The sequence below is a fragment of the Lynx rufus genome, unplaced genomic scaffold, assembly GCF_022079265.1.
Source record: "Lynx rufus isolate CCGP_SWC_20201006 ecotype Redwood Valley unplaced genomic scaffold, mLynRuf1.p SCAF_7, whole genome shotgun sequence".
In the NCBI taxonomy this organism is placed as follows: Eukaryota; Metazoa; Chordata; class Mammalia; order Carnivora; family Felidae; genus Lynx; species Lynx rufus.
This window is the reverse complement of record NW_025814889.1, coordinates 80,654,000-80,795,926: the sequence shown is the minus strand read 5'-3', so window position 1 is coordinate 80,795,926 and position 141,927 is coordinate 80,654,000. Positions and strand designations below refer to the sequence as shown.

Sequence of the window (141,927 nt, the reverse complement as noted above, 5' to 3'; positions counted from 1 at the left end):
GGACACGATTACCCCTTCTAGAAAGTTTCCCCGCACTGACCTCCCAATATGCTGCACTCTACTGGTTCTCCAAGCCCCCCATTTCCTTGCTGGCACATTTTCTGACCATGCACTCTATGCTCCCAGGGTCCCATCCTGTGCCCTCTCATCTTCTCTCCACCTTCCTTCCTCTACATCCCCATTTGCCAAGACTTCAGCTTCACCTCAGGGTGGATGGGGTCTACCCATTTACCCACCACCACACATCCACCCAGTGTCTACTATATGTCACACTCATCTACCTAATATGTGCCAAATTACCCCCCCACACACACACACACACACACAACCCTGGGCAGTTTTCACTATAAAGGCATATGGGACCAAATGGGGAAAGAAGAGACTGGGAAAATAAAAATCTCTCTCAGTCTTACAAATGGAAGGAAGATTGCCCATTCAAAGGGAGATAGGATGGCAGGAAGGAAACTATGAGATAATAGAAAATATATGTATTGGTCTATGTTCCCCCATACCTGGCACAAAGCTTCAAAATCCTTGTAATTTCCTAAGTGATAAGCACATTAGAATCATCCCTGTTCTAGTATCTGGACTTTGACGCATCCCAGCGATGGGGATCCTAAGACTCTTGTAAGTTCCTAAGTGATAAGAGTGACAGGAGCATCTTTTGTTCTAATGAGGTGACTCCGGTGCACTCTTGGAGGCTCCTGGATGGAGGCTGGCCGCCAGAAGGACCAAGCCATCATTAGAAGCTTGGAACTTTCAGCCCCACCCCTACTTCACTGGAGAGGGGAAAGGGGCTGGAAACAGAGTCAATGATTGATCATGCCCCATGTGATAAAGTCCCCATAAAATCCCACTACAGTGAGGTTCTAAGAGCATCCAGGTTGGTGAACACATCCACACACCAGGAGGGTGACATCACCCAGTTCCACTGGGATAGAAACACCTGCCCTCAGGACCCTCCTGGACCTTGCCCTGGGTATTTCGTTGTCTGCCTGTTCAACTGTATCCTCTATCATATCTTCTAATAAACTGATAAACTGGTAAACAAAGCATTTCCCTGAGCCGAAGCAAGTTAATTGAACTCAGGGGAAGGGTCATGGGAAGCTCTGATTTATATGATTTATAGCCGATCAGTCAGAAGAACAGGTGGCAACCTAGACTTGCAATTGGCATCTGAAGGAGGACAGTCTTGTGGGACTGAGCCTTTTCCCTGTGGGAGCTAACGCAACCTCCAGGTACTGTCAGAGCTGAGTTGGATTGTAGGACACCCAGTTGACCAGAATTGCTTGATGGGAGAAAACTCACACGCACTGGGAACCAGAAGTGTCAGAAGTGAAGTGTTCTGTGTGTGAATAAGGAAAGACAGATGGATGATTGAGTTTTTCCAACGCAGGAGCCACCTCTGATGTCTATTATCCTACCCCCAGGACATAAAAAAAAAAAAAAATGCACTTGGAAGTTCAACAGGGTGATCCACCCACAGCAACGCAGGCCAGGTGCTGCCCTGGCCCAGAAAAAACTGGAAGTGTGTTCACAGCTGGGGGCAGATAAAATAATCTCCATCCTTCCTTCTTTCGCTTTTTCCTGGTACAGAAAGTTTCCACCTGCCCACTGCCCTTAGTTACCCACCCTCCCCTCCAATACAAAGACACACTCACAACTCCACCAAAAACATCACCCAACCTAGATGGAAAGTTCTATTATGGGTCTTTCTCGTAAATTCTTGCCAGGCATAAATTCTTGAGATGAGGCATAAATTCTTGCCAAAATGACAGAGGAAGGTGGAGAGAGATTCTGGAGTTTAGGGAAGAATTGGAGGGGAAGTTCCTTGAGAAGATTAGGTTAGGAAAATTGAAGTGCCTTGGAGATTAAAAGCCCCAGACTCATTGTTCTGACCCTCCAGTTGAGACCAATAAAAAAATGACATGAGGGTCATTACATAATGGTGAAAGCATCCAGCTTCCTAGCAGCTGGACAGATGTTCTATAAACCCAAAACTCAGGGCTCTCGGTTAAAACTGGATAGGAGACCCCAGGCCAAAGGAGCCTTCGGCTTTGACCCCATCTCCCCATTCCCACCCCACCCTACCCCACCTCACCCCCGATTCACAGACTAAACGAGAGATAGGGCAGGATGAGCTACTCTGGGGAGCTCACCCATAGGATCATCTACTTTTCCCCCAAAGGAGAGTAAGCAACACACAGGAATCTAGTGCACAACAGTCTTGTGGGTTTTTTTTGGGGGGGGGGGCGGTGGGGAGAACCCTTAATGAGGATTCAAGATACAGGAGGCCAGCTCTTAGCCACAGCGGCCTCCCGCGTCCCATGGAGAGGTGAATTTGGACAGTTTACCACTAGAGGGTGGGGAGCATGCTACTATCTCTTCTCTTAAAGTCGGGCGTTTAAGACATTTCTGTCATCTTGTGATATTTAAAAATTTGGAATAATGCTCCCAGTAGTCCTAATTTAACTTAGATGTGGCTAGATCTATATTTCTTTCCTGCATGAATTCCCCTTGGTGTGTATTTCATCTTCTCACTGCTCGGGGAGCAGGGAGGTCCTGACCACAAATTCCTGGGCCTGCCCCTCAGGTCATGGGCAATACCTCCACCACCACTCATTCTTAAATAACTGTGTCCCTTTGAAACTAACCTAACAATAGTCGCTGTGCTCGCCGCTAAGCAGGTCCTTTCCTCGCTGACACTATGCAAACCCTTCTACGTTGGTTTCTCGCCCCATCCAGGCTCCCTCTAGCGGCCTCGGTCGGCTTTGCATCCTTATTAAATCGGCCCCATTCATCCTCTCGGATCCAGAAATGAATATTTCTGTCTTTCTTTTTGAAATTTTTATTTAAATCCCAGTGACTTTACACACAATGTAATATTAGTTTCACGTGTACAATATAGTGACTCAACACTTCCATACACACCCGGTGTTCATCACAAGTGCCCTCCTTAATCCCCAGCATCTAATTAATCCATCCTCCCACCCCTCTCCCGTCTGGTAACCATCGGTTTGTTCTCTATAGTTAAGAGTCTGTTTCTTGGTTTGCCTCTCTTTTTTTTACTTTATTTTTATTTTTTAATTTACATCCAAGTTAGTTAGCATATAGCGCAATAACGATTTTAGGAGTAGAATCCAGTGATTCATCCCCTATATATAACACCCAGTGCTCATCCCAACAAGTGTCTTTCTTAATGCCCCTTACCCATTTAGCCAGCCCCCCACCTACAACCCCTCCAGCAACCCTCAGTTTGTTCTCTATATTTAAGAGTCTTTTATGTTTTGTCCCCCTCCCTGTTTTTATATTATTTTTGCTTCCCTTCCCTTCTGTTCATCTGTTTTGTATCTTAAATTCCACATATGAGTGAAGTCATATTTTTGTCTTTCTCTGACTAATTTCGCTTAGCATCATACCCTCTAGTTTCATCCACATAGTTTCAAGTGGCAAGATTTCATTCTTTTTGATTGTCAAGTAATACTCCATTGTATATACATATCACATCTTCTTTATCCATTCATCTGTCTTTCCATACTTTGGCCATTGTCAATAGTGCTTCTATAAACATTGGGGTGCATATGCCCCTTCAAAAATATGACACCTATATCCCTTGGATAAATACCTAGTAGTGCAATTGCTGGGTCATAGGGTAGTTCTATTTTTAGTTTTTTGAGGAACCTCCATACTGTTTTCCAGAGTGGCTGCACCAGTTTACATTCCCACAAACAATGCAAAAGGGTTCCTCTTTCTCCACATCCTCATCAACCTCTGTTGTTGCCCGAGTTGTTTATTTTAGCCATTCTGACTGGTGTAAGGTGGTATCTCATTGTGGTTTTGATCTGTATTTCCCTGATGATGAGTGATGTGGAGCATTTTTTCATGTGTCTGTTAGCCGTCTGGATGTCTTCTTTTGAAAAGTGTCTGTTCATATCTTTTGCCCAGAAGAAATGAATAAATACTCTGCTCTTTTCTAGTTCAGTCCTTAAAAACACTCGATAGGGAGACCTTTCCTTTTTCTTTTGCTATATCTCAAATAAGGCCCCTAAGAACTCAACCTTTCTCCTGAGAAAATCTTATCTTTCTCTCCAGCTCAGTCAACAGAACTTCCTTCTTTTTTCTTTCCTCTTCCTGCTGATTTTTCTCCCTATTAAGACCAAGACTTGCATCTCAAATGCTCCCCATATCTCCTTGATTCTCTAAGTCTGATTTCTAAAGACACAATATTCAAGACACCTTGATAAATAGATACAAACCCAACCTTTAGGTTTGTAATAATTCCATTGATTCTTTTCATCCACATTGGTGTTTCCTCCACATAAGGGGTCGTGGTCCTTTTTATCTGTGCAAAGTGCACCACACCTATGTGGTTAATCCCACAGCAGGCCTCTGAGATCAGAGGTCAGGGCTGACTTAATAAATGTACAACCCAGAGCCAACTTGAGGCTGTGTGGCAGGAATAATTCTAGGACCCTGTGGGCAGTCCATAAATAAAATCCTTCCATGCTTCCATCTGTGGCCTTAAATGTAGTTTAAAACAAAGTAGACAATCAGGATCGGGGACAGCCAACCTCGCACCACTTACCAAAGATTAGCACAAATAATCGGAAGCCAAAATGTAACCATCTTGTGCTCTGTACCCACACGAAATTGGGGTAATTTCATTCCCACTTCAGCTGCACCCATAAAGCTGCAGGTCAAAGTTAACTTCAAAGCCTTTGCCTGTTAAAATCCACTGTGCTGGGGCGCCTGGGTGGCGCAGTCGGTTAAGCGTCCGACTTCAGCTCATGTCACGATCTTGCGGTCCGTGAGTTCGAGCCCCGCGTCAGGCTCTGGGCTGATGGCTCAGAGCCTGGAGCCTGCTTCCGATTCTGTGTCTCCCTCTCTCTCTGCCCCTCCCCCGTTCATGCTGTGTCTCTCTCTGTCTCAAAAATAAATAAACGTTAAAAAAAAATTAAAAAAAAAATCCACCGTGCTGGCGTCCCCCTAGGCCAGTCCCTGATTTTACTGTCAAGGCTCCAGGGTGGCCCAACAGCCTGTCAACCCTCCATCCCTCTGAATCAGGCCCATGGAGAAGGTGCTCCCAGAACAGGGGGCAGAAAGGAGAACAAAGCATCACTTTTATTAATGGCCAGACAAGTGCCAGACAATCCACGGTACTCTGACCTCTCTGACAAGCTGAACTAAAGAACGCGGTCAAGACACAAGTCCAAGCGGGGCCTCCTCTACTTCCTCCCTACCTGAGCCAGTAAGCAGACGGGGAAACAGCAGACATACCCCAAGGGAGAGAAGGAGAAGGGAAGCCTTGTCCAAACGTGTGTGTTTGCATCATGAGAGGGCAGCAGAGAAAGAAGCAACGCTATTCAGGAACATTCCTGTTAACGCATGGACCGCTCTCCCTGGTGAAACCTGTCCCATGAATGTTCTGTCTCCCCGGCTGCCACAGCACCCCCACGCTGCAGGAGGGAGCACTTGCCTGCACGAGGAGATCCTTTCATCTTGTATTAGTTTCCTAAGTACAGTGTCTAAATACAAATTACCACAAGTGTACTGACTCAAAACAACAGAGTTGTATGATCTTGTAGTTCTGGAGGACAGAAGTCTAAGATGGGTCTCACGAGGCTGAAATCAAGGTGTCAGCAGGGCCACATTCTTTTCTGGAGGCTCAGGCGAGAAACCCTGTCAGTGCTCATTCCAACTTCCAGAGGCCGCCCACATTCCCTGGCTTTCAGTCCCATCCTCCCATCTTCGGAGCCAGCCACAGCCAGCCAAGCTCTTCTCGCTTTGCCACCCATCTGGTTCTCTCTCCTGAATCCCTCCCCACATTTAAGGTTCCTTGTGCTTACACTGGACCCATCCAGATAATCTGGAATAACCTCACTATTTTCAAGCCAGCTGACTAGCAACCTTAATTCCATCCCAAACCTTATTTCCCCTTTGCCATGAAAGCTAACATAGTACAGATTCTACGGATTGGGATATGGGTATCTTGGGGGCCATGATTTTGCTAACACTCCCATGGGATCGGCCACCACTCACACCCACTTAGGCCTTGGTACCACAGGAATCAGTTGCCAGGGGTCCCAAACCATCCAGGGAGGTACTAAAATCTATACCCTGTTCCAATTGCTCTCAGAGGAAGGTGGGTAACCGAATCCCTCCTGGGGATTCCCTCTTGTTCTGTTTTCCTCAGTCATGGCCAAAGTCAAGCCAAAGCCTCCAAGATCCAGTTATCCAGACTCCCATCTCCCTAACCCAACCCAATTCTCTGCCCGGCCTCTCTCCCAGACCCTTCTACTGTGACTTCAGGAACTCCTGGCATGTGATCAGCAAACTCCTTGGTAGTGCCAATGTTGATAGAACAATTGAGTGTTCTCTCAATTGACTAGTCTTAAATTTTTAAGATTTCCTGAGAGTCCCACAGCCCCTATAAGGCTCTCAAGAGGAGGCTTCTCTCCCTCTCACTGCCAATTACCTCAGAGCTAGAATGTGGGAAGGGAAGGCCTCCCGGTTTCCCACTGCTGCTTCTATAGCTCTGCTCCTCCTTCCAATTTCAAAACCTCCTCTCCTTGGAAGCTCTGAACACAGGCTGTCACCCTCCTCCCAACCCTCCCCCCTCGTTCGCTGATGACCTCAACTCCTGCTCTTCTTCCCCTCACTTGCTCCTGTCAACATTCCTGATGATGTTCCTCATTCACACAGATGATCTCACCGACACTCTGGCTTCTCAGTCCTTGACCTCTGTACCTCAGCCTACACTTTACCACAGTAACCTCCAAAATCTCCAAGAATCACATCTTATCTACAACCTCCTGACCGTCCATCTCCTTTCCTCTAGAAGTTCAGTTGTACCAACGCTTTGGCCTTACCCAGACCCCTGATCTACGTCACCACTTTTTCCACGTAGTTAATGACTCCATTTCCCAGGCTTCTTTGCAGTTAGATGTGGCCATGTGACTTGGTTGCCGCTGGTAGGATATGAGCCAATATGATGATGGCAAATTACAGAGGGCAGTGACAGAAAAGGAGTTACATCCTCCCCCTTCTCTTTTCCCCCCTTCCCACCAACTGGAATGAGATGAAGAGGTGAGAGCTGGCACTGCCATCACAGGCCACTAAATGGAAGCCACATTTTGAAAAGGACAAGTTACAAGATAGAAAGAACCTGAGTCTTGAATATTGTGAAGCCACCATATTACCCATGTTTAACTTCCACTTAAGCCAGGGTATCGAGATCTTGTTGTTGCACCTGAACTAGTATCTTCATATACTTGTCCACCTCACCTTCCCATCTCATTACATATAACCTCATATACTCAATTCTTCAAATCAAAAACCTAAGACTCAATCTTGACTTTTGCCTTTGCGTCAATCCCCGCATCGACAGAGCCTTAGACTCTATCTCCAAAATACATCTTGACTTCATCCCACTCTCTCCATCCCCATGCCACCATCCCAGTTTCACCAGAATGATCTGTCACTTAGACTTCTGCAAACGCCTCCTGACTAACCTCTCTGCCTCCACCCTTACCCCTTCCAAACCAACCTCCAAAAGACAAATGATCTTCTTTCATCATTATCTTCATTTTTATTTGAGAGAGAAGGAAAGAAAGGGAGAGAGTGTGCACATGATCAGGGGAGGAGCAGAGAGAGAGATAGAGAGAGCCAGAATCCCAAGCAGACTGCAGGCTCTGAGTGAGGCTGCGCGTCTTGCGATTTGATCTCACGATCATGACCTGAGCCAAAACCAAGAGTCAGACATTAACCATCTGAGCCACCCAGGCGCCCCAGACAAGCGATATTCTTAAAGTATATCAAATCATGTCAGTTAGTCATGAAAATTAATTGTTTCCACCGTGAAAACCTCACAGGTGGTCTTTTTTTTCATCTTTTTTTTTATGTTCGTTTATTTTGAGAGAGAATGCGTGCACGCAAACGGAAGGGGCAGAGAGAGGGAGAGACAGAGAATCCCAAGCAGGCTCCACGCTGTCAGCACAGGGCCCCATGCAGAGCTCAAACTCGCAAACAGTGAAATCATGAACTGAGCCAAAATCATGAGTTGGATGCTTTTAACCAACTGAACCACCCAGGGGCCCCATCGTCGATGTTTTCCAATTGCACTTCGAATAAAATCCAAACTCCTTACCAGGGCCTACAGGCCCTTACTGGTCTAGTTCCCATTCATTTCACTCCACTCTCCTGCTCACCACTTCATGGCCATGGTGGCATCCTTCATGGTCCTGGGACACATGAGCATTTTCCCAACTCAGGGCTTCCATCCTTGCTGTTCCTTTGGCTAAGAACCTTGTTCCTCTTGCTCTTTGCTTAGCTGGCTCCTTTTCATCCTTCAGGACTACGCTGAAAGGTCACCTCCTCGGAGAGAGCTTCCCTGGCCACCCCATTCAGTGCCCACCCCCATCTACCCTCCCATCAGTCCCCTCACCCTATTTATTGCCTCACTGCAGTCACCACATTCTGAAATTATCTTATGTACACATTTGTCTACCTGTTTATATACTCTCTCCCTCACAAAAATGTAAGCTCTATGAAACCTGGGAACTTGCGAATTATTAGTATTTATCATTTCTCTCTAGTATCGTGAACAGCAATTACTGGGCAAGGGGAGTTCAATAAACAAATCCAAATTGGGGCGCCTGGGTGGCGCAGTCGGTTAAGCGTCCGACTTCAGCCAGGTCATGATCTCGTGGTCCGTGAGTTCGAGCCCCGCGTCAGGCTCTGGGCTGATGGCTCGGAGCCTGGAGTCTGTTTCCGATTCTGTGTCTCCCTCTCTCTCTGCCCCTCCCCTGTTCATGCTCTGTCTCTCTCTGTCCCAAAAATAAATAAAAACGTTGAAAAAAAAATTAAAAAAAAAAATAAAAATAAAAAAAAGAAAAATCCAAATTGAATTTATGAGCAGAAGGAAGGAAGGAAGGAAAGAAAGAAGGAAGGAAGGGAGGGAGGAAGGAGGAAGGAAGGAGGGAAGAAGAGAAGGAGGAAAGGAGGAAAGGAGGGAAGGAGGGATGAAATTAGCTACTCTTTTCCTCGGAGGAACAAGTAAAGAACAGAGAGAGACTCGAAGGTTCACTACATCCCTTGTGAAGAAGGGAGCAACGTCCTCTCCTCTAATGGAAAGGGGCACAGGGGAGTAGTGGCAGGTAACGATCTCCCTCCCTCAGAGTGGTTGGGAAGAAAAGACCCTGGGAAGCTTTTGTTCAAAGGCCCGGGGCTCCCTTCCCCAGGATCTGCAGAATTAATGCAGAGGTGAAGAAAAGGCCACCTTCGCTGAGAACATGGCACAGCACCAGAGGTCCAGACACTGCCGTGAGGAAGCCTGAAATTCTGTCTCAGGAAGGGCTTTTCAAGGCATGCACAGGGGGTCCCCAGAATGGGGACTCTCTTATTGGAAGTGAAGGAAGGGGTCTTAAAAAAGAATATTCCCCACCACTCCCAACCTTCCCGCACAGAAAATGGAGTCCCATCACAGGGACTCAGGATGAGGGTTGGGACCGCCTCCACAGAGCCTCCCACATGCCCTCCCCTCACCTGAGGAGACAAGATAGCTAAGGCCTTGGGTAAACTGGCCCTAGCTCAGGAGAGGCACTGATTCTCTCCACCGCCAGCTCCGTCTCCCCTGTCCCCGGGGCCCTTCTCCTTCAAGGTGAATCACGGAATCTTCTATTCGTAGACTCCCCTGCACAGTTTCAGAGCAACCCAGGATCTCAAAGGATTGAAATAGAACCGAAACAGGTCCCAGACCTGTCCCAGACAGCCTCTTGCGTACGTCCAGTAACACATGTCTCCTCACACACAGTGCAGCCTCTTCTAGGCCTGGGTGCCTCCGACTGTAAGAGCATCCTTCCTCCCAGCCAGGCCAGGTCTCTCTCCCTCTCACTGGCATGGCTGCCTCAGCCCTGACAGAACAACACGAGTAAGTTGGGTGCTTCCATGTGACATCTAAAGGTAATTGTCACTCCAATAATAAATGCTGCCATTTAACCAAGCTTACCAGGCACCGTGCTAAGCATTTTATGTTTATTATCTCCATCAAGACTCGCAATGCCCTACCATAGAGGAATCACTATTCCCATTCCACGGATTAGGAAATAAGCTTGAGAAGTAAGGCAGTCAGTCCAGGCCCCCCCCCCCCCCCGGGTATTGGAAGAACCAGGATCCGTTCCAACATCCACTCCATCCAAAGCCCATGCCCTCAGCTCCCCTGTTATGCCAAAATCACCCCACCCCTGAGTCTTCTTTAAGCCTGGCTAAGCCACATGAATTCCTTCAAGTATTCAAGTAGCATTTCTCTGAGAAGCTCAAAGCACCCATCCTGCTTTTCTCTGCGCCTCCACCTCGGTTTTTAATAAAATCCTGCCGCCATCCAGCCTTAGACCCGCCTCCTGGGAATGGGAAAGGAAGCTCTTGTCCTCCACCTCCCTTGTCACCTGTCCGCTCCCTTGTCTCCCGGGATTTGTCAGTCTACCTCCCCCTATTCCTCACCTCTTCTTCCCCAAATTCCTATTCATCCTTAAAAAAAAACAAAACCTGACCCCAATTCCCCTCCTCAGAGAAGCCTTCTGCAGCCCGTGCTCCAATCTCAGTGCTCCCAAAGCCCTTATTTCTCTCCCACCCACCTCCCCAGCTTTATTGAGACGTAATTGACATACAAGGCGTACAATGTGATGGCTTGATAAAAGTAAGTACTGGGAAGTGATTCCCATAGCTCGGCCAGTTAGCACACCCATGACCTCACAGCTACAAGTGTGAGTGTGTGTGTATGTAAAAACTCTTAAGATCTACCCTCTTAGCTGCTTTCAAATATGCAATACAGTATTGTTAACTGTCGTCACCATGCCGTACATGACATCCCCAGAACTTTTTCATCCTTCATAACTGAAAGTTTGCACCTGTGACCACCTTTGACCCGTTTCCCCCACCCCTGTCCCTGGCAACCGCCAACCCGCTCCGTGGTTCTGTGTGTTCAGTTACAAGACCCTTATTTCTGTCTCTACAACAACAGTTGCCATTTTGCAGCTCGTCGTGTCTGGGCGCCGTTCTCCCTCCCTGGTCGGGCTTCTCCAAGGCAGAGGGTATGGCTTCATCTCCAGGCGCATTACGACGTAGGTGTTTAGTGGCTGTTACTGCTCAGTGTAGACTGACATTTTTGATGCTTCAAACAGAAGAACAGTGGTCAGACTGCAGAAATTCAGAAAGTAGGGTCACCATGGGGGAACCAGTGGAGACACCAGGAGAACTGAGCCCCTCCGTATGGCCCACCACCTGGGCTCTACCTGGTCTCTGGGAACAATGAGAAACTATTCCAAGGAGTACAATGAAAGACAAGAGTTTGAAACAGGATCTGCTGCCCTCTGGTGGCCCTTCGGCCTCTGGCCATTTGTTTGGTGTCCTCCCCTTCCCTGAGGCGGAGAAGTTGCCAGTATGGATTTAGAACATGATGCCCCCCTCTGCTGGCACAATCTTAACTGTCCCAGGTGCTTTTGTAACAAGATATTAAAATTAGAAGTTCAAGTAGGCGCCAAGATACAATAGATGAGGGTTTTTTAAAAAATGTTTAATGTTTATTTATTTTTAAGAGAGAGAGAGAGAGAGTGCTAGTGCAGGAGGGGCAGAGAAAGAAGGAGGCACAGAATCTGAAGCGGGTTCCAAGCTCTGAGCTGTCAGCACAGAGCCCGATGTGGGGCTCAAGCTCATGAACCGTGAGATCATGACCTGAGCCAAAGTCGGACACTTAACAGACTGAGCCACCCAGGTGCCCCCAACAGGTGAGATTTTAAAGTGAAGTACCAACTCATCATATGACAAATTTCAAAGGAAATTTTTAAGAACTAGTTTCTGACCACCTCGGCCAGACCAAGGATATTTTTTTTTAATCTCATAGTACAAGGGGCGCCTGGGTGGCTCAGTCAGTTGAGTGTCTGACTTCAGTTCAGGTCATGATCTCACATCTCGTGAGTTCAAGCCCCACATCAGGCTCTGCGCTGACAGCTCAGAACCTGGAGACTGCTTCGGATTCTGTGCCTCCCTCTCTCCCTGCCCCTCCCCTGCCTGTGCTCCGTCTCTCTCTCTCTCAAAAATAAATTTAAAAAAATTTTTTTAATCTCATAGTACAGAGGGAAGGGAGGATTTTATTAGGAGGCAATGTTTGGATAAAGCTGTGCTGTGAGCCCCATCTCCCCTCTCCCAGGGAAGGAGATAGGGCCTACCCACCTCACAGCAAACCCAGTGGATGCTTACAGAGGTTACCCCAAAAGCTGAGTATGTGGCCCCTTGAGGTAAGGGCAGAGTGTCCTGAGGCCTGGATGCCACCCAGAAGTTTAGAAGGAGAAGGAAGGACCAAGGAACCGCCATGTGGGCAGACTGACGGAGCTGGTCCTCTAGAAGGCCCTGAGCTAGTTTGCCTGGCAAAGAAGAATTCGCTCTGGGTCCTGGGAGAGAAACAAGCATATCCCCACGCATCCATCTTGGGCGCTGTCCAGTAGGGCTACCTCGAGGGACACAAGGACCCCAACGGCTGAAGAAGGAGCCTCAAATTCCTGGAGTCAGGGAACACAGGGGAATGGGGCTGACAGCAAAGCTCTGAGAAGCCAGGAAAGGGCCCACGAGAGAACAGTCACCAGAGATCAGAGAGAAAGGGGCAAGGATACCACCGGCTGATGGAAGAGGAGTCTGAGTATCACCGAGTGAAATCTCACCTGCCCCTTCCTGTCTGCTCCACACCACCCCACCTCTCCCCACCGCACCTCACTCTGAAAAGGCAACCGGTGAGAGTGGGCGAAGGGCAGGCCTGGGGGGCAGGGGAGGAGGGAGAACATGACAGACAGAAGCCAGTCACCCTCTCCTTTCCCCGGCAACTGAAGCAGGGCCCAACAGGCGGCACAAGAATGGCATTAAATAGCGCCAAGTTTTGATTCATGTACTCGCCTGGTTGTTCTAGTTTCTGATCAACGCTCCATGCCTGTCTCTTACGTGAGAATAAGCAAAATAGTTAAGAGTCTTTCTTTAGAGCAAGGGAAAAAAATGCCCCTGTCCAGCATCCCAATGAAGCATAAAGGATAATGTCATGAATCAAACTCACCGGGGAAATCAAACTGCAACTTTATTTTCTTATTACACGACAAGTGGTGGTTGCCACATAATATAAAATATAACATACAGTATACAATACATGCCATAGTATGTATATAGATAACATATATACAGTATAACATGGGTTACACACTCCCCTCCGATAGGACTAAATTACAGGGACCCAGGATTTTCCCTTCAAAGTCTTCTCAGCCTTCTTTTCTCCAATCTAGAACATCCCTACTCCCATCCCTTCACCACTTTCCACTAGTCGCCTCCCTTTCTAGGCCTTTTGAGACCCGAGTCAGCCCCTCCCAGAGTTCCTGAGAACTTCCTCTACTTGGGGAGGAGAGGCAGGTGACAGCCCCAGCACGGGCCACAGGGTCAGCATCACCTCTCTGCCCTGCCAGGCACCATCTGTAGTGGGGCACGTAGTGTCTCCAAAAAATTCAGGTACACCTAGAACCTCAGCTGTGACCTTATTTGGAACTAGAGTCTTTACAGATGTATGTAATTAATTAAGGATCTTGAGATGAAATTATCGTGGATTTAGGGGATGATCCCAAATCCAGTGACCGAAGTCTTTATTTTTTAATGTTTACTTATTTATTTTGAGAGAAAAACAGAGCACGAGCAGAGGAGAGACAGAGAGGGAGACACAGAATCTGAAGCAGGCTCCAGGCTCCGAGCCATCAGCACAGAGCCCGACACGGGGCTCAAACCCATGAACTGCAAGATCATGACCTGAGCCAAAGTCAGAAGCTTAACAGACTGAGCCACCCAGGCTCCCCATGACTGAAGTCTTTATAAGAAGAGGAGAGGACACAGAGACACAAGCGGAAAGAAGGCCATGTAAACAATGGAGTAACGATGCCACAAACCAAGGAGAACCTGGGGCCATCAGAAGCTGAGAGATGCAGGGAAGGATTCTGCCCTAGAGCCTTCAGAGGGAGCACAGCCCTGCTGACACCTTGATTTCACACGCCTAGCCACCAGAACCGTGACAGAAGAAGTTCCTGCTGCTTTGAGTCACCGTCACCCGGTTGGTGGCACTTTGTTACAGGAGCCCTGAGAAACCAATACACCATCTCGAGCCTTGCCTGGCTGCAGGAGCAATCAACCACCAACCCGTGGCAAGAGGAATGCCAAGGCTTGGGCCGGGGCCTGTTGCACTCTGCCAAGCCTGGGAGGAGTGGGGAAGGACGGTTGGCCATAACTTTCAAATGACCCCCACCATCCACATTCCCCCGGCTGAGCAGCCCAGAGAGAAAACCCAGGCAATCTGCTCCCCTCCCCCAGCTGCCTACCATCAACAACATGGCCAGAGCCCAGGGGGCCATTCCCTCCTACCTTGGTAACGTACCCTCATCCAGTCCCGTGGCTGGGGAATTTTCCGTCTCATGCCCAAGTCAAAGTCATTAGATGTAATCATTAACAGGACGGGTGTTAATTAGCAGGCCATCCATGCTGATGAGAACACAGCTGGACATCAAGAACAGCTGATCAGACAGAGGTGGGGAGGAGCAGGCTCTGGCTGAAAAGGGGCAAGGGATGTCCTACAGATGCCCAAACCCTAGTTCTGAAAGCTTTGAAATCCCCATTTCTTCACCCCCTGCTTTTTCCAGAGTCAAAGGAGAAAACATTTGCTAAGATGGACTCCTAATCACTCATGCCCATTTCTCGAGTGCCTAACGGGTACTAGGCACTGAGCCAGGCATGTTATGGACCTCACCTCATCCCACCCCTCTCTGTAACAGTAGGGATACCTGTTATTTACAGGTGGGAAAACTGAGGCTCAGAGAGGTTATACAATTTGCCCAAGACCACAGAGCTACTAAGTGGCATAACTTGAACCCAGGCAGAGTGCTCCAGAGGCTGGGTGTTTAACCCCCATGCGGGAAGGAGCTCCTATGGGACGGAGTTGGGGGGGTGGGGTGGGGGGAGGGGTCTAAGCAGTCAGAGGTTACGTTGACCTTCCTCCTTTCTGGATGCATCTCATTCTTTGGACTTCCCCCTTTGTAGTAGTCATCGTTTATAATTGCTTGGTCAGCCCACCACCGCCCGGACCCCTCCTAGGCTGTAAGATGCTCAGAGACTATCTGTTTTGTGCTCCACTGTATCCCCGGCACTTAGCATAATGCCTGGCACCCAATAAATACTGGTTGGAAGAATGAATGCAACCTGTCAGAGTTGGAGTAGGAGGGGCCAGCTAAGGACAGGTTCTTCTGAGCTGGTGATGATCAGAGGGTTAAAGTGCCTCTCAAGAGGTCATCTGGTCCACACCACTGTTCCAGGTTCAGCCATTGCCCCGCAAAAGCCGCCAAACCTGGCTTATCGGGAAAAGCACTGGCATGGATTCTAGTTGGGGAGAGCTGCTTCCTCTCTCTTGGCCTCAGTTTCCCCTCTCTAGTTTGAAGGGGGGAGTGGATTGATCTTCATGTCTCTTCCACTTCTACCAGTTTGTGGTTCAAGAAGACGCAAAGCACTTTGGAAATGAGCAGCCCCTGTGTTTGAATCACCAGCTTTGGCCCCATTCCCGAGAGCGCCAGCTGCAGGGGGGTGTACCCACGCCTGGCAGAGTTGCAACGATGGGCTTTTTCACAGGCAAACCAGGACGTACACAGTGGAGGGAGGCTGGGCCTTCCAAGTCATCCCCCTAGACGCCACACATCCCCGCCATTGGTGCTGCTGGGGCTCACAAGAAGCTCTGGAAACTTCTCTTGCAGAGAGGCCTTCTAGATGGGTGTCAGAGCTGCAAGGGACATGCAGCCTCACTCCGGGGTACCCGCACCTCAGTTCCAGATCAAGTTCTTCTCCCCACCTGGCTTCCCTCCTTCTTCACAATGCATGACCCCTGAAGACTCTCAGGCGTTTCCAGAAGAGCAAAGCCACTCCAAAGGACAAAGATTCACTCTACCATGAGGATTTTCAGAGCATATGTCACAAGATCTCAGATGATTCCAAAAGTTTCCAGAAATGTTTGAGAAACTGCAGCAAATCGGTATGAACATATGGCTTCCCAGGGGGACCACTTGGATGGGGTCGTTGCTCCTTTGGTGTATAAATCAGTCTCTAGCCTCACCTCCTCAGAGCTATATGTGTGAAAAAGCATGCAGGCGGGGTGCCTGGGTGGCTCCATCGGTTAAGCGTCCAACTTCAGCTCAGGTCATGATCTCGCAGTTTATGAGTTCAAGCCCCGCATCGGGCTCTGTGCTGACAGCTCAGAGCCTGGAGCCTGCTTTGGATTCTGTGTCTCCTCCTCTCTCTGCCCCTCCCCTGCTCATGCTCTGTCTCTGTCTGTCAGTAATAAATGTTTAAAAAAAAAAAAAAAGTATGCATGCATTATGTATCCAACAGGCAGGGGTTTAACCCCTGCCACATTGGCCAGGCAGGGAGACATGCAAAGATAGAGGTGAGGTCCCTACCTCTGGGTCCCAACCCTGGGTCTGAGACTTCCCAATATGTGGCTAGAGCACCCCTAACCCCAAATGACAAAATATTAGAATGGGGAGAAACCCACGTAGTCACCTGCTCCCCTCATTTACAGGTGAGGAAACAAAGGCCACTGTGTGTTCGGGGGTAGGGAGGTAGCGATTGCCCCACAGTGGCCCAGAGAGTTGGCAGCAGAGGGAAGAATTGACCTCTAACCACCCAAACGCCAACCCAAGCGGCCCATCCCAGCATCAGTTTGCTCCACGGCCCCGCCCATGAAAAGTAAAATAAAGATCCTAACATATGCCTCCCTCCTGGTCAGTTGTGAGGAGTCGTGAATCAATGCCTGAGAAGCTGAGTGGGGGTAAGGAGGACAGATAAATAAGAGAAGACCGTGCTGAGAGCGAAAAGAGCAGCCCCATCAACCCAGAGTCCAGCTCCCAGAGCAGGGCGGGTGGGAGCTAAGGCTAAGTGACTGCATCACCAAGTCACATCCCTGTAGCCTTAAATATTTCATGGACCCAGAAGGGCACTGCGCAGAACAGCGGCCGCTCCTCCGGCCGGGCTGTGACTGCAGCGGGGATGGGAACGCTCGTACAAACGAGCACGCTCGCACAGACACAAGCGAGCTGGGGAAGGTCTGGGGCAGCGCAGGCTCCACCTCTTATTCTAGAGGGTTCCAAGAGCGGATGGCAGGCCCTCCGCAACTCCCCAGCCCCGTGTGTGAGCAACCCGTGCCTTCTTCCACCCACAAGCCCATCAGACACAGCCACTCACCCAGCTCTGGCATGAATAAAGGTCCAAACAGGACACACGGACAGACCCGTTGTAGCCCACGCGGAGACCCCAGCACCAGGAGCTGAGGCCAGTCACACTCCACCTCCCCACTACCCAGAAACGCTTCGCCCACCCGCACCCAGCCTCCTCCTGGAAAAGCCAAGCCCGGAGCTGTCTCCTCCCTCTCCCGGCTCTCTCCTCCTCTGCCTCCACCCCAGCACCGGCTGCTCCCGGGACCCTTCTTCCCACACAGCCCCTCATGGGGCATCTCCCCAAGGCCTGAGCAATCGGGGCCCCTCTCCCTACCTGTAGCTTTCGGACCATGGGTTCGGAGACTCTGGAGCTTGAGGAAGCAACATGAAGGGTGGGTGTAGGACTTGGGGAGGAATTTCCATGGCCAGACCAAAGTCTGAGGGATACAAGGGAAAGAGGCCCAGGCAAATTGGATGACTGGGGTAGGGTAGAGGTTCTCCTGATGAAACCCTGGAGGGATGTCTCCCCAAACTCTGCTGTCTGCTAGGAGATAACAAGACAGTAACGACAGCAGCCATGGGTTCATCGAGGGTCTTCTACATGCCAGTATCTTACCTCAGATGATACCCTATCAGGTGGAGACTCTTCTCCCATTTTACAAATGAGGAAACTGAAGCTCAGTGAGGGGATTCTGGGGCTCCAGAGACCCAGGAATGTGAGAATCCTGGCTTCAAGTTCCAGAGTCCCAGTGGAATGGGGTAAGGGATGTGCCAGTCACCTATGTAGAGGATACTCTGGACTCTGCTCTGGGTATGCGTGGTTAGGAGGTGAGTGAGTGAGGAGGAAATCAAAGTGCCTGCCTGCTAATGGGTCCTGCGTTCCCCACCCCACCTTTATTCTCTTGGCTTCAGTGTCTTCTTATCCCCTCCCTCCCCAGTCACTCTGGTTGGGGGCATGGGGGTAGTTTCAGGGGAGGGGCTGGGAAATACAATCAGTTGTTTTCCTGGTTGGCCTTGCTACGTCAAAGAGAGGCTAAAGGCAAAAAGATATCTGCACCCCCACGTTCATGGCAGCATTATTTACAATAGGAAGACACACAACCACAGATGGATGAAGGGATAACCTTGTGAGATAGATATAGATAGATATAGACATAGATTAGATATAGATATAGATTTATAGATATAATGGAATATTTTTCAGCCATAAAAAAAAAATGAGGAAATTCTGCCATTTGTGACAACATGGATAGACCTTGAGAGCATTATGCTAAGTGAAATAAATCAAAGACAAATACTGTATGACCTCACTTATATGTGGAATCTTAAAAAATAATTGAACTCAGAGAAAAGGAGATAAGATTGGTGGTTATCAGAAGCAGAAGACAGGGGGAGGGGGAGTGGAGGAAGGTAGTCAAAAGGTCGAACCTCCAGATTTCAGATAAATAAGTGCTCAGTTGGTTAAATATCAGACTTCAGCTCAGGTCATGATCTCACGGTTTGTGGGTTCAAGCTCCGCATCGGGCTCTGTGCTGAGAGCTCAGAGCCTGGAGCCTGCTTCAGATTCTGTGTCTCCCTCTCTCTCTGCCCCTCCCCTGCTCATGCTCTCCCTCTCTCTTTCCCCAAAATAAATAAACATTAAACAAAATTTCAAATAAGTAAATAAATAAGGGATGGAACGTACAACATGATGACTATAGCTATATAGCTATATAGGGAAGTTGTTAACAGAGTAAATCCTGAGTTCTTATCACAAGGAGCAATGGTTTTCCCCTTTTTTTCTTTTTCTTTCTTTCTTTCTTTTTTTTTTTTTTTGTATCTATATGAGAAGATGGATGTTAGCTGACCCTATTGTGGTCATCATTTCACAATATATGTAAATCAAATCATCATACTGTATGCCTTAAATTTATACAGTGATGCATGTCAATTACTTTTCAATAAAACTGGAAAAATGTTTTTTAAAAGAATGAAAAGCCCCCCCCCACAAGTGCATGCTGAGTGTAGGGGGTCATTCCTAGAGTCTAGTGACAATAAAATGGGGTCAGTTAGCATGCAAATGGAGGTCTGCCTGGCCCACTGGGTCCCTATGCCCCAGTGTTGTCCTGAGAAAACTGAGCTGAGCCTGGCATGTGTAAAAAGATATGGCTGGGGGGGGCGGGGAGGGGGGTGAGAGGGGAGGTTATTTTGGGAGGTAAAAGGGGAAGGGGTGGTGTGAAATCCAGGTCAGGGAAGGGCTGCCCAGGAGAGGAGGCAACTAAGAGTTGAGGCTGACCCCTTAGAGGAAAGGGTGATCATAGGGACCCCAGAGAACCAGGCATTAATCTGTATGGAACTTGCAGTTGCTGGGCTTAAGGCTAAAGAAACAGATCTCTGGCCCTGGCCCTGGCCCAGCCCCTCCCCCAGAACTCCCTGTCCCTTCTCCTCCCTACTTCTTCTCCTCCCCACCCCCACCCCCGGTGGTTCATTAGCCCTGCCCCTCCCCAGGTCCATGGCACCTCTTTTCCCCTCTATGCGATGGCCCCCAGGCCCTGGCATGGTGCCCAACAGCTCCTATGAATATCCTATCTGCCTCACTCACTGGTCCTGATTGACATCTGGTCCTACACCAAGGTGGTAAATTCTTCACCTAGTCTAACCTCCATCCCTTCAGTTACAGCAGATCACTTTCATTATCCCACCAGTAGTGGAACTGGAAATCAACCCCAACTGTAAACGAGTCACCCCACCAGGAGTTTCCGTTCCATCCCCCAGCATTCTCCCCTTGCAGGCCTTTCACCTGCTTTCCCAGCCCCGTAGTTTAGCAAGCAGAAAGAGAAATCTATTTCACAAGCATCATCAGCTCCCCACCCCCAACACTCCTTCTGCTGAGTCCCAGATGGTCCTCTCTCCCTGAGCCCTCCACCCACTCCCATCGGTACTTCAACAGAGAGGCTCTGGCCTCTGGAGACCCTGTAAGGCCTCAGTTCCCCCCTGCTTGCCGGCCGAGTGAACAGAAGACCCGCGCCCAGCCCTCACACCTCCCCTCCGAGTTTTCCCCTTCGCTCTACTGTTTTCTTCTCAAGGGAAAGTCCCTCTCCTTGTCTAGCCTTCATCCCTCCTGCTGCATGCCTAAATCCCCTTCCCTTCTTTGCTCTATGAGACAACCCCTTGCAGGATCATAAACGAAATCTTCCTCTCGCGTTTGCCGCCTCCTCCTGCCAGCGCCCCTCCACCTTCCTGCTCCTAAAACCTGTCCCCCTAGCCTGGAGAAGTTCTCCGTACCGCTCCCCACCCCCACTCCCTGCCCCGAGCTCTGAGGACACCCGGAGGCCCGCCTGGGCCGCCGACCCAGACTGGGACCCGGCCACGCCCGGCTCGCTCGCCCGCCCGCGGGGCGGAGACCCCCGCAGCCCGCGGCGCAGCCACGACGGGGTTAAGGTTCCGGGCGGGGGGGAGGGGGAGGGGGCCGGGAGGGGCGGGTGCGGAGCCAATCGGCGGCCGCAGAGTCCCCGGGGCCGCGAGCGGGGAGCGCCGAGCAGGGCGCCGGGAGCCGAGCGCGCCGGGCTGGGGCCGGGGCCGGAGCGGAGCGGAGAGCGAGCGCGCCCGCCCCAGCCCCGAGTCCCGCCGCCTTCCCTCCCGCCGCAGCGCCGGCCCAGCGGCCGCCGCCCCAGCCATGGAGCAAGACAACAGCCCCCGGAAGATCCAGTTCACGGTCCCGCTGCTGGAGCCGCACCTTGACCCCGAGGCGGCGGAGCAGGTGCGGAGCCGGGCGGGGTGGCAGGGGACTCGCCCTGCAAAGAACGAGGGATCCCCTAGGCTGGGGGATCTGAGAAACCTGCTTCGTCCGCCCTCGGCAGTGCGCCCCTGTGAGGGCGACCGCGCTCAGTTTGGGGGGGAGGGGGGTCTTCTATCCCCTCCCCCACTGTTGGAGCCACCTCTCCCTGTCCGTGCTAGCACGAGCGCCTCCACTCGAAGCCTGTCCCCGCAGAGTCGCTCTCTGCACCCCAGCCCTGGGGGAGGGGGCCTGCCTGAGGACACGACCCCAACCCCCTTCGCCAGTATGGCATCCCCCACTCAGTCAACCCCCGCCAGAGTTTCTGAGCTCGGGGCGGGGGGGGGGGGGGGGGGGGGGGGAGGGGGCGCCGTAGGGGCCCGGCAGCCTTGCGGGAGGGGTTAGGGGAGGAGGCAGGGAACGGAGGGAGCCTGGTGCTGCAGAAAGGAGTTGAAAGAAGAGAAATAGCTCTCCCAGCCCTCCCCTCATTGAAGGCCACCTTGTGTGACTCCAGAGAGTGAGAACCAGAAGGAACCTAGGAAAACCATGAGCGCCCGGGCTTTGGGGAGAGGGGTGGTTGGGTCTGCAGGCTGAGGCTCCCCTCTAATGCAAGTCTGGACACGTGGGTCCTTATTCCCAACTCCTGCCCTTCGGAGCAGAGAGTGGGGGTGGCCTGCAGAGAATGGCTCTGGGAAGCCAGAGGCAAGGGCTCTCTGGGAGCTGGGTGCAAGGGACTCCCTAAACACGGGAGCAGCACTGCGCTGGCCTGGGCTCAAGGGGTGGGAGTCCAGGGCCCTGGCCCAGCCGTGGGCCTGGCCTATTTTTAGCTCAGAGCAGCCTGGCAGAGGCGGCAGTGGATGAGAGTGTGTGAGCAAGTGTGTGTCTCAGGGAGAGTGAGCATGTGTGTGGAGAGGGTGACCACCCGTGGTCACTACTACCGCCCATTTGCCAAATATTTGCTCATTTGCGCCATCTCGTTTTGTGTTCTCTGTCCATTTGCCTGGACATCCCCGGTCCTAAAGAATATCTGTCGGCCACAAGGTCAGTTCTCCATTTCCCCCACGCGGCTGCCAGGGCTCTGGCGGGGCCTCCCCACCTGACAACACCCTGTGACCTCTTGGGATGAGCTGGAGAGGGTTCTCTGTGTGGGCTCCAGCTGTTTGGGAGAAGAAGGTCGGGATCTGAAGGGAAGGGTAGGTGCACACACTCTCCCTGCAACTTCAGCTTCCCAAAGTGTGGGGAGGGGTGAGGAACCTGATCTGTCCTCTCCCTGGCCTGGGGGGAGCCCCGTCTCCAGACCCCCAAGGTGTGACAGCAGGACAGACTGTGGTGAGGCCTCAAGCCTGGTGAGGATGAGCAGGGTGGAGAGCCCGAGCCTGGGGAGTGTCCCCCCAGAGTCAGGGGCAAGACTGTTACGCCTGGAGGCAGGGGATTAGCTAAGATACCCTCAGCCCCAGGAAACAGGCCGGGCCGTGAGTGTGGGCTGGGGGTGGTTAAGGGTGAGGTTCCAAGAAGGACTGCCTTCCACTGGCACAGACAGGTCTCCCTGACACCTGCATCTGTTTGGTGTTAGAGACGGCAGGTGTCCATGTGTATTGGGAGGAGGAGGGGGTAGTCCAGCTGGTTCAGGGGTCGGGAGACACAAGAGGAGAAGATAGTTCTCTGGAGCCAGAGGGAAAAAGAGAGAGACGGGACTGCCGCCTGTTTTTCTCCAGTCTTCAGAAATCGGTGTCCTGTCCACTAGACCTGAAATTCTACCTGCAGCCTAACCTCAGCCCTTCTCGCTGTGTCGTCCAAGTGTGTTACCCAAGCAAAAATCTCCAGGCGTGGCAAGAGGGCCTAATCCAGACTGACATGGGAGAGCAAAGGGGGTTAGAAGCTAGGAGTTACAGAGCACAGAGTGGCAGGGGATGGAGGGGCGCCCACGGCAACCAGGTACTTGGTGTGACTGGTTTGGCAATAAATCAGAGGCAAAGGCACGAGGTATCCTTGAGCACTCGGAATTTGGGGAGGTGCAAGAAAAAGAAGAAAGACCATCTATTCACTTCCTAGTAGTTCAGGTGCCTGGGGTGGGGGGGGGGGTTACTTTAGGAAGTCTGACTTTACTCCCTTCTCTGATATCTCTAGGATATCAAAATTGTCCAAGACTCTGAGCGCCTAGAGATCTTGTCCAAGGTTAAGGAAGGGACCTGTCCAACATCACAGAGCCCTGGTGCCCTCTCAAAAGCCCTTTCCGGCATGCTTGTGGTCTCCTTCTCGGACTCCCAACTTCCACTAACACCCCCACCCTCTCCCTGCCTCTCTGACTCTTCCACAACCAGCACTCCCCCTCCGCCTATAGCAGGAGAGAAATAAAAAGGAGTCCTCTCCTAGGAAATGATGGCCCTCACCCCACATTCGGGAAGAACACGTACCCGCCTGCTGGTGCCCAGCACATCTGCACCAGGAATGGCCAGACGGACTCACAGCTCATGTGTGTGTAGTGCATATGTGTATGCATATGTGTATGACTGCACACACACACACACACGCACACACACACAACCAGCACTGCCGGGGACCTTGAAATGTCACCCAAAACAGATGCCACTGGATTTTCCAGAGAAAACAGTGACCCACCCCAAGAGCCCCCCATTCTGTGCATCTCACTTCTTTGGGGAGAATTCCCCTCTCAGACTAACACTGTGCCTCTTGGCTAAGGCTGACATCCATTTTCTGGGCATAGAGAGGGGCGGGCGTCTTACCACTCCCAGTGGTAGTGATACTAAATAATGGACACAGAGAAAGAGAGGAATTCCATCCTTCAGTATCCTCGCCCTACCGCGCTCAGCCCTGGATGATCTTAACCCCTCTCCCAGCCCTTTGGCTTCCCCCTTCCCCCCCCCTCCCCCCCCCCCCCCCCCCCCCCGCTCTGCTGCCCCGGAAGGTTGCTGTAGGGACTCCAGCCCCATGCTCTCCCCTCACTTCCAAGCCTCAAAACCCTCCCGAGAAAGGAAAGAAAACCTACATGTCCCAAGAGTCCTTGGACTGACTGCAACAACAATCAACTTTATTGGCAGCCTGGCAGAAGAGCAGCAGTGGGCAGAGGGGCTCAGAGGCCCAGGAGTCAACCAGCTTTTATATGTTAATTTCTTAGAATGGGACCCTGGGGCCCCCGATAAGATTTTTCAGGTAACTTTAGCACCCCCCCCCACTAGGTCCTGCCTGTATTTTATTTACCGTTACAATGATTTGCCCAGACCACACTTGCTGACAAATTAGAAAGGCAGTGTGTCCGATGACAGAGGGAGAAATTTAGAGAGGGACATGGAATTTAGAGAGGGGCATGGGCGAGGGAACGCACCTTCAGACCTACCTTCCTGGTGCCGTCGCCCAGGCTGGGCTGGGTGTGAGGGGTGCTGTCCACAGATGCTGGCGCACAAAACGTTCCTGTCTGTCTGGGGTGGTGGGCTAGAAGCCTGGGGGAAAGCCCTCGTGCCCTGTCAGGTTATTTCTGACCATCGATCAGGATGGACGGAAGGACAGCAGGCCAGAGATCGATGCATTTGAGCAGATACAGCTGCTGAGAGGGAGAGCTGGGGAGATGCGGAAACAGAAAGGGGGGATGGGGGATAGAGGGGGCCGGGGTGATCTTTTGGGTCCCTAAGGGAAAGGAATGGGCCCAAGAATGTCCACCCTGGGACCTGAGGCTCAGTGTAATGTGGTCATTTTTGAGGTATGTTAAGCGGGTGGCCTGGATTATGTTGCTGAAGGGTACTGGGTGGGGCTTTGAGACTGCCACGTGCACTTGACCTCTCCCCTCAGATTCGGAGGCGCCGCCCCACCCCCGCCACCCTCGTGCTGACCAGTGACCAGTCATCCCCAGGTAACCACCCCCGGGATGGGTCGCTGAAGGGAGTGGGGGCTGCTGAGGGGGTCCAGTGAGAGAAGGGGGGGCGCTGGCTGGAAGAAGGGCAGATCTGAGGAGTCCGAGAGCTTCTAGGTCCCAGGGTGGGGAAAGCGGGTGGCTGGATTAGCAGGAGGATTTCCTTTGCTTTGGAAAGACGGAGCAGTGCTAGGGAGGGGAGGGAACGCACCTGCGTCCTAAGCCCCCCCAGGAATTGGGGTGGTCAACTGAGTGCCGTTGCTGCGGCAACAGTCTTCCAGGTTTCTCGAGCAACTGAGACGCTGAGGCCCCCACCCCCAGAGGCAGTGACAGCTGTGAGGGGGAGACACCGCCTCCATCAGCTAGCCTCACAGCCCCCAGAGGGGAAGGGGAAGGTTAGACACAGCTCAGGGAGCAGCTGGCATGCCGGTCACCACTGTGCCCAGCAAGGTCTGGGGAGAGAACAGGGTCTCAGGGAATGTCGAGGAGAGGTGGTCATGCTAATAAGCCAGACTGGAGTTCAAGATGCCTGAATGTCCGGCTTGCCCCCAACTACCAAAATTGGTTGTACCTCCCTGCACAGGATAAACTTGCTCTTTTTTATCTGGTATTCCCTCCCGTGCACGGTTCCGTTCTGACCCTGGTCAATGATTGGGAGGAGAAAGAGCTATGGATACTTCAGAGAGAGAAAGGGGCAAACACACCACACCGATCCCACTTTGGGAACCTCCAGGTCTGAGGCGAGGATGTAGATACACGATGGACCACAGAGTCAAGGACAGGACTACGTACCGGGAAGAAAGCAAGGCAGGGGGGAGCTGAAGGGAACAGGCCTGGGGCAGCCAGCCATCAAGGCTGACTTCCTAGCGGCCGATGTGAGGGACAGATCAGGAAAGAGGTGATCACCGAGGCTCCTCCCCTTGGGAAGTCAGCTCTTTTTTGGGGGTCCCCCCCCAGGTTTTCAGTCCTCTTCACTTTCTCCTTTCCCTGTTCCCCCTCAGAGATAGATGAAGACCGGATCCCCAACCCGCTTCTCAAGGTGAGCTGGTCCCTCACGCTCAGCCCAGCCCAGAGAATTATTAGGGGATTATTCCTCAGCCCTTCCAATCTCTAGGGCCTTCCGACTCCCCCTTCTCTGCGTCCCTCCCAATGAGCGGACACACACTCACACCATATCCCCCCACACTCAGTCTCTTTGCTCACTGTGGGGACGGGGGAGGGGTGACTGGGAAGCAGGAATGTTCTCCCCCACTTTCTGAAGCCCACGCCGACCCCCCAATCTCCAATCCAAAGCATGGCAAGGCACAGAAGGTGGGTGAGACGGGCCGGCCCCCATCTGTGCCCTGTGTCCTTCACAGTCCACTTTGTCCATGTCTCCACGGCAACGGAAGAAGGTGACGAGGACCACACCCACAATGAAAGGTTAGGAACACCCTTCCCATCCCCTTCTGCCCCGCTGTGCCTGAGGCTGAGCTGTAGACCTGACGACCCCTTTGCAGGGAACTGTTGCGAAGTCTTGAAACCTGCCTCTGTTAGAGTTGAATCGTTTGCTAGACAGTCTGGGCTGGGCTCCAGTTCTGCCTCCCACTAGCTGGGTGGCCTGGCAGAACCTGCTTAACCTACTGAGCCCCGAGTACCACCTCACTACGGCAGTTAAATAAAATATGCAGTGCTCACCACACAGAAGGTACTCAAATATTTCTTGAACCTAAACTGAGTCTTTTCTTTTGCCCCAAGTATCCCAGCAAGTTAGGAGGGTCTTTTCTTCCTGAAGGCCCTGCCCCTCGCCTCTCTGACTTTTGGAGGAAGTATGTTTCATTGCCTAGCTTTAGGCCCTCCTTAGTGCCCAGCTCATATCTTTACCCACCCCACCCCTCCCCGCCACCGACCCCCGTTCAGATCTCAGGGGATGGAAATGTCACACCAGCAATGTCTGCCGGCCCTTCAGCGGGGCTGTTGAGACTCTGAGCAGTCACGTCCCTCCCTTTCTGTGCCCCCAGAGCTCCAGATGATGGTTGAACATCACCTGGGGCAACAGCAGCAGGGAGAGGAACCTGAGGGAGCCGCCGAGAGCACAGGGACCCAGGAGTCCTGCCCGCCTGGGATCACAGACACAGAAGCGGAGTTAAGGCTGGGCCCTTCTGGGAAAGCACAAAGTACGTTGAGGCTGGGGAGGGACTGGCCCGGGGGGGGGAGGCAGACCTTACCCGTGATAGGGAGGGGTCTACTAGGAGCCGGAAACTGTCCTGGGAATATGGATATGTCTGGATGTATTCCACGTATTTGCGTCTCCTCACCTTTGCTTACTGAATGACAGCAAACCCTCCCCACCTGGGCTGCAGGGCTCCCTGCTGTATGGAGGGAGGGAGAGAGCCCACCATGGTGGGTCCAGCACGCACAAGCTAGAATCCTCCTCACTTGACCAGCCCAGAGGCCTCCAGCGACTCACTTAACCTCAGTCTGTAAAATGATAACGACGATGCCTATTGCATTGGGTTGTTTGCGAAAATGAAAGGAGACCAGTTCCTAGCCCAGCAGCCGACACATGCAATGAACTGGAAGCTGCTGGTAGTGCTGTTAACACATCTCCACAGTCCCTCATCCCAGGTGGGATTCCAGAATCCAGAGCTTTTCCCATTCTATGAAGGTGACATGGTGTGTGTATATATCTACTGATATTACGTAATACCCTCCAACAGAGCACCCTGTAATCACACACATTAATATTTCTGCAGTGAAATGAATGGTCCTACCAAATGGGATAAAGACTAAAAGGAGTCCCGTATCACCTCAGGTCAGGTTTTGCCCAATTGTACCCAAACTTTTTTGAACTCCCCTTTGAAGCGTTTTTTTATCTTTCAATTTCTGATTGCAAATTTAAAAAGTGAGCCTGTAGTAATCATTGTGATGAGAGAAAACACCGCTGGGCTTGTCCGATTGCCCCCAGCCTGGTCTTGGGCCCCTCTCAGGGGTCACTGGATGTAGTGAGAAGAGCAGCTCCCTCTCCAAGCTTTCATGAATACTGCCTCTCCCTCCCACCACCCCTTTTCCCTCCTTAGAGCCTGCAGAATCCATCCCTAAAACTCAGGAGAGGGGCAGTGAGAAACCCAGCACAGGGGAACCCACAACCCATATACCACCATTGGATTCCCAGGGAGCCAACTCGGTAAGAGCCTAGGGCTGGGGCTGCCTGGTCTACAGGAGAGCAGGCTATGTCAATGAGGGCAAGGACTAAGATCTGGAATTCGGGGATGGGGGAACAGAGGACCGGCTTCAGTTACTGAAGAGCTATTGTCTGAGGCAAGAAGATTTGGGGGTATTACGTATCCGTGGACAGAGAGAAATGGGATTAAGCTGCAGGAGGAAGGGTTGAGGTTAGACTCTGTATTGGGGTTTCTGGCTCCTGGACTGGGTGATGAAGTAGACCGTGGACTTTCTGAGAAAGGGCATTTGGAACTTAAAGGGAGAGCCTCATGTCCAGGCTGGGTGAGCAGTGATCATGCCTGGAGCGGAGGCATTGATGAAACAGCCTCGTGGGCTCTGATTTTACGGTCCTCCCTCCCCTGCGTAGGCCGGGCAAGCGGGGCGACTGGCGTCAGACATCAGAGGTTAGATGCTTGAGGATGGGCAGACTAGTAGGGGTGGGGACAGTAGGACCTCTGGTCTCTCACATGCCCTCTTTCTGCCCCTCCCCCACAACAGGTCTGAGAGTGAAGGAGGTATCCTGGAATCAAGACTGCAGTTGGGATGCATGGACACTGGATTTGTTTCTTATTCTTCACTTTTGGGAAAAATCTCCTGTTTTTAAAAAGTGATAAATTTGGTGTTAGGTGCTTGGCATTTTCCTTCTTTCCCAACTTAGAGAATCCTTTCTCCCTCCCTTCTTGTCCTGCCCCCTCTTCTGCCCAGCTCTTTACCCCAGACCTATACTGCTCCCTGCTCTTCTGCCCAGCTCCCTCTGGAAAGAAATGGAGAAGCTGGGCAGGAGAAATGGGGAAGCTGGGCAGGAGCCTTGAGAAGGGGTTGGGTGTGGGGGGAGTTCTCCCCCAACCCTGCCCTTACTTGCTCTGGGAAGAGAGATGGGGGTCAGACAGGCGGAAGGACTAACTTCCAGGGCACCAAGAAGGAACAAAGGGCCTGGGTTCTCTTTTCTTAATTGCAGAAAAGATACCGCCACCTGGCAGGGTTGCCCTGCAGCTGTGAGACTTGGGAGTTGTAAGGCCCGTCCAGCTGCGACTGTGCTGTGGCCGCCGCCTGCTGGACAGGAGGCGGAACTGCACCCTGAAGGCCCATGGGAAAGAGGTGTTGCTTGTGTGGATGCCTTTGCCTGTCCTCCAAACCTTAATGATTCCCACACTTCAGGGTGAGGAGACCACACCCCCTGCTCCAACCCGTTAGCAAAGACACGTGGAGAACACAGTGGCTATTAACAAAGAGGCCTTTGCTGGGACCAGGAAAGATCATCTCTCCCTTGTCCTAGACACTGAGGGGCCAGGGGAAAACACAAAAGCCAGCACAGGCGAAGAAACTTCCATAGTCAGGCCTCTCCTGCTTTTGTCTTTCCAGGGGGGAGAGGGGAAGAGGGAAGGCAAGATTCACCCTTGCTTACTGAAGCAGCACTCTGATGGAGAGAAAAAGAACCTGGGTGTAAGGTCCCACTTCTGCCATTCCTACTATGTGCTCTCAGGCAAGACCCCAGCTTACCCACCTACACATCAGATAGGGAGAACACCACCAGGATTTTCTCGAGCTTAAGGAGTCCGTGTACATGAAGATGTCCAGTGGACTTCTACCCAGTGAACACCAAACACATCCAGGCCTGGTCTCCCTTCTTTATTGATCTCTGGCTATAGCAGGGTTCTGGGAGACCCAGGGCAGGGGTGAGTCACATGCGTCTCTGCCCCACTCGGGGTGGGGTAGGAGGGACAAGTGTCAGGGTGGCAGGTCTGAGAGACCATGGATATGGACTTCACACGAACAGGGCCCACTGTACAAATGCATGGTTGGTATTTACAAGAAAGGAGGAGGGCAGTCACCTGGACTTGGACCTTTCCTGGGACAAAGCGGCTCAAGGAGCCTGAGGAGAGGAAGGGGCACAGGGCCTGGCTGGGCTGTCTTCAGGGGACACCCGGCAGCAGCCCTGAGTCCCTCCCATCTGCCTTCCACCCACCACCCTCCACTTGTCCCGGGGGAGGGGCCTCTTGGTGTCTGCAGCTGGGCAGGTGCTGGAAGGGGGAGGGAGGGGAGGGACCCTCTCTGTTAGCAGTGCAAGATTACTGGATTCTACGTCACCCTCCCCGTGCACCCTTGACCCCAACCCAGCTGGTCTCTCCTGCCTGTGCTCCTAAGATGCATCCTGAAGGTGCTTTGCTGGGGAGACCTCAAAGCACTTTACAGACATTGGTCGGATGGGAGCCTCCTGGCCCCAGGGGAGGGGAAGGAGGCAAAGGGCTCAGGACAGCCAGGGTAGGTAAGTGATAAGCCCCAAGGGCCTAGACCAATCCCAAATTCTTGAGGACCCCAGGGAAGGCCTCGTCTTTTCCCCCAGTCGACATTTCAGAATGGGAGGGAAGGAAGATTGGGATGGGGGGTGGGGGGGGGGGGCTGAGGATGGCGCTGAAGCAGTATAGGTCTGGGGTAAAGAGGATATCCCCCCCCATTCCCAGGCCCTAGAAAGGTATCATGCCCTGAAGGAGCCCACTCCCCTCTTCACACATAGGGCTCTGAAAAACCCCAGCTTTCTATCCTATTCCAGCCCCTCCCAGGGGAGGAAAAGGGGGACCCAGACCCGCCAGCTAAGATCTGGGGGGGGCTGAGGGAACCCCCCAAAATGTATTGCTTAGAAACTTGGAGGCAAAAAGGATGGGGGAGGGCCTGGGGGCTGGCATCTCTGACCCTCCCCTCTGGGCCCTGGGAAGCCTCCGAAGCTCCCCTCCCCCAGCCTGCCATCTGGCCACGGAGGGGGTGGGGCAAGTCCAGAGGCAGGGGGATGGGCACAGTGACCATTGGGACCCTAAAGTTCCCCAGTCTTGCTGCTGGGAAATTGAAGTGTGCCCCAATGGGTGTCAGGTGGGGAGGGGCCCTTCCCCCAACCCCACAATCTCTGGCATTTGGCCTTCGGGTGGGTTGTCTGTTCCTCAACCTCCGTGCTCCCTTGGAGCAGATGGGGGAGCCGGTCCCGATGGATGGTGCTGATGACATCGAACACTTTGGACTCACTGAGGACCTGGGGAAGAGAGAGAGGTCTCAGTGCTCAGCTCTTTGCCTTATCTCCAGCCTGACTCACCTTCTCCAGGTCCCCCCACTCAGTCCCATATACAGTTGTGCCCAAACCACCTTGCACAGGGTGCCCAGCCAAGGGTGTGGTGTTGGGGATGGTTTACGCCCTCACAGAATCTTGTGCCCTGACTGGGCCCTGTTCCCGAACCCTCTCAAAGGTGCTACAGAGGCTGGCTGCTCAGGCCCTCCCTGTTCTGAGGCGCTTCCTCCTTCCTTCCTGCAGGGAGTGGACAGAGGGGGTGGGAAAAATTCCTTGCTTCCCACTCACACCCTGGCTCAGTTCTGTGTCCACTTCCTCCATTTTCCTCCCCGGGAAGAGTGAGGGAGAACTTCACATCCACTGAACCCCAGAGATGACCCTTCTAAGATGCCTTGTCGGACGCCCAGCTCTCCCTACTCCCTACAGAATCTCCAGACCCTCCCCACTCCACCACACAGGCTCACCAGGGCCAGTCCCAGACTAGTCCAGATTCCCGTTCTGGTTGTGTTCATCTTCAGCAGGGGAGGGCAGGGTGTCTTCCTCACAGGGGGACAGTTCGTCAATGGACATCTGGTTGGTGATACCTGCAGGGGACATTTAGGAAGTCAGGACCAGACCAAGAAATATTTTTCCCCAGAACCCAAGAAGTATGTAGAGAAAAGTAAAGGATTCTCATGCATCCTTCCGCCTTCAAGATGAACTATACTCAACCCATGCCAACTTAGGGAGAGCCCCTCCAGCCGTGCTAACATTCACAACCCTCAATTCACCCATAAAGGAAGAGATTTCCCAGCCAAGGCCACCAAGTTACCCAAATCTAACGGGGCGCCATTTGCAGACCACAATATGCATGGAGTCCCTCGAGTTGTGGAATATGGCTGTTCTATCTTCTCTCCTGTCCCCGTTCTAGAGTGATCCAGGCCAGTCAGCTCAACAGTCTTTCCTGGGATCTAACTTTAGTCTGATTAGCTCCATCCTGAATTCTGGGAGTCACACAAAGGGACGCTCCAGGGCTTAAGGAAAATGGTCCTGCTACTGCTCCATCAGCCACCCTCCCCACAAGGCCTCATCCCCGCTTCCAACGGTACCCACCACTTGCTGCCCGTTCCTTCCATTTCTGCTTGTTCTCCTGAATGTATTTGGTCCAGGTAGAGCGGAAGCTGACCACATCAGGGTTGGGGTCTCCCACTTCCACATCCAGAGAAGGCTGGCGCCACTGGAAGCTAAAGCAGGCCCCCCAGCTCGAGAGGTGAGACCCGGCCCACTCCAGAGCTGCCTTCACCAGCCCTCAGAGTGGAGGGGAAGGAAGACCAGGAGGAGGCTTAAGGAGACTTATCCTTCTCTCCCTTTCCCTCTGCTAGGTACCCCCAAGTCCCTGGCCCTCTTCACTCAATTTCACCCCTCCCTCTCCACACCTTCCCTCCTACTAGAAGGAAAATAAAAACAAGATTAGCAGAGAGGCAAGAGAGACAGAGCTAATGGAAGAAACAAAAATTGGTGGAGGGGACCACAGGTGCGGGTCACACCCTTCTGGTCTCATCCTTTCACCCGTGTGTGACACACATCAGAGACTCCCAAGTTTTGAGTAGCCTGCTTCTCCGCCGGCCCCACCATGGCTGTACCTCCTCCCTGGGCTCTCTGTGAGTCCCTCTTGCCTCCCCCAGAAGCAGGAGACCCGGCTACCCCAGCATCCCTCACCTGGGCTGGTTTTTAGACTTGGAGTCGTCATCCACCAGCGGTTGGACGCTCTTCTCAGCCACATCGGTCAGCACAGAGAAGGTGGGCTCCACGATGAAGTCAATGAAGCCTGCAGGGAAGGGGGAGCAGGATAGAGAGGCCTCACCTGGAGGGCTGGGCAGAGGACGGGGGCCTGTGTGGCTGGCACCCCCTACTGCGTGGAAAATGGGGTAACCCGGGGCTGAGGAGTTCCCAATGGGGGCAGCCTTTGGAATAATGCCTTTCTGACCCTGCCTTTGCACCCCCAGGCCTTTCACCCGGGACCCCGTGCTCTAGCACAGGCTTACTCGACAGGAAGACTGGTTTTGAGGGATGGCAACTTGGAGCAACCCTGGGCCAGGCCGAGAAGGCATCCTCTCCCCTTCCCGGTACTCTCCTCCCTATGGGAAAGGACACTCACCAATCTGGGACTGCGCCACCAGAGTGGACGTGCGATCGCACAGTGGGGAGAAGGGCAGGCCCAGCTCTGCCTCCTTGTCACCCTGGGGAGAAGACAGGGCAGGGAAAGCTGGAGGGGGTGCCTCAGACTACCAGATCCGGGGTGAGGCTGGGGGAGCTTGGGAGTTGTGGGAGAAGAGGAATTTCAGCGCCTCTGGCCTGGAAATGGATGAGACGCAAGGGGAATGCAACTACAGTTAAGCTTCTGGGAAAATGACATCTGATCCCAGGGGTTTGGGATCAAGTCAGAAGTTGCAGGTAGCTGCACGAAGATCTGGAGGTGGAGTGCGAACCTGGAGAACAAAGGGGAGAGAAGGGCAGGGGTGGGTGAAGACACCATGCTACCTGGCGGAAGAATTCCTCCATGAGGGCCTTGGTCCAGCGGCTGTGGACTGACCACTGCTTGGTTGGGTGGCTGATGTCAGCAGCGTGGAGCAGGAGAGACAGGGCCTTGGACTTGTCAATCCTGGTCAGGGCAGGTGGCAAGCGAAGGGAGACCAATCTTTTAGGATAAGGAAACCTGGACCATTCCTAACTTCCCATCACATGCATGTCCTTGGATCCTTGCGGGCAACTTCAACTGGTCTCTGAGATGACACGCATGCGCACGCACACACACAGGTACACACGCGCACGCGCACATGCTCCTATACGTATAGGAAGCAGCCCGAGTTCTTGGAACCAGAGGCCCTGGGTTCGAATCCCCACCCTACCTACCACTCCCTAGCTGTGAGACACAGAGCAAGTTACTTAAAATCTCCATATTTCACTTTCCTCAAGGCTACCTGGAAATAGTAACAGAGTCTGCCCCACGGGGTAGTTCTGAGAATTAAATGACACACAACATACAGGCATTTAGTAGATTGTCTGGCACGTGGTAAGTGCTGAGTAGTTATTATCTATAATGACATTAGTAACAATTATTATTATTATTACTGTTATATTATTATTCCCCGACAATGCCACACTGCACGCTGTCCCACGCAGAGACGCCGTACGGGACACACCTTCAGGACACACACACACACAGTCTGTTCTCTCTTAAATGCATTTATAGACTCCCACCCACTTTTAAGCAACATTCAGCAATCACGGCATTTGTTCTGTGCTGTTTTTCTTTAACCTCGAATGATTCTCTCAATAGCCCTATTAGCAGAGGAACTGGCTGTAAGCCGTTGCAGGGAAGCCTGTCACTCTCACACTGCACAGAGAAGAAAGCAAGTCCAGAAAGGTTGCCTGATTTTGCCAACGTTCCAGGGAAAGGCTGTCCTACAGGGGCTGTAACGTTCATTTCAGACTCCTGGCCCAAAGTGCTCTCCAGGACACCGACAGCCTGGGCTGTACATAAACCCAGGGCCGTTGACACACACGTGTCACACACGCACGCACACACACACACACACACACACACACACAGGGCCACAGAGACAGACTCAGATACCTAGGACCAGGAGAGTTCCTACATCCAGGTAAAGACCTGGCACCCCAATTGCCCACATACGTGTCCCCATTTCACACAGCCCCCACTCTGGCCGAGTCCCGGTCACACCCCCACCAGATGTCACCTCTCCAGCTGCTGCAAGGCCGTCTTCATGCACTTCACTTGCTGGAAATGGCAGGACATGTCTGTGGCCAACACCATCTCGATGACCAGGGCCCGTAGCTCTCTGGATGGACAGAAGCAGAAAAGCGATCAGCCCCTACAGCACCCAGAGGCAGGAGGGCCAGGAAGGAGGAAGACAGGGTTGGGTGAGGGGTCTCTCCGGGACGGCCACTCCCGCCTTCGGCTCACACAAACTCATCCTTGGTGAGGTTGATGAAAATGTTCATCTCATCATCCTGCATCATTCGGAAGACAGAGCTGATGTGGTGATTCTCCAGCACGGAGCGATCATTGTACAAGATGGCACATTCTGACCTGCAAAGCCAAGGGTCATCAGGCCCAGCTCCCTATAGGTGGCGACTCCGGTGACCGCCCCCACTCCCACTTGGCCCCTCCTGCCCCTGCCACATCTGCACCCCTCACTTGGTCTGGATGTGGAAGCTGTTGGTCGTGCCTGTGTGCTCATAGTCATGGATGGCTGCAGCAAAGACGATGGCTAAGACCTCGATCTCGGACAGGCAGTGCTGAGAGAAAGGGACAGGATGAGAGGGGTCTGACCCCTGCCCTTCACTGCCCAAAGACCTCCACACCAGGCTATACCACTCAGCCCATCCCTTCCATTCATTCTTCGAGGCCAGCTCTTGGGCTAAGACGGCAGGTTTCTCAGCTCCCAGAATGGCGGAATGCCCTCCCTTACCCCACCATGCAACACTCCCACTGCATCCCAGCACACATCCCCAGCATTGCCCATGAAGTTATGGTCCACCCAGGAATTCTCTAGAATTGAGTGAAGTCCAATGTGACTTTGTAAAGACTTTGAGATACCAAAGGCAAGGAACCAAAGAGACAGAAAGGGAAATGGGAGTACAGTCTGGACTTCCCAGTTCTGCATCCGGAAGACCCTAAACCACGGAAGAATGATCTCCTGGGCACCTACCACCATCCCTGTGCGGAGCAAGAAGCAATGGACTGTCTGCGTAACATCTGCTGCATGGATCTGGTTGTGGTAAGGGTTCTTGTACTTCCCATAGCCTGTCTCCAATGCATCCAAGAAAGTCATCAAAAACACAGTGGGAATCTGCAGTGGGAAGGAGAAAATCGAGGATCTGCAGGAATGGCCCGCAGCCGAGGACTGACATCAGCAATGCCGCCTGTCTACAGGAGGCAGTGGGGCCCAGGGAGAAAGCACGAGCTCGGCAGTCAGGTGAACCTGGGCTCACACCCCACCTCCACCGCCTGCTGGCCCTGTGACCTTGGGTAAGCCACATGCCTCCGATACTTCATTGCAGAATGAAGATAATACCACCTACCTTGAATTTAATGAGATAAGTACAAGGCACTTAGTAAGTGCTCTCTAAAGAGTAGCTGTAATTATTATTATTTCCCTGGGGATTTTTAAGAAAAGAAAACTTCCCTCCTATCTTCCAACCACCCCATCCCATCCCCAATCTGAGACCATGGAGAGAGGTTCAGGGGAAAGAATAAGATGACCCTTCCAGACACACCCACCCACCCACACACACGCACACACTCAAGCACCGGGAGCCAGAGCTCTGTCCAGCTATTGTGAGTTGTCTCTGTATATGCCCTTGGAGCATGCCTGCCTCCTTCAAAGGCTCAAGGCTCCCAGAGGGCAGGGCTGGTGTCTGCACCAGTCTCCCTGGATCTGCTGAGGCTGTGAGGAGAGCGAGGTTCAAGACTGGGGCAGGCTTCTGTAGAGGTGAGCAATAGTGAGGAGACGTAGAAGATGCACCACTAATCAGTCAGACCCTAACATCTCCCACCCCCACCCCGGAGGGCTGTGCCCCAAATTCAGGGAATTTTAAAGGACCGTTTCCATGACAACTGCCCTTGCTTCTGCGTTGCCATGGTGTCCCTGGAGGGAAGGGAAGGGACGCAGGGGAGGGGCTGGGTGCCCAGGAAGGGAACGTGGAGCCTGACAAGGGCGGCTCCGACTGGAATCTCTGCCCTGAGTGAACACTAAAGCAGGAAGTGCCCCCCTCTCTCTAATTGCCTTGGCGCACGGTGGACTGGGGCTGGGCCAAACCCAACCTGATGCAGTTATTCTCGGGGTCCCTCAAAACCAGTCCTTCCAGGCAAGGAAGCAAAGTTTAGGAGAACCTGGCGTCTGGAGTATGTCTGAGAACCAGTTTGGAGAAACAGGAGCTGGGAAAAAGCTTAGGAAAAGGAAGACCCTGCTGTTCTCTGGCCTGGAGAAGGCAGGATTGGAAGGAAGAAAATGAGGCTGCAGAAGGACTGGCCTCAGGAAGGCACCGAGGAAAATCTCAACTGAGCATCTCAGGAAAGTTCTGGAAACCTTCTTGAGAGTTGTTGTAAAACGAGGAGTCAAGGGTCAAGGAAAGGCTCACACGCACCAAAGGCGTATAACAGTGAAGCAGAGGCAGAGGACGGTTGGACAATCTTCCAAAGCCCTCCGAGAAAGGCCCCTCCAACTAGACCCCTTTGTCCCCAGCCTGGCCCCCTCAGAACATTCATGTTTTCCTCTGCTCTAACATCTAGGCCCACCCCCACCTAAGCGCTGGCCAAATATTCCCAATGTGACCCTTCAACCCCTTTACCCTCCAACTCCAAGTGTGGTTTTTCCATATGGAAGTGGTTTTTTCCAGCCCCTATTCCCCAAAGACACTCTCCCCTGGCACAGAATCTGGAGAGGACTTTAATCCCGTATTCTTTGTGGTCAGCCAAGTTGAAGAACAAACGGAGTTCACACACCCTCCCTCCCCTCAGACAGCCCCACCCAGCCTCGCCAAGAGTTGATCCTCTCCATAAAACTCCCTGGCCAGAGACTAGAGTTGAGGGGGAAGGGAAGGAGTGGCCAGGAAACAAATGGAGAGACTCTAGTCCCAAGGGCACAGGCTGACAGCATCTGGACTCTAGGCCTCGGGTGTCCACAGGCAGGAGGCAGGGTGGCTGACACAGGGAGCTGAACCTCGGGCCAGCCTGGAGAGGACAAGTTATGAGAAAGAAGCAAAGCGGGAGAGAGCAGAACCCTAGGCTGGAAGGTTGCAGACCTAGAATCTTCTCCTCGAAAACAATAAATGAAGTCAGAAGCTCAGGATGGAGCAAGTGAAAGAGAGGCTGCACGGGTGGGCACAGGGACACTTCCCTGATGGTGAGACTGAGTGAGGGAGCCTGTGGGACCTGCTTGTTGGGAATCTTCTAGAATAGGAGTGATGGGAGCCGAGAACCCTGCCCAGGAAGAGGGGTCCAATGCTGCCCAACCTTAAAGCGGCTGATGAGGTTATGCCGAGTCAGTAACTCAAAAACAATGGTCCTCAGGGCGTGGTCATCTGCTGCCCGGTTCAAGGAGAAGACGTCAAAGCACCAGAGGTCCAGGTTCTGTGGAAACAACAGACTAGGCAGGGAGACTCCCAGGGGAGCTTCCCAGCCTCCGCAAGGGTTACAATTAGACTTCAAGGAGGACTTCCCAATGTTTACAGAGGCTTGGGAAGCAGGAAGACAAAGACGTGGTGAAGCGGGGCCTCCTTCTTCTCAACACATCTCTCAGTACAGAGGGGACAAAAACGTAGGAGTTTGCCTCTGGAGTGGGCAACATGTCGTTTTGAGGAGCATGGGAATGGCAGTTAAAAGGGAAAGCAAAAATCACCCCATGAAGAGTCGGAAAGTCCCAATGAGCATTCCATCCCCCACCCTTCTTCCTCTTTCCCAAAAACTCGGGGGGTCACCTTGAGACAGTTGAGGACCACAGTGGAATAGGTGGGGCCCACAGAGGTATACGTTCTCCGGAACATCCTAAGGGCGAATGATGAAAAGAAGCACAGATAAGAAGGTTTGGGAAGTGGGGTCTGAGTGGGGCAGGCTGTGAGGCTGCGCGCTGGGCGCAGGGGGGCCACGCTGGCGGTCCGGTAGGGGCCCCGGAAACCCTGGGTGTCTGGGGGACAGGGTCACATCTAGAGGCAGAGGGAGGCTGGGCACGGGCGGGCCTCACCGTTCCACAAAGATGCCAGCCTGCACGGCGTGCACGATGCTGCGGAACTTGGGCTTCTCCTCCGCGCGGCGGCCTTTGGCCCGGGCCTGCTGCGTGAAGGTGGAGGCCAGCCAGTCCCGCACCTCCGAAGGCACAGCATCCGACCGCAGCTCCTGCAGCTCGTCCTCCGTGTCCAAGATTTGCCTGAGGCCCCGGAGGGGGAGTCACAGAACAAAGACAGCGGGTGCTTCCACAACCTAGAGACGCTGGGTCCAGCCACACCCCACCGCTCAGCAACTCTCCTCGCTCCCTTCTCTGACCCTCCCTTGCCTTTCTCTCACTACATTTTTTTTTTTTAACGTTTATTTATTTTTGAGACAGGGAGAGAGGCAGAGTGCAAGCGGCGGCGGAGGGGCAGGCAGAGGGAGACGCGGAATCCGAACAGGGCTCTAGGCTCCGAGCTGTCAGCACTGAGCCTGCCGCGGGGCGGGGCTCGAATTCACGAACCAAACCGAACCGTGAGATCGTGACCTGAGCCGAAGTCAGAGGCTTACCGCTTAACCGACTGAGCCACTCAGGAGTGCTCTCTCACTACATTTTTTAAATGTCTGTCTCTTTCTATCCGATGCCTCCAATAATGAAACAGCTCACTATGTAAGGTAGTGAGCCTCCCAACTCTGCAAAGTGCTCAAGCAGAAAATGGACCGGGTACCGCCTTGTCAGGGAGCCTGGAGACCGGCAGCACTGTCCAACAGAAATAAAATGCAAGCCACACATAAGTAATTTGAAATTGCTTAGTAGCCATATTAAAAAAGTAAAAAGAGGAGTGCCTGGGTGGCTCAGTCGGTTAGGTGCTGGACTTTGGCTCAGGTCACGATCCCCCAGTTCGTCAGTTCAAGCCCCACGTTGGGCTCTGTGCTGGCAGGCAGCTCAGAGCCTGGAGCCTGCTTCGGTTTCTGTGTCTCCCTCTAGGTCTGCCTCTCTCTCTCTCTCAAAAATAAACATCAAAAAAAAATTAATAAATAAAATAAAATAAAAAAGTAAAAAGAACCAAGTGAAACTCATTTTAATGATAAGGTTTCTTTAACCGAATACACCCAAAATATTAGCATTTCGATGTGAAGTCAACAAGTATATTGAGATATTTTACAATCCTTTTTCTCACTCTTTGAAAACCAGCGTGCATTTTACATATACACACACGGCTCAATTCATACTTGAGCTCAACAGCCACCTGTGACCAGTGGCTCCCATCCTGGGCAGCACAGGTCTAGAGGGATTCCTCCCCCACCTGCCAGGCAAGAAGGTTAGGACCACATGAGCTTCAAGGTCCCTTCCAGCTCGGAAGGTCTTCTCTCCTTGGTACCTGTGTCTGTCTCTACCTCTGTTACTCCCTATCTGTTCCTCTGCTTCTTTACCTCCATGACATCTCTATCTACAGTTCTGCTCTCCCATCCTGCTCCGGCCCTGGCACGTGTCTCTGTCACCAGCTTTCTGTCTTACTCCCAACCCTGGATCACTGTGCCTGTCTGGGATCTTCCTGTGTGTGCAGCTCTCTCACCGTGTCTCGTCTATATAGACGGCCTCCAGGAGAGAAGCTGTGTACTCCAGGTTTTTCTTCAGTTCCTCGATGTTCACTTCCCCATTCTCCAACTGCTTCACCATGTAGCGCAGCCTGTGGGGGGTGGGTACGCAGAGCCCGGTCAGACGCTGCTGCTACCTTGTCGTGGTAACACAACACCCTCTGATGGGGTGCATGTTACAGACCCGGCCTCAGTCTTCCACAGATCATTACTCTTTCTAACAGTAAGTATCATAGCTAGTGTCTCTCATCCCAGGCTATTGCCACTGCCTATATTAAATTTATCTACCCCCAAAGTTTCATCCTGGGCTTTTTTCTGGCCCCACCATCCCCACCTATCTCTGACCTCTCAACACCTTCCTTCAGTCACTGTTTCCTGAAAACTCTGGCTCAGACTGCCCCGGGCGCAGCACCATTAGGCAGGTACAAGCCCCTGGGGCAATGTTTTGGGGATGATCTGTTTCGTAGCCTGGATAACCAAGAGCTGAGATTGCCAATTTCCCCCAGAAGAGTGAGCTGTGGGGTCAACAGCAAGCAAAAGAGCCCCCGAGATTCTTCCATTATGTCCCTTGGTCATGGCAGGGAGGGGGGTACATGTCCACAACCCCTCCGTCCCTGTCAGGGATGGCGAAGACACAGAACAAAGACCAATCTGAATGCTTTCGCCTGGCCTCACTCCATCCAGGCAGAGCTAATGGATTATGATTCCTGAATCCATCAACCCGGACAAAGCAGGATTAACCCCTGCCTCCCCAATGCTGTGCCAAAGAGAAGCATTGGCAATGTGTGACTGTGCCCATCCCCAAGCTCTGCCCCACAGCAGCTTCCCCCAGAGCCAGAGTGGTGGGAGTGAGGTCATGGGTCTCACTTACGGGATGCTTTGCCTGAAGGTACAATCCCTCATCTTTTGCACCCGCGAGTGCTGGGGGTCAGTGATTAAGTGGGAGACTTCTTAGAAGTCCAGCGAGTCCAGCCCAGGCAGCCACAAAGCCAACAAAACTCTGACTTTAGATGGTGATTTTAAAGAAAGCAAAGAAACATTCCCCTCTCACTCTTTCCCCCAGCTCTGCCCTGCCTCGCCTAAAACCAAGGTCGGGGGGTGAAATGGTGGCCATGACACTTCCCCACTGAGAGGGGCTTCAGAAACCCAAGGTCACCCTATGAGTCAGGAAGGAGAAAAGAATGAGTCAGGGACCAGAGGCTGAAATTAGCATCAATTCCCAGGGATGCCGGGGAGGGAGAACAATGGTACTCCTGAACAGAAGCGGCTCCAGAATCCTGGGGTCTCAGCAGCTTTGGAAAGGGGGTGCCCGAAATAGCCAGCCACAGGGAGAGTCACAGGCCAACTCTCACCTCAGGAGCCAGCAGTCCTGATGAAGACAGAATGCAAATGGGGCAGAAGGGAAAGGGGGAAAGGGAGGAAGAAAACAGTTGAGGACGATGCGGCAGCTTCCTCGGTGGATGATCTTCAAACCCCACTTCTGACCTTCCTGCTGCATGTGCAAATGGCAGGAAAGAAGCCAGCTTCAGTAAAGCTGCTGCCCCAGCTAGGGCTTCATTAGGGAGGTGGGATAGAGGCTAGTCAACATAAAAGGCTTTCCAGCCAATGAGCTGGGAAGGGGGACTGAGCCAGCCTCTCCCAGACTGCTAACCCAGAGATCGCAGAACAAAGAGGTTCGCTCCGCCTCTGGGCCTTTGGAGCCCAGGCACAAGCCAGGGCTTCCCTTTCCTGGTCAGTCCCTGTGGCCAGGGACCCTCAAATCTGGGGACACACAACCCAAGAAGAAAGAAAAGCCTCTGGTCTCATCTCTCTCCCGGATTCCCGCCCCAGCCCTCATCTTCCACTTTGGTCAGCCGTTTTTAAAACCCAAAACTAAACTCACCAAAGTTCTTCCACTTCCCTTCTCGACCCACCTCTTGAAACATCCCAGCACAGGCTCCCAAAGTGAACAGCCAAGCCCACGCGTGTTCATTTGCATGTATTCGCATAATCATTAGCAGTGCCACCAGCTCTACATTTTAAAAAGTGATTTCTCCCACATTATCTCATATTATCTTCACAATGGGCCTAGAGGGAGGGAGGGAGTTGGGAGGAAATCGCTACCCCTATTTCCGAGGCAGAAACCTGAGGCTGAGTGCTGGGAGGCAGGAATCCTGGATTCAAATCTATCACCTCTTGGCTCTGAGCCCTTGGGCAAGTCACTGACTAATTCTCAATCAGGAGCTATCAAAATGTGGCCTGCAGACCACTGGCATCAGAATCACCTGGGCTACTTGTGAAAAACTGAGATTCTAGGTCCCCCTGCACACCTACTGACCCAGGATTTCTGAGGTCATGGTCCAAGGATCTGCAAACATGTTTAACAAACACCCAGGATGGTTCTCCTGCACACAGAAGTTTGAGAACCTTTCTTTTAGAGCCTCTTTTCCTTCATCTGTAAAACAGTGAAGATAATGATAAACCACCTGTGAAGGGCTGTCAACAAGAGGACTAAATGAAATAATGTGTGCGAAGGGCCTGACACACAATGATGGGTTTCTATAAACGTGATGTGAATCGGAATGAACTGACCAGCATCACGCTGGCCCCACCCCAACCAGCTCACCCACCGTTGCCTTTGAATCCAACAAGCACCTGCCTTCTCCATCCCAAGTCCGGGTGGAGAAGGGTGAGTCTAGTTTGGATGGAGGCTGGGGATTAGGAAGCCCCCTAACAGGGGAAATGGGGCAGTGAACATGGCCATGATCTCTCCTTCATAGTGACAAACCTCTCGTGGGCCACACAATCACCTGATGAGGGAGGTTAAGTGACTGGCCCAAGGTCACACAACTTGTCAATCTCAGTCAGGCGGGCAAGCCCACGACTCACACTACTGGAGCCTAGCTGTGCCCCGCACACCAAAGGTGTTGGGCAGAAGGAGCTCCAGCATGTAACTTGCGTGGAGAGAGGCTGGAACCCATTTCATCATGGCTCCTCAGTGCGCCACCAGGAAGTGCTCGTGTCTGTCGGCCCATAGCAGCCTGTAAGCACCTTAGCGACGCTAACAGTGACTTTGCTTATTCTGCTGCTATACCCAGCGCAGCACCCAGTACGTGCTCAGTGAATGTTCGTTCAATAAACAAAAGGGAGAGGGGGCAGAGGAATCAGGTGCGGAGTTATCTGCCAGAGCTCACAATGGAGATCTCTGAGGCAGGGCTTCTGAAACTCTAATGGAGAGCCTGCAGAGAAGAATGAAGTTGTGGCTGGCTTTAACACACCTTCCCTCCAAGTTCCTCCTGCCTCCCCCTCTAGATCTTGCTCTTTTATAGCTTCTGGTGAAATCTGAACCTGACATGATCCAGACACCAGAAGGAACGGGGAGGGAGGGAGAGAAAGATTAAAGAATACATTTGACAAATGGGGAGTCCAAGAAGGGGACCTGGACTCGGGCAGCTAGAAGGCTCCAGGTGCTGGACGTCACCCTCCTGAAGTCCTCTATCTCTCCCACACCACCCTTCCAGCCTGGCAGTGGCCTCTCTGGTTCTAAAGTCCTTCCGGGCTGCGGAGTTAGGATCTCCCCAGACCTGCCCACAGCCCTCACCTCAGCATTCTGCAGGAAGTCCCACTTCTCCACCTATGGCAGTATCATTCCACCCCCTCTGGTTCGGTCCTCAGAGAGTCCAGGAAAGGGTCCCTTTCCCTGCACAACAGGATGCTCACCCCTGTCCAGTCCTCATCCCGGCCTAAGGAAAACTGGAAGCTTCCCCAGCAATCCTTCCACCTCCGCCCCTAGCCCTGTTTCACCACACCCGCTTCTTTCTCCTTTCCCTTCAGCCCCTGCACCCCAGGAAAAGTCTCAGACCCTGACCCCTGGGAAGCCCCAGTCTCTCCCAGCTCTAGGCAGCTGAAAGGGAAGGCTCAGGGCAATAACAATCCCAACACCCCAGAAGAGCTCAGCTTCCCCAGCACTTCATTTCTTTGGATCATCATGGCTGATGATCTGGCCCTTTCCAAAGCCCCCTGTATTACTTCCAGCAACCACACTCCTAAAAAAATCACTGTGAGTGGGCGCTTAGGACAGGACTGCCTCAGGTCAAAGGGCTAGGAGTTGGGAGAAGAATCCTATTTCCCTCTGGGGTTCTTAAGACCAGATGAGGAGATTTCAGAGGACTGTGAGGTCCTAAGGATGCTGGGGTGAGGAGAGAAAGGGGGGGGGGGCACTGCTAAGTCACCTGCCACCGTTAATAGGAAGCAAAAGAAAGGAAGAAGGAAAGAAACAAAGAAAGAAAGAAACAAAGAAAAGGGAGATGGAAATGGAAGGAGAATAAGGCGAAGGGTAAGATAGATGGTGTAAAAGGTGGAGAAGGCCACACACACACACACACACACACACACACACACACCCCACATATGGGGGCCATCAAGTCTTGATCCCTCCCCCTCCACCAAAGTACTAGTGGTGGACCCACAGCAACCTGTCCTCCTTCTCCTCCTCCCCCCCTCTCCCCTTCTCAGCCCTGGTGCCTACCTGAGGATGGGGACCTGGAGGTGGCTCCTTTGCACAGGAACAGGGTTTGCCATGGGAATCAAAGTGTCCTACTTCAGAGTTATCAAAATGCCGCCCCCAGGGCCCCAGGGCCCCTGAGGGGAATGACTCCCTCTTGGGCCCAACTTCCTCCTCCAGGTCTCGGGCAGAACTGAGCGACTGACCAGAGAGAACTTTGGGGAGGGGAACAGGAGGGGCCTGACGGGAGGAAGAAGGGAGTGATGAGACAGAGAAGCAGCCCACAGCAACTGGGTGAGAGGCCACGGGAAAAGTTTCACATCTGAATCAGACCGAAAACAAGAATCTGTTCTCAGAAGAATCCCAGAAAGGACAGAAATAGCACAGTCCAGCCCCTTGTTCTGAGGAGGTGGGGCTCCTCTTTGGGGAGAAGGGGTTAGCAGAAGGCTTAAGGGTACAGGGCCAGGGACCCACCCTGAACCTGTTGTGGAGAGGAAGTCCGCCCGTGGGAGGGGAAGGGACCCTGCAAGGGCCCCCTGGAGGGGCTAAGGCAGATTCAGCTCCCTCCCAGGGTCTTCCTCAGGGGCCATTCTTCAAAATGAGCTTTAACCCACCTGAAAGGACAGAAGCAAGACAGCATGAGAAGCAGAAACTACAGGGGAGGGGCTTATGGAAGCCAGGAATCAGGGGAATCCTCACCCAGAGACCCGCTCAAGGGGGAGGGAAGGCCCCGCCCAAGCAGTGAATGAAAGTCGGGAGGACTTGCTCATAGAAACGAAGAGGTTGGGCAAGTTACTTTCCCACTCCCAGCCCCCTCCCCCACCCCCCACCGTGGTCTCATCTAGAAAACGCGTACTGGGGGATAACTGTGAATGAACTGGGGAGAGACCAGTCCAGCCCAGAGGGATAAGAGAATTGATGGGACGGCCTAGGACGGGCCTGGGACCAGGCACCCCCCTACCCCCACCCCTTCCGCCTCCAGGCTTTGCTCTCGCTCAGGTTGGGGGGCAGAAGCCGGCCTCTGCGGCGCGAAGTGGACGTGCGCGTACAGCCCCAGCCCGCCTCCCGATTGGCTGTGAGGTGACGTCACCGATACAAGCGCACCGGGGCCGCGATTGGTCAGCTGAGGGGCCGGGCGGGGCCAAGGAGGAGAGCCCCGGGTGAAGACAAACGCATCCAGGGAAGAGTCCCGCGCGACTGCCTTCTCCTTAATCCAGGGTTTAGAGCTGGGGATAATGTGGAGATGAGGAAAGGGGACTAGTGGGGATGAGTATGACAGGAGAAAGGGAAAAGAGAAGAAACAGACCAAGAGCTAGGATTTTATGACGGGAAGTCTTCCCCCCGCCAGCTCTATCCCCAAAAAGCGGAGAGAAATTAAAATACCTTGTCACTGTGCCAAAGCCTTGAAGGATTATAAACAAATGAAGTTTGGGAACCTGCTGTTTCTCAGCCTCACTGAGCACTGGGACAAGTGGAAGTGGGCTTCAACAGCAACAGAGGAATGGAGGTTAAATATCTACAAGTTGTTTCCTGGCGTACGTCCCGGTAGCCATGAAGCGGGGCTGCTGCAGATTTTGGAAGAAAGGAAACCCTCTCGGGCCCATCTCATTCTCTCTGCTCTCCCAACACACACACACACACACACACACACACACACTGGTGAGTGTTTTTTAGAGAAAAAAAGGACTAGACCCAAAGTCAGAGACCCAGAACTTGACACCCAGGGGATGAGGGACAAGTCACTGGCCTGGCCTGTGGACATGCTTGCTTGGAGGGACATGGATGGGCTAGGAGTGGAGGAAGGTGGTAGCCAGCTGCACACAGCCTGGAAAACCAACAAACACCAAGCCAGGGCAGCTCCCCCACCCCCCACCCCCAACTCCAGGCCCTGCCATGTCAAGTACACACGAACCTCAACCCTCCCACAGGTGCAGGTTTCTTTCCCTCTGCTCTCTTGTTCAGTAAAACCAAAGCTGGTGGGACAAGTGACTGCTTACCACCTCACCCCACATACATACATGCTGCATCATCCCAGCATGTATCCCATACCTGCTCATCCCAGCCTGGTATTATTATTAACTGTTCCTAATAAGGAAGGATATTGGCCAACCACCACCCCTTCCTGGGGAGAACAATTTCACACATATCCACTCACCTACGCATCTACAGACACCCCACACTTCTGTCTGAGCTAACGAGACTTCCCTGCGTGGAAGGCAGGGCATAGATAGGATGACCCCAGCAGCGTCCAACATGGGCTTTCCTTTAGTCCTTAAATTTAGTTTAAAAATAGCAAGGAGCACAAGCATAACGCCTCCCTCCCAGGATTTTTCCCAGCATTCCCCACCTGCACTGAATAGGAGTTGGGACAGGGGGTAAACCAAGAACTGGAAACCCTGCCTCTGGTCAGAGAAGTGTAAGAGAGGGGGTGGGGATGGGGGAGTGGATGAGAGCAGGGGTGGAGGTGGGGAGGGTTAGGGAAGGGATTAACTGGCTGATGTCAGGGCTCCAAAATCTCAGAAATTGAAAGAGCCAAAGAAATCACCTACATCCAATGGAAAGAGGACATGAATTAAAATCAGGAGACTTTTGCCTAGACTTTGTCACCATGTATGACCTTGGGCAGGACACTCTGAGGTCTTTTCGTTGTCTGTAAAATGGGGAAGTAATATGTGCTTCACAGAATTCACACAAGGATCAAATGAGATCACATGAGAGCACCTTGCAAACTATAAAGTGATACATGAAGGTCACAGATTATTCCTTAGCCCAGAGCTTTATTTAGTTAGTTATTTGTTCAGCAAATGTTCACTGGGAGTCCTCCATGAACAAAGCCTCCTATGCTCACCCTTGTACCCAGCCGCCTGGTGTGGAAAAGCCCCAGTCACCCTGCCACCACCACTCCAGATGTTTAGGGCTTCTCCCTGGCTCCTGAGTCCACAGGGGCCAGGAGGCAGTCAGAAGCAGAAAGTGGCGAAAATGCAGAGCGCTCCAGCAACCAAGAACGACCAGATCTCTACCTTCCCCAAGCACTGCTGCTCCCCTTACTCCCCTGGCTTCCCCCATTGCTATACAAGCAGCCTCAGTTCTGGCAGCTGGCTGGGCACGGTGGCGGCGGGGGTGGCTCTAGGGATAAAAATAGCCCCCCTGGTGGCAGAGCTGGGGTGCCATCCTGGGAGGCGGTGGGCCTCAGGTTGACATGGCAGCGGTAGTAAGAGATCTCTAGGCACTGGACGGAGGAGCTGGGTGGAGGGAGGGTGGTGGAGGGCAGCAGGGAGTGGGAGAAGAACAGAAACCAAGAGAGTGCAGGGAGAGGAGGAGGAGGAGGAGCAGGGGGGACTAAGGGGGCAGGGAGGGAAAGAAGAGAGATTTGAAAGATGCTGAAGAAGAGGGTCTGGGGAAACACTGAAGCAGAGGTAAAGGGGCTGGCCCCAATCCATGCTGTGTCTGAAAGTACTCCTCCTCTGCCTCCTGACCAGAAGCCGTTTCTAACAGGTGTTCCTAGCAAAAGCCCAGAACAGCTCAGATCAGATGAGGAAGAGGGTAACCAAACAGCTTGAGCCTCAGCCCAGACCAATAAGACCCCAGATATCCCGGCTCCCAGCCCAGCCAGCAAATGAGTCACCTCTCCCTGAGGCTTCAGCCCTTCAGAGAAGGAGGAACTGGGAGGGGTGGGCAATAGAGTCCAAGGAAGGCTAGCTAATGAGCGAGGAGGCTCCCAGGACCCAATCCTTAAGATCTCTCTCTCTCTCTGCCTCACTTGTCCCTCCCTCCCTCCCTGCATTGTTTAATTCTGCTCATTAACCACCTCCATGTGGACCACCCCACCAGCCCTCCAAACCACATCCCAGCAGATGTTCCAGCAGATGCCCTGTGTCCAGGGGGCCTAGCAGATGTTGAAGGCGGCCTGGGATGGGAAAGTGAGCTGGAAGCTTGGAAAGGGACTGAATGCAGGTGTATACTCCAGCGTGGCACAAAACTGTGGACTAGCGAGATTGGAGCCTAGTCCCAGCCCTGCCCCCCAACCTTACCAACCATCTCTAGGCATCACTTTCATCCGCTGAACATTTTTTAAAATTTTTTAATGTTTATTTATTTTTGAGAGAGAGAGAGCACAAGCAGAGGAGGGGCAGAGAAAGAGAGAGAGACAGAATCTGAAGCAGGCTCCAGGCTCTGAGCTGTCAGCACTTGCGGAACTATGAGATCATGACCTGAGGCAAAGTCCACGCTTAACAGACTGAGCCACCCAGGCGCTCCCTCCTCTGAACATTTTATGATTCTCAGATTCAGTGCCTGGGTTGGAGGCACTCAGGAAACAAGATGCCTGGGTCTCGATTCCCTGGTTCAAGTTCATCCTTTCTGAGTAGCTCACCGCTTCCCCAACTCATCCCTACCCTGATGTAAAAGGAGGGTGATGGTTTTCTTCTTTATCACAGGAACGTCACATTCTAACCTCCATGAACTTTCCAGGAAGTTCTCCTGTGCATCTCTGTTTATTCCATCTTGCTGCAATCAAAACAACAGTCAATCTTCTGGGCATTTCAAGAAGGAACAGAAAGGAAGAGAACAACCAGGACACAGAAGTCTTTAGCGTGAGTCTGGTACAATCTGATTTATAATATTTCTTCAAGACTGGAATTTCTAAAGCTACTGTTTGGTAGATATGGTCCGCGTTTAGGGAGCTTGGCGACACTGTTGGGATGTGTGCTCACTCAGCTCAGGCCCCAAGAAGTTTCCAAACAAGGTGGGCCTAGAGGAGAGAGCCAATCACATTAGATGTGGAAGAGCTGATAAACAGGGGAGCAGGGAAGCCAAGGAACAGGAAGGAAAGGGACGTTTCTCTAGCCCTCAGGTCTTGCCTGCCAAAAAAATCACTAAGCCCCCCGGAAGCTGAGCTCCCTTCCCAAAACTAAATGGTGCCAACAGCAGCTGGCAGCCTAATCACGCCACTGCAGCCACAGTAATTATTTGCAAATCTGACTTGTCTTTGCAGCTATGGAATCTGCTGACCAAGGACCCAGGCTGTATCCAACAGCACCACCTGAAGCACCCCCTTTCTCGCTCTTCTCCCAGCCCCCTCCCCCCGCCCAGGTCACTCCCTGGATATACCCTACCCTTTTCCCACCAAGCCTGCTTCTCCACCAAAACCTCATCACGGCTCCCTCAGTGGACTCCTGCCAGGTCTAAGATGCTGAAGTCGAATCCTAACCTGGTGTTTCCTTCGCAGACTCACACAAATGCAGCAGGAGCTGAGGGGAGAGAAGCCACTGCAGGATAAAGGGGGGCGGAGGGGTGGATATTCAGGACAAAGGGGCAAAAGCACCTGCATTAGGGACCTCTCGGCATTGAATGGACAACAACGAATGTTTTTTTCCCTTCACGTTTTTTTCCCTTCGCCCCCACTAAATAGCCCCAGGATGCTCTCCCAGTTCCCGGGGACCATTAAGTCTTCCTCTCTAGTGGAGGGTCTCATTATCTAACAACTTCCCATCTCTTGGGTGTCTCCCCTGCACCCCACCTGCTGCCCTGGTTTTGTCTTTTCTCAGTCCTGAAGAGGGTTGGAAAATAGCTACTCAACTTCCGTACCTGAGAAAATCAGCCCCCTGAGATCCAAAGGCAATTACTTGGCTTCCTCCCCAGGGAGGCTGGGAGGATGAGGTCACTGAGAAGGCAAAAGAAAGGCGGTGCAGAAGGTGCAGAATACAGCCGTTGAGGCTGGACTCCTAACGTGGTCCCAAAGGGCGCCTGCAGCAAACTCACCCTGCACTATCACCACCACTCCTGGGGGCAGGGAGAGTGAAGAGGAGGGGGAGGCCCCAGGGATGGCCTGGCCCCTGGCCAAGGTGAGAAAGGGGTAGGAGAATTGAGGGCCAGAGAAGCCAGGTCAAAGGGAATAGGAAGAGAGGAAGTGGGACAAGAGAGAAGAGCAAAACACACCCCAGCAGAGAAAAACAGGAACAAAGGAGGGAAGGGACAGAGGAAAGGATGCAAGAAAAATAAAAGAGGAGGAAAGCAGAGGGAGCAGAGGAGCCAGAAACAAATCCTCGATGATTCCTTTAAAGAACTCACAAGAGAGGGAAAGATCTGTTTCAAGGTCCCCTGCTCCTCCATCCCACTCAGATGGGAGCGGCCAAAAAAAAAAAGAGGGGAAGATAGGAAACAGCTAGTCACTTCATTGACTTCAGGGGCTCCCTGGACAGCAGGCAGGTAGAAAGGGGTCTAGAGAAGTCTAGGCTTCTCTCCTGCTGGGTCTCTCACCTGGCCTTCCAGTACCGGTACATCACACCTCACCATCCTCCCCTTCCTCCTGGCAAATGCAATCTCCACTGTAGAATTTCCTCTCTCGGTCTTTCCAACTGGCCTCCTGGGGCCTCTGGGCAAACAAAGTGATATTTGGGTTCTGAGAGACTTTAGAGATTCTCTAGTATAGGATGTGGCATACCTGATCATATCACTCCCAACAAGACCTAGAAATTTAGGATAAATGCCAGAGAAGAGTTTCTCCAATGCTCCCAGAACTGGCCAGTGGCAGTCCCTGGGCTCCCCACACCCACCATGTCTTAGAACTACAACTGGCCCATCCACTTCTAGCTTGACCCACTGGGAAAAGGGGTGATGGGAGTTAAGTCCTTCTCTTTTCTTTTGACTTCGGTGTCCCACATCCTTTGTAAGACAGCCAGCCTGCAACCCCACTCAGTCTTCTACTGTCTAAGCTCAGGCACCTGTCTCAACCCTCCAGACAACCATTCATCAAGACTCTTCCAAATCATGTCCCAGACACCGGGACTTCAACCCATTAAGTAATTCATATTCCTGCTTCTTGAATCTTTAGCTTTCCCCCCCATCCAAGCCAACGGTCACCCATTCATTCCCCCTGCCTCTTCACACAGCAAGCTCTGCAATGCTGAAAGAACTCCAGACTTTGCCATCTACAAACCTTCACGTGGATGGTATCAAATGAAGAACTGAGATCAGAGGGACTACGTGTGACTTCAAGGTCATGCAGCTACTAACTGGCGGCATGGGCACATGAACTCCAACTCAAGTCTCCCACCATTCCCTATGTTCTTCCACCACCACCACTCGGCCATGCTCGTTCTCTCCAGCCACCCGCTCCGACCAGAGGTTTGTGAAGTTCTTCCTTTGGTCTAAATTGATGTCCTCCCTCCCTGCACCTCCCTTTCCCTTACTGCAAGAGTTTTTCACCTTCTACCATCGAGATGCCTCACTCAAGACACAGCTGATGAAGGAAATGGAAAGACGGGAGGTATTGGTGAGACAAGGGGCTAGAAAACCCAGGGAGGAGAGATTCCCTTTGCCATAGTTGGAAATAAAAGAGGGACTTGGGCTGATCTGAGGAGGGAGGCACTAAAACTCATCCCTGCCAGGGCCTGGGAGAAATGGGGCTTTTTCTCCAGAGATCCAGGGAGCCACAGTTTATCTTGCAATCTTCACAGCAGCCCCACAGCCATATGCAGAAAAAGGAGAACGGCTGCACAGCTTTCAAAAACAGTAAGAGCCACTGAAGATCACTCTGTGGGTCACATACAAAATGAGGACACAAGGGGGGATAAATCAATCAGTGAGGCACCCAGTCCAGTCCCTCAGCTTCCTCCGACTGCCCTTTTCATCTCCCCGGTATTGTAAAAAAAAAAAAAAAAAAAGTTAGTGTATCGCAGACACATACACAAGATCACACATACTTAGTATCCCATTACCTACATGCCCATGCGCATACACATATACACATATACACACACACACACACACACACACACACACACACACACTCATCATCATCATCATCATCATCATCATCTCATTCATACATAGGACAATTTCGGGTATTCAGGGAAGTGCATGCCTTCCCGACATATTTATTATCACAAATGCCATTTATAAATATGAAAACAAAGAGGCATCCTCATGGAGGTCTGACTCCACAAGCTGCCCCCCCCACAACCTTCACCCAGACACATATGTACCCATGTCAGGCATTACAGTTTTATCCTCATACATCTCATCCACACACCCAAATAACGTTTCTGTATCCTCTCTGCAACTCCTTCAGTTCCAGGCTCCGTCCTGTGGTCCTCAAACCCCACGCCTTTCAAACATCGCCTTCTCAAAACACAACACCATCTCCTTTTCCTCCATCCCTATTTCCTGCTACCCCACCCCCCTCCACCCACACGCAGGAACACACGCACCACAGAATCAGAGACAGAACTGGGCCCCGTGACATGTACACATATACTCATTAATTCATTTGTTCATTCCTTTTATTTAACGGCATTTATTGAGTGCCTATTATGTTTCAGGTACCACACTAGACTCTGATGAAACGAAGAAGACCAAAACTAATGCCCAGCTGGGTCCTTGTTCCAGCTCAGCCGTAATGACCTTGAACCACAGCTTAGGACATAGCACCTAGATCTGGGGAGTCCTGAGTCCATGTGAAGAAAGAAGAGGAAGGGATTGTGTTTATACTATCCCAAAGGAAAAGGGAAGTTCTGTCTGTAAAATTCCAGGAGAAACTGGGACAGAGAGAAGAAAGTGATGCTTGTACTATCCTGGGAGAAAGAGAAAGAATTCATTTCTATGCTTTTCTTGGTGTCTAGGCCCCCTCAGAGGAAAAGTTTAGGCAGAAACTGGAGTGGCAGACCTTTACCACTTGGATGGATGTAGCAAAATGAGGAACAGGGTGCCTTATCCCCTCTCCACTGCACTTTACTCCAGATTACAAACTCCATAGGAGCAGGGACCGTCTACTTTGTTCACTAGTATATCCCAGCCTCCAGCACGTCACCTGACCCTCAGGAGGCACTCAATTAATAGTTGTTGAATGAATGAATGAGCTAAGGATGGCAAGCCAACCAATCTCTGTTCACAGATTTTCTTTTTTTTTTTTTTTAATTTTTTTTTTCAACGTTTATTTATTTTTGGGACAGAGAGAGACAGAGCATGAACGGGCGAGGGGCAGAGAGAGAGGGAGACACAGAATCGGAAACAGGCTCCAGGCTCCGAGCCATCAGCCCAGAGCCCGACGCGGGGCTCGAACTCACAGACCACAAGATCGTGACCTGGCTGAAGTCGGACGCTTAACCGACTGCGCCACCCAGGCGCCCCTGTTCACAGATTTTCTTGATTCACAAAATACACAGAAAACCTCCTTCTACTGACCCTACCCTACACTCCTCAAGGCCCTCTCATCTCAGAGAAGGATAGGCAGTCCAGTCAAATCCTTCACTCAGGGTTAGAGATACTCACCCTGCTCGACCCATCATCTCCAGACTGTCCATCCCAGCCTCTCTTGTGCCTCCCCTCACGGGTCTGCGCTGTTAGGAAAATTTTCCTGCCAGGTAGAGGTGAAATCCCGTAGCTAGAGACACTTCAGCTCATAGCTTCCAGATTTTAAGTTAATCTTTGGCAGAGTCCTACCGTGGGAAACAGGAGTCCTGGATGCCCTTCCCAAGAAGAAACTGCCCTGCACAATGAGATTCATTGATGGGCTTTGTATGGGCTTTGTAACCCAAGGCAAAAACACCAGACCCAGCCTCCCTGAATGGAGGACTCCCTCTAGATGTCCTATATTAGAAATTTAAAGGATATGGGGCACCACCTGGGTGGCTCAGTCGGTGGTTGAGGGTTTGGAGTGACTTCAGCTCAGGTCATGATCTCACAGTTCACGAGTTCGAGCCCCGCATTGGACTCTATGCTGACAGCTCAGAGCCTGGAGCCTGCTTTGGATTCTGTGTCTCCCTCTCTCTCTGCCCTTCCCCTGCTCGCTCTCTCTCTCTCTCTCTCTCTCTCTCTCTCAAAAACAAATAAACATTAAATAATTTTTTAAAAAAGAAACTGAAAGGACAGTTGGGGGGCTGGGGGGGTAGGATATGTTGTGTAGAGGAATCAAGGCCTTTATACATATGTCTTCATTTCTATTCAGAACCCACTCATGGGATAATCATGTCCATCCCCCTCTTTCCACATTCAAGCCTCCCCAATATTCAAACAGGGCCAAATCCAATAAGCCATCAACTCGGGATCTACCTTGATATCAAAATCTTTCTCTGCTCTGAGAAAGGGAGATCAAGAATCTATTCCTGGTGACTGATAATATGAAAACGGGGCTTTTCTGGATAAGTTATGACATGCAGCTAGCACTCTTAAGAACCAGACTGCTGACAGGAGTGAAGACCAGAATAATTCAATCAATAAGACTAGCGATCCCTGTCCACCATGATCTCCCATAAGGACATCTCAGCTAATGCAGTCTGTAGGGGCAGCTGCTTCTATTCCCTTCTTTCCCTGGGCTTCAGTGCCTCCTCTGGGGATCCTCTTCTCTCACCAGTGAGCACTTCTCATAGTCAAGGAAGAAAGAGCAATTTTCTTCCAGGAAAGACTTTGGGTTAGAAAGGTGTGGGAGACAGTGAACAGGTAAAACCCGCTCTCTTGCAGGTCTCATTCATTACCTGGAAAGGAGGCAAGGAAAGTATATGATGAGCTATAAGCACTATGGGGAAGCCGTCCTGGGACACCTTGAATTCTCTAATGTATGAACCATGAGGTCCCTTCTTTGCCTTTCCACCACTTCCTTACCTGCCCACCCCCACCCCAACCCTGGCTTAGTCACCATTAACAGAGCACCGTCTTCTGTCAAGAATCACCCAGTGCTCCTCCCAACAAAAATCAATTCAATCCGGTTTTCCATTTCTTCATCCCAGAACTCATTCCAAGGCTGCGCTTCATAGAGCCCAGCAAATTGCATTGGCTGGAGGCAGCAAAGGAGAGGAACTGAGAAGCACATTTGGATGCCAAGCCTTGTTGCCCACTGTGCCTCAGTTCTCCCTAAGCCCTCTCCGAGCAGCTACAGTATAAATCAGACAGACCCACCCAATATCAAGGGGTCATCTTATTACCATATAGTATTTTAAAGACAAAGCAATCACTAGCATCCATCCATCTCCTACCACCGTCTCTCCCGCTGCCAGAACCCAGTAAATGGAAAGCTTCAGTGCTCACTATTGAGAATAATGGGGAGGAACTGGGTTTCAGGGCTATGATTCCCGCATTTCCTCACCAAACATCTCCAGCCTTTTTCCTGGGACCATTGGGAGTCACATCAGGGAGAAGGACACCTTCCCTTGTTCTCTGATTAAGAATCAACAGACTGCGGAATTACCCGATGGCGTCTGACTGCGAGATAAACATGGTGCATGGTCTGTCTTGGACCCAATCCTCTCCTCCGAGGAACAGAAAGAAAAGTTGCTTCCCTCCCCTGGGACCGGAGTATGGGACACCTGAGTCCCTTGTTTCCCTGTTTATCCATCCTCCCCCATGCCCTTCTCCTGCAACAACAAGAAAAGATGCCTAAATGTGCTTGGAGATCCTTGGGAGATCATATAGCAACAAAAAGGTTTTGACAGTTACCTTATCCCTGTCAATCAATTTTTCTTCACCACCACCACCACCACCACCACCACCACCACCACCGGGGGCTCCCAGGTAGGGGCTCCACCCCCCTCTTCCAGATCCCAGCTGGGTCCCCCATCATTACTGTGCACAGTGGATTTCCAGGCCCCAAGAGAAATGAGGGGCTCAGGTACGGGGCGCCCCCCATCCCCACTCCCTGAAAGATGCAGGAGGCTGAAATCACCAATCCCAACGGAGACCCATATGACCCACAGGTTGGCACAAGTATCCCCATGCACTAGATCTGCAGCTGTGTGCCATCACTCTACACACATCTGTGTGTCCCACGGACCCTCAGGCACACACATGTGTTCTCACATCTGCACGACCCTGCACACGGATACGTGTGAGTCAGCCTGGCACCTCCCGAAAGCTGCCCGTCTGCAGCCCTGCCACACGGCGCATCCCGTGCCGCCTCTCCGCGCTGCGTGTGTCCCCCGGGGGGTCCACCGGCACGGGCGCGTCGTTAGCTTTGCAACTCCTAAACCCTCTCCAACCGGCCGACTTGCTCCGCACATGCCTTTTGCACATGTGGCCTGGCTCTGCGCGTCAGGGCCGCTTATTTCCTCGCACCTGCCAACATGTGTGCCGGAGGGAATCCACCAGCCCGGCTCCAGCTACCCACCCACCCCCACCCCCTTCCGGGCTCCCTAAGATCCCTTCCCCCTACGCCCGGCCGGGGACTCACAGCGAGCGAAGCTTAATCCACATCTTCTTGCTGGGGGCTGACTTCAGCTCCAGGGGTGACGGGCAATCCGACTCCAGCATCTCGGGAGGGCTGCGGGGGGACAGCTCCATGCTCAGCCTCAATCTATGGAACCGAGGGAGGAGACGGCACCGCGGCTCAGCCTCAGCCCCAAGCCGGGAGAGCCCCTCACCGCCCGCCCCAACCACTTCCCACCTGCGGCTGGCGCCGACCAGCCAGGCCGGGATCTCCGGGCTCGGCCCAAGCTGGCGGAGCTGCAGTTCCTGCGGCTCCTGCTCTCGCGCTGTCCAGCCGAGCTCTGGCTCCCAGTCCGAGCCCTCCGCGCCGCCGCCGCCGCCGCCGCCGCCGCCGCCGCCGGGGCCGCCTCCTCTGCTCTCTCCTCCTCCCCCGGCCGGCCCCCCTCCCTGCGCGCCCTCCCTCCTCGGCCTGCCGGCTCGTCTCTCACTCCGCGCAGCCCCTCCTCCCCCTCCCCGAGGAGCGCGGGGGAGCCGGGGGCACACGCAGACACAGGCGCCGAGGGCGAGCGCACGCACCCGGGCGCCCGGGACGAGCGGCGGCGCGTGTGCCCCGCGCGGGGGGTGCGAGTGCGTGTTTACAGAGTGCCTGGCGCGCGGGCGGCCGCAGCGCTCCGTGTGGGCGGCTGGGCGCCTTCCCCGGTGTGTGTTTTGAGTTTCGGTGTGTGTGCGTGTGGCTTCGTGGATCCGCGGGTGCCTAGCCGCCCGTGCGCCCCTGGTGGGGCGGGAGGGGGAGGGGTCGAGTCCCCCCGCCGCCCCCCCTCCCCGCCCCTCTCTCTCTGCCTCGGGGAACCCGTGCGCCGTGGCGGACCGAAGCCATCCACCCTCAGAAACCCAGCCCCAGACCAGACAGAGCCTCACACCTTGTGCTCCTGCCTTCATGTGAAGGGGAAAGTTCAAGGTCTGCTCTGAGTTGCCACGGGATCCCGTTCCTCTCCTCAGTTCCCTTAACTTGGTGGTCCTGATATGTCTCCATCCCTGTGGCCTTCCCCCTTGTGCCTCTCTCCATCTCCCTGGCCTGTGGGGGTTTCTTCCAAGCTTAAAGCTTTCCAGACGGAATCCACCAGAGCAGGCAGGACCGCATCATCTTTGTACAGAACTCCGCAAGAACCAGGAAACCATTCCTGGTATCTCATCTCAACCCCTCCTGTAGCGGGGCCTTCTTATTTCCTCTTATTCTGTCTTCACTAAAAGAAATCTAGTGCCTAAGGGCCCACACCAAACAGCCTGGCTGCTGAAACACTTGTAAAACAATTAATGAACCCAAATTTGAATTCAAGACCTTGTGACAGGCAAAGCCTCTTGCATTGGACTGAATCCTACTAAGGATTCTGGCAGGAACCACCTTAGGATTCCTCAGAATGGCTCTCCTCCTTAATAACCACCTACCTTGGCATTATGGGAAAATCCTATGTAAATAGAAACTGGGGATGTATTCACTAACTGCTGGATCCCAAGCAGGCCACTAATCCAGAATCCCAAACTGTGAGTTTTCATTTCAAGAACCCTGGAGGTTGGAAGGAGGGATGATCAGAAGATATTTACTCCATTCTAAATGGGGGAGGGGAGTTTTCCCCCTGCCCCCGCCCCCCCCCCCCACCTTCCCAGGCAATGGAGGAGAAAAGAAGCAGCCGGGCAGAAGCGAAGTGGCAAAGACTTCCTACATGAAAGAATTGCCTTTTAGGGGATTAGATTAGGTCGGGCCTTCAGACCTAGCAGGACAGAGAAGAATCAGCAACACCAGCTCCCAGGAAGTTACACAGGCAGAGGCAGAGATGGAAAAAAGCAGAAAGAGTAGGAGACTTCCCTCGCTGTGCCCATCAAACTTCCGCATCCATCACCCTTTCCCCTCTCTCCTGAGGAAGAGCCCCAGGCAGGACAAAGCTGCAACCCGAGACCCCAGTCAGACTCCTACGCAATCCAGTTCTCAAACTCGAGAGCAATCACCTCCCTTAACAACTGAAAAAGAATGGGCTGGAAACTACAAAAGAATTGCAAATTAGGATCCAAGCTAAGGAGCTTCCCAAATTAGGCAGGTATTTAAACACAAAGAGGTGGGAAAGAGGCGGGAGATGTACTTTCTGAGGGATCTCAGATCATCCGTTGACACTTCTTGTCAACACAATGGCATATCCCACCCCGATCTCCCAGGCCCCCAACTCCCAACCCATTTGAAGAAAAGGAAAATTCACCAACACAAAACAAAAAGTTATTCATGAAGGATGCTTTAGAGTCCATCGAGTCTAACCCCCTTCATTCAACAAATGGGAAAACTAAGCCCAGAAAATGACGCGGTCCCCACAGAGAGTAAAGCAACAAAGCCAGGACCAAGCCTCCTAACCTTTTTCTTGTGTTTTTCCATTCTGTGGCTCTCTTTCTCCTTCTTTAGTTACCAGTCCTGGTGTTTAACCTCAACCTCTTCCTTCTGGCAGCAATCTCATTCCATTTCTGCCTTCCTCTACCTCCAGACAGATAAGAACCAGATATATCTGCTCCATCCACAGGCTCAACAGACCACTATTTTTCTCTCCCTGTCCTCTCGTCCCCAACCCCCCTCTTTTCCAGGTTCCTTCTGCCAACCTCATTCCTTTCCTTTTTCCCTTCCAAATGGCCCCTGCCTCTCGAAGACCCTGCCTCATCACTCCCCTAACCCCACAATGCCTCCCAACAAGCTCTGAGTTTGATAGAGACCAAAAATGATGCTTTGGCAGCAGTGACGGATGGATGTGATGTGCCTCCTACGGGAATGCTATTTAAAGGGGCAGCCTCACAATCCTCTCCCTCCAAAGTGACAAGAGAAAAGCCTGCTCCTCAATTTCTCCAGAGCTGCAAACTCAGCTCAAGTTAACTTCTGACTTCCTCAACCTGCAGCCTGGCCTGTGCGCCTGCTTCCTATTCAGGTGGGAGGAGAGCGCTTGACACTCACTGAGGTGTGGGGGCTGAGGGGGGACTCATCTTCAACTCTTTTGATGACAGCTACTTGGGAGAAGCAGGAGGCCCTGTAGGGGGAGAACTGGAAGAACACGCTTCCCCCAACCTCGTGAGTGCATTTCAGCCATGTGCCAGCTTCTTCCGAGAGTCAAACTTTGTTGGAGAAGAACTGATACGGGCACAGAGGACCTGTGGGAAGGAAGCATTTTCCCTAGCTGGAACCTCCCTCCCTCCTGGGGCCCGGTGCTCAAAGGCTGGCCCGTTCCTCCCAGGCCAAGGACCAACAGGCAAGATCCCTTTGGCCAGGCTCTGGCCCCACCTGCCCACTGAACCGAACACCATAGTGGGGGGAGCAGTGTTTGTCCCCCCCAAAGGAAAGGGATCTCCTCTACAAGCGTCTCACCCCAGCCCCGTGGGAGAGATAATTCCATCTCACTCCTGCAAACAAGTTAATGGAGACTTTAATGAAAACACTGCACTAATCAAAATGCTGAGCCTAGAACCTACTCTCTGCCTGCAAGACAAAACAAACTGGAGTCAGAATTTCTCCCTCAGAATTCATTCCTCAGTTCCTTTTAAGGCCTGCATAAAATAAGCTGGGCATCTGATAGCAGAAGGCGGCATATCGTGGATTGTGTCCCCAGCTGTCCGGGGTCAGAGAACCTCCTGGTCAAGGAAGCAAACTGCCTGAAATGCCGATGGGTCCCTTCACCTCTAGACACTTTTTGTTTCAGGTGGTGAAGGCCATCATGTCCAAACCTTCTCCTATTCGCTCATTCTAGGGTCTCTGGTTTCTAACAGCGAAAGCTCCCAGATGTGCAAGCAGTCTGGTCAGGTAGAAAACGTCGAGGATTGAGACACCAGACTCGGGTCCTGGGTCTAGACGTACTGTTAAACACGTGACCTTCATGAAATCATTGAACGTCTCTGAATCTGTTGACTGGCTTCAAATAGGGAAGCCTTCCCCAGCTACCTTGCAGAATTGTCATAAAAGTTGTGAAAGCGCTTCGGAAAAGTATACGTAGCAGAGAAGTGTGTCTGTAATTACATGTTTGTGAAAAGATATTATGTCAAATGACAACATTTTCTAGAAAAGGAGAACAGATTTGTATTGCCAAGTGTTCGGGAAGGCGAAGGGGATGTGGCTGTAAAAAAGCTGTACGGAACAACATTTTGTACACACAGAGGAACAAGAATAAGTAAAACTGGGAAAATCTGGATTAATCATGAATTGTATCAATGTCAATATCCTGGTTATGATAGTAGACATAATTTTGCAAGAGGCTACCTCTGGGAGAAACTGGTAATGATACACAAGAGCTCTCTGTGTTTTCCTTTTTTTTTTTTTAATTGGAGTATAGTAGACACACAGTGTCTCTGTGTTATTTCTCACAAGTGCATGTGGATTAATTATCTCAATAAAAAAAATTTTTTTAAGTAAGCTTTACACCCAACGTGGGGTTTGAACTCATGACCCTGAGATCAAGAGTCACGTGCTCTAAGGACAGCCAGCCAGGCGCCCCATCTCAATAAAAATTTTAATTAAAAAAAAAAAGAAGTATCATGTCTACCCTCTACTCTCCCGCAGCAACTTATCTCTTTGTCCTTAAGAGGCTCCTCTTGGGGCGCCTGGGTGGCTCAGTCGGTTGGGCGTCCGACTTCGGCTCAGGTCATGATCTCGCAGTCCGTGAGTTCGAGCCCTGCGTCGGGCTCTGTGCTGACAGCTCAGAGCCTGGAGCCTGTTTCAGATTCTGTGTCTCCCTCTCTCTCTGACCTTCCCCCATTCATGCTCTGTCTCTCTCTGTCTCAAAAATGAATAAACGTTAAAAAAAAATTAAAAAAAAAAAAAGAGGCTCCTCTTGGGGTGCCTGGGTGGTTCAGTCAGTCAGGCAACCAATTTCACTCAGGTCATGATCTCACAGATCAGGAGTTCGAGCCCCGCATCGGGCTCTGTGCTGACAGTTCAGTGCCTGGAGCCTGCTTCGGATTCTAGGTCTCCCCCTCTCTCTCTGCCCCTCCCTGACTCACATTCTATCTCTCTCCTTCAAGAGTAAATAAACATTAAAAAAAAAATTTAAAAAAAAAAAAAAAGAGGCTCCTCTTATGTAGTGCTACATGTGCATGGAAAAGAGGTCTCCATCTCAAGAGTAAGATCCTAGCAGAGAAGGATCTAGGAGTAGTTGTTCAGATACGTCTGAGACTCCTCTTCCTGATCAACTTTGCCCTCAGTCTCAATAGGCCTGACCCTGAATCACTCCTTTACAACATAATGTCCCTTCCACAGCAAGGAAGGACAACCAGCTGATGCCTGAAGCTGGATCCTCTGTTGCTTCTATCCTGAAGAGCAGACAACTGTTGCTAAGAAAAACTTGTGTATCAATTATGAATGTGAAGTTTAAGAACTATTGACTAGGGGCGCCTGGGTGGCGCAGTCGGTTAAGCGTCCGACTTCAGCCAGGTCACGATCTCGCGGTCTGTGAGTTCGAGCCCCGCGTCAGGCTCTGGGCCGATGGCTCAGAGCCTGGAGCCTGCTTCCGATTCTGTGTCTCCCTCTCTCTCTGCCCCTCCCCCGTTCATGCTCTGTCTCTCTCTGTCTCAAAAATAAATAAACGTAAAAATAAAAAAAAAAAATTTAAAAAAACAAAGAACTATTGACTAAGCCTGGGTACTGAGAAGTAAAGATCAGACGTGCATACAAAATCCCAAAACAGCTATCAAATAGCTTTAATGAACCTCAGATGGTTTTGTTGAAACCCAACAAGTGCTTCCTCTTTATCACGGAAATATGGACATGACCCTAATTAATCAACTAATTATATTCGCCCATTTCCACCACTCTCAACCTGTGACCTACTGTCTGTTGCCCCAGTCCTCCTTGGCCGTGGTGCACAGAAGTGATGGATGGGGCCACTGTTTTCCTGCCACGGAGTTAACTGAATCTAGTTTAGTGCTATCTTGAACGCCCCAGGCTTTGTGACACTTGAAATTCTAATTAGTGCAGAAAAGGGCTAAGTTGAAACAGCTTGGACTCCCTCAAGTATACCCACTCTCAGGGCCCTATAATCTAATGAGGTCTATGAAATTTAAGATCTAGCAGAGAAATCCCTGCCTACAGCAACAGCTGTACCCAGGATGACGACAAGGGGATTTGGGTTAAATTAGGGGCTCCAGATAGCAGGGAGAGTATCCCCAAACGATCTGGGAGGGAGACCCACATGACTCGGATCCCACTCGTTGTGGTGTGACTTAGAATTAGCTAGATTGGCCCATGGCTCTGGGTTGTGGCATGTCAAAGAAAAAGCAGGAGGGGTTATGGCTACACAGATGGGAGAACTTAGTCCCTACAAGGTGTGGTAGAGCAGGTGAGGGCAGCTGGGGCCAGAGAGAATCTCTCAAGGGCACTCCCTCTTGTAGGCAGTAGAGATGGAGGAGAGGAAGAGACCCGTGACTCCTGAAAGAGCCCCCACAAAGGAAAAAGGAAGTTCCTTTGCTATTAACTACTTTGCAGTAGGAGCAGGCTGAATGTTTGCCGAACACATTTGGAAGAGGAAGAGAGGAGATAATCGTCCTAATGAATGTGCAGGAGACAATAGCAGCTCCAGTGGGAGAATTATAAGCTCATTATGGTTTAATATGATGATTGATCATCTCTGCCCGCCAGCATTATCCTAGAATAGTGATGAAGGTCGAGAGACCCATGCCAGTCAGAGCTCAAGCACCAGCCACCACAAGCTAGAAAACATGATTTATATGTTACTATGTTAAAATGTACACACGTGGCCTCAGTTCCCTAATTTTTCCGGTCACCTGTCCTCCGTCTCCCGCCCCCGCCCCCACCCCCTACCGTCTGCCCCATTTCTCTTTGATTTCTCAGCCGTGGATGGTGTTGGTTTTGTTCCTCCATATGTCTGTTCATCAGCTCTGGCTCCTGACCCCATCCCTTGAGAAAATGGCTACAGCTTCCTGGGTTTAGGTAGGTCCAAATGGCCCTTCAGTGGGTACTAGTTGGCACTCGGTTCAGGTGGAAGGTCCGGGATACCTCCCGATAGGCATTTCGAAGCAGGACGTAAGGGAAACAGGACTCCAGCATGTCCAGGGTCAGGAAGGAGGACTCCTCTACCACCTGGAAGGGAAACAGGTCAAGAGATGAGAACCTCGGGGAGGGTATAGCTCTGTGACACCCTGTTCCTTCGTTCAGTTTCCTGGGCCCTCTGAGGCTCTTAGAGTTACAAGTGAGCAAGTTTCCAAATCACACCCCCTTCCTTCTTCCCCTCACTTGGTTTAGCTTTAGGAAAGCAACGTGGCCTCTTCAGCTTCCCTATAATGCCCCCTGTGTCCCTTCTCAGGGTTACAGGAAAAGGTCAGAAGCAGAAGGCAGGAAAGAGTCACTTCTCCGGTGGCAGAAAAACTCCCATTTTCCCCATTCTGGATGCCAAATCATTTGCGGGGGGCAGCACAGAAGCAGGTAAGGTTGGATAAAAGCGCCAATGACAGAGCTTTACAGAGAAGGCAACAACCACCACTGCAGACCAAGAAAGAAGGGTCTGGAATCCACATGGGTCCTCTTGTGCTGGGTCTCAGTCTCCTCCCTCCCTCAGTACAGTGCTTGGGGAGCAGTAAGGATGCTGCATAAAGGAGCAGGCATGATTAATTAGTTTAATTAGAAGCCTGTGTGCTATGGTGATCCCAGCAGCCCCCACAGCCAAGCAGAAAGACAGATCAAGATGCCCGGATAAGACTGAGGGTAGAGGGGGTGGGGGGAAGGGGGGCATATTAGCGAAGAGCCCACGGCCTAGCATTGGGCTGGAGGCTCCCCATCCCGGAAGAAGAAACAGGGTGTATCTCCTTCAGTGCTCTCCTCATCCATGAAGTTGTGGGACTAAAAAACACACTCTGGAGAGAAGAGTCCTGTATCCTCTGGCAATTTACACAGGTGGGCCCTCCCCAATATGTCTGGTGTTTTTGATTCCTCAAAATTCATTCTGGAAAGAGAATCTACTATATCAACTCTAATGTGTTTATTTCTCTGAAGTCCTTTCAAGTTTTAAATTTTATAAGATTCTGCTATTCTCAAATATGTGCACATACAAACGCACACAAACAGCCTCAGAGGAACAGACACGGCAGGCCGGAGGAAAGGAAATCTGCCTGAAAAACAGTAGCTCCCATCTTAGGTTGGATAACAGAAGGAATTTCTCGCTAGGCAAGACTTTCAAACCGTAAGCCAGGAGAGAGATAGGGTCTCTTTTCTAGGATATGACCCTCAGGTCCAGGGAAATGAGTGATGGCTTCACGAAGAATCCACTGGCCCAAGACTTCCTATTCTTTGCTCCATTAAGCACAGAGGATAACACGGCTCCTAACTGGAGGAAATTCATGGCAGTAGAAACAGCCCTAGAGTGAAAGCCAAGACACTTGGGTTCTCATGTCCATATATTTTGGGGGAGACCTTGCATGTGTCATCCTTCCCACCCTCTCCTCAGTTTCCTCACCCATAAAGTGTAAGGACTGGACCAATTGCCAGGATCTGGTCTCATTCTGACATCTAGAATTCTATGATTCTCTGAGAGCCATCTCTTCCCCGGCTAAACCCATGCCAGGAACAGGCTGGCAGTAACAGGGGTGGGCACTGCCCAGGCTTGACAGCCAAGACAGAAAGACCCCCAGGGAGAGAAGTGCCTGGCCAGGATTTGGGGCTACATGAGTAGCCTCTTAACTCAGAATACAGTTCCTTCCCCTGTATTTCCGTGGGGAAACATTTGCATTTAAATTGCTTTGCAGCAGCTCCTCCCTAGGTCTCTCCCTCTAACAAAAAGGGCCTAGCTCTGTCCCAGCTACTAGGCTGCCTCACTGTGAGGCCACAAGGGGCAGACACCCTGCCACACTGAGGGGGAGGTGGGGGGGGGGGGGAGTTGGGGACGAGCAGGGGACCAGCAAAGCAGAAGGAGGCAGGGCTGAGTGGCCATACAGAATCGCCTCCAACCTTACAGAGGTGACAGCTGCCCAAGTAAATGACAAAGCAAATGAAGAATCATCCAGAAACTAAAATGAGCGGCAGAGAAAGAGAACTAACATTCGTTGAGCATGTATTATGTACTAAGCACTTTCACATATATTTTCTTATGAATCCTGACACTCTATGGCAAGGACTACGGCCCACTTTTCTGGATAAAGAATCAGAGTCTCAGAAAGGTTAATTAACTTGCCCAAGGTCATGCTGCTCCAAAGACTGTGCTCTACCTAGCACACTACTGGCCTTTGCCCTCATCTGCCTCCTCTGCCCTTTCACCCCTCACCATACACCCCTCCCTCCCCCCACACCCTCATTCCTTTCTCTTCTCATCTCCATCAGGATCCTCAGCCCAGGCTAGGCCTTTTTCTAGCTGAGACACAGATCCCACTCCATGCCTGTGTATTTACAGCAGACTCAAAGGGAGTCCCAGGCATGCCTGCCTCTAACATCTGTGGGCCTTGCCAAGAGTACAGCATACTATGTGATTAAATAAATCAAACTATTATGTTCTGTTGTTCAACCTTCACAATCTACCTTTATAATTTCGTGGAAGGTCAGGTTTGAATTAAGAATTCTTAGACTCAAAAAAAAATTTTTAATTAATAAATAAAAATAAAGGGGCGCCGGGGTGGCTCAGACAGTTAAGCATCCGACTTCAGCTCAGGTCATGATTTCACGGTTCATGGGTTCAAGCCCCCTGTGGGGCTCTGTGCTGACAGCTCAGAGCCCAGAACTTGCTTCTGATTCTGTGTCTCCCTCTCTTTCTGCCCTTCCCCTACTCACACTCTGTGTCTCTCTGTCTCTCTGTCTCTGTCTCTGTCTCTCTCCCTGAGCACTAGAGGTAATCTTCCAACAGCACAGCCCGCCTCAATAGGATGCACTTGGGGAAGAAACTTTGCACAAGCCCTACAAGTAGGCTGGAGCCGCTTAGCAGAGAATTCTGGGGTCCCAGAAATCTTTAGTGTGGACTTCAAGGCGGAGCACAGGCTCCAGATCGGCCTGTCCTCTCCCCATACGCCAGAGGAGGGCCTCTGAAACACAGGGGTCAGTCCCGGAGTCTCTCCTGACCATATCTAAATGCAGTACTAACCTGGAGAATCAGACATTTAGAGCAAAAGAGTGAGTAAGCGTGTTGAAGAGGAAAACAGGGTCATGAGGAAAAGATTTTTTTAAGTTAACTGAGTCAGAGTTCCCAGAAGTTTCTGCCAAAGTAGCAAAAAGCCCACAGCTTGGGAAGAAAGAGATAGCAGGAGGCGCCTGATTCATGACCCACCGCGCTCTTGGTCTTAATAGCTTTTCAGGGGAAAATTCTTTCTTTCCTCCTCTGAGCCCCCAGTTCCCCGCCCCCAGTTCAGCTCTGTATTATTCCGAACCCTTCCCATAGTACTTCTTAAGGACAAGACATACAGTGGTAGGAAGTGGTCAAGTAAAATCAAACATGAACTGGACAGGCAGTTATGGATGAGGGACACAGCCGCCCCATCAGATCAGACTTGAGAACGCTGCAGGAAAAAGGACCCAGTCAGCCAGGGACAAGGTAGGCCCTGTCCTGCAGAGAAGTCATTGAAGACTCTACTTGGGATTACAGGACAAGTCTGGAAGGTTAACCAGAATGTGAGTCCTAACGGTCAGGCCGAATTCAGTTCTGGGTTCAGGCCTTTTTTTTTTTTTTTTTTTTTAATGTTTTTATTTATTTTTGAGAGAGAGAGAATGTATGGGGGGGGGGGGGTGGGGGTGGGTAGAGACAGAGAGGGAGACACAGAATCTAAAGCAGGCTCCAGGCTCTGAGCTGTCAGCACAGAGCCCCACATGGGGCTGGAACCCATGGGCTGTGAGATCGTGACCTGAGCCCAAGTCAGACGCTCAACCGACTGAGCCACCCACGCGCCCCTGAGTTCATGCTTTTGAGTCACAACAAGGCAAGGACACAAAACCCTCTGGCCTTTGCTCTTTCTGTTCCCAGACCAACTTAAACCAAATACATACCAAGCGCATGAGCAGAGAAATGGATTCCCGATTTCTGGTTTTAAGCTTGTCAGTCTCCTGGCCCAGCTGCAGGAGGCTGACAGAAGCCACCTGTAGGGGAAGAATTTGTAAGAAAGCAGATTTTTATGGAGGTCAGAGTGGGACAGCCTCAGGCTACAGGAAGTTAAGCAAAGATCAAGGAGGAGAGTTAAGAAGTGCTGCGATGTTCCTGGAGACTCTGGGTGGAAAAGTAGCAAATCCCCTAGGCTCCAGAGACGCGCTTTGCCTGTAAACCAGGCAGGGCAGACAACAGGAGGTTGCCAGGGGTGCTGGGGGAGAGGCTGCAAGGGGCGAGGACAAAAGCTAGAACAAAGACAGGTAATACTGTATGCTGGAGATTAATCCCTTTTCCTAGGCAGCCTTCAGACAGCACTGTCACCAAGTTGTTTACAGCTGACTCCCCACCAGACTAGAGACAGAGCTGGGCCTCTGATTCAGAGGCAGTGTTCTTCACATTCCCCTCCTGTCAACTCCCAAATGGCTGTCCTCTCCATTCACCTCCAGGCCCCCAACAGATCAAAGAGGGAGGAAGAAACATGATTAACTGCATCCCAGGCCCAGGTTACCCTCATTCAGTAAAGAAACAGGGCAAACGGAAAAGGGGAGAGGGGGTCCCTTCTCACCCCATCTTAGAGATCTGGTACGAACGTTCTTTATATCTAAGATGCTCAGATCCCATTCTGATTGGCTGGCTGGCCCAGTTTAAATGGAGACCCTCTAACTAAGCTTCCAGGAAAATGGTATGATTCCGGAGAGAATATGATTTACCGTGTGTCCTCCTAAAAGGAGATAAATGAGGCCCTAATTCTTAAGTCAGGCCCGTGCTTTGCAGAGGAATAAGTTCCCCATTGTTGAGAATGCTGAAGTCAGGCAGTGGGTAATGGACCATGTATCAGAAGCGTATGGATTGAATTCCACCATGGAGGACTTAGAATGGAAAACCCCAGGGTTTTCAACAATGGAAAGAGACTACTTATTCTGTGTTTTTCCAGAGGCAAAACTTAAGATAAATGGTGATTGTTACAGGGAGTCAAACCTTGGCTAAAAATATTTTTTGAAACAATTTTTCTCGAATAAATGGGATGTAACCTACAGTAGAATCGGCTGCCTGATTATAAGCCCCAGTCCTAGAAATCAAGCCCAGTAGTTCTCAAAGCGAGATCCCAGGATGAACAGCATCAACTTGGGATCTTGGAAATGCACATTTTCTAGCCCCACCTCAAATCTACTGACTCAGAAATTCTCCAGGTGATTCTGATTTACACTAAGGTTTGAGAATGTGAAAAAAGGTTCCGTTGTTGTTTGTGAGGATTAGAGTTGGAAAGGGCTTCCTTATGGGTTCTAAAACTTGGTGTCTCCAATTTGATTGTGCATCAGATGTCCCGGAGACCTTATTAAAAACAGAGGACTTGGGGGTGCCTGGGTGGCTCAGTCAGTTAAGTGTCTAATTCAACTCTTGATCACAGCTCAGCTCTTGGTCTCAAAGCCCTGTGTTGGGCTTGAGGTGGGCTATGCCTTGGGCTCTGTACTCACCACCAGAAACTCCTTGAGGTGAGTTTCGATGTTCTTGTTGTAGAGTGTGAAGAGGGCAGCAGATACCTGGATGATGGCTTTGGTCAAGCAGTGAATATTGTTGTTGTAACCTAGGTTATGATTGACAGAGGGGGAGAGACACAAAAAGAAATAAAGTGAGCCACCCCAGGCTGACCCCAGCTGGTACTTTCTCACTGTTTCAGGCTAGGCCACCCCCGTTTGACACCAAAAGGACCAGGAGGCATTTGGGAGATGATATTCCTAGAAACATCAGAAGATAGTTAGATATTAGGATACGGGTATTCCTAAGAAATCTCACTGGAATTGAATTTTACGGAGACTTCATTCTCAAGTGTTCTTTGAAACAGAACTTTACACCTGAGTCAGAATTCTGTACATTCTCCAGACAAATGTCTCCGTCTCCTCTCCCTACCCCAGGAGACTATCCTAATAGCACTGGTCCCTCCCACCTACTCCTTACTTACCATCCTTCTCAATACTATAGAAAGAAGAAGGGTCAGCGGCGAGGAGTGGGAGGGAAACAGCAAGAAAGATCAAGAGCAGGCAGGCCACCTTATATTCTTCCTCAGGGGATGAAGTATCTGGTAAGACGAAAAAAAAAAAAAAAAAGAGGGAAAGTAAGATCAGCAAACAGGAGTTATCTTCTATAGAGGTCCTAGTTCCCCAGATTACTGGGAAGATCCTGTAAGAAAATTATCTAGGAAAACACTTTCTAAAGCACTGCAGGCAAGTCATTCTTGCTGAAGGGGAACAGGACTGGCCTCCACTTCTCATGAGGGGCCTGATCCTGGAGGCCTCCTCTGGTGACCAAAGTGGAGCTCTTGGGGAAGGGCTCTGCGGACATGCAGTCAGAGGACACTGTCAGCTGCCTGATGGGGTGGGGAGGCAGGAAGGAGAGGGAAGGGTCTTACCAAACTAAGAGAGAAGGGCCAGTCCAGCAATTTTGAAAGGGCTTAATACCAGCCCCTTGGTTTCATCCCATTCTGAGTGTGCGTAAGAAAGAGGAAATGTGTACCGGGAAATGTAAATGACAACGGGAGACGAGAGGAAGAAGTGAATAGCATCAGGGTGATTCTATGGGAGGGGAGAGCACCAGATCACTCTGAGGCACATAGATGCTGTACCACAGCATGAAATCACATGTAACTCAGCATGAAATCACATGTAACTGTGGCTTGCTCTCTCATTGTCTCATTTGCATTAATCTTACCTCCCCAACTAGAGCACAAGTTCCTTTGAGTATTTGCTGAGCATCAAAGGGGCTCTTGCTTAATATTTTTTAGCAGATTGACAGGTCAACTGGTTGGAACGTGACTAGGAATCTAAATTGCCTATGTAAATGTTTTCTGGGGGTTAGGGACTACACTTTAAGTCTTTCTTTAGCTCCCAGCTTATATCCTCTGAATTCACAATCCCAAGGGAAGATTTCTTTTGACATTGACATTTTCCCACCTAAAAATAATGGTCAAGCCCTCCCTTGCCCACTTTCCCCAATCTTACCAGCTTTCAGATTGGCAATGGCAGCCACCAGGGCTGGGTCAATGTCACAGCCCACTCCTGCAGCAGAGGCCAGCTCAAAGATACTCAGGGTCACCTAGTAGAGAAGAAAACAACATTCTGGACAGGGTTCCCAGAGGGAAGTGTTTGACAGAAGCTACAGGTAGTCAGGATTCCCGGATCACAGATGTTAACCCTTTGGTGAATTATCATCTTTTCTAGGTATTCTTTTCATAGCTCTCCATAACCTACAGAGAAAAGGCACAAATGCTTTTGTTTGGCATTCAGATACTCCACAGTACGAATTTCCTCTCTCACTCTTAATTCCCCAAGTCAGTCAACGCAACTTCCTACAGTCAACGCAACCAGAGTCATCAATTCACTGCCTCCAAAGTACAACTCGCTTCCTTACTATCATACTTGGGTTCCCTCTTCATCTACAGCGTCTTTTCCTGACCTCTACTTCTATCTAAGTGACACCCACCCCTTGAGGCTTAACTCAAATCTCATATTATGTGTGAAGCCCTCGCTGAAACACTTCAGGCCCAATTCATCTCTTCCTTCCTAAAGTGGTACCACGGACTTAGCATGGATCACACATGGTATTATCAGTTACCTTTTCAGATAGGAGGTGGCACATATGGCTTATCTTAGCCCCTAGAAAATAATCCTTTACAACCTCATGGCATCTGAGGGGAGAAAAAGGCCTTGGAGTGAGAAGATCTGGGTTCAAATCCCAGGACCACCACTTTCTAAATGTGTGACCTTGGCTAAAAGTTACTTAACCTCTTTGAGCCTCAGTTTCCTCATCTGTAAAACTGGGAGAACAATACCGCACAGAGTTGTTGTGGAGATTAAATTAGGTCACGTGTATAAAGCATCTACCCTACACACTCAGAGTCACTAATAAACATAAGTCACCAATCAACATTATTCCTTTCCTCCTCTTCCTTTATCTCAAAGCCAGGAACATTGCACTTCTTTTCCTCCTCTTTAGTTTTTAACACAACGCTAAGCACATAGAAGGTATTCAATTAATATTTATCGATTGATGGAATTTAAGAAACAAAACAGATAAACATATGGGAAGGGAGACGGAGAGAAGAGAGAGAAACAAACCATAAGAGTCTCTTAACAATAAAGAACAAACTATGGAATGATGGAGGGAGGTGGGTGGGTGATGGGCTAGATGGGTGACAGGCATTAAGGAAGGCACTTGTTGTGATGAGCATTGGGTGTTGTATGTAAGTAATGAATCACTAAATTCTACTCCTGAAATCAATATTGAACTGTATGTTAGCTAACCAAATTTAAATTACAAAAATACATTTATTGATCGATACTTGAATCTCTAGTACTTAAAATCAAGTTCCCAGGATATGGCCCCAAAGCCCCACTCCCATGCCGAGTATTTAGACTTCATTTGAGGTTAACCAAATTACTTGAAAATGTTTGGAGAGAACAAGGAAAATTGTTTCAAGAGTAGACAACTGGGTGGGGTAACTTTAGCAAAGCACCCTACAGATATACCAATCAACACACACTTCACCTATGGTACTTGTCATGGAAGGCTCACCTTTGCCACGTTCTGCTCTGCCCTTTATTTAAATTCCCTATAGTTCATGGGTCTGGGGAGATCAGGGACCGGGTCCATGACCTGTGATTTTTCTGGAAGAAGAAAGGGATGATCGAAGGAGTCTTATTTTCTCTTTCCCTAATCTTTGCACTCCTCTGAGACAGCAACAGAATCTCTGATGGACAGGCCACCTCTCCTCCCCCCCCACTCCAGCTCCAACCTACTTATTTTCACAAGCAGGCAGGGCCTAAAATCAGTGCTGCCCAGGAGATACAGGTAGACAAGCTTCTGACAGGCTATAGCATTCGTCCCCGACATCAGCAGCTTCCAGAAACCCAAGTTCATTGTAAAAGAACGGTCAGAAGGGGCAGCCAGCCCAGTGAAACATCAAACCCACAGGGTCCCCAGGACTGCTTCAGCCTGAGGTTCAGGGGGAGAGAGGGGAAATTTCACAATTCCTTTGATCTCAAGGCAAGGAAGTTTTTCTTAATGTCCAACTTTGATTCTTCCTGCTGACCAGTTCCCTCTTAATCACAGAGCTCTCTCCATGAAGAAGTGGCCTGCCCTATGTGTCTGAAGGCCCTTGTTCCCAGCCTTTGGCTGTATATCCTACATAACACACCTGTTTGTTTCAGGTGATCCAAAAGACAAGAAGATGTTGCAAAGATGGGGGGGGCGGGCAGAAAAGTGGATGTTCTACTCGGGGTGCCTGCAGAAGCCCCTCCTCCTCTCTCCATCTCTGTAGTAGATGCAGGCCTGAGCCAGGTGACAAAGACATAGAGGAATCAAAAAGTTTCAGAACCAGGAAGAAGGAAAGGCCAGAAAAGGGAAACTGGGCTCAGGTGGAGAGGGTGGGGATGGAAGCAATAAATCATTTTACAAAAAGTACCTGAGCTCCTGACTGAAGAGGGAACTTGTTTGCACATAGTTAGGTATCTAATTGGCACACTTTAGCTAGAAAAAGCCGCCGATGCTACCCTAGATCTTACCTTTCTCCAGTAACGTTTCCCCAACCCTCTCACAGGTACACCAGGCTCCCACTTCTGTCCATCCCCCTGTCTCTCCAGCTCTGCCCTGTCTCTCCAAGAATATCATCTGACCACTACTCCTCTCTCTACAAAATCTTTCCCAGCTCCTTCCTATTCAAATGCCGGCTCTTTGGGGCACCTGGGTGGCTCAGTCGGCTAAGTGTCCAACTTCAGCTCAGGTCATGATCTCGCAGTTTTTGAGTTTGGGCCCCACCTCGGGCTCTGTGCTGACAGCTCAGAACCTGGAGCCTGCTTCAGATTCTGCGTCTCCTTCTCTCTCTGTTCCTCCCCTGCTCGCTCGCTCTCTCTCAAAAATAAATAAAGATTTTTAAAAAAATTCAAATGCTGGCTCCTTCCCTACAGTATTCTTCAGAGCCCTCCCTCCCTCACGAGGTCCTGGGTACGTCCTTTCTACAACAACAATCTCCTAAGTGGATTGTACTTCGAGCTGTCCCATACCTTGATGTCTGTGTCTGGGGTCACAAACTCCTTCAGGCACTCTATGGGACCCATGAGAAATGGGCAGTGGGAGGAGAACACCTGGAGGAGAGAGAAGATAAATGAGTTCACAGGGCAGTGCCAGTACCTGCAAAGATAGACGGAACAAACATAACAAGGGCCCCAGCTTGGATAAGGGCCCCACCAGCCTCCCACGCGGCCCTCGCATCATGCTTCTAGGTGTCCTCTGCTCATCTGTCCCCAGAGATCTTCCGGGACCTCTACCAAATTACGTTCCCCCTCTCTCCTCAATGCTCACCACACGTCTCCGCGATTTCTCATACAAACCCTACCCTCAGGGGCATCTGTGATTCTGGGGCAGCCCTTTGCCCTCAGCTCACCTCCCGAAGTCCCTCCTGGGCCATGGCCCTAAAACTGAGGATAACTCCAATGATGGTCATGCGTTTCAGCACATTATCAGCCCCTGCGGAGAAGGAAGAGCGTGAGAAAAGTAGAACTCAGGAGACTAGTGCGGGTTTTGCTTCTGCACACCCAGCCTAGCCCCGCCCCACTCCCCCAAAACCCCTGTCATCCGTAATGCCATGGCCACAGTTCCTTGTCCCATCAGGGAGGTGCTCACCTATCAGCTGGGGCAGCAGAGAAGCCATCAGGTCTGCCTTGCTAAAGTTGGATCTGATCTGAACAAGTACATCCATGTTTTCCACCACCAGCTTCTGCAGCCAGGACACAGAGACATGAAGCAGGAGAAGACAAGACCGTGGCACATCCCCCCACCCCCTGACAAGTCTCCTACTCCTGCCCCTTTTCCCTGAGGCTGCACCTTTTCCCAGGCCTTGTTTCCACAGTACCTTCAGCTCCATAATCTGAGAGGTCACGTGCCACATCAGGTTCTCACTCAGGAACTTCATGCCGTAGGGGCCCAACAGTTCAGCCAAGGCCCGCATCTCTGAAACAGAGTTACAGAGGTCCCGGGTGGGACTCAGAGGGCACTGGAGTGTTTACACCACAGACAGACGGTAAATCTGAACATTTACAATATTTTTCCTCAAGGAAAGGAAGTGGGAAGTTGGGGAGCAGAAGTGGCCTGCAATCCTACATTTAGGTGACAGACCTGGCCATCCTGTGGGACCATTTATCCCCTCCCCACTGGTACTCACGCAAACACTTACCGCAAATGATATTTACATTCTTTCAGGAAGCAATCCTTTCCCAAGTCCCTCTCTGTGGTACCTGGGTTTTGCTCTTGCAAGACCAGCTGTACTAACTCGTTAGATGTAAGACCTTAAACAAGTCACTGACCCTTCTGAGCCTCCATTTACCTCTCTGTAAAATGAAGAAATTAATATCTGCCCCGAATACTTCACAGAGTGGATATGAGAGTCAATAAGAGCCCATGCTAAAAATCTCAGAAGCCCACAAAGATATATATGATTAAAGGATTATTGATGTGATCATTATTAACAGCCCTCTGAGGTATACAGTACATCCTTCTGGTTTAACAGACATGGTCAAGCGCTTGTTCAAGGTCACTTAACCAAGTCAAGGGCTGGTACCTGAAACCTAGCACAATGTCTTATTGCCCCTTTCTGTAGATACCACAACTAGTTTCTTATCTAAGCTCTGGTGTCTTCTGTGCTCCTCCCTCTGCTTCCCTTATTTAATGCCTCACTGTCCAAATTTTCCTCTCCTGGACCTACCTTTTCTTTTTCATAACCAACACACATCCCCAGAATCCCAGTTGTTTTTTCCTCTAAGTCCTTCCTCCCTCTAGTCTGCCCCGGATGCCTTATCTGTCCCTACTCATCCCACTTTCGGCTCTTTGTGGATTAAACGACACCCTACTGGGGAAACCCCCGGTTGGAAACATTAGTGACAAATCCAAATAGGAAGGAGCTCCAGTGATGGTCTTTGGCCATGCACCATCCAGCAGAGAAAATCGTACAAAACCCAAAGTAGCAACAACAACAAGAGACCGGCAGCAGAAAAGTGAGTTTAACGTTGTTAATAGGAGTTCAGAGGGGAAAGAAATCAAGGCTCACGCTCAAGCTGTTGAAGGCAGGACCAGTTGATCTCTGCTTCCACCAAGAACAGAGGAAGTGGAACTTCGTCAGAGCCCCGTCTAGAGTAAATACTACACACTTCTGGCCTCTCCGATTTATAGTAGAAAAAACTGAGCTGAGAATTAGAAAAAGATGTGCCACCTGGTCAACTTGATAATGCCAAAATGGCTGATAGAGAGGAAGAGGGGCTGAACTGCCTCCCCTGGAGAGAGAAAACACACTGATCATCCAGTTCAGATCTGCTGAATCTCCTTACTCTAGTCTTCTCAACTCCAGGCTAGTAACCCTAGGCCATCCTTCTCTTTCCATCTATCTATTTTTACAGTAGCATTGCCCCATCACCATGGTAACTCGGGGAAATTGGGGTGGGGGTGGTAGAAGGGGGAATCAGCCTTACCTCCTGCTGCTCATCAGTTGTCAGCAAGACCTAAAGCTGATTTTAGATGCTGCCTACAGTTTGTGGGTGGAGTTGATGAAAGGGGATATCTGAAGCCTCCAGCACGCAAAGAGTAGGGTCAGCTTACTGATGGAATCAGAATGAGGGTACGAAGGAGACAGCACTGGACAACAGAACTGTGTGCTCTTCTATAACATGCCCCCCCAAACAAGGAAGGGGAAGAATGGAGAAGGCGGGGTCACGAAAACATCCCCCACCTGTACCAGACACCATGCAGGAGCCAGGATTTATATGGAGGTGAAAGGAGGGAGGAAACAGTAGGATAGTTCATCAATCAGTCAGTAAAACAAATCCATTAAAAAGGATCTGTATGGCTTCCAGCCCTCTTTTAAAAAGAGAAGGACACCCCAACTCATTCACTCCACAATCCTTACCCACCGGCCTTAAGACACAAAAGTCCTTCTAGACACTGGGAAGCAGCACCGCATGTGATTAAGCACCCAGGTTCTAGAATTTGACTGCCTTGAGTTGAAATCCCAGTTCAGACATTTATGAATGTGTGACCTTAGGTAAGCTCCTTAACCTCCCTGTGTCTCAGTATCCTCATCTGTAAAATGGGGGTAATGGGAGTTCCTACCTCAAAAGCCATTGTGAGGATTAAAGGGATTAATAGGTGTGAACATTTAGAACTTAGCCCACAGTGAATGTCATCTATTATTTTATCATCATTATACATCAGCAATCCAAGCTCTGGCTCAGGCCCTAAAATTTATCCCTCAGAAAGAAGATGCCATGACATCAGACTACTATTTAATAACTCCAAATATCAGAATTCCCTCCTTACATTTATTTATTTATCTTTTACCCTTCGTTATATGTCTCTTTATTCTGTGTGGAAACGGAAAATAACTATTTACCACCCTTCGAAAAATAAACCCTTTCAGTAACTTGAGTGGCCTTACCTAGCTCCCAACTCCCCTCATTCTCCCTCTCCACCTGCAACCCCCAGGCCACTCCTCAATTCTGGCTCTCACTTAGGATCTCTTTATTGTCCCCAACGTGTAATCCCGCAGAGATGTTGAGGAGCCTACAGAATGAGCCTCTGGGAAAGTCTGGAGGCCGAGATGCTGAACTGAGGGGAAAGGCTCAGCTCCTTGCCAAGGAGACCAGGCCCCGGGCTCACCAGAGATGTCAGAGAACTCCTCTGCGCTGAAGTTCTGCTCCCCCTCTCTGGGAAGGCTGATGAAGGCCTGCATGGCGGGGGAGAGGATGATGGTGCCGCCGCTCGCCTGTCTAAGCAGACTTTCTAGGTACCTGAGGGTTGGCCAAGAAAGCACACGAGATTAGCATTCGATCGTTTCTCCCTGCCATTGCTCCCCACTACTACCACTGGGCTCGGGAAGAGAAACTCTGCCAAAGGCTGGGGTGGGGGGAAGAAACTCAAAGAAGACAGCAAAACACTCTAATTATTAACACCCCAAGCCATTGGCTCAAGAACAACTGGCAGTGTTGTAATTCTGCTTCTCCTCCAGTCCTCAGGGTATTTCACGGGGCTGTCAGATGTAACAGTATGCACTCCCCTCTCTCAGCCCCTGCTCTTTTCCAACTGTTCTCTCCCCTCACCCTAGGCCTCTCTCTGTCAGGTAAGACAAGCCCAAACTGACAAGAAAAAAGATCCTACTAACTGGGCTCCTCTGAAATATATTTAGCCTCAACCTCTCCAATGAGAATGTTGGACTGAGGGGGGGCGCCCAGGTGGCTCAGTTCGTTAAGCGTCCGACTTCGGCTCAGGTCATGATCTCACAGTTTGTGGGTTCGAGCCCCAAGTCGGGATCTGTGCTGACAGCTCAGAGCCTGGACCCTGCTTCAGATTGTGTCTCCCTCTCTCTCCGTTCCATTGTGTCTCCCTCTCTCTCTGTTCCTCTCCTGCTCACGCTGTGTCTCTGTCTCTCAATAATAAACATTAAAAAAAAAATAAAAGAATGTTGGACTAACCTGGAACCTGCTTCAGATTCTGTGTCTCCCTTTCTCTCTGCCCCTCCCCTGCTCACGCTGTGTCTCTGTCTCTCAATAATAAATAAATGTTTAAAAAAAATTTAAAATAAAAGAATGTTGGACTGAGGACATAGGATTCTAGAAGCCGAGTCCCAAGTCAAACCTCCTGGACTGACAGAAGCCTTGTGAGCACTGGTCATCCAGCCTCCAAATATCCCCTCCTGACCTTCAGGCAAAGGAGGGTGTGGCCGGCCCCTGCCACTCACCCAGGAACTAGCTCTGGGTCTAGGTCTTACAGAAGTCCCCTGGGTGGGGGGCAAACCCAGCCATCAAAGGTGAGGGGTTTTTTTCTTTTAGTTTGAATTTGTTGTCAAAATTTTGAAACTGGGAGACTTTCCTTTAAAAGTAAGGCGCTTAGTGGGGGTAGCGATCAGGTGAAGGCTAGGGGTGGGTGCCCCCTTCAGAGAAGCATGCCCTCTTTAACAATTCAAAGTCTTCACCTAACCCAGAACACCCATTTTCCTTTCCTGACACACCCCTGGTGGCATTCTTACTTGGAAAACTGGTCTCCGTCTTTCCCCCTGCTCAGGGGGGCTCTTTGCAGCCTGGCTCCTGCTGAACTGATATTGGATTAAGAGCGCCACCCAGTGGCTTGGGGAGGTAGGAATCCGGCTCCTTTCCATCCTTAAACTCTCAAAGGAAACATTGCTAATCCCTACCTCCTCTGGTTTTGGAGAGGCAGCTCCCTTCCTATTAAAAACAAACTGCTAGACTCGACATGGTCGTATCTGGGATGAAGTGATTGTATCCTGGAGATACTGTGTTAGACAGAATAGTCTTCAGGTAGAGAAGCTGGGCAAAGAGAAATAAGAGAACTTCAGAAAGAGGAAGAGAGAGCATTTGAAATTAAAACAGTAAGAATCCAGAAAAGGAAGATTAAGAACTGGAGAATAAGAGGGGAAAGGTCAAATTGCTACAGGGTAGACAAATGGGTGTTACATGGAAGGTCAGAAATAGATGGTACATGGAAAGAAGGACATCTGGGTTTGCCCCCCGCTTATTGCTCTAGTCCTCTGGCAGAAACAAGCCTCTATTTGGGGGTCTATGACCCTCAGAGCTAAAATGCCTGGACCCAAGGTCTGACCGTGTAAAGGCAAAAGTGGTAACAAAGGACTAAGGCAATGGAAGAAGCTAAGCAACACTGACCAATTTGTGTAGAGAGTGGTGATCGTCTGTTCCCCACACGAGTCCAGTGGCTGTGTCTGCTGCAGGAGGGCATTGCGGATGACTCTAGAAACATCTGCACCCACAAACTGGGCCAGTGACTGTATGAAACCGACATATGCCTTGACTCCTGCCAACAGTTCAGAAGGCCTCGCGATCTCCTGGGTCGTGGCATTGTAGCCAGCCAGCCACACAATGGCTCTGGGTGACAAAAATCATAATCACAATCATAATATTAAACACAGTAGCAGCACATTTATACTGTGTTCCAGGTGCTGTGCTATGATTTAACTACACACATTACCTCCTTTAAATCTCATAGAAACCCAAAAAGGTAGGTACATTTGTTAGTGCTCTGCTCAAACCCTGTCAAGGCTCCCCATCTCACTCAGAGTCAGAGTCAAAGTCCTTACAATGACATAGAAATACCTACACAGTCTGCGAACTCCTCCAACCTAGTTTCTAACCTGATATTTGACCCATCAGTCCCTGGATCATTCTGGTCCAGCCATCCTGGCCTCCCCCGTGTCCCTGAACATTCTAGGCAGGTTCCCATCTCAGAGCCTTTGCCCTGGCTATTTCCTCTACCTAGAACGCTCTTTCCTCAGATAGTCACACACTTGGCTTCTTCAGGAGTTTACCCAAATGTCACTTTCTCAAGCACACCTTCCCTGGCAACTCAAGCGAATAGATTACAAATTCCAAAACAAAACATAGGGGCGCCTGGGTGGCTCGGTCGGTTAAGCGTCCGACTTCAGCTCAGGTCATGATCTCACAGACGGTGAGTTCGAGCCCTGCGTCGGGCTCTGGGCTGATGGCTCAGAGTCTGGAGCCTGCTTCCGGTTCTGTGTCTCCCTCTCTGTCTGCCCCTCCCCCGTTCATGCTCTGTCTCTCTCTGTCTCAAAAATAAAAAAAAAACGTAAAAAAAAAACAAAACAAAACATAGAAGACTGGAGTATTATTTAAGACAAAAAACAAAAACAAAAAAAACAAAACCTCTTCCCCTCATTCCCCTAATTACTGACTATAGCACTCAACTCCAATATAAGGAATATTCCTCCTACTTGAAGGGACAATGGAAAGAGAGGCAAAGTGAAGAGAGGGAATCTATTTTATTGAATCCTGTATGTGTCAGGAACTTTGTACACATTATTACCTTTAATTCTATACCAATTCTCAATTACAGGTAATTCTCATTATAAGGTAAATGTCATTATCCTTATTTGCAGGGTAGGAAACAAGGCGCAAACAAGTCAGATTCCCCACTCAAGTGTCTTAACTAATGGCCAGGATGTCAACACAGGTCTCCTGACTGCGAAATCCCCGCTCACTCTACTAAACCACTAAACCAGTGGTGATCAGTTCTGGTTGTTTACCAAACCACCTGTAGAATGTTGGGACCTTTTTTGTTTATTGCATTTTAATAAAGATACTTGAGACCTATGCCAGATTAACTCCATCAGAGTGACCACCAAAATGAATCTAACAGAACCCAACTTTAAGAACTACCATACTATGCAGGGGCACCGGGGTGGCTCAATCAGTTAAGCATCCAACTCAATTTTGGCTCAGGTCATGATCCCAGGGTCATGGGATAGAGCCCCATGTCAGGCTCCACACTGAGCGTGGAGGCTGTTTGGGATTCTCTCTCTCTCTCTCTCTCTCTCTCTCTCTCTCTCTCTCTCCCTCTTCCCCACTTGTGCTCCCTCTCTATATATGAAATAAATTTTTAAAAATTTTTTAATAAAAGATTCTCTCTGCTCCTTCCCTGCTCACGCACCTGCACACAGTCACGTGTGTGCTCTCTCTCTCTCAAAAAAAAAAAAAAAAAAAAAAAAAAAAAAAGGACTACCATACTATGCAAACATAGAAGACAAGGAAAGAGTGATACCTGTTGAGTCTGGCCTCCAGATGGCTGCTGAGATACTCAGAAGGAAAGATCGTGTGTTCAAACACAGAGAAGCTGTGCACATGATTCATTGTCAGCGCCAATTCTGTCAAGTTTAGGTGTAGCTTGTCCATGCTGGGAAATTGAGAAAGTAAAACGAGCTTTAATTACAGGGCTGGCACTACCTGCTAGTACCCAGGAAGGATTTGTCAGGCCCATGACCCTCAGACCCTTTCAGCTTCTAGGACATTGATGCCACCTTCAAAGGCAAAGTAGGAAATTCACACGGAAGTGCTTTTCCATATCTGCCATTTGCCACCACCACTCCCACGTTCGTCTGCCGAATCACCTTCCCTCTTCCCTGCTCTCCCTTCTTGGAGGCAGTGGCCACCTGGCCCTCAAGGGCCCAGGTCCTCACTTGGTGACAACACTGCGGTTCTTCCGGTGACTCTCAGCTCCTGGCTTGTCTCTCTCAGGTTCTCCTTTTCTGGGAGTCTGCCTCTGCTTCATGATTTTCTTATTCTTGGCTTTGCTGATGGTAGTGGCACAGTGCTTAGGTAGAAGCTTTAGGGACAAACACAAGTGAATAGTGAGATCCATTCCTAAAACTGACAAGGAGCCCATCTTGCAGACCCTCCACTATTGTCTATTCTTTTATTTGTCTGCCTTTCTCTCTCTTTCCTTCCAGCATCTCCTCCTTGAATGGGGGCCAATTTGAAATGCACTCATTTCTTTTAGGTATCACTAAATATCTCTCCATGGGTAGGGCTCAAAGTCTAGAAATGGCAGTGTTTTTTATGGATCAGATCGTCAAGTCCCCACTCACATCCTGAGAGAAACTCTTTACTGATGGAAAAATTCAAGTAAAAGGAATAGGACCTAAGAGCTCCACGCAATTGCACTTTCTAGGATCTTCCAACCTGGGAAGAAAGTTATTTTTTGCTTGGATGGAACAACCATCTCACTTTACATCCCTTCATATTCTGTCCCATGGATACAGATGCCCGTGCTATGTAGCTGTCCAAAGATTCAGAGCTCACAATATGGCCAGCACTCTCTTTCCACTTCTTTTTTTATTATTATTAATCAATTCTGTATCTCTTCTCTTCACTGAGATAGCCCAGTCAGCTGCACAGAAAATATAAGATAGAATTATATATTCAGGTTTCTCCTTCAAGATAATCATCTTAGAATTCTCTCCACTTAATCCAATGCTGCGGAGCCTGTGCAGAGCACGTCTGGAAACTCCTCATTCAGAATTCCTCTTAGGGTAGCGTAAGCACCATGAGAAAACCGGTTTTGGTACTTCACAGTCATGCTAAGAGATGTGACCCTAAAGATGTGTCAACCCTCATATTATGCCAAAACGTCTGCGGTAGATTCTGAAAGTAATTCCAAAATAACGTAACTCTGCTCGTTATGGCAACATCACTAATTATTTATTCCAAATGATAACTTTAGAGGGGGCAATACTCATCTGGGCACAAAAGTCCTGGTGTGCGTGAAAACAATTACTCACATCACGCTTGAGTCACCCCTGATACAACACTGAGCAAATCTCTTTTGCGTCCCTTGCATGTAGTAGGGACTCAAAATAAGTGAAGAATATGCCCGCAATTCTACTTGGTTGCCTAGCTTCTGGGCATTCATCACTTAAATTTCTTTCTGGCATGTGTTTGTACTCCTCTTTCCCTTAAACCAGGACATTCCCCAAGGCAGGGATTGTGTAACTTCCTTCTGGGACCCCATCCCAAAAACCCAGCACAGAGCTTAGGGCTCAGTAAGTACCAAATAATATAGCAGCTGACATCTATTAAGAGCGGTGTACTAAATCTTTAACATACTCTATTTCATTGCATCTCTATGATACCTCTGTGAAGAAACTATTTTTATCCACATTTTACATATGAGACAATGGGAAGGTTACGTAAGTAATAATATTAACCATCCATATGTATACACAACACACACACACACACACACACACACACACATACACACAAACTGGACCCCCTTCTACCAAAGTTGCTACAAAGCCTGACTCAAACCCAGGAAGGGTGGGTAGTCCAGGAAACCTAAAAGACTCCAGGGCAACAAGTTCCTCATTTTCTAATTTTCTGAAATTTAGGTTGAGCTAATCATGACCAGGTGCTGTGAGTCAGTGAAGGTGGGGCGTGGGGGTGGGGGAAACAAGCAGACAAGGACAAGAAAGCAGCCCTGAGGATAAACACAGAGGAGGTGCCTGAAAATGTTCACATGGCCACGGATTAGGGTGCAGCTGGACAGAAAGGTGAGATAAGACAGGTGATACAGGGGCCACAGTCCTAATTATGCATACACAGGGCAGAGAGGGGAGGGGGAATAAACAAGGGAGCTAACTCCTCTCTCAGAACGCTTCAAATGAGAGCACAGATTTTGCTGGTATGCAGCTGTTCAAATAAGAGTATTTTTGGACACCTCTATCTCGTCCTAAGGGAGTAAAGACTGAAGGACCTACACTAAGAAAAGAAACCTGCCATAAACTCAAGTACACAAAAGCCCTAGCTCTACTTGGGAGAAAGGGTTAGAGAACTTGGCATTTGACAGGAAGACAAGGTAGACAGAGGGAAACTGAAATAGAGAGAGAAGACTGAGCCTACCTGCTCGCTCAGGTTTCGCTGTTCAGCACAGAGCTCCAGGACGCAGTTGCTGGTCTGCTTGGCCAACTCTTCAAGGAAGGAGTTGCAGTGATGAAGGCCATGGTTCTTCAGGTGGGGGTACTTTGGAAAAGAAGAACCAAGGAAGAAATTGTCATCACCAAGACAGTCACTTCTTCCTCATAATCTGCTCTGAGCCACCACTCAGAAGAAGAAACAGACCCAGAGAGAGGACACGTTCTACATCAAGCTGAGACACTTAGGGTCACGTGTCACATACCTATGTTTGTACCCTTCTTATGACCAAAACCAACCCTTGGAATTGTGTTTTGTGGAATATGGATGAGATGTGATTAGAGAGATGACAGGGCTTAGAGGTCAGGGTACCCACCTCCTCCGGGCACATCTCATGAGTGCAGTGGACAAAATGAGCACAAATCAGAGGGAAAGCAATGGCATAACGCAACATGGTAGGTTCCTCCAGGGTCACGGCAAACATCTTCTCAAAGGTGCGGAGATGGAAGCTGCAGACAAAGGGGAAGCAGACTTAGAACCAGGGTTTAGGAGCCAGCTGGTCCCTTTGAGGTGGAGAGAATATTCATTCTTTCAACAAACATCTACTGATCTTCACACCTCCCTCCCTCACTTCCCTCCTCTCTCTCTCTCTACCTCTCTCTCTCTCTCTCTCTCTCTCTCTCATTCTCTCTAAGTAAGCTCTATGCCTAACATGGGGCTTGAACTAATGAACCAAAGATTGAGAGTCAAATGCTCTACAGACTGAGCCAGCCAGGTGCCCCCACAACTCCCTACTCTTAAGGTAGACAGGAAACCAAGAAACTTAACCCTTTTCGATTTTCATACTGGACCCCATGGTGGTTTAGTGCTAATCTTCTTCCCTGCCCTTGTCGAAAATTTGCTATTCTTCCCTCAGAGCCTCTGCATATTTAAATTTTTTTTTAAAGTTTATTTTTGAGAGAGACAGAGACAGAATGTGAGTGGGTTAGGGGCAGACAGAGGGAGACACAGAATCCAAAGCAGGCTTCGAGCTGTCAGCACAGAGCCCGACGCGGGGCTCGAACTCACGAGCTGTGAGATCATGACCTGAGCTGAAGTCGGACACTCAACCGACTGAGCCCGACTGAGCCACCCAGACGCCCTAGAGCTTCTGCATGATTTGGGCTATTCCCCCTAATTTAGAAGTCCTACAGTAATATTAATTCACATCCCTCCCAAAATTCAACCACTGAGGCTCCAGAAAACTTTCTCAGATTAATTCCATGATACTAATCTTTCCTCAACCCTATATCCTCTCAATATCATGCACTCTTTTTACACTTTCTTACATTTGCAATTATTATGTTGATGTCCTTTTCACATGTACATGGGTGTTGTATCTCCCCACCTATACTGAATGCAGAGAACAGAGCCAACATATTGTGTTGTTTGTTTGATCTGCCAAAGGACAGAGTTATGTCCAACAGTGGTCACTTGATAAATGCTGAATGATACCTAAGGAAGACAAACTAATTTTCATTCTCCAAAGGCCCTATTCTCCAACTCTCTGAATTATTTTCAGCTCCCTCCACTGAAACCCCACATTTTCCATGTCTCTTTAAAATCAAAATACTGCAAGAATAAAAAGAAGCTGCAGAAGGTTCCAAAGATACCAGTGTGGAAAAATATATACTGATGAATTATCACAGATAATTATCCTAAAGAAAGCCAAAACAAAAGGGAATCAACCTAAAATTCCTATGATTTGGTAGAACCTGGCATGAGTGAGTTGGAGCACCTGCCTCTAAGGAACTCTCAAACAATATTTTCCCATCTGTTGGAAGGAACTACTGTTCTCCACAGAAGCCAGGGAAGAGATCAGGTCAAATGATAAAGAGCTCTGAATAAGGGCATACCAGAAAGTAGACAAGTCAGAAGTTTCCACCAGTATAGTCTCTACTGAGTCCAGCATTCGGGAGTGAAAGACAATGAGATTCATCACCTTGGCTAAGTCAGGATTCTCGTGAAGGTGCAGGGGAGCCTTAGCCACACTGGTATATGCCTGTGGTTGGAGTTAGGAAAAGGGTGGAGAAGAACAAAATAAATGAAAAGGACAGCCCACCTAGGAGCTACAGTTTGGCTAGGGTTTGTCCTGTCAATCAGTAGTTGTCAATGTTGAATCACTCTACACAGCAGAGATTAGGAAATAAACAGAGAAGGGATTGTTGAGGAGGAAGAACCTTGAGAATGCGGGACCATTAACAGGAACAGACCTACCTGTAGACGGAACCAGTCCAGCCTCAATCCAGAGAATTCAAATTTCTCTCCACTATCAACTACAAGAAAAACAGAAGTTTAAAAGAAAATAATAAAACAGCACCCTATATCAAACTCCACAGAATGGTAGGTCCTTTTCAAAGTCATCTTGTCCCACTCCCTGGCTCAAGAGATCAAGATTTCTAGAACAAAAGATGTTCACCCTTATATACCTTACCTTCTCCTCTTCCCTCCAATTACCTTGTTTGAGATTGAGATTGGAGAGAGTACTGACGAATGAGGACATTATAATGGACTCCTCCTCAGGACACACAGACAGGTTCTAAAAGAGAAGTTTGAGTTGACATCAAGTGGGTAGAGGTTCCACCAGGACAGAAACCAGGACCACAAGGCTCAGTCAGTTCATGAAGGTAGAAAGAACTGGTAAGTGCCAGAAACAGAAAGAGCTAACCAAGAGATGGAGGAAATCCCCTGGGTTCACTGCCATGCTAACACCCAGTTTCTCTTTATTTTTCTCTCCTATTTCTAAGTAGTATTTTTCTCTATTTCTTCATGTAAGAAGAAATATTCTCTCCTAAGTATTTTTCTCTCCTATTTCTTCATGTAAGAAGGGGGGAAAAAAAAAGACCGTGGAGATTATCGGTCTTTTTTTTTTTTTCTTTCAACAAATGCAGAGAGGAAAATCGGGCTTTTTGACAATCTACAAAGCATGAGATTCAGCCAGGGTGGCCCCCAGCGGGAAATGACCAGGGATCGCCCTGACAGTTCCAAAGTTTAGTTAATTAAACTTACTTGAATGATGTCACTGAGCACAAGGGCATCAAATCTGGCCAGGTACTGAAGGTGGTATTGCTGTATCACTTTGATGTGTCTCCGGACAAGAGCCCTAATCTCCTCCAATAAGAAAAGCAATTCTGCAATGCTCCTGCAGAGTCGAGGAAGAGAACAGGGAGGTTTTGAGACTAGAAATATCAACTGAGACAAAGACAGTGATAATAGAGCAGAAACGGAGACCTCCTGAGGTCATTTGATGCCTCCCTGTCCCATTTCCCAATCCATCTAAGGTCAAGGCTCTTAACCATGTCAAGTACTTACGAGTCAACATAGTCCTCAGGTGTCTTTGTCTTGGTGACGTTTTCTGTGTGGCGAACCAGCCAGGTGACCTCATCACGAATGAAGGACAGAGCCATGAAAGCATAAAGGGCCTAAGGAGAGGACAGAGATTATGAGAATTTTCAACTTTAAAAATGGATTTCAGAGCACAGAGAACCATCATGATAATATGCCTACAGACACAATCGTGTAACCTCACCAGCAATAGTATCCAATAATAAACACAGAGACCCATAAAAACCACGTGAAACAGAATCAGACATGCACGTATGTTGACATTAGCTCACAGTCAATACTATTTCATCTCTATTAAGTCTTGGAAATATTTAGTAGGCATTTATGTGGTTTGGCAAAAAAAAAAAAAAAAAGCAAGCTCTATCTTCAATTAGATCACACTCAAATAGAGGATAAGACAAGTACACAAATAGCTATAATGCATCATATACTACCCCCTGATGGTACCCAATAAAGAGATCCAAAAAGTTTTGGGGTGCTCCAGGAGGATTCAAGGGAATCAGTGTATACATATATAAACAGATCACGAACGACTCAGAAATGCAGAAACTAATGAATGCCAAGTCACTCCCCCACAGAGTCTTTCATCATTGGTCATCATTCCCCTGCCAACGTTTCATTTTCTTGCCTTGGGACCCAGCAGTCCTGGCTCATCTGTTAACACAGTCTCCAGCTCCTTCACTGCCATCCGCAGAAATTGGCGCCGTTGACAGTGAAATTGGCCACTAAGGAAAGAAAGTAGAAACGAGAGAATAGTGCCTCTCCCATCCTTAAAAATCCTAAGGCATTTAGGAAGGGGTATCAGATAGGAGGAACATTCAGTGTTGCCATTAGACTTGGTAAGAAAACACAAGAATCTGTGGGGAAGCAGCAAGTTCTTGGGTTGAAGCAATTAAGCTGTGGGCGGTTTAGGTGAGAACAAAGGTCAAGAGAGATTCCTATTCCATCCCGTCTTGGAGAGCCCATTCCCCACCTTTACCTGTTTGCAATTACATGCTCCTTGCTTTCCTTTATGTCTGCCACTCTCTTGCCATACCTGAAAATTGACACAAGCACAGCAGGGTTGGCCACACCACCAATTAGAGACCTTGTCCCACCTTCCCAGTCCTGAGAGATTCCAAATGACAGCCTATGTATGGGAAGCATGGGCACCCCTCACTTTCAGGATCTTTCCAAACCCAACTTTTCTCCCTGGCCTACTAATAAGAGACTCATACAGCTTAGAGATTATCCAGTTCTCCTCACTATTTTCGGATGAAGAAAATAATATCCAGGGAAGAGGAACGACTTGCCCAAGGTTACATAGGGTTGTAATGGCAAAACTGGGTCTGGACTTCTTGTCATGTGCTCCTGCCTTGACACCATTAGGCCAAGTACTCTTCCAGGTTTGGGGGAGACAAAAGAGGCAGTGCATAAATATGACACGGGCCCTGCTCTTAAGTAGGAGTAGTTACTCCAGCTCTACCTTGGATCCCATTCTCACCCTTCTCCTCTTAGAATTTTTCTTTATCAGTTACCTCTGTCACTTGGTCTCTCCCTCTCCACCAGTTTATTCTCTACTCCCAACACATAAGTTCAAAGCCTCCCTTATCCTGAAAGACTTTCACTTGACCTTGACAATCTGCTGCACTTTCCTGTCCTCCCACACCACCAAACTCCTCCAAAGACACACCTAAACTCTTGACTTCCTCACCTTTCACTGACCCTTGAATCCCACAAAGCTTTTGACACTTAAAAAACTGTTCTCTCTAAAGTCAATGTGAACTGTTGAATCACCAAATGGCCTTTTCGTTGATCTTCACTTGTCTGTAATATCTGACTCTCCTGACCATCTCCTTTTTCTACTAGTGATCCAGGCTCAAAAATCCCACATTACTTTAGGCTCTGTGTGTTCCCTGTGTCCCTTATATCTGTCTTCTCTTGTCCTGCATCACTGTTGCCACTGCATTAGTCAAACTTCATAACCTTTCTTTTCCCTTTTCCAAACCACTCCCTTACTGAACTTGGCACAGAATGAAAGAAATTTAGACTTGGAAAGTATCTTAATTAAATCAGGATTCGACTCCACAGCATTCCTGGTAGATAATTTTTTCACCTCTACATAGTATGATGGAAAGCGACAGGATTAGAGTCAAATAATCTGGAATTATTTCCTATTTCCAATGAGTGGCATTGAGATTTAACTCCATTTTCTCATCTATAAAAAATATATTAATACTTACACATGAGTATAAGTACCATGAAGATCAAATTAGATCATTTATACCAAAAACCTCCCTCAACTATAAACCATACATCTAAGTTGTTGTTCTTAGTGATGGGGAACTGAACACTCTTCAAACATGCCTTCCATTCCTTAAAAGCAATAATCATTTGGGGCACCTGGGTGGCTCAGTCGGTTAAGCGTTCGACTTCGGCTCAGGTCATGATCTTGCGGTTTGTGAGTTCGAGCCCCGCATCGGGCTCTGTGCTGACAGCTCAGAGCCTGGAGCCTGCTTTGGATTCTGTGTCTCCCTCTCTCTGCTCCTCCCCCACTCATTCTCTCTCTCTCTCTCTCTCTCTCTCTCTCTCTCAGAAAAAAAGAAACTTCGAAAAAAAACAAGCAATAATTATTAGAAAGTTTTATAGGTATACAGATATGGATGTAGATATAGACCCAAATCCACCCCTTGTAACTTCTAATTATTAATCTTAGACTTACTCTCTCTTAACTCTGACAGTGATTCTTTTTATGGTAATATCCAGTTGTTGAGAGTATGAGGAATAAGTATTCTCATAGACTGCAAATAATACAGCTGTTTGGAGGGCAATTTGGTAGGAGCTATTAAAATTTGGTATATGCATACCCTTTACCCCAGCAATTCCACTTCTGAGAATCTACCTTAGAGAAATGTTCATGAAAATATGCGTCTAAGAATGTTCATTATAGCATTGTTTGTAATGATTTTTTTTTTAAAAAAGGAAACACTCTCAACTATGCTTCAGTTAAAAAACAAAGAAAGGAAAGTGGAAATGGTTCAAATGTCCATCACAGGGGATTGGGTAAATAACTTATGTTACAACCACATAATAGAATACTATGCAACTGTTAAAAAGAATAAGATTAAGTCACTATAGACGGACATGAAAAATATCTGAAATATAGTAAGTGAAGAAAAGCAAACTGCAGAACATAATGTAGCGGTGGGTCCCTTGCTCTTTAAAAATTGCTTATGTAAGGCTGAAAACACATTCACACCTTTACATGTTACAGACACACAAGCATCTGGAGGACATACGCCAAACTATTCCGGGAGATGAGATTGTAGTCAACGTCCACTTTCTATTTTGTACATTTCTGGATATTAGTGTGCAATAATAAAAAAGTAATAAAGATATGTGACCCCTTCCTCAATCCAACGCCTCCTTCTCTTTATAGTTCTGTCTCGATTCTTCCCTTCACAGTCAAACTTCTTAAAAGAATTACTTATTAAATTCCTTATCCTCCATTTGCTTCTAAACCCACAACCCGGTTTTCAACCTTACCACTCAACTGAAGTTGTGCACAGGAAGGGCACTAAGACCACCTTTATAGCCACATCCAATAAACATTTTCCAGTCCTCATTTTCTTTGACTTCTCAATGTCATCTAATGTAAATAACCGATCTTCCCTCCTGAGAATGTTTTCTTCCCTTCACTTCTGTCTTCCCTCTTCCCCAAAACCCTAAAAATCTCAAAATAAGATTAGTTGGCTCTCATGTCTCACCCTTTCCAACTGCTAAATAAGTCCTCGGTGACCTTGTGCACCTGTAGCACATCCTCCCGGATTAGGGTGATGTACAGGGAGCCCTGCAGACACAGCTTCCACAGCTTCTGGCACTGGTTGTTGGAGTTGAGGCACCCATTACAAAGAAGAAACCCAACTGCAGGTGGATAAAATAGTGCAGATGAAGACTTTTAGAATTTTCTATCCACGTAACACGCTGCGACATCTACTCCTACCTGATCCCATAAAACTTACTGATAATCCAGCGTTCCATCACTTCCACAGATAGGTACTCACAGGCCATCTGTGAGAAGAGAGGCAGAGATGGTCAAGCAGTTATTGAACCTGGTCTTCCCCTAAAGACTAAGGCAGTCAAGACCAGGGCAGTCAAACTAGAATTTAAGTATCAAAACCAACTTTTATTTTACCAGACTGACTCAGGACACTTTGATAAACCAGTAGCTGGGGAACCTGCCAATCATGGAGGTGAGGCAGTGGAAGTGAAATGAGCAAAAATGAATACACTTGAGAAAAGGAAATGAAGCTTGGGCTGGAAGTTGGGACAACGAAACATGTAATATATCTCTTCAACAGCTTAGAAAAGCAATACTCAAAATGTTCTCATGATCGCTTCCTCCTTTGGATTCTTTTGCCACTTCAAGCACAAATCACTCATTTGGAGTTTCTCATTCATCTTGTACCATCTCTTGTATTTTTATGACTATGTGGCATATATTCCCTCCAAGAGTTTAAGTTCTTGAAGCACGGATGTTGGGCCCATATTAATTGAATAAAAATATTTGTTCATTAACTGATGCCTATGTTTAATTTCCTGCTGGGCTGAATGGGTGTCTAATGACTCACTTTCATCTGTCCATTCATTCTATGATTATTCATTAAATTCTTCCTATGGGCAGCCACACGCTAATCCTGGTCCAAACAAAAGCTCGAATCCAAACATGATTTTTTAGCTATAAGAGGTTATCAACTTAGATGCATATCCTAGAAGAGGGCTAAAGCACTCTTAGGGATGATATTTCTTGAAAGAAGCACTCTCTACAGAGATGGCCTTGGCAAAGAGAATGTCATCACTGACCAGAGAAGGGAACGTACTGTGTCTGAATTGGCAGGGTTAATCATGGCTGGGGGGCTGCTGATGAGACTCAGAAGCTGGGCACTGCGCCACTGCTCAGCCCCCTGGGTCCTCCGGACGAAGAGGAAGTGCAAAGAGAGGAGAGCTTCACTCACAGCCTGTGGGAATAAACAAATGAATCCTTAATGTCAATGACGAGGACGATATACTTCCACCAGAGGAATTCTCCACTCTCTCAGGAAACTTGCCTTTGTGTGAGGCCCAAACTCCTCTGTCAACTTCTTCAGAGGGTGATCATACTCTAACACCATCTGCCCCAGACGAGCAAAACTGGGGTCACTGGAAAAAGCATAGGAAAGAAGAGTTACAGGTCTCCCTTGACCATGATGTAAACTCTCATGTTTGCAGATGGGATAAAGCTGTGTGCATAGGCTGGCATCCCCCTCCACCTTCAAAGATATAGAAACTAAACTGTGAGTTACATATATAGATAACCCATTCCAGACCCAAGTGTATCAAGCTATTAGATAGAACTACATAGTTTGGGGCAGGTCCGTGAAAGTTTCTGCCATGTAAGTACCCAAAATAGTACTGAACACATGATAGGTACTCTATAAATTCACGTTAATTAGTTGCAATTCGAGTAACATGCCTAGGTCCAAATCTGTATACAACCCAAAAAGATACAAGTAAATTCAAAGCTAATGGGTAAGGCACGTGCCTAGGTATTCATGGAGACACATGGGAATACACATCATACATAGAACAATGTGTCACAGCCTACTCTGATTCTTCTCGTCTTCATTTTTTCAGCCCTTAAATACTTTTATTTGCACTAATGGAGGGGCACAGAATTTCAGATGATCCAAAATCCATTTATATTTGGCTTCAAATGTACTATCATACATTACTTACCTCTAATGGCTTTACCTTGCTAATATTATTCCTACCAATACTAAAAAAAGAAAACTTTATCTTCCTTTCACAATAACCTGAAAAGCACAGTGGAAGCCAGCCCAGGATTAAAAAATGATCAGAGACAATGCAAATTGGATAATCCACTAGAAGATACTCAAGAGTTAACGATATGTAAAAGAGTTGTGCACTTGTTGATATATGCCATTATAAGGATTTAAAAAAAATTTTTTTGGGGGACGCCTGGGTGGCTCAGTCAGTTAAGCGTCTGACTTCAGCTCAGGTCATGATCTCACAGTTCGTGGGTTCAAGCCCCGCATCGGGTTCTGTGCTGACAGCTCAGAGCCTGGAGCCTGTTTCAGATTCTGTGTCTCCCTCTCTCTCTGCCCCTCCCCTATTCATGCTCTGTCTCTGTCTCAAGAATAAATAAACATTAAAAAAAAATAAAAAAATTTTTTTTTGGCCTGGATCATCATGTAGATTGTAAGTCCTCAAATGAGAAAACATGGATTCTATTTCCTTTGTGTCCACCTTGTACCTCATACCACCATGTATGAGATTCTTCATCTCCTAAATCCCTTTAACTCACCTATGCCCATGCAGCATCTCATGGGCACAGTTGTACATGCCAATGAGTACCCGTCGGTCTTCAATCCGTGACAGAAGTAAAATAACTGAGGTGTAAGTCACGATCAAGTCCAGGTAGCTCCGGGTGAAGTCAAAGTTGAGATTCTGCAAGGAAAATACATAGGAACCCAAGAACAGCAAGGCCAGTTAATCCCTATTTCACCCACCATTCCAGACAGTACTAAATAGACTCCGAAAGGGTCTGTTTAGAAGGAGGAACTGGTAGGATGGAAAATTCAGAAGGAGAAAATCGGAACCACAGTCAGGGGTTAAAAATGAGCTCAAGATACAAAAAGGCCAGGAAATTTGGTAACATCTGGAGGTTAGAAGAGGTGGAATAAGAACATTTTGGTGTCATTGTTATATTAAATAAATCATACTGCTGATCTGCTTCACATGTAAATATCCTTTAACTTCAGCACTTTATACAAAAGAACTATAGTCATGGAGTGAATAATACAGTATATTATATTATAAACATATTGTAATATATTATCATCCTGAAGGAATAGCCATTCTTCCAGTCCCTTCCCAACCCACACTGTTCCAACCAAGACCTTTTCTAGGGTAGAAGAGAATGACGAAGAATCTTACAATATCAAAATGGCACTGGCAGGCATCAATGGTGTTGAGAAGCTCATATACATGATCCTGGGGGTAGAATTGGAAATGAGAATGAATAAAGAATAAAGAGAAGGTGACATGTACTACTAGAATTTGAAGGGAAGGTTCTCTCCCTTAGAGGTCCTAGAGAGCCACTGAGTTACATAAGGGAAGCTGAATAGAGGGAGTTTCTCTTCAGGAAGCCATCAGTGGGCCCCTATTAAGCTTACCCTACCAAATGCCCAAGTTTCCACAGACACAAGTCACTACTATATTACACATACTCTCCCTAATTTTATCATCCCAGTGCCCCCTTCCTCCACACACACACAAAAAAAGGTTACAAAATGCAGATCATCTGATAGGCTGTTTCTAAGATACTGGAAATTATGGGGCGCCTGGGTGGCTCAGTCGGTTGAGCGGCCGACTTCAGCTCAGGTCATGATCTCGCGGTCTGTGAGTTCGAGCCCTGCGTCGGGCTCTGTGCTGACAGCTCAGAGCCTGGAGCCTGTTTCAGATTCTGTGTCTCCCTCTCTCTGACCCTCCCCCATTCATGCTCTGTCTCTCTCTGTCTCAAAAATAAATAAACGTTAAAAAAAATTTTTTTTTAAAATAATAAGATACCGGAAATTAGACCCATTTTTTATTGATAAATCCCAAAAGTTTTTCTTGTAATCCATCTCCTGTTTTCAGAAATTAGTCATTAACAAATGAGACTATGACCCAACCTTCTATGTTTTTATTTACTGACCACTTACTATGTGCTAAGTACTTACTAGGTAATTTGCATATCCTTCATTTAACCCTCATTCCAGTGTGATAGGGATTCGTTCTCTTTTCATACATAATTTTACCTAAATAAATATGCAGTTTTATTGTGGACACTTCCCTCCCCCCACATCGGCACCACCCTCCATCCTGCCCCAACTCCCAGGTAAACCAGTTTAACAACCCAGTATGGCCTTTCTTAATTTTCTCCCTATTTATATAGTCTTATTCAGATGGGGGGGGGGGGGAGGAGAAAACTAGAGAGAGAGGTTTTTTTCATCATCATTTGTGTTATAAAATTGAGATAATGTTATATTCTTCTTGCCATTTTGTTTTTCTCATCCAACCTTACCTGCTTAAAGTCCTCCAAGTCATCTGGTAGAACACTAATGTACTTCTTTTTAATGGCCACATAATAGCCCATGGTATGGTCAATTCATTCAGCCTTTTTTCCCACTGATGGAAATTTTCTTTGTTCCCAGTCCCTGGCCTCTCCTTTGTTCCCTATTCCTAACATATTGGCACTTTCATTTCTACAAGGTGGAACTGCTAGATCAAAGAATATATATATTTTTACTTTAAAAACGTGTTGCCAAGGACTTGAGCAGATACTTGATAAGAACAAATATACACATGGCCAATAAGCAAATGAAAAGATGTTCAACGGTATTGGTCATCAGAGAAATGCAAATTAAAACAACACTGTATACCCATGAAAAGGCTAAAACTTAAGTCAGTTAATAGTAAGTGCTGATGAGAATGTGGAGCAACTGGAACACTAATATATGACTGATGGGAGGAGAAAAGGGAACAACGACTTTGGAAAAAAAGTTTGGCAGTTTCTTACAAAATTAAACATACACATACCATTTGATTTAACAATTCAATTTCTAAATTATTTTCCCAAGTGAAATGAAAAATATGTTGCCACAATGACTTGTACTCAAATGTTTATAGCATCGTGGGCATAATGGCCACCAATATGCGTAATGGACACAACCCAATGGCCATCAACAGGTAAATAGATAAATTGTATCCATACAATGGATCAGTACTCCACAAAAATAGGAAATGAATCACAGTTACATGAAACAACAGAGAGACATCTCAAAAACATTATACTGAGTGAAAGAAGCCAGATACAAAAGAATGCATGCTGTATAAATTCTAATTATATGAACCTGTGGAAAAGAGAAGAAAAGAAAATTCTAATCTAGAAAGCAGATCAGTGGTTGCCTGGGGCCAGGAGTTGAGGAGATAGGGATTGAACTGGGAAAAAAAAAGCTCAGGAAACATTTGGAGTGATGGAAATTTTCTACACTCTCACTGTGGTGGTTTTTACATAGGTGCATATATGTGTCAAACTTATTAAAACAGGAAAAAATGTTTCCACGTTATCTTCCCCAAAAGACCTAATCTAAATTAACACATGGGGGATTGGGGCGCCTGGGTGGCTCAGCCAGTTGAGCATCTAACTCTTGATTTCAGTTCAGGTGGTGATCCCAGGGTTGTGGGATCATCAAGCCCCATGTTCGGCTCTGTGCAGAGCGTGGAGCCTGCTTAAGATTCTCTCTCTCTCTCTCTCTCTCTCTCTCTCTCTCTCTCTCTCCCCCTCTCCTCCATGCATGCACACTCTCCCTCTCTCTCCCTCCCTCTCTCTCTCTCTCTCTCAAATAAATGAATAAATAAATAAATAAACACACAAAATTTAAAAATAAATTAATACATGGGGAAACCAAGGCTAAGAGCAGTTAAGATACATGCCCATGATCACAAACTAGTAAGGGATAGTATCAGAATTAGAACACAGAGCTCATGATTTTCCCTGTATACTACATGACTTCTAAATCTCTGTCTACCCCTATGTTGCCTCATTTGCTAGGAGGGCCTTTCTACCACACCTTCCTGAAACCCAATTCCCAAAGATTATAGATGAGATTTACTATCGGCCACTCACACAATGTCACTACATAAGTCTTATCTTCTAAAGGTAAGAATCAAAAGAGAATGGAATTAGCATTTGTTGGCCTATAACCTTACTATATGCTAAATACTGAGCTAGATCTTTTCCCTGCATCATCTCATTTAATTCTCACAAATACCCCACATAGATCTTATTTCCCCATTTTATAGATAAAGAAACTGGAATCCAAAGAGTGTCCTGTCTAAATTTATACATCTGGCAAATGGTAAAGCTGAGATTTGAAACCAGGTCTGTCTGATTCAGAGCCTACCTACTTTACAATGCACAATATCTCAGTGTCTCTATTATTCCTCTTACCCTAAATGAGCGATACCATACACCCTGGGCTCAGAACTTTACCAATGCAGCAACCAGAAGGTGTCCTAAAATCCCCTTTGGACCCAAAGGTTTCCTAGTTTATATGCATCCAGCATTCTTTCCACCACTCCACCAGTGCCTGCCTACCTTTTTCCTAAACACTACCCTCAATTCCAAGATTAATAACTTCTGACCTGACCCTCCTTCAGACTTTACAGTTTTCCATGTCCCCACTTCATTGTGTGATGAAAGGCCTGGATTAGCCCCCTCGGGGAGATTGGGGGCACCCAAAGCAGGGTTCCATACTCTTGTTTCATCTGAAGAAATCCTATGGTACCATCACAAACTTGGATTGCTCAGATGGCTAAAATCTGTGTTATTTCTTGAATACGTAAGTAACACATGCTCATTGCAGAAAAATTATAAAATACAAACAAGCATAATTTTAATTCATTTTTAAAATCACTCAAGGGGCGCCTGGGTGGCGCAGTCGGTTAAGCGTCCGACTTCAGCCAGGTCACGATCTCGCGGTCCGTGAGTTCGAGCCCCGTGTCGGGCTCTGGGCTGATGGCTCAGAGCCTGGAGCCTGTTTCCGATTCTGTGTCTCCCTCTCTCTCTGCCCCTCCCCCATTCATGCTCTGTCTCTCTCTGTCCCAAAAATAAATAAACGTTGAAAAAAAAAATTAAAAAAAAAAATCACTCAAAATCCCACCAATCAGAAGTTCAAATTTTCTTTATATGCGTGTTTCCCCATATAAATATACATATTAGAGACATCTTATATCTTACTGTATTATAATTTGCTTTGACATTAAAGAATATATGAAAAACATTTTTCCATGCTGAATATCATAAATATTATCATCTTTCACAGCTGCATAATATTCATTTATAGACATATACTCTGAACTTTTAACCGAACCTCTATATATCGGATACATCAATTATCAATTTGTCACTATCTTAAATAAGGCAAAAGAGTACATTATGTTTTTTAACAGAGTACATACTCTTATATATCTCTGTACTTCTGATTGTTTCCTTAAGAAAAACGTCTAGAAATAAAATCACTACATTAAAAAGTATGTGTTTTAGGGATGCCTGGGGGTTTAGTCCCTTAAGCAACGGACTCGTCTCGGCTCAGGTCAATGATCTCATGGTTGGTGAGTTTGAGCGGCAAGTCAGGCTCTGTCCTGACAGAGCAGGGCCTGCTTGGGATTCTGCCTCTCCCTCTCTCTATGCCTCCCCAGCTCATTCTCTCTCTCTCTCTCTCTCTCTCTCTCTCAAAACAAACTTTTTTTAAAAAAAATATGTGTTTTTAAGACTTTTGAAACACATCATCAATTTGCCCTTCAAAAACATCATACTAAATAATTTTTACAGTTTGTTTACATTTACAAAAATAGTACCCGCTCATTATTTAAAACACAAAGAAAATATCATCTACGTAGTATTGCTACCAAAACTACAATCAGAGAGTTAACAAATCAGACAAATCCAAATTGAGGGATATTCTGAAAAATAACTAGTCTGGACTCCAAAAAGTCAGTGTCATCAAAGACATAAGGAAAAAAAAAAAAAAACGGTTGGGAACTATTCTAAAGACTACAGGGGCGCCTGGGTGGCTCAGTCGGTTAAGCGTCCGACTTCGGCTCAGGTCATGATCTCGCGGTTCGTGAGTTCGAGCCCCACGTCGGGCTCTGTGCTGACAGCTCAGAGCCTGGAGCCTGTTTCAGATTCTGTGTCTCCCTCTCTCTGACCCTCCCCTGTTCATGCTCTGTCTCTCCCTGTCTCAAAAATAAATAAAACATTTAAAAAAAATTAAAAAAAAAAAAGACTACAGAGACATGACAGCTAAATCCAATGTGTTATACGTGAGACAACTAGTAGAATGTGAACACGGACTGTATGTTAAAACTAATAATATTGCAGTAATGTTACATTTCCTGAGGGCGATAATTATATTAGGGTTATATAAGAAAATATTCTTGTTCTTAGATGTATGCTAAAGTATTTAGGAAGGGAAATGGCACGACATCTGCAACTAACTCAAATGGTTCAGGAAAACAATAAAGATTAGCAAACATGGTAAAATACTAACAATTAGGAAATCTAAGAGAAGAATAGAATCATATTCATTGTAATATGTAATTTATTATATTATTTTTATTTATTTATATTTTATTTATTTTTTTAATGTTTATTTATTTTCTTTTTTTTTTTTAATTTTTTTTTTCAACGTTTATTTATTTTTGGGACAGAGAGAGACAGAGCATGAACGGGGGAGGGGCAGAGAGAGAGGGAGACACAGAATCGGAAACAGGCTCCAGGCTCTGAGCCATCAGCCCAGAGCCCGACGCGGGGCTCGAACTCACGGACCGCGAGATCGTGACCTGGCTGAAGTCGGACGCTTAACCGACTGCGCCACCCAGGCGCCCCGTTTATTTATTTTCGAGAGAGAGAGAGACAGCACAAGCAGGGAGGGGCAGAGAGAGGGGGAGACACAGAGTCCGAAGCAGGCTCCAGTCTCTGAGCCGTAAGCACAGAGCCCAATGCAGGGCTTGAACTCACAAACCATGAGACCATGACCTGAGCTGAATCAGACGTTTAACCAACAGAGCCACCCAGGTGCCCCATAAATGAAATGTAATTATATCATACACTATAACTTGTTTTTCTTTAACCAAGATATCCTTCCACATCAGCACATATCCCTTACTTTTTTTTTTTTTACGTTTATTTATTTTTGAGACAGAGAGAGACAGAGCACGAATGGGAGAGGGTCAGAGAGAGAGGGAGACACAGAATCTGAAACAGGCTCCAGGCTCTGAGCTGTCAGCACAGAGCCCGATGCGGGGCTCGAACTCACGGACTGCGAGATCATGACCTGAGCCGAAGTCGGTCACCCAACCGACTGAGCCACCCAGGAGCCCCAATCCCTTACTTTTTCAAGAAACAATGTTAAGAAACATAAATGAACATCTACTAAAGAAGGAATAGCCTCAGAAGGATAATGCCTATACTGGGGTCCTAGGCTAGAGAGAGCTCACCCGAAATTCCATGACATCCACAAATGACTGGTAGTAGTTGATGAGGAATCTAATTATCTCAGATTTTTCTCGATGTACTGGTCCTAAATGTTGCTGAGGGAAACACAAAGCAAAAATTTTAAAACACAAATAACACAATTGTTCAAGGTAATCCAAGAAGAATAGGAGTCATGCCTAAAACATTCTTGAAAAGACTTGAAATACACTGACAGGCAAAGTTGGAAAATCTCCAATGCTCTGAAGGTCTTAAACAGAGGAGAGTCTCTAGGTAAGATGATGCGTATAATCTTGACTAGATACAGAGTGCTAAATGAGAGGAAACTTCAAGGTCTCTCAGTCAAAGAGGCTTGCCGTTTACATTAAAGTCAAAAGAAGCAGAATGAGAAGATGCTATACGTATAATGGTAAGAAATCTTGGGCTAATATTTAATGGAGGAGAACTAAGGAACATTCCACGAGATGCCTGATTCTCAGATAATCAGCAAGGAAACAGAGGGGGAAACAGGAACAACGGTAAAATAAATGTACCTTGCTGGGTTGATCAAGCTGTCTTCCTCTATAAGAACAAAGTGTTCTCATGAATCTTGCAACGGAGAAAGGGGCAATGCTTTGCTCTAGCTTACCCTGAGAGAATCCCATCTTATCTCAGAACTCTCAAGATTACAAGAGCCTGAAGCCCTGTGGTTGAGTCCAGGAAAACTAAAAGGAGGCTACTCTATCCCCTGCCAAGTTCAAAGAAAGGCAGTTAAAAGAGGAGAGTTCAAGCCATCCAAGCACAGAATTATTTCAGAGAAAAGAGAGGAGAGGGATCATGTTCTCACCGTGCTGCTTCGGACATCAATGTTGGGAAATTTCTTGTTGATATACTTGAGAGAAGGTTCCATGGACTTTTCCAGTAAAAAAGGTGGCTTGGATTTGGGGTCTGAGCAAGTCTGCACAAATAAAGCACACTCTGTTTCAACCCTTTCTCCTGTCCCTCCAAACATACCCCTCCCTGCAGCATTCATTCTCACACAGTCTCATGGAAAGGGAATCTGAGAATTCATTATGAAAGCATTATGAAAGTCTACTGTTAAGTGGATGAGGAACAAGCTCCAAGACATGAAACCAACTATCAGTAGAGCTGAACAAACTGGGTATCTTGTCTCACGGAGAAGAATTCAGCGAATTCAGCGTCTGCTGGGGCCCCAGCGCAAAGAGGAAGCTCTCTCCCCACCCCTCAGCTGAAGCCGGAAGGAGTGAGAAAAGCAGCTGCTCCTGAATTAGACTTCGTGGGCAAGTGTGTCACAATTATGTCCATATCTAAGTATCTCACCCAGAGGGCATTTGTAGGAGTCATGGGGTCAGACAAACCATGTTCCTGGTGATTTGTTTTATTACAAAATGCATAAAAGTTCCCTCTCCCTATTTTCTCTTCCAGAAACTCCCCACTCCCGCCCCTGTCTTTATCTCTTTACTTCCCTAGGCCCAGCTCCTTGCCCCCCACCCACCCCCCACCCAACAGCCCCTCCTAGTCTCACTCTTGTCACCAGCCTCTCTCAACTCAACAGATCCTATCCTAAGCATACACACACAACCAGAGCATGAACTCTCAGACTCTAAGTATCTCAGAAGGCACCTACCCATATTTTATTGAAATATCTATTTTTTTCCTTTGAGGTAAGTACTTCCATGGAAAAGTTTCTGCCAGAGACCCAACTTTGGATGTCTTCAGAGTATGGGAGATCAACAATAAACAATGAGACCCAGAATTCTAGATCCCAGACCTTATTCAAGTGACTCAGAACAAAATTATTTCCTACCTCCATATGCCCAGCAGAAAGCAGACACTCTCATTGGGGCGAGAATCATATCGAGAAGGGGAAAGCCCTTAAAAAGAGCCTCCCGTTCTGCCTTCCTACACTGGCTGGCCTATGTAATCTGAGTGACTGAAGGCCAGTGGGAAAGAAGAGGAGTCTAGCCCCTGGAACTGCCAGCCACGGGGTCCCCTGCCCTACTGTTGCTGGCCCAGTTGTTAGTACTGGCCCAGTTGTTAGTACTGGCCCAGTTGTTCATGCTTACCTTCTTGATGTTATACATTCGGATGAGAACCCCCTGACCTCGATCATTCAGAATAGTGAGCTTCTCGGCTAATTTATGCTGGTAGGCAGAGGTCAAAGACATGATGGCCACCGAAAGACAGGAGTATCCGGACAGCAATGCCGAATCTCCCCAAACACTTTCAGCTTGGGTGGTGACACCCCCTGGGCGGAGGGACCCAGCCTGGTTGGTGCGCTGGTCTTCCTGTAGCCTCTACAATTGGCTCATGGGGGAAAGCAGTCATTACAGCTCACAGGCCTTCAGAATCTTCTTGTGCTTCCTCTTGCACACTCAGCAGGAGACACTTCCTCTTTCTAGCTGTGTAGCATTTTTGGTAAGACTGTGAAGTTGGTGGAGGCAGGGGAGAGGGACAGGCTTTCAAGGCTCCTCACAGTCTAGCACCAACCTTTTTGGCCTTACCCCTTCACTAGCGTCCTATAAAAAGCTCTGCACCAGACAAACAAGTATCGACTACCCCACTCCCATCCACCTTTATGCTTTTTCTCTTTTATATATCCCCATCAAGAACACCTATGTTAGGGGCGCCTGGGTGGCTCAGTCGGTTAAGTGTCCAACTTCAGCACAGGTCATGATCTCATGGTTTGTGAGTTCAAGCCCCATATCAGGCTCTGTGCTGATAGCTTGGAGCCTGGAGTCTGCTTCAGATTCTGTGTCTCCCTCTCTCTCTGCCTCTCCCCTGCTCATGCTCTGTCTCTCTCTGTCTCTCAAAAATAAATAAATGTTTAAAAAAAATTAAAAAAAAAAGGAACACCTATGTTATTCTCAGCTGAACCTTAGGCCTATCCATCTTTTAGGGCCCAGATTAAATCCCAAATCCTCCACATTATCCCTTCCAGTGTCAAATACTATACAGAACACCATATTCTTCACTATATTTTTAAGTATATGACTTATCTCCCCCAACCACATCATAAGCCCCTTAATGACAGGAATTGTATCTAATACTTCTTCATATCTTTCACAATACTTTAATACAGTGATTCTTAAAATGTAGTCATATCAGCATCATAGAAACTTGTTAGAATGCATATTCCCAGGACCCACTCCAGACCTACTGAATCCAAAACTCTGGGGTAGAGTCCAGCACTCTGTGTTTCTTTTTTTTTTTTTTAATTATTTTTTTCAACGTTTATTTATTTTTGGGACAGAGAGAGACAGAGCATGAACGGGGGAGGGGCAGACAGAGAGGGAGACACAGAATCGGAAACAGGCTCCAGGCTCTGAGCCATCAGCCCAGAGCCTGACGCGGGGCTTGAACTCCCGGACCGCGAGATCGTGACCTGGCTGAAGTTGGACGCTTAACCGACTGCGCCACCCAGGCGCCCCAGCACTCTGTGTTTCAATAAGCCTTCCAAGTAATTCCAATGTACTCTCAAGTTTGAGAACCACTGCTCTTGCACAAGAGTTCATTTATTTTTTTTTAAGTTTATTTATTTATTTTGAGAGAGAGAACAGTCACACAAGTGGGGAAGGCACAGAGAGTGCGAGAGAGAATCCAAAGCAGGCTCCACATTGTCAGAGCAGAGCCCGATGTGGGGCTTGAACTCACAAACTGTGAGATCATGACCTGAGCTGAAATGAAGAATTGGATGCTTAACCTACCAAGCCACCCAGGCCCCCATCTAGTACAATAGCTCTTAAAGGTGCTTAAGAAACTGAGATCAATCCCTATCCTCTGAGATTCAGGATTGGTAACTCTGCAGTGAGGCCTAGAAATCTGCATTTCTAAGTACCTTGGGAGGATTTGGTGCAAATATTCCATCAAATACATGTTGAGAAACACTGATCTAGAACACCACCTCTTGGACTCAACCACTTCGTAAAGATGCTCACTTGTTTGTTGAATTAAGACTAAATTGGGAAATAGGCCACATGAAGAACCATATTAACTGAAATTAACAAGGGAAAAGTAATTAATAGACTTTAAATCTTAGAAGGCTGAATAAATTTTAGCACTAAAAAATTCTTGCCATTCTAACCAGGCCTTAGCTCCCTAATTCAAGAAAACCAACTCACTTTCATGTTTCTTTCAAGGAGAAAAGCAGAAAGTCCTCAGAAAAATTCTACGTTAAACAGAGTTGTCTTCATATCTACTTCCTTTCCAATACCTTTTCTCCACTTTTCTTTTAAAAAAATTTTTTAACGTTTATTTATTTGAGAGAGAGGGAGAGAGAGACAGAACGCGAGTGGGGGTGGGACAGAGAGAGAGGGAGACACAGAATCTGAAGCAGGCTCCAGGCTCCCAAGTGGTCATCAGCACAGAGCCTGATGCGGGGCTCGAACTCATGAACCGCAAGATCATGACCTGAGCTAAAGTCGGACCCTTAACCGACAGAGCCACCCAGGCACCCCCTTCCACTTTTCAATCATTCTCATTTGCCATATCCAGGGCTCTTACATTATTCCAATAAATCCTGGGATGGAGGGATAGGAGAGCTGATTGGCATTATTATATACAGATCTTAATATGTTTGTTCTCAAGATAATGTCTCTTTTAAAGAAACAAGATGACAGTGCTTAACACACAAAATTTCAAACATCCCTAAGGGAAACTTTATACTCCTGGAAAACAGAATCTGCCTTCCAGTTTATTTACTAGATAGAATCCCTAGAAAGCTAGGGGCCTGGAATGAGGTGTTATTGGCCCTGAAGATTTGAATTACCCGCTATTCTCAAAGAAACCCAGGTTCTACTAAAGACATTGGTGGGATTTCTACTGGTCTTTTACCTTGATGGGGGAGATTAAGAGCAGTTGCTGAGGCACCAACAGGTAGGAAGCACAGCTGCCATATAGCCGCAGCCTTTTTTACAGGTTAGTATAGTTTCATCGGATCTTTTTCACTTGCATTTGTTATCCTCCTGAAAATTTTGTTGAAGACTCTCCATACCAAGCCAATCTTTTCTCCTGCTCCCAAATACATACTCCCCAACCCAGCAGGGACCAGCCTAGTAGTCTACTGTGAATGTGCCACATTCATTTCTGCCTTTCTCATGATGTGTGCTTTCCCTCTTGCTGACCCAAATCCTACTCGATCTTCTGGATCTGGCTCAAAGAGTCCTAAGTCTGGCCCTTGCTGAACTCCTGCGGTATTTGGTCACTACCACATATTTTACATCTAAATTAGGTCCCATCTTTGGCTGCCTGTTTCATATTCTACTGCCACCCCAGCTGAACTGTAAGATTGCTGGAGACTGGAAAACACTTATTTGCTTGTATTTAGTATATGTGAAAACCCTACATTTCAGCATAGGACAGATTTTGGGCTTGAATGTAGTTGAGTCCAATGGACAAAGCCTTATGATTTAGAGGCAAGGAGCCCAGGTTATGGAGCCATAAAGCTTGAGTCCATATCCCAACTCTATCATTTAGCAGCTCTGATCCAGTTTCCCTGCCTGCAAAATGGAGATATTGATAACAGTTCCTACCGAAAGGAACTGTATTAAGGTCCTACACGCGAAGTGATGACCTAGTTATATACTAGGGACCCGGTACTTTAAGTGCTTTGTACGTATTACCTCAAATAATACTAATGTTATTCAAACATGTGCTAGCTTTGTAACTTCAGGATCTCTCTCACTCACGGAGTTGGTTTCCTAATCTATAAAACTGTGGTGATTCCTCATATACCTGTAGAAGTGGTTACATTCCTCATATACCTGTAGAAGTGGTGTTTGTAAACATTCAGCTCAAGGCCTGGTACGCTGGATTAAGAATGCCAAAAAGAAAGTAAAATTTGGGTGTTTTTAGTATGTGATGAGCTTATGTCACTTTCTGTGAAATTCTACTTGGCATCGCATAAAGAAAAAGGCCAGATTTAAAGATGGGACTAATTGTTCCAACTGGTAGACTTTAGAGAAACGTCATTGGAAAGACCATGCAGCAGTTCCTCCTGGAAACTGGAAGAACCCTTCTGAGGGTGGTTCAATTACCCCCGGGCAGGGCCTAGTAACCCCGGCTACAAGTCAGAATCCCCTGTGGAACTCTTTTAAAGCCACAGTTAGCCAGACCTCATGTGTGAAGATTCTGATCTGCTAGTTCTGGAAGATCTGTCACTTTAAAACTACTCAGAGATTTTCATGCACAACCAAGATTGAAAAACAGTCATTCAAGACTTAACTATGACATCAAAAACTTCCAAACCTCTTGAGAAACCATAGACCATATGGTGGGAGAAGAGGAATTGAGTAGCTTGAACAGAAAGTTGATTTACATCACTTGACAAAGGTACTTTGCTCTCCCTCACCCCAAACTTCTGCGAAATTTGCCTTGTTCTGACTTGTAGGATTGTTTCCCTCTTCAGATTCAGACACACTTCCCTTCAGATTCTTGAGAGACACTGCTTCAAGAATAACGTAAGAGGTCTCAAAGGCCTCTAGATTCAGTTTAATTGTCAAAGTAGCTTCGAGGCTACAACTCTCTCGCCAAGTCTAATACGTATTAAATCAAATGGCCTCCATTATAGTCTTGGCCTCCCAACATGGGATATTCAGCTATCGATAATTAGACGAATGGTCCAAGCTTACCAATTCTTGCTGCCACTTTTGAAGCACTCTTTGTTAAGACCAGCCTTATCAGTCTGATCAAACTTTATACTTTTCTAGGCTGCTGGATAAAATAAGGGTTTGGGGTTATCCAAAGACTACATTTTAGTATTAAAGCTCTTCTTCTATTATCTTTAAGAATCTAAAGATAACTGTATAATACTGGATTATACTGCAGGTGTTATTTTCCAGAAAGCCAATTCACTTTATAATAAGTGTTCGTGGCTCTAATATTATCATTAACATGCAGTGTAAGCTTGAAAGAGCCACCCTGGCTTGCGTTCCTGAAAGGCACCTGAGTGTAAATCCCTGGACTTAATCATCTAAATGCTCTCAGGAAAATCTGACTGACATTTAACAGTCTAGCTCTGTGCCCTTTGTCTATGCCCTAGGCATGATCCAAAGCAGAATTGAAATGGGCTATTCTAGGCACTTTTCTATCCTTCCTTCTTATGCCACTCTGCCTTGATCCTCCCCCCCCCCCCCCGCCCCATCAATCAGACTATGCTGTCCCTGCTTTGCAGAAATCTCAGCTGTAGCTGTTGCCTGGAAACTTGGGAGTCCTTGAAGTGAATGTCTCCTAGGATAGCTAAAGACAGCTAGCCATAAGGGAAAGTAGGCCTCCTATTGGCAGTCAAATGTGGCAGATTTGAGATGGTATATTCTTAGTTCTTTCTAGGAGTCTTCATATGCTGATATGTACAACTTTAAAAATTTCAGACTGGCATTCGCAGATAATTATAAAGTAGCCTGAACTTGAACATGGTACTATTCATTCTTCTATTCCCCTCTCCCCAAAAGGGCTATGCTGATCTGACAAGTAGCATCTTTGTCTAGCAAAGGGCTTAATTTAGATAGATTTGGCAAAGAGAAGGAAGGGAGCAATGCTGAACTGTAAAGGAACCAGCTGCCCCAGCCTTGCTTTCCTGAACACTCAAGCTGATGGTGCTGAATTTCATCTTACCCCAGTACTGTGAGCTTTCCAAAGAGCCTTGTCTGTTTAATACTCTATTTGGGGGGCACAGAATTCTATTCAAAAGAACCCATAAGACTAAAATATATGTATAAATGTTAATTTTTAGTTTTCCAAGGCATGTAAGCCGTGAAGTTCTCCTATTAGCTGACTAGGCTATTGCTTTAGACATGCAAAACTTTCATAGGGAGATACCCATATCTTTGCCTCTTTTTTTGAGAACAGAAAGTAGGCCTATGTCAAAACTACTTGATCTTAAATGTCAATATTTTCTTTGTCAACCCAAGGTTCCTACTATTTAGGCCTCATGGAGCCAGAAGTCCTAGAAATAGGTCCTTATGACTCAAACCACAGGATGCCAGCCAGCAGGTTACAGTACCACCTGGCATCATGTAGAAAGGTACGTTTTCCTGGTTAATACAAAATGTTGGGATACCTGGGTGGCTCAGTCAGTTAAGCATCCCACTCTTGGTTTCAGCTCAGGTCATGATCTCAGTTTGTGAGTTCCAGTCCTGCATCAGGCTCTGTGCTGATGGTGTGGAGCCTGCTTGGGATTCTCTCTCTCCTTCTCTCCCTCTCTCAATCTCTCTCTCTCTCTCTCTCTCTCAAATAAATAAATAAACTTTTTAAAAAATGTTAAATCACTGGTGGAAGAAATATAAGCTCAATATAAAAAGTTAAAAGATTAAAAAAAAAAAAAAGAACAAGCTTCTGACCACACATAGCACTTAGCAGTTCTTAATGTTGGAAATGGTTTGTCTTCAGCATTTCCTGAAAGGAATGAAGGGTAGAATACAGGCAAAACCTAATAGCCATTTCACAAGAGCCTTTTTCTTTTAGAAAAATCTGAAGATAGCTAAAAAGATGGCTAATTGCAAATATAATGCTTGCCATGTGGTCCCAGTCAAAAGGCTCAAGGAACATGAGGCTAACTGTGTCAATAGAATTGCTGTAGATGATGGTAAGTCTTTTTTTGGGGGGGGGGGTAGGGGGGGAGGATAGATGAGTGGCATCAAGTTCTATTGCCCCTTGCCCTCCATATTTCATAACTAGGGAAGTCTTAGCCCACTAAGAGGAATGAAAAACAAAAGGAAGTTTCTACTCTGCTTCTACAACTTCTGATCTGCTTTATTTCAGAGCCATTTAATCTTCCAAAGGTTATTTCTCCGAGTTTGGAGCCAAATGAAAAACTTTCTAATACTGCCAATCAGATTCTAGACCCTGATGTCTGGAACATAGGTGAGCAAAGGTGAAACAGTGAACACAGCCATAAGTGAAGGCTTGGACTCTAAGTCCTTCGTAGCTGATAAGTACTGTAGTCCTGGATAAATTAAGTCTTAATACTCCTCCCACAAAATCCTTCAACACAGTCAAATAAATCTGGGAATTTCATCTGCATCTGGAGAAGCAACCCAGCAAAAAGGGATCTAATTAAAACCAAAAATCATTTATAACAACTTAAAGAATCTTACCTTACCAATATCTGGTCACTTTCCATAGAAAAAAGTATTGGTATAAATTGAAACTTGTAGTCTAAAAGGTTTGGATTTATCCCATCTCAAGTGATATCCTTTCTCTAAAATGTAGCATGCCATAAAGAATTCACTAGTTTTTCAGTCAGTCTAGGTTCAACTATATGCTGTGGCCATAAGGAAAGTTACTTCTCAACCACATCTCCCTCACCTATAAAGGTATAACACCTACCTTATAAGATAAGTATTAAATAAAGATGTATGTGTGTATTAGAATAATGCAAGTTCCTTTAACAGATAAAGTTCAAGTTGTGTTGATATCCTGGTTTAACACAACAGAAGTTTCCTTGTGTAACCCAATGCAAGCATTCAGTGGGGACGGTGGATTGAGACCACAGGCTCTTTTCATCTGTGACTGTCACCTTCCACGCTTGGCTTCCCAAACTGCCACAAAAAGACAGTGGAGGTGCAGGTGCCTCTTAAGCAGCTTGACCCAGAAGAAAATACTTCCACTCACATTCCATTGGCAAAAACTAATCATATGGCCACACCTCAGGTAAAACTGGTGGGAACGTTGTCCCTGGCGGCACAGGCAATTCCCAGCAACAACTATGGAAGAGAGATTCAAATCTCTGCTGCCAACTAGCTTTCTCTGCAACAATCTAAAAATGCTTAGTACTGGGGCACCTGGGTGGCTCAATCGGTTGGGTGTCTGACTCTTCAGGTCATGGTCTCACAGTTCATGGGTTCGAGCCCTGCATCGGGCTCCATGCTGATGGGGCAGGGCCTGCTTGGGACTCTCTCTCTCTCTCTCCCTCTCTCTGCTCCTTCAGCATGCGTTCCTCTCATAAAATAAATAAACTTTAAAAAAATTAAAAATTAAAAAAAAATGCTTAGTACTTGTATCACATCTCCATCCTCTCTCCTCCTTTCTAGATAACACATATCATTCTCCTTTATTTGTTCTTAAGACATTTGCTCCAAAAATGCTGGTTTGTGAAAGGTAAGATAAATCATCTTACAGAAGTCATTGGAATAGTAGGGTGCCTGGTAGCTCACTCAGCTGAGCGTGTAGATTTTGGCTCAGTAATGATCCCAGGGTCATGGGATTAAGCCCCACATTAGGCTCTGTGCTGAGCATGGAACCTAAGATTCTCCCTCTCTTTCTCTCTCTCTCCCTTTGCCTCTCTCCCTTGCTTGCATACTCTCTCTAAAAAAAAAAAATTTTTAGGGGCGCCTGGGTGGCGCAGTCGGTTAAGCGTCCGACTTCAGCCAGGTCACGATCTCACGGTCCGTGAGTTCGAGCCCCGCGTCGGGCTCTGGGCTGATGGCTCGGAGCCTGGAGCCTGTTTCCGATTCTGTGTCTCCCTCTCTCTCTGCCCCTCCCCCGTTCACGCTCTGTCTCTCTCTGTCCCAAAAATAAATAAACGTTGAAAAAAAAAATTAAAAAAAAAATTTTTTTTAAAGTTATTGGAACAGAGAGAAAAATACCTTTAAGTTCAATTCTTAAAGCTAGATGGCCACTACATCATAGACCTGGCAGATGCCTAAACTTCAATTATAAATGTTTAAAAACCTATACTCATGGGCTCTGAGTACCTCCATTCCCTCCCTAAGGCTCCACTTAGGACTTTAATCCATTAAGGACTTGATTACACAAGTTCTCAATTCTATCTTAGATTTTCAAAAATAAAAAAAACAATTCCTAAAATTGTAAAGGGAAAATAATTATTATACTACACATGAACCAACCTAACAAGGATCCCCAACCTAACAAGCTTGAAGGGCACATCTAAGAGTTAGAGAAGCCAGGGCACTTGGGTGGCTCAGTAGGTTAAGCATCTGACTCTTGGTTTCGGCTCAGGTCATGATCTCTTGGGTAGTGAGTTTGAGTCCCACACTGGGCTCCGTGCTGACAGTGCAGAGCCTGCTTAGGATTCTCTCTCTCTCCCTCTCTTTCTGTCCCTCCCCTGCTCGCTCTCTCTCTCTCTCTCTCTCAAAATAAAATAAGTAAACTTAAAAACAAGAGTTAGAGGGGCACCTGAGTGGCTCAGTTGGTTAAGTGTCTCACTTCAGCTCAGGTCATGATCTCATGGTTCATGGGTTCAGGCCCCGTATCAGGCTCTGTGCTGACAGCTCAGAGCCTGGAGCCTGCTTCAGATTCTGTGTCTCCCTCTCTCTCTGCCCCTCCCCTACTCGAATGTACTCTGTCTCTGTCTCTCAAAACTAAATAAGACATTAAAAAAATTAAAAAAATAAAAAGAGAGAGAGAAGCCATCAATGGAATTACCCACCACATGTACAGGGGTATGGGAAGTACAAAGGGACTGTATAAACAGAAGCTTGCACGAAGTCAATAATTCCTACTCTGACAATAATATCAACCATTTGTGATAAAGTAATTTTAATCTCTGGGGCACCTGGGTGGCTCAGTCAGTTAAGCATCTGACTTGTGATGTTGGCTCAGGTCATGATCTCACAGTTTGTGAGATGGAGTCCCACACCAGGCTCTGTGCTGACAGCTCAGAGCCTGCTTGGGATTCTTTCTCTCCCTCTGCCCCTCCCCCACTCATGCACACTCTCCCTTTCTCTTTCCCAAAATAAATAAATCAACCTTTTTTATAAAGTGATTTTAATCCCCTAGAACTGGTTATCTAAACTAAATCTTCAGTACTGGTCTCCAACTAATTTTCCTTTTTTGGTTATCTTCTACAGTGACTCAAGAGACATAAAAAAAGAGACTATGGATGAAAAACATCCTAACAACTATAAGTCCTGGAGAAAAGGTAGAGTAACTTTTTTAAACTAGTGGGTCCCTGGGTGGCTCAGTCAATTAAGTGTCTGACTCTTGATTTATGCTCAGGTCATGACCTTGGGGTCATGAAGTCAAACCCCAAGTCGGACTCCGCACCGGGTGTGGAGCCTGTTTAAGATTCTCCCTTTCAGGGCACCTGGGTGGTTCAGTGGGTAGAGCATCCGACTTCAGCTCAGGTCATGATCTCGCGGTTTGTGAGTTCACGCCCCGCGATGGGCTCTGTGCTGACAGCTCAGAGCCTGGAGCCTGCTTTGGATTCTGTGTCTCCCTCTCTCTCTGCCCCTCCCCCACTCACACTCTGTCTCTCTCTCCTTCAAAAATAAATAAACATTTAAAAAACAAAAAAGATTCTCACTTTCCTTTTCCCTCTGCCCCTGCCCCTCTCACACTTATGCCTGCACTTGCACTCTCTCAAAAAAAAAAAACTATCAATATCATAGTTCTATGGTATTAACATAGTTTTAACTAATCACTAATGTCGTATTCTAAATCTTCAAAGTTTCTTAGACAAACTTTTATTCTTTAAAAAAATAAACCATATTTTCTATTCTAAGTCCTTCTCCACACCAAATAGTAGAATGCAAGGAAAGTCCCAATGGCTTTAAGTCAGAGTATGGAGAAAGAGCTGTCTAAAACTCTATTTGAAATGCAACTAACACATATCGAGCTTAGGTCTTCTATAAAAACACTATAAAAAATGACACTACTTTAATGTTCTCTTTCTACCCATAGGTCAGAAAAACTGATGAGAAGCTGTGGATTAAAGAGCCAGCAGACAGAAAATGTATTGTCCTTTTTCAAACTTTGGGGAAATCTTAACTGTCAAGTTTTAGATAACAACTCCAGTCATTGTTGGCATCTTAATATGTTTTTATTTATTTAAATAAAGAATATCCTTTCTGTGACCAGCTTCATTTGGTTTTTTAGTCTTCCTTGTTTTCATATCCTCATTTGTCAACCAAAAGGCTAGAGGGCTTTTTTGCCTATTTCCCTTATTAGTGGAGGAAATACAGTAACCTTAATCATATCCTTTTTTGTTTTTCTTTTTTTTACCATTTATTCAGTTTTAAGAGAGAGAGAGAGAGAGAGAGAGACAGACAGACAGAACGTGAGCAGGGTAGGGGCAGAGAGACACAGAATCTGAAGCAGGCTCCAGACTCCGAGCTGTCAGCACACAGCCAGACATGGAGCTCGAATTCACAAAACCATGAGATCAGGACCTGAGCTGAAGTCGGACGCTTAACCAACTGAGCCACCCAGGAGCCCCCTTAATCAGATTCTTTATCCTCCGATTATTTTTCTCCTACTCCAAGTCATATACTACATGACCATCAGATCAACCTTCTTCAATTAATTTTGTACAAACCTTCCATGTTTAAAAGATACAGTTTTGGGGAATGAAAACTGGTGCAGCCACTCTGGAAAACAATATGGAGGTTCCTCAAAAAATTAAAAATAGAACTACCCTACAACGCAGCAATTGCACTGCTAGGTACGTATCCAAGGGATACAGGGGTGCTATTTCTAAGGGACACATGCACCCCCATGTTTACAGCAGCACTATCAATAATAGCCAAAGTATGGAAGAGCCCAAATGTTCATCGATAGATGAATGGATAAAGAAGATGTGGTATGTATGTGTGTATATATATATATATACATGCACACGCACACACACACACAATGGAGTATTACTGGGCAATCAAAAAAAAATGAAACCTTGCCATTTGCAACTACGTGGGTAGAACTATAGGGTATTATGCTAACCGAAATTAGTCAGTCAGAGAAAGACAAGTATCATATGATTTCATCATACGAGGGCTTTAAGATACAAAACAGATGAACATAAGGGAAGGGAAGCAAAAAATATATAAAAACAGGAAAGGGGATAAAACATAGGAGACTCTTAAATATGGAGAACAAACAGGATTACTAGAGGGGTTGTGGGAGAGGGGATGGGCTAAATGGGTAAGGGGCATTAAGGAATCTACTCCTGAGATCATTGTTGCACTATATGCTAACTTAGATGTAAATTAAAAAAAATAAAAACTTCAAAAAGAAGTAAAAAAAAAAAAAGGATACAGTTTTTAGGAGCATCTGACTCAGTCAGTAGAGCATGTGACTCTTGATCTCAGGGTTGTGAGTTTAAGCCCCATGTTAGACATGGAGACTACTTTAAAAAACAAAACAAACAAAAAAGATATCGTTTTTATGAGAAGCTGAGTCTGGAGCATGTCTCCAAATCTCCCTTCTTAACTCCATAGAAGTCACGTTATTCCAATCTTATATACACCTTATTCTTTGCTACTCTGTTCATTTTTAAATGTTACCCCTTGCCCTTCAACCATTGAAATCTCCTTCTAGCTCTTTTTTTTTTTTTTAAGGCTAATTCTTATGCCTCACCACATTTAAACTTACCAGGTGTCCAACCTCAACCATACCACAAATCTTCACAAGAGAAGTCAGAATCACATGCTGCTTTGTATTTGCTATACCATATATCACTAGCCTGGTGCTATGCATCTAGGAGATATTCACATACTTGGTGCTTAAACTGAATCAAGACCCAATTTATAACAGGCCAAAATTTCTTCCTTTTAAGCTGTTGTTTCTGTTTTTTGTTTTTTGTTTTTTGCAGCTAGCTAATTTTAAAATGACTTCAGGGACACCTGGGTGGCTCAGTCTGTTAAACGTCTGACTTCAGCTCGGGTCATGATCACTTGGTTCATGGGTTCCAGCCCCGCATAGGGCTCTGTGCTGACAGCTCAGAGCCTGGAGCCTGCTTTGGATCCTGTGTCTCCCTCGCTCTCTGCCCCTCCCTGGCTTGTGCTCTTTCTCTCTCAAAAATGAATAAACATTAAAAAAAATTTTTTAAATAATGACTTCAGTTTTTTGCTAGTTTACTGATTAGTTCAGGTATAGTTAGACTTACAATTAAAAGTAGAAATTGTAATCAAATGGATATTTTCTGACCCTATGAGACTTATTCCTACCTAAATACTTTCTAGATCCTTTTCAGATGATCTTTTTCTCCCCTTTAAAGCAGAAAATAGAAGGGAGAATAACCAGATACCTATAGAATCTAGCACATTCTAGTATACTTTGTACAAAGGAGGGCTACTGACTTGCTCCCTTGTATTTACATAATATAAACAAGATTTTCATCTAAGGCCTTACACAGATTTTGAATTTTTTAAATTACACTTTGGTATATTAACACCAAACTATATGAAAATTAAAATGTTTCCTAGGTGGAGCACCTGGGTGGCTCAGTTGGTTAAGCATCCAACTTCAGCTCAGGTCATGATCCCATGGTTTGTGAGTTCAAACCCCATATTGGACTCTGCTGACAGCTCAGAGCCTGGAGGCTGCTTCAGATTCTGGGTCTCCCTCTCTCTCTGCCCCTCCCCAGCTCACAGTCTCTCTCTCTCTCTCTTTCTCTCAAAAATAAATAAACCTTCGGGGCGCCTGGGTGGCTCAGTCGGTTGGGCGACCGACTTCGGCTCAGGTCATGATCTCGCAGTCTGTCAGTTCGAGCCCCGTGTCGGGCTCTGTGCTGACAGCTCAGAGCCTGGAGCCTGTTTCAGATTCTGTGTCTCCCTCTCTCTGACCCTCCCCCATTCATGCTCTGTCTCTCTCTGTCTCAAAAATAAATAAACGTTAAAAAAAATAAATAAATAAATAAACCTTTGAAAAAAACTTTAAGAAAATGTTTCCTAGGAAAAATAGCCCAAAAGACAAAGATGTCTTCCTTTACCATATTTTAGGTATATGGTATCGTCCCCTAAAAAGCCATGTAGTCTTAATTGATTGGTGTGACCACATAATTTTTCCTTCAAACCAGGATACTCTTGAGCATGAAGGGGGGGAACAATAATTATCCTAGGATGACAACAGCAACAACACGTTGGCCACCCTAGTCTTAAGGGATAAAACATCATTAATTAGGCAGCTGCCATTCAAAATATAGACGTCAGATCTACTCAAATCTCACTTTGAGAAGTTCTGAGTTCATTGCAGGAAGGCACAATAGAAACAAATATTTTTTTTTTTTTTTGGCCTTTGACGTAACATTTGGTCAAAGCTTTGAAAGTAAACAAACTTATGGAAAAATACTTAAAAGGAAAAAAAAAAAGCAAAGTTTCAAAGTAACTGCCTCAAAGCCTGCCTAGATCCCCAAAGTCTTAACTATTCCCCCATACTCCCATAACAGGTGGTGTATGTCTCCATTTAATGTCCCTTCATTCTGATTTATTATTATTTTACTATAAGGTGCTTTAGGAGAGACATGATCTTGACTATGTAACAGTTCTGTGCCTACAAAAAAAAAGAAAAATCAAAGTTGCTGAACATGAAGAATCTATATAGACAAGGGGTATAAAGAAGACTCAGTGCCCTGGATTAAATATTTATACTGAATAAATCAATCTTTCAAAAACCTTGGTAACCAGAATCACTCATTTTCACCAAAAAGTCCTAACAAGGCAATTTAAATTGTATTTATGTAATGCTAACAAGCCTTCCTAGCTATGAAGTTTCTTCCCTACAATCACGTTTAGGATTTCTACTCTTACATTCACAGTATGATGGGGAAACAATTGCTAAGGCCCATTACTTATGTCATAAGGTACCAAACTATAGCTCATTGGTTCCCCAGCTTTATCTTATTGTTGGTACATACTTCTTGACCTTTCTGTGCAGGCTTCCCAAGCAACTGGTATAAAACGAGGAAAGGACAAATCTCCAATATTTTAGTCTCTTCTTCCCACGTTTTCTTACAAGGTAGATGATGTCTCACAGTTGTCCTAACAGCTCCTGACAAAATACACCTGTGCTCTAAAATAATCAAGTATCTACTGTGCTTGCCACACTATGCTAAGAACTACAGTGGCGTGGTCCATTATAAAGGAACAATGCTGACAGTAAGAGTATAAGGCAATGGTTCTCCAACTTTCGTGGGTATCAAAATCACACGAAGGCCTTGCTAAAACACAGGTGAAAGGACATCTCACCCGAGCTTCTGATTCAGTACGTCTGTAGTAAGTCCTAAGAACTGACATTTTCTCAAGTTCCTAAGTGATACTGATGCTGCAATTTGGGACCACACTTTGAGAACCACTGATCTAATACACAGTTTAAGTGCTAGGAAGGAAGGAGGGTGGAAGGAGGTTATAAGAAAACATAAGAACTTAATCCCAGGCAAACATTAGGTTTCAGAGAAAAAAATGACCCTTGGGTGACATTTTTATTTTTATCTTATTTTTTGTTTTATTAATAATTTATTTACTTTTTAATTTACATCCAAGTTAGTTAGCATACGGTGCAACAGTGATTTCAGGAGTGGATTCCTTAATGCCCCTTACCCACTTAGCCCATCCCTCCTCCCACAACCCCTCCAGCAACGCTCTGTTTGTTCTCTATATTTAAGAGTCTCTTCTGTTTTGTCCCCTCCCTGTTCTTATATTATTTTTGCTTCCCTTCCCATATGTTCATCTGTTTTGTATCTTAAAGTCCTCATAAAACATTTGACGTTTTTAAAAATAACAGATCAGAATGACAGTAGAATTTTAGAACTGTTCAGTGCAAGATTAGTCCTTTATGTAATTTTTAGTGGGTAAAATTTCTTTAATATAATTCTGCCATTCTACCACCTTTTCAACAAACTTCTTTTAAGCAGTTCCATTTCCTCACCAATTTGTTCATAAGCCAAGTGATACTCACAATGGTTTGCAAACTTTGACTTACAATTTACATCTTAGCTGCCAGCATCAGAAACAGTGTGAGGAGCTATTTGTTGCTGACTCCTGGAAAAAGAACTAGCTGGAAGTCACGGAAAACACAGAGAAGAGATTTCTCAAGCCCACTGGTAACTGTTATAGGCAATGTGGATTACATAGGTATATGACATTTATATATTAAGCCACAGAATTAAAGTACAAATTTTTCAAAAATCGCTATTTTTTTTTAATGTTTGTTTATTTTTGAGAAAGAGCCCGAGTACAAGCTGGGGAGGGGCAGAGAGAGACGGAGACACAGAATTCGAAGCAGGCTCTGGGTTCTGAACTGTCAGCACAGAGCCCGATGTGGGGCTTGAACCTACAAGCTGTGAGATCATGACCAGAGCCAAAGTCAGACGCTTAACCAACTGAGCCACCCAGGGACCTCTAAAAATCACTATTTTTATTCACCCTTTATTATCCTGTGTTTCTTGAGCTTAATATTGGTTATTATTCAATCCAAACTCCCACTAGGGACTCTTCTTTAAACATAAATTTATTTTCTTTGGCCCCCTGCTGGCAGCACTTCTCCCTGCTACTTTCCCTGAAAAATTGTAACCAGGCCCAACTTTTCACCCTCCTCTACAGCAATACTTCCCAATCTATCCTCATCAGTAAGAACATCCATTATGATCCCCTAGCTCTCTCATTTTGGAATATTTTGCAACTGTATTTATTGAATAGTTTTCCTATTTTTTTTAATTTATTTTTGAAGGAGAGAGAGAGACAGAGCATGAGCAGGGGAGGAGCAGAGAGAGAGGGAGACACAGAGTCCGAAGCAGGCCCCAGGCTCTGAGCTGTCAGCACAGAGCCCGACGTGGGGCTCAAACTCACGAACCGCAAGATCATGACCTGAGCAGAAGTCGGATGCTCAACCAACTGAGCCACCCAGGTGCCCCAATAATTTTCCTATTTTTAATTATGCACTTAACTACTGACCGGCATCTATAATTAGATAAGAGAATCAGGATTTTGTTGACAGCACTCAAGCCAGAAACAAAGAAATTTAATACTTTAGTCTTCCGGTGGGCTAAAGTTTCAGTTTTATTGGGCTATCTCAAACACTGAAACTCCCAAAGAATCTCAAGGACTACTGGAGTTCCTACCATCCTAAAAGCTGAGAAAACTAATTTTCTAACAAAGATTTGTTTTTTTAATCACTAGGGTACAGATCTGTCTTTATAGTCATTAGTCCAGAGTGTTTGTTTTTACCTTATAATTATTAGTTCAAAAATATAATCTATAGGGGCATCTGGGTGGCTCAGTCAGTTAAGCACCAGACTCTTGATTTCGGCTCAGGTCATGATCTCACGGTTCGTGAGTTGGGAGTTCCATGTCCAGCTCCTCGCTCACGGTGCAAAGCCTGCTGGGGATTCTCTCCTTCTCTCTCTGCCCTCCTCCCATCCCAAGCATGAGCGCACACACATGCTCTCTCTCTCAAAATAAATAAACTTTTCAAAAAATTTAATATAATCTATAATTTAAGGACAAATGCTAGCCTATCATCAGAGAGAACCAGCCAGGATCAGATTCGGTTTATGGTATTAATCCTAGCTAGCTTCTAGCTCCTAGACTAACCCTGTGTAAATGCCTTGGTTTGTTTTTTTCCCTTTTCAAATATATTCAACCTGGCTGAAAAGCCAGTCTGAAAGACAACTCAGCAGGGATCTTAGATAAAGCAGGAACTTTCTAGGTTGGAGATGAATGAACAAAGCATTTAAGAACAGAAAGAATAGATGTGTGGCGCATTTTTATTTTAAAATCTCCACTGAAAGTTGGGGGGGGGGGGGAGTTTGTTTACAAGTTGGTGGGCTTGTTCACTCATGCTAAATGGAACAGCTTTCTCAGCTGAGGATCCTGTCACCCTGACGCATTACTGAACGCAGTGAAGCCTGACTTTGGATTCTGGTTTGGAACCCACCCACCCCTTCCGTCCTCTCAAGCCCTAGCTCTTCCTCAGAAATTTCAGTCTGCAGCTATCTGAAAAGTACTTATGGGTCACAGTAACAATGTCAACAATTTTACCAGCTTACTGCAATTTGAAGCCTGAAAAATCACATTTCACTTCAAATCACATTGGCCCCACCAATCTGCATGAATGATGTGATAAATTAAGAGGTTTAGAATTTCAGAAAGGTTACCTTAAGATATTCGTAACAATCTGAAACCGATTTGCCGAAACAGCAGCTTTCTCTAAAATGCTTTGTGCTAGGCTTGCAGTGAAGCTTTCATTCTTAGCTATTATCTTTCAAGAAGCACTTTAACAGCTTGCTCCTCCTTCACAGGAATTATCCAGGCCACTCAGGTGAAAGAATAGCTTTCCTAAATGCAAAACAGTGCCTAGGTCAGTGGTTCCCAGCCTTGACTGCACATTAGAATCATCTGGGTAGCTTTTTAAAAATAACTATGCCCAGCCCTTTCTGATTAACTGGTCTGGAAGGGGAACTTGGGCTCCCCAGATGATTGGAATGTACAGACAAGATTAAAAATCACTAGCCTACAAGAATGGCTTGGGCAGGGCGCCTAACAACACATTTCTTTTTAGGGTCTTAATATGAGCCAAAGACTGTGATGCACACTCCTAAGTCCAAGAGCTGATAATCTTAAAAAAAAAAAAAAAAAAAAAAACCAACAACAGGTAACAAATTATGTTTACGGAGTATTCTCGGAAAAATAAAATGTCCCATCTGTGATCCTTTTCACTGAAGCCACATTCAGTTCATGCTATCAGGATAAGTTCTCCTAAGTCACATTTAGGCTCTATTAGTCACTGATATGTTTCAAAAATCCCAATATTTCAGTACTCAGACTGATCTCTCATACTGCCTCCTATACTTTGGACAGTACAAAAATTTTTGTCATATTTTTACTTCTTGGTTTTGAAAAATAGTATCACCAGATCTACCATAACAGATGTCAACATCTTCCTTTTTTCCTGTCTAACCTTCAAAGACTACAAGTCCCTTTTTTCCATAAAGCCTTCCCAGCTCACTTTGGGCCTCAGTGATTTCTTCCTAATGTAAATTTCCAGTCCTGACCATATTTTTGACATCTGTTATACTGCTATTTTGCCTTTCATCCACTCTAGGCCTGTTTTCCTAAGCACTTCAGGGACAAGTACTGCGTGCGTGCATGTGTGTGTGTGTGTGTGTGTGTGTGTGTGTGTGTGTGTATCACAGTTTCCACAACAGGGCTAACAAATCTATGTTTGGGTTTCCATTATCGAGTTATAGCTTTCTGGCTCCCTTCACCTCTCCAACTTTTTTCATTGAGCTCTCCCCTCAACTCTAAAACTCCCTTTAACCCAACGAGGTCATCCTCCCTCCCAAGCATTCTTACCTACTATTATTGACTTCTGAATTTTAAGATTCTACAACGCTTGCTAAACAAAAACAACTAGATTCCTGTCCTTGGTGTTTTGTTTGTTTAGGCTCTTCTGTAGGCTTGTCTCCTTTACGATTTCCCTCTTCCCGCCCCGCAATATCCAAATTACACTTCTATCTGGATAACTTACACCAACAAGGCTTCCTTCCCACCAGCAGCCGGCCCTAACCAGTCTCATTCCCGCTTCGAGCGCACATTCGCCTTCCTAAGATGGCCGCCACGAACCCCAAGGAAGGCAGGGCGGGTTCCACCCACGCAAGACCACTACCGTTCCGGAGACCCCCAGGAGGATGGGCTAAAAAAGGAGAATGGCGCGAGGCGGGGGAACCTGAAGAGCAGGAAGGGGCCAAGGCGGGGCCCACGGCGAGGGAAAGGAGGGTCCACGCAGCCCACGCTCCCGCGGAGCAGAGGCCAGCGTCACAGGAAGTGGGGGCCCCACCCTCCAACGTCAGGGGCCGGAAACGAGCGTTGCTGGGGCGCGGAGGTGGGGAGAAAGCCACTGTGGGGAGAGCGTGTCTCGACCAGGTAGGGAAGGCGAGGCTCGTTTGGCTTGGGGCCGCCGAACACCTCCCCTTTAGTGTGCTGGGACACCTTCGCCCTCTAATATCTTCCTTTTTCCTCCCGTAGCCTTGGGACTGTGGGTTCCCGGCGCTGCTGTTGTGACTGCGCACCCCGAGGGCCTCTACCTCTTTTGTCTCCATTTTTTTAAGTTAACCACCTTCCCCCCCCCTTCTCGAGTTTAGTCTCCTTGCTTAAATCTACTCTGATTGTTTCGTTTAAAGAAAGAAAAACGATAGTTTTACTGAGACCCCATCTCTGTTAAGAGTTTAACCGGTTGCTTCAGACTACATCCAGCCCCCCAAACTTGACTGCTTCACGTAATTTGTCCATTTCACCGCGGTCTAGTACTAGGGAAAAGGTAAAGAATCGCCTGTTAACAGTTCGTTACGGAAGATACTTCAGTGGACACGGCTGAATGATGAAGCTATGGATTCCAGGGCCCTTAGTCTACTGTAATTAGGCGTTCTGCCCCCAAAGTTTACGGTGGCTTAAAAATCAAGGAACCTAATACTTGGTTCTTCCTTCCAAACCTCTTATTTTTTATTGAAAAAGTGTAAAGTACGTATAAGTAAAACTTGTCAAAAGGCAGATCGGGATTTCTTAATCCAGATATGAAAAATATTTTTTACAACACTTTCACTAACAGTTGTCATTAAGAAATGGGCTCCACAGCAAATTTCTAAACTAGAGTTCCAGCTGATCACTTGTGTTTCCTATCATAGATTCCAAGGCTGCTTATGTCATAGAATGGGGGGAAGGGGTGTAGAATTGTATGAAGGGCCAAAGCAGAGCTTGCTCTAGAGACAATAGCCGTAAATCTAGCCAATTTTGAGGAGTTTCCTATGAGAATGGCTTTATATAAATTTAGTTCTTCCCCATAATGATGTTTGTTTAATCACAATGCTAAATAGGGGGAGATCTTCAGTAGAAGAGGATCCAAACTACAGAACTATTTCCTATCCTTTAATCGTCTACATTTCTGGTGGAGAGTTGTACTTTTGTTACTGTGTTACCCATAAAATGAACAGTCCTTAAGTCCTAACATTCAAAAGTTTTCCCTCCGTGGTACAGGGAATGAGTTCTAACTGGAGGCACTTAACCAAGTGTATCCATTTTAGCATAGGAGATTGGCAGGGGGGAAGGGAGGTGAAACATCACTGGAATAAGTGTGGTACTTCGCAGTCGTGCTTAGGAAAAGTCACAGAAATAATAAGCTAGAATGGCTCTGGGCTTATTGGATCCATTAAGTGTGTACTTAAAGTAGACTGCCTTATCACCTGAATACAGTTTAAATTAGTAGTCATATTTGGTTTTTCTTAACTGTCTGTGAGCCCTAGAATTTATTCCAAGAGCGTGTGTTAGGCAAGCATGTTAAAATACTTCAAAGTAGTAAAGAATGCTTTAAAGGAGGGTAAATATTTGGGGGAACAGGACAGTCAGGCTTTCTTATATTGAACTTGGGTAGCTTCAATTCCAGTTCGACTCCCCTTTTTGGGACTTCCTTTGGTACATTTTTATTTCTGGTTACCTGAACCACTGCTTTTTTTTTTCCCCCCTCAGCACTTGGATTCAGCTCCTTCATTTCCAACATGGAAGAAACTTACAGTATGTACTTCTTGTTGCTTTTAGAAAATAAGTTAAATTCTTTACATATAGTTTTATGTCTGACAAGACTTTTAGTGTGTTGGGAAGAATTCACATTTCTCCCTAAACTGCTGAAGATGTCTATGTGGTAGGTAGTAGAGAAATACCCAAAGTTGAAATAAGACACTTGAAATTTATCAAGCTTTGAAAAGGCTACAGTTGGGACAGCTGTGTTAAACTATATTTTTATTAAATGAAGCATTTTAATTTCTCAGGACTTCAGTTGCTCCTATTAAGTACAAGGGGCTAGTAACCCCTGTTTTCTTTCTATTTTGAGGAATAATATTGTGTACATAATGTTGACGTACGTTGAATTTTTAGGATTTAAAGACATCCTAGGAAGAATTCTTAATTCTTAAGTGACCCAGGCACCTTAGATGGCCCAAGAAGTCAAAAGGGAGTGAGCACCTAGAATCATACAAACGTAAAAACAAAAGAAACCTGAAAAATCATTTCATTTAACGTTCAGATTTTACCTACGAGAAAATAGAACCTGGGTTAACTGACTTTCCCAAGGTCGCGTAGTAAGGGACAGAGTCCTATGTTTTTCATGTGTCATGCCATACTTGATACCATAAGGCACTATGGTTTCTAGGTCCTAACCAAGTTTAAAGAACCTCTGCATCAGTGAATGGATGAAACTTGTCAGCGGGGCCTGCTTTGTTTCTTACTTTGCTGTCTCGTTCAGAATGTCTTTAGAGTAAGTTCCAACGAAAGGATATTTTCGTTCCATTTTACCTTCAAGGAAGAGTCCAGTAGAATCTTTATTACCGATCTATAGAAACTACATGGAAATGGTCTTTATTAAATATCTACATCAGAGGTTTTCAGACTTTTGAGCATGCAGCAGAATCACCCAGGGAGCTTGTTAAAACTCAGATTGCTGGACTCAATCCCACAATTTCTCATTCAGAAGGTCTGGGACCCAAGAATTTGCAGTTCTGACATGATTTCAGGTGAGGCTGCTTGTCAGAGGACCACACTTTGAGAATCCCTGATCTAGAAAGCTGATTCTCTTTGGTCTTCCGTAGGGCTCCCTCCCCTACTCCCTTAATTTTTCTTAAAATATTATAATTTAAGCCTGGAATTCCATGTGAGATAGGCAGATAAATATTTATTTGTTCTTGGAAGCTTACTACTCTATTAAATTAGAAAGCAACAACTCCCCTTTATGTCTCTCATTCTTTACTTTTTTCAGCCGCATGTTTCTATTTTGCTTAGAAAAATATCACTTGGGAGTGTGTTAGAAATGCACAGTGTCAGGACACCATCCCAGACCTACTGAATCAGAATCTGCATTTTAATACAGTCCCCAAGTGATTTAACGCCTAGGGATTATGTTAAAGTTTGAGAAGGTCTGCTTTAGAATATACTTGACCTTCTCAATCTTAAATTTTAACCTTAATCTGATAGATTGTGGGGCCCCCGGGTGGCTCAGTTGGTTAAATGTCTGACTCTTAGTTTGTCTCAGGTCATGACCTCATTGTTCCTGGGATCAAGCCCTTTGCTGATGCTGAGGGTACAGAGCCTGCCTGAGATTCTCTCTCCCCCTCTCTCTCTGCCCCTTCCCCACTTACATGCGAGCACGCGCGCTCACGCGTGCACACACATGCTCTTTCTCTCTCAAAAATAAATAAACTTAAAAAAATTAATTTGATAGATTCCAGAAGATTTCCAGTTTCTGCTTGGGAGCTGTACCTCTTAGCTATTGATACTTTTGTTGGGTCTAGTCCTGATTTCTATGAAGTTTCCTCCATTTTTTCTCACCGTGGGTTCCAGGCCCTACCCAAGGGTAAGGAACATCTGAGTCTGTGCTTTTAGAGGCAGCTTATCTACAGGGCGTACTCTGTTTTCCAAATTAAGTTATATTCCCAAAAAGCCAGACAGAGTTTTTGCTGAGCAGTTTGATAGTATTTATTACAGGTATTTATGACTTTAAATACACCTGTATCTCAATGCCGCACTCTTAGGTATCTGTCCAAGAGAAATGCTCATACGGTACACAAAGAAGTGTATACCAGATTGTTAGTCACAACATTATATATAATAACAAAAAACTGGAAACAACCTAAATGTCCATCCGTATAAAAACTGATTAAAAATCTATGGCACATCCATATGCAACACTAAAATATTCCTGTTATGGTTTGGTTGTTTGTTTTTTGTTTGTTTGTTTGAATATTCCTTGTATGCACTGACATAGAAGGAGCTCCAGGATATATTAAGTTTAAAAAAAAAAGGGGGCAGGGGGTCAGAGCATCTGGCTGGCTCAGTTGGAAGAGCATGCAACTCTTGATCTCAGGGTTGTGAGTTCAAGCCCCACATTGGGGGTAGAGATTATTTTAAAATGTAAATAAAAACTTAAAAAAAAAAGCAAATAGCAAAATAGGTGCAGGAAATCCTGTCACATACTACTATATGGATGAACCTTGAGGACATTATGCCAAATGAAATAAGCCTGTCAAAAAAAAGACTACCCTAGGGGCGACTGGATGGCTCAGTCTGTTAAATGTCTGACTTCGGCTCAGGTCATGATCTCCCTGTTCGTGGGTTTGGGCCCCGCATAGGGCTCTCTGCTGACAGCTCAGAGCCTGGAGCCTGCTTCAGATTCTGTGTCTTCCCCTCTCTCTGCCCCTCCCCTGCTCACGCTCTGTCCCTCAAAAATAAATTAAAACATTAGAAAAGATTTTTTTAATAAAAAATTTTAAACAAGGCTACCCTATGCTTTTACTTATATAAAGTATCTAGAATAGTCAAACTCATATAAACAAGAAGCAGGATTACTGGTTGCTAGGGATTGGGGAGAGGAGAGAATGGGGAATTGTTGCTTGATGGGGATAGCATTTTGGTTCTGAATTGCTTGATGGGTATAGCGTTTCAGTTCTGCTAGGCAAAAAATTCTGGAAACTGGTTGCACAACAATGTGAATATACCTAACACTACCGGACTATAGACTTACAAATGGTTAAGATGGCAAATTTTATGCTGTGTATCTGTTTATCACCATGAAAATTTTTTTACTTAGAAGTAAAATAAAATTTTTCAAATCTAGAAACCAGTTGAGAGCTGACCTAAGTTACCAGAGGCCAGGAAGTAAAGCGTTAATGGTAGGAAGCCATCATTATCAGCTCTGATGCATGGCACTGTACGGGCAGTATAATGTGTACGAGTCATAAGGTGTGTCCAGTCAGTCAGCTGCTGACATGGCCCGACATGTGCTCATGATGGAATGGATTAAATGAAGAGAAACTAATAAGAATTCTATCTGTAAACTCTCCCTGGGTGTCTTGAAGCTTCAGAAATATGAAAAGATTGCTGGTCAGGATGAGCCCGGTCGGCGTAACAAGCCTGCCCGTCCTCTAATACTTTTCCTGCCTATTCTTTCCGTCCTTCAAGTCACCTTTCTGGCTCATTTGCATCATGATCATGGCTGGCAGTCTATTCCATGTTTACCACTCTTCCAGTGAAACTGCCTGTTTCAATTCCCCACTGACCTCTGATTTTCAGAGCAGTCTCCTGGTTTATAAGCTGCTTATCAAATGTGAATTGTTTACATGATTTCACTTTTATCATTGCCTTCAGTGATGGCAACAGCATTTTATTAGGTTGCCTCTTGTCCTCATAATATACTCAGAATGTGCTTAGCCATTTAATTTTCCTTTTTTAACCAAGCTTGTTAGAATTTGGGGCTCAGCTTGGGCATCATGTGAAGTCTACAGGTAGCATTATCCATTTAGAGAAACTTCTTTCGTAACTATAGAGGTAATTCCTGAAAGTGTACTCTTCTTTTAAAAAAAAAAAGTTTATTTTTGAGAGAGTGAGAGAGAGGGTGTGTGTGTGTGTGTGTGTGTGTGTGCGCGCGCGCGCGCGCGCGAGCGAGCAAAGGGTAAAGAGAGAGGGAGACACAGAATCCGAAGCAGGCCTCAGGTTCTCAGCTGTCAGCACAGAGCCCAACGTGGGGCTCGAATCACGAACCGCAAGATCATGACCTGAGCTGAAGTCAGATAGTTAACTGACTGTGCCACCCAGGCACCCCAAATGTATAGTCTTCTAAGGGTAGTTTTAAATAGCATGATCTAGGGGCGCCTGGGTGGCGCAGTCGGTTAAGCGTCCGACTTCAGCCAGGTCACGATCTCGCGGTCCTTGAGTTCGAGCCCCGCGTCGGGCTCTGGGCTGATGGCTCAGAGCCTGGAGCCTGTTTCCGATTCTGTGTCTCCCTCTCTCTCTGCCCCTCCCCCGTTCATGCTCTGTCTCTCTCTGTCCCAAAAATAAATAAAAACGTTGAAAAAAAAAATTTTTTTTAATAAATAAATAAATAAATAGCATGATCTAGGTTAGGAGGTTTCTTTCACATATGTCTGCAATTGTCTTAAACTTAGGAAGTTCTGTTTTTGTAGCTTATTTTTTTTTTTTATCTAACTTGATAATCACTAGATTAGAGAATTCTGGTTTTTCCTCACCTGTGTTCCAAACTATGAAAAGTAAAACCACCAGGGCGCCTGGGTGGCTCAGTTGTTTGAATGTCCAACCCTTGGTTTTGGCTCAGGTCATGATCTCACACTGCGTTGGGTCCTCACTGACAACCCAAAGCCTGCTTGGGGTTCTCTTTCCCTCTCTGTCTTCTCCCGCACATGTGCGCACACATACAGGCATATTCTCTCTCTCTCTCAAGATAAATAAAAAAAATAAAATAAATAAAAAGGTAAAACCACCTGTCTGATAAAGGTATTGTTTTCATTTGAGAGGTGTCTGCAGCAACCAAGATCAGGAACTACTTAATAGTAGTCAAAACGAAAAAGAAATCTAGATCTAGAGCAGTGCTTATGAACTATTTTCACGACCTGGCATACTAGTAAATAGGCAGGAATGCTGGCAAAGGGTATTAACTACCCTCAATTTGCCCTAGAACTGACTGATGGGGGATAGAGGGCACACGTGCAGAGGAATCCCCCATCAATATATTGGCACACCATCCATTCTGACCTTTAGCATACTGGTTGGGAGGCTTTGGTTTGGCTAGCTAGAGGTAAGAATGACCCTGAATTAGCACATCTAGAAGGGAGAAGAGGCTGTCATTTCATTTAACATTATTGTTGTTTTCATTGTTCCTCTTCGTATAAAACAAATTTATGTACAACCAAATATGAACTAATAAGATCCTATCTTATCAATATCCTATCAAGCTATCCCATGATAGCTTGTTTTGCTAGACTTCCCAAGATTTGGTGGTAATACAGTTTTATCTTCTCAGAGTTACATTTTCATGTTTAAATGTTTAGTCACCCTTTTTTTAAAATGCCAAGTTGTCATTAGACTGTCTTGTTCTATTGTTAAAGATTCTGTTGAGAAATCCAGTGTGTCTGGAATACTGGAGTTGTACAAAGGCTGGTTGGGTTTATGTTTATCCTACCTTTCTCTCTTTTAGTCGATTCCCTGGACCCTGAAAAGCTATTACAATGCCCCTATGATAAAAACCACCAGATCAGGGCCTGCAGGTTTCCTTATCATCTTATCAAGTGCAGAAAGGTAAGATATTGTTTGCATTATTTGCCTTGTAATGACCTCCTGAGTTCTTTTAAGAGACCAGATTTTGTAAATAACCGTATAATTTTAACAAAAGTGTTTTAACTTAATGCCGGAATTGTTTTAGGACTCTAACTACCAACATTTATAGAAAGGAATTTATTTCTTGAGTACATAAATTTTTTCTCATTTTCATTTTTTTCCCCCTTAACTAGTGACAAAACACCCTTTATATGCTCTTTTCACTCTTTGTAAAACAGAGGAAACACTAATTTTTGCTAGCAACGAGAAATCCCTCTTCGCTTGTAAATTTGATGTGTTCGTTGTCCTGATAAGGATTGAGTGCCATAATACACTTATTTTTTATTTTTTTGTTTGTGTGTTTAGCAATGTTAGAGAAGTTGAACAACTAGAGGTTAGCCTAAGGAAAGATTCCTAAAAATAATCATTTCTCCAAGTTTAAACAGTAAGCGTCTTTGGAGTTGGTGGTGGGGGGGGAGTTATCTGAGTTTTTTTTCTCTGGTCTTAGCTGATGTAAACTACTTTAATGCTGGTATACTAATTGAGGCACTTAGAAAGGATTTTTAGAATACAGATGTCAGATACAGAGGGCAAAGGTCTGCAAGGATTTTTGCTTGGACAACATTTTTGGTATTTAATCCAAACTGCATACAATTCATGTATGCATTAACATCCTTTAAAGGGTGTTTCTCTTGTAATCTTGGAGACATGGTTGTAATGCCATTGGTGATCATTTCTCCACCCCTTTTGAATCTCTAGAGCAAGGATCCCTTAAAGTTGAACCTGGATAATCTGGACCAGCAGATACCACAATGACTTCCTTCCCTAGGCTCTCAAACATGCCCCAAGGGTAAAGGTTGGGAAAGGAAGCCAAGCGATAAAAAGACGCTGTCTTTAACTCTCTTCTTGTGATGCTCTTAATCTTTCACCACAAAAATCTTTGCATTGGAATGCTCGCAAATTCCTCACAATTTTCTTCATCCTCTGTTTTTCTCTAGTGTCCTCCCCCTTCACATTATTTTTACATTTTTGAGTATCATTTGTGATACGTGTTTTGCTTCTAATAATAAATGAATTTCTTAACTGCTGATATACTTGCTACAGGATTTGGGTGATGTTAAATACTGTGTTGTTTTGTTTTTTAAAATAAGAAACTTGGTCAGCAGAACAGACCCTCATTTGGACTTTTCCTCAGTACAATAACCAAAATAAAGGTCAAATTGTTCACAGCCTCATTTCAGGGATCGTTACTTTAAATAAGCGTTCCTGTGTTAATCTGAAAAGCCATTGCTTTGCTGCTTCTGCGGCTCCCTTCCAACAGCTATTTTCCAGCACTATTGCATTGCAATAATAGGGGCGCTACTGCAATGCAGACCAAGAGCGTGTTTCCGTGTTACCGTTTCCTGAATATCACCCTTCAAAGACATCCAGAGAGCTCCACCGTTATAGGCTGTGCTGCCAGAGTCTTGTGACCCTGAGAAAGATGGCTCAAATACCCAATCCGAAATTCACCATGTCCTTCCGTATAAGCCACTTTTGACCCAGTATCTGTGTTGTCAGTCTCTGTGATCCTAACAAAGAAGCTTATGTTTTGATGATCTTGAGGTCACCTGTACAGTCTGTGTGAGTGATAAATAATTCCCTCTCACTTTTCTACCATGAGTTTGCCTCCCATAGTTAAGCCACAAGTTTATTGAGAGATATTAGTGGAGTCGTTTATAGAATAAACCACCTTATTTTGAGAGACCCCTTAATTTGTGTTCTGCAGAATCATCCTGATGTCGCAAACAAATTGGCTACTTGTCCCTTCAATGCTCGCCACCAGGTTCCTCGGGCCGAAATCAGCCACCATATCTCAAGCTGTGACGATAAAAGTTGTATTGAGCAGGATGTTGGTAAGACTAGCTAAAATGTTCCAGTGCTAGAGGTTAGCCCTAGCTATGTATTGTGCTATGTTGTCACCTTGATTTTTGGCTTTCATCATTTCAGAAGAATAATACCTTTCTGCCTTTGAGTTTTTTATCTCATCAGTAACAGGTTGTCAGGTTGTGTTTGTCAGACTGCTTTCCCTTCTGAACAGCCTGATCCATTTTACCAATAATTCATCTAAAAATAAGAATCATTTTATTGCCGTAAATATGATAAATGTCTTTGTTCCTGCTTCTCTTTCTTCTGTCAGCAAAGGGATAAGACCTCTCTGTTTAGCTTTTGTAGCATCCATTTTTCAGAAACAAAAACCTGTTAGGCTACCCTGCAACCTTTTAGGCCATTGACCCCTTTTAACATAATTGGCGATGTCCCCTTCTTACAGCAGAGTCTTTATTATCTTGCAGTCAACCAAACCAGGAACCTTGGACAAGAGACTCTGGCCGAGAGCACCTGGCAGTGCCCTCCTTGCGATGAAGACTGGGATAAAGGTGAAGTGTTTCTATGTCTTTTTCTTCACAGTGTCTAAATTCTCAAGTCATTTGCTTTAGACAGAAGGAAGATTTTCCTTTTTTATGAGCACACCATGTTGTGCAGAATGCCTTATTATTTTTATTGGGCCCCAGAACGAGCACATTTGTATCACTGTGCAGACACGTGGAACGGCCTATCCCTCTTGATTGGAAGAAGCACTTCTTTACATCTGTTTTTTTCCATAAATTGTGTTGTACCATCTGTGTTTGGTTGTTACTGGGCACGTTTATTATTATTTATGTTGCTGTGTTTATATCCTTCAATTAAATTTCTGCTACTGTGTCAGGGAGGGTACTTGATCAATTTTTACTTGCTTCTCTAAACTTAGGTGTATTATTTCCCACCTTACAGATTCAACTAGCATAAACTACAGCACCACAAACTGTGTTTTGCTTTCTTTGGCAGATCTGTGGGAACAGACCAGCACCCCATTTGTCTGGGGCACAGCCAACTACTGTGGCAACAACAGGTAAATGAAATGGTCTCATTCCCAGCACTGCCTCCCAAAATCCAAGTGCTCTGTTACCAAAGGAAGCCACCAAAGCCTGATTTGATCTCATTCCTTAATGGTGTTACTTGGTGGTAATGTAGTCTAGATGTGGTTTTGACGAGTTATTTTCCTTTTTTATTCCTCAGTTCATAAAAAAGTCACATGCTTTGTGTTAATCACTATGGGAACACAAAAATACTAGCTTACAGCCTAGCAAGGGAGACAGTGGTACGAGACATTCTTGTGTCTGTTTGGTTTTTTTGCTAGGTTCACAGTATTTAAACACTTTGAAAAAAATTCTCCAGCTACACCACATGGATCAGTTTTACTCTGGGTAGCTAGTGTCTAAGGAAAAATAATCTTAAAAGTTTGTGACTTGAAACTGGATAAGCCAGAGTATCTTTGGGTAGGGAAGAAAATGCATCTCTTCTTTCCACTGATTTGTATCTAAATCTATAAGATTTCTCATTACTGGGGAGCCTGGGTGGTTCAGTCTGTTGAGCATCCCAACTCTACATTTCAGCTCAGGTCGTGGTCGTGATTTCGTGGTTCATGAGATCAGGGAGTGGAGCCTGCTTGGGGTTCTGTCTCCCCTGCTCATTTCTGCATATTCACTCATTCTCATATTCTCTCCCTCTCTCTTCCTCCCTCCCTCCCTCCCTCCCTCTCTCCCCCCTCCCCCCTCCCTCCTCCCTCCCTCTTTCCCCCCTCCCTCCCTCTCTCCCCCCAAATAAACTTTAAAAAAAAAAAGATTTGTCATTACTACTTCATCTTCAAGACCAAATTGCAAATATTCAGAAATGAAAATATTTATGGATTAGAAAATGAAGGAATGAGATTCTAGACTTCATTTTTCCCCAAATAGAATGCTTATCAATTTTTATTTCTTAGCTCCTAAGATAAGTTAACAGTTGCATGTGTACCTTATTGTGTGTGTGCACTAAAATAGAAGAACTTGAAGATGAATTTTAATAGTACAGTTTTAATTTTCCCTCCGTCCTATGAGATGTGTTGCCTTTGGTTTGGTTGTCTTGGCATTTTATCGCTCATATTTGTTGAGTGAGTTGATGAGCCTGTCACACAAGCGAACAGTAGATGGCATTGCTGTTTATCTCAATTTCTGGAAAATGAAAATGGTCAGACCCATCTTAATGCTTTTACAGAACAGTGAGCTTTTCAGAGAAGTAGTAATCATTCTAATTGCAAGAATGTTTTGATGGAAATGTGTTTACATTTCAGAATGTAGTTTGCTGTTTTCCCCCAAATTACAAAAAACACATTTTTGATGGTCTTGTGTGTGCCTGCCTGGAGAATACAGATAGGCGGGCATAGGCAAATTTGTCTTTCTTTTTGCAGCCCTGCAAGCAACATAGTTATGGAACATAAGAGTAACCTGGCTTCAGGCATGCGTGTTCCCAAGTCTCTGCCATATGTTCTGCCATGGAAAAACAGTAAGTGAAATAAAGGCAAAATGCTTTTATTCTTTTCATTGTGCTAAATACAGTTGGTCTTGACTAGCCAAAAACATGTTCAGTGTGAACACATTACACTCGCATGACCCTGAGAGTGAGTGCCTCCTTGAATTTTACATTCTGAGCACTTCGCTTTCTTCACCCTAGCCCTGGCCCTGGTTAATAACAGGAAAGTACAGGATCGCAGAAACCAAAAGAATGTGCTCAAGTTGGGGTGACCACTGACATCAAATACCATGGGCAAATTTGGGGACCAATAAAAAAGCTATTAATTTTGCCTAGGAGGAAGTCATCCCTGACATTCAAGGCATAATATCAATAGGAAACTGGGATTCGAAATGGATTGCAGAGACCTAAAAGGAAATGAAAGAGAGAAAATGAAAGTAATAAGTCAGAAGAACTGGCATTAAGAATAGTATTCCGATGTCTTCCCTAGGCATCAGAGGCCGTTCTGGGTAAATAGGTACTGAATTCATATCATATCACCCCAATAAATTCCCACACCCAAGATACTGTCATTTTTATTTAATACGTACTTTCCTAATGTTGCTCCCAAATGCACATTCCCTTGATTTCAGTCTCTGCTGCTGTTTGAGCTAATTTTGTAGGTGGCTAAAAGATTCCCTTTAAAACATTTCCCTTTGGATACTTCCGTTTCCAAAAAAAAATGAGATCACCAAATCATATGCCTGAAAGCTTGATAGGTAATGAATGAACTATTCTTTTTCCATGCGTTTGAGTAGAACCCAATCACTAATTTTGAATTCTTCTACTTTTATACTGTAATTCAGTCTACCCCAGAAATAAGTCATTTGTGTTTAGTAAGAATAGGGAATGGAGTGAGTTTCAATTGTCATGGTGTATTTATTTTGAAATATTTCTACTCCATAGATGGAAATGCACAGTAACTGAATATCTCATCAAGTAAGTGTTTCAGTTTTATTTCACTATCTCTTCAGATGGTAGCAAGATTTAACTGGACATAAAGCAATTTGGGTCCAATTTTCTTTCAGATTATGGTACCAAATTAAAGCTTTGTGTGTGCCTCTGTTTTTTAAGTATATAGCTTCTATTATAGCTTTACACGCTAATGAATAGGCATTTACTGGTTAAATTAGAATTCTGTTAACATGCCAAGTTGCTTTCCCTAACGTTAATACACATTGCCTTTTTCCTTTTTCTTTTCTTCTTTTTTTTTTTTTATCAAAGTTGCATTCTAGATCTATCATGCCTTTTTAATGGGCTTGAGATTAATCAGACAGCTGTGCTTCACTGCTCTGCAATTTTTCCCTGTGCTGTACAGTTTAACACTCATCAAAAAATTCACTCCTTTTAATGAGCACTTAAAAGTTTGGGGTCTCTAAGAGTCTTGCACTGTCGATCTTATCTGAATACCTGATTTAGTAGAATCTCACAAAATCTATATGAAGGGAGCAAAATCTTTTTACAGAGAAAGCCTTTCCTTGAGGTAACCCTGTGCACCTATGGCAGAGCCAAATTTGATGCTTCAAATGCTATTTTGGTTGAGGTTGCCCTGCCGTCTTGCTCCTGGCAAAAGGAATATTATTAGTCTAGGGAGGAGATGATATCCCCACTGTCATGCAGATAGTAGGCTCTCTGTGAATATTTACTTAATGAGTAATTGGCCTGATGCCTTCCAGTTCATTCGCTTCCTCTGGACAGTGAAGCAGGTGGATCTCCTGGGAGTTAGGGTTCATGTTGTACCAAAACTGATGTTTCTTCTAGTGAGAAGCAGAAAAGAGATTCTAAAAGCAAACACCCTTAGCCACGGACAATAATATTTATAAGTTGCTTCTAGGTACTATCCATTTTTCTTGGTAGGTTTTGATGTCACATGGTTAAATACATCTGGAAACCAGAAAATTAGATTTGGCCCCAGAAGAGAAAGTGCTACAGCAGCACTGGGGTGTGTCAGGAAAGCACACACTGACCTGGATGAATGGCGAACTTTGAAGCCTTCTCTGACATGCCTCCCAAGATGCTTGGTGCTCATCTCCACTGGATAGCTACCTAATAAAAATGGTCTAGGGGCGACTGGCTGACTCAGAAGAGCATGCAACTCTTGATCTTGGAGTTGCGAGTTCGAGCCCCACATTGGGTGTAGAGATTACCAAAAAAAAAAAAAAAAAAAAGTTACTCTAAGATGAAAGCCTAGGAGAAGCTCCTGTCTCTAACACTGAATACTAGATGTTCCTCTCCTTTGGAACTTAACTCTTTGCTGTTAAACCCCTTACATGCTGAAAATGTATTTTTCTATATAACCTCTGAGGAACCAAGGGAAAAAAATTATCCTAGTTTAGGTAAGAATCCTTAAACAGCCACAGACCTTTTTATTCTCTTAATAAAAAATAAAGCATCATATTTTGAATGCCTGTTGTAGAATGCTGTAGCTTCTTTGGAAAGATAAAAAAAGAGATAGAAGATAGGACTTTCTCCCTTAAGGAACTTAAGTATGGGTGGAGATTTTTTTGAATATATATACATAAAAAGGGTCGGTTCACCTTGCATTTACTATGCTTTTATCTCATTGTGTTTTTATCAACAAATCTTTTTACTAGGTAAGTGTCTCAAAGCAGGTGATATCATATTAATTTTTGTTCCCCTAATGTGCATTGTAAACAGCTCAAAAAATATTACTGAACTAATGAGTAGATAGAGTATGTGAGAAGAGAAAAAGATCAATATGTTAGTTGAAATTAATCCAGAATTGTCTCGAGGAGTCAATTGTATGGATAGTCAATTCTGATTTTCTCCTCACTCATGAAACTGTTGACACAAGGAGTGTACATCGATCTCTGTGTAGAATGTTTTTAATTTAATTAACAAGTTTCTGTGTGCTTAGTGGAACTGAAAAGTTAAGGGTCAGAAGGTACTTGGTGTTCTGCCATTAACAATAGCAGATTCTTCCAGCTGACCAAGAGATTTTAATCAGGTTGTGTGGCCTGTTGTCAGATGTAGTTGGTGTTTTTATCACTGACAGGAACTAAGATCTCTTCTTTTTCTCTCATTTCCTTGCAGATGCCAGACCCTAGAAGACTCTTGCTTCTTCCTGCTGCCAATGGGTTCTTCATTTTTTTTTTCTCCTAATCTAATTATAGAAAGATAAACTGTGACTTTCAAACTGACAAGTACCTTTTTCTTTTTTCCTCCCTGCTTTGAGTCTCATTCATTTGATGCAGGAAAGAACTCTCAAACTCAGAAGAACTGCTTCAAATAAAGCATCAACATAGATAGCTTGATAGTTTCATTAAGTACCTGCAGCCCCAAGATCAGAAATCACATCCTGTTCCACATAATGAAACATAATTATTTAAAGTTATCTTAAAGGATCCAGCTAAAGCAGGCAAGAAACTTGGGTTGGAAAAAAAAAAAATAACTGTATTTATGTTCTCTGACACACATCGGCCAGCTTCTTTTTAGAATTTATAGGAATGGGCCTTTTTTGATCAGTGCATCTTTTTATCCAGAGTCCTCAAGATGTTGATAGCATTTATATAGCAAAATACCCCATTCTTGGTTAAAATCTTAGAACATCTTGCTCTCTGAATATTTCCAACCTAGGGTAGGTTTCTTTTCATCTCTCCCACATTCCAGCTGGAAATTGTACTCGGTGTCAAACCAGGTGTAGATTATGTAGGAGTGAAGATTGGAATGGAGAGGAACAATGTATGTGTGGGGAAGAGATAGGCTTTCCACCTGTGTGTGAAATTTGATTAAGCTTCAAAGCTTAAATTTGTGATGGCCCTGCCGACTACCCTGGGATTTGTGTAGAGTAAGTTCAGTTTCTGAAACAGCCAAAGCTCGGGCTGTCCTAGTATCTGGTTGGCCCTCAAGAGGAAACCTCATGATTTCCCCAGACCAGTTTTTTTGTTTGTTTATTTGGATTATCTGTGCGTTTTTGGTTTTTTGTTTTTGTTGATTGGTTGGCTTTTTCAGGTTTGGTTTGGTTTGAAGTCTGCATGGAGAGGGATATAGGATGTGGTATAGATAAGGATTTGGATGAAGCATACTTACAAATAATTTCAAAAATGATCTGTCTAGCATTGTTTGTGGGTAACAGATAAGGGAGAGTGGGCTTTTATGGAATGCCTCCTTTCATGAGTTTTCCATTGGATTCTCTCCTAATGAAGCAGAGCAGTTTATTTAGTTGCCGTCTCTAAAAACAGGTTCAAGATAAGCCCCAGTACAAGGTATTTCTGCTTCTAGCTGTGTGATCTTAAGTGAATAACTAAACCTTTTCCTCTGGAGATGGTGATAATGTATGGAGGGGGGAAAAACACCCATTATGCCACTAAATCTGGTTATTTGTAGATCAACCTAACGTTTTAAAAGTACTCGTCTTACTGGAAAATTACAAATCCCTGTTGATTTCATTTGTTTGGGTGATAACAACAAAACTGTCTATTCTGTAGTTGTAATCCAGAACACCTAACCAGTTTAGGAAGAACAAGCAGGGGTGTGAGTCTCATTGCAAAGAATTAACTGCTTGAATACAACTCAACAAAAGAATCAGAAATCACAAAGTCACAAAACATCTGACCTTTTCGAGTGTGAGTACCACTCACTGTAGGAGAATGCCTACCTGTGTTAATTTCATTAGCTCACAAAATAAACAAGCCTGCTGTTTCTTTAGTAAACTAATGATTAAAGCAGCCAATTTGTCTGGTCCAGGAGCTTTCAGGGACTACTTGGGATGTTTATTGGGCCTAGAATTCACTAGTCTGGATTTAGTTTACTGGAGATTTTTGGAAATTCCCAAAAACTAGAATAAAGAAGTGACTAAGTCTATACATCTGTCAGAATTGGGAAGGAGAAACTTCTCTGTGAGATCCTCTTTTTCAGAGGATGACTTCCCTTTGGAATATGGACAGGTAAGCAGCTGAATATTCTGCCTTAATTTCAGTTAAAGTCAAGTGTTACAGGTTAAATGCAGAGGTATTTCACAAGCTTAGCCCAGAGAGCCTTTGAGGCCCGCATTTCAATCTTATCCAAGGCTTCCATACTCTACCCCAAGGAGAGGATTTGCTTTTTGGAAGATTGCCTTTCGCTGTAGGGGTTCTAGAAGTGCCATTGTGATTTGCAAATGTTCTTACCAGGGATAAACACATGGAGGTAAAAATGATTCTGAGCTCTCCTGGTAGCTGTACCCGAGCTAAACAAGGAGAATATCTGGATTTAATTTCAAGTAATGCATGGTAGTACCTTTTCCCCGTTAATCTCTTAGACAAAATGTATATACCGATACTGGCATTCTTGGAGTCCTTTAGTGTTACTTTTCCCAGTTCATTTTAAGCTTTAAAGTAGGCAGACACTGAGGAAATAACATTGTGTTTATATTACCATTTTTAAAGAGGCAGGTTATAAAAATCAAGGTGATTTGTATACTATATTTTAAATGATTGAAGCAGGACTGGCCTCGGAAAGGAGACCTTTAAGAAAATACGCATTTTCCGGGGTGCCTGGATGGCTCAGTCGGTTAACTGTCCGACTTCGGCCCAGGTCATGATCTCACAGTTCGGGAGTTCAGGCCCTGCGTTGGGAGCCTGCTTCAGATTCTGTGTCTCCCTCTTTCTCTGCCCCTCCCCCACTCACAGTCTGTCTCTCTCAAAAATATAAAAAATAAACATTACAAAAAATTTTTGTAAAATACACGTTTTTTTGTGCCAACTCAGTGGGTAGCATAAGGAAAACCACCAAAATTCTATGAGAAAAATACTGTAGTGACCACTCATTCTTTTGATCACTGTCTTCCTGGTACGATTAAGGTCCAGAACATATTCACATCCTACTTTACAGTCCTGGCCTCTTCAGAAGCCACTGAGGACACTATTAACCTGCTACCCCAGTACCAACAGTCTCAGGTGACTTTCTATAATAGCTGTACTGAGGTCTGACCAATGCAGACCTTTGTATGAACAGGACATTTGTCCTTTACACAGCAATTCCACTGCCTGGTCCAACTCGCTTAACTCATAAACTTGGTAACTGGTGAGACAGATCTAAAAGTTAAGATTGTCTATAGCTAGGAAAAATAGCATCCTAGGCCAGACAGTACCCCTGGAGAACAACCATATGGTCAGCAGATTTGCATTTGTGTTTACCTTAAAGACTGTTTTATATAAAAACTAAAATAGTGGAAGAGCCTTTGAAGAAACATGAAGACAAGAAGACCTACACATTTTTATGGAGGATGTAAATCCAGGTTGTATGAAATATTTCATATTAACCCAACCATGCCTCTTCGTTTTTATTAAAATGCTTGTCATTGAGGGGCGCCTGGGTGGCGCAGTCAGTTGAGCGCCTGACTTCGGCTCAGGTCATGATCTCACAGTCCGTGGGTCTGGGCCCCACATCAGGCTCTGTGCTGACAGCTCGGAGCCTGGAGCCTGCTTCGGATTCTGTGTCTCCCTCCCTCTCTGACCCTCCCCCGTTCATGCTGTCTCTCTCTGTCTCAAAAATAACGTTAAAAAAAATAAAATGCTTGTCATTAAAATGAAGTCTGCTTTCTAGTTCATTCTCAGGCTTGGGTTCTAGGTTTTCATTGGACAAGATGACAGATTATTTGCTCCTTGTGTTGGTTTTCTGTAGAGGAGAACTTTCTAGCAAAGGTACAAATTAAAAGTGATGGGAAGTTTTGATTTTGAAATTAGAAGCTCCATTGAGATATCCTTTTGTGGAATTGGAGATGTCAACAGAAGAGTCAGTGTTGTAGCTTTATAAAGCCCTTGAAAAACATATGGTTCTGCAAGGTGTGTAACTTTGATGCCCACCCAATCATATCTCATAGCCTTGGAGCTGGAAGGGGAGTTTAAGAGCAAAGCTTTATCTTACATATGAAGAAATAGGTGCTGTACAAATGTGGAACATTTGAAAAAAAAAGGGGGGGGCGGGAGGGGGAGGTTCCTGGGTGGTGGCTTAGTAAGTTGAGAGTCTGACTTTTGATTTCGACTCTGGTCATGATCCCAGGGTTGTGGGATCAAGCCCCGTGTCAGGCTCTGTGCTGAGCGTGGAGCCTGCTTAAGATTCTCTCTTTCTCCCCTATGCCATGCTTCTCCACTTACGCTCTCTCTTAGATGGATAGATAGACAGACAGACACAGGGAATGATAAACACAAACTTCAAGACAGTGGTTATCTCCAGTGGAGAAGCTGCGGGGATGGGATTAGGGAAAAACACAGTATATTATTCTATTCAATAAGTTGGGTGGTAGGTTTCCTGGTGTTTATCTGATGCTTCGTATGTGTGTATTAAATACTATATAACTAGGCATTAAATACTATATAACATAGCACCAGGCTATGAGCTGTCAGCACAGAGACTGGGTGGCTCAGTCAGTTAAGCGTCCGACCTCGGCTCAGGTCATGATCTCATGGTTTGTGGGTTCAAGCCCCACATCCGGCTCTGTGCTGACAGCTCAGAGCCTGGAACCTGCTTCAGATTCTATGTCTCCCTCTCTCTCTGCCCCTCCCCTACTTCCACTCTGTCTCTCAAAAATAAATATTTTAAAAAACAAAATGAATAAATACTATATAACGTTAAAACATGAGGAACAAGTATTACATAGTTGCAGAGTGCTTACTGTAGGCAAACCACTGTTCTTACTTGACATTTTCCATACTTTAACCCAGGGTGGAGGAAAAAGAGGCCCAGAAGACTATCTTTGCCAAGGATCCATGGCTTATTAGTACTGAGCTGTGACCATAACCTGGGACTTCTGATTTCTAATTTACTGCTTTTGGCTTCTAGACCCTTCCTGTTTCCCTAAATGGTAATTTGCACC

General features: G+C 46.8%; 4 protein-coding genes across 4 annotated transcripts; 2 read left to right on the top strand and 2 right to left on the bottom strand.

The window, feature by feature from the left end:
- The first annotated feature begins 20,919 nt into the window (after window positions 1-20,919).
- Window positions 20,920-29,281, top strand: PPP1R1A (protein phosphatase 1 regulatory inhibitor subunit 1A). The gene is made up of 7 exons (XM_047066364.1): window positions 20,920-21,003; window positions 24,823-24,883; window positions 25,885-25,922; window positions 26,242-26,305; window positions 26,884-27,039; window positions 27,943-28,049; window positions 29,114-29,281. The coding sequence occupies exons 1-7, from the start codon at window positions 20,920-20,922 to the stop codon at window positions 29,279-29,281; spliced, it is 678 nt and encodes a 225-aa protein (XP_046922320.1).
- A 422-nt stretch (window positions 29,282-29,703) lies between these two features.
- PDE1B (phosphodiesterase 1B) lies at window positions 29,704-57,208 on the bottom strand. The gene is made up of 15 exons (XM_047066977.1): window positions 57,096-57,208; window positions 40,431-40,544; window positions 38,891-39,073; window positions 38,628-38,694; window positions 38,164-38,280; window positions 35,858-35,998; window positions 35,344-35,444; window positions 35,110-35,235; window positions 34,883-34,984; window positions 33,663-33,783; window positions 33,280-33,361; window positions 32,841-32,949; window positions 32,235-32,365; window positions 31,607-31,726; window positions 29,704-31,109 (listed from the first exon to the last, which is right to left on the bottom strand). The coding sequence occupies exons 1-14, from the start codon at window positions 57,203-57,205 to the stop codon at window positions 31,623-31,625; spliced, it is 1,608 nt and encodes a 535-aa protein (XP_046922933.1). The 5' UTR covers window positions 57,206-57,208; the 3' UTR covers window positions 29,704-31,109; window positions 31,607-31,622.
- A 5,550-nt stretch (window positions 57,209-62,758) lies between these two features.
- On the bottom strand, window positions 62,759-103,100 carry NCKAP1L (NCK associated protein 1 like). The gene is made up of 31 exons (XM_047067368.1): window positions 102,954-103,100; window positions 101,714-101,824; window positions 100,893-100,985; window positions 94,785-94,841; window positions 94,153-94,295; window positions 92,897-92,987; window positions 92,669-92,806; window positions 91,811-91,859; window positions 91,556-91,712; window positions 88,789-88,845; window positions 88,438-88,534; window positions 87,777-87,886; window positions 87,474-87,606; window positions 86,922-87,003; window positions 86,682-86,740; window positions 86,321-86,466; window positions 84,802-84,934; window positions 84,414-84,533; window positions 82,193-82,338; window positions 81,778-81,909; window positions 79,869-80,087; window positions 77,851-77,981; window positions 75,059-75,156; window positions 74,830-74,923; window positions 74,591-74,673; window positions 74,211-74,291; window positions 71,151-71,244; window positions 70,115-70,231; window positions 69,630-69,739; window positions 68,058-68,147; window positions 62,759-64,181 (listed from the first exon to the last, which is right to left on the bottom strand). The coding sequence occupies exons 1-31, from the start codon at window positions 103,053-103,055 to the stop codon at window positions 64,050-64,052; spliced, it is 3,405 nt and encodes a 1,134-aa protein (XP_046923324.1). The 5' UTR covers window positions 103,056-103,100; the 3' UTR covers window positions 62,759-64,049.
- A 5,714-nt stretch (window positions 103,101-108,814) lies between these two features.
- GTSF1 (gametocyte specific factor 1) lies at window positions 108,815-137,210 on the top strand. The gene is made up of 12 exons (XM_047066363.1): window positions 108,815-108,907; window positions 109,348-109,468; window positions 109,645-109,746; window positions 110,916-110,982; window positions 112,695-112,765; window positions 129,586-129,686; window positions 131,473-131,599; window positions 132,038-132,121; window positions 132,570-132,633; window positions 134,011-134,105; window positions 135,018-135,050; window positions 137,166-137,210. Exons 1-11 carry the CDS (start codon window positions 108,815-108,817, stop codon window positions 135,032-135,034), a joined length of 942 nt encoding a protein of 313 aa, XP_046922319.1. The 3' UTR covers window positions 135,035-135,050; window positions 137,166-137,210.
- The last annotated feature ends 4,717 nt before the right edge of the window (window positions 137,211-141,927 follow it).

What these genes read in the sequence shown, in the direction of transcription:
- PPP1R1A (XM_047066364.1), top strand. Translation starts at nt 20,920, where the DNA reads ATGGAGCAAGACAACAGCCCCCGGAAGATCCAGTTCACGGTCCCGCTG. An exon ending in TCCCCAACCCGCTTCTCAAG is followed by an intron (nt 25,923 to 26,241) that starts GTGAGCTGGTCC and finishes TGTCCTTCACAG; the next exon opens with TCCACTTTGTCCATGTCTCC. An exon ending in ATTCCCAGGGAGCCAACTCG is followed by an intron (nt 28,050 to 29,113) that starts GTAAGAGCCTAG and finishes AGGCCCGTCCAG; the next exon opens with CTGCGACTGTGCTGTGGCCG.
- PDE1B (XM_047066977.1), bottom strand. Translation starts at nt 57,205, where the DNA reads ATGGAGCTGTCCCCCCGCAGCCCTCCCGAGATGCTGGAGTCGGATTGC. An exon ending in TGGTCCTCAACTGTCTCAAG is followed by an intron (nt 38,281 to 38,627) that starts GTGACCCCCCGA and finishes TTGTTTCCACAG; the next exon opens with AACCTGGACCTCTGGTGCTT. An exon ending in ACCTCATCAGCCGCTTTAAG is followed by an intron (nt 35,999 to 38,163) that starts GTTGGGCAGCAT and finishes TTCCCACTGCAG; the next exon opens with ATTCCCACTGTGTTTTTGAT.
- NCKAP1L (XM_047067368.1), bottom strand. Translation starts at nt 103,055, where the DNA reads ATGTCTTTGACCTCTGCCTACCAGCATAAATTAGCCGAGAAGCTCACT. An exon ending in GAATGTATAACATCAAGAAG is followed by an intron (nt 101,825 to 102,953) that starts GTAAGCATGAAC and finishes TTATTTGTGCAG; the next exon opens with ACTTGCTCAGACCCCAAATC. An exon ending in CAATCTCAATCTCAAACAAG is followed by an intron (nt 86,741 to 86,921) that starts GTAATTGGAGGG and finishes TTTTTCTTGTAG; the next exon opens with TTGATAGTGGAGAGAAATTT.
- GTSF1 (XM_047066363.1), top strand. Translation starts at nt 108,815, where the DNA reads ATGGAGCCAGAAGTCCTAGAAATAGGTCCTTATGACTCAAACCACAGG. An exon ending in CCCTGATGTCTGGAACATAG is followed by an intron (nt 109,747 to 110,915) that starts GTGAGCAAAGGT and finishes CCTCCTTTCTAG; the next exon opens with ATAACACATATCATTCTCCT. An exon ending in TTGTATTGAGCAGGATGTTG is followed by an intron (nt 131,600 to 132,037) that starts GTAAGACTAGCT and finishes ATTATCTTGCAG; the next exon opens with TCAACCAAACCAGGAACCTT.